Source organism: Callospermophilus lateralis, chromosome 3, assembly GCF_048772815.1.
Source record: "Callospermophilus lateralis isolate mCalLat2 chromosome 3, mCalLat2.hap1, whole genome shotgun sequence".
Taxonomy (NCBI): Eukaryota; Metazoa; Chordata; class Mammalia; order Rodentia; family Sciuridae; genus Callospermophilus; species Callospermophilus lateralis.
Genome location: NC_135307.1, coordinates 78,617,912 through 78,759,232, shown reverse-complemented (window position 1 = coordinate 78,759,232; position 141,321 = coordinate 78,617,912). Strand labels below are relative to the sequence as shown.

General features: G+C 42.4%; 6 protein-coding genes, 1 non-coding gene and 2 pseudogenes across 15 annotated transcripts; 5 read left to right on the top strand and 4 right to left on the bottom strand.

The window, feature by feature from the left end:
- Positions 1-4,549: 4,549 nt before the first annotated feature.
- Pnp (purine nucleoside phosphorylase) lies at positions 4,550-14,083 on the bottom strand. The gene is made up of 6 exons (XM_076850510.1): positions 13,959-14,083; positions 11,224-11,393; positions 8,746-8,849; positions 8,389-8,564; positions 8,105-8,295; positions 4,550-6,618 (listed from the first exon to the last, which is right to left on the bottom strand). Exons 1-6 carry the CDS (start codon positions 13,967-13,969, stop codon positions 6,401-6,403), a joined length of 870 nt encoding a protein of 289 aa, XP_076706625.1. The 5' UTR covers positions 13,970-14,083; the 3' UTR covers positions 4,550-6,400.
- A 14,925-nt stretch (positions 14,084-29,008) lies between these two features.
- Pip4p1 (phosphatidylinositol-4,5-bisphosphate 4-phosphatase 1) lies at positions 29,009-32,620 on the top strand. 4 transcript variants are annotated; one of them, XM_076850507.1, is made up of 7 exons: positions 29,009-29,264; positions 29,601-29,791; positions 30,130-30,236; positions 30,823-30,928; positions 31,085-31,137; positions 31,224-31,314; positions 31,773-32,620. In XM_076850507.1, exons 1-7 carry the CDS (start codon positions 29,123-29,125, stop codon positions 31,914-31,916), a joined length of 834 nt encoding a protein of 277 aa, XP_076706622.1. In that variant the 5' UTR covers positions 29,009-29,122; the 3' UTR covers positions 31,917-32,620. The 4 variants fall into 4 exon arrangements, with proteins under 4 accessions (XP_076706622.1, XP_076706621.1, XP_076706624.1 ...); XM_076850506.1 differs by having other exon boundaries at positions 29,009-29,285; XM_076850509.1 differs by lacking the exon at positions 30,823-30,928.
- An 80-nt stretch (positions 32,621-32,700) lies between these two features.
- On the bottom strand, positions 32,701-35,502 carry Apex1 (apurinic/apyrimidinic endodeoxyribonuclease 1). Of its 2 annotated transcripts, none has more exons than XM_076850504.1 (5): positions 35,438-35,502; positions 35,032-35,157; positions 34,634-34,821; positions 33,548-33,740; positions 32,701-33,423 (listed from the first exon to the last, which is right to left on the bottom strand). In XM_076850504.1, the coding sequence occupies exons 2-5, from the start codon at positions 35,087-35,089 to the stop codon at positions 32,906-32,908; spliced, it is 957 nt and encodes a 318-aa protein (XP_076706619.1). In that variant the 5' UTR covers positions 35,090-35,157; positions 35,438-35,502; the 3' UTR covers positions 32,701-32,905. The 2 variants fall into 2 exon arrangements, with proteins under 2 accessions (XP_076706619.1, XP_076706620.1); XM_076850505.1 differs by having other exon boundaries at positions 35,469-35,502.
- A 103-nt stretch (positions 35,503-35,605) lies between these two features.
- Positions 35,606-42,933, top strand: Osgep (O-sialoglycoprotein endopeptidase). The gene is made up of 11 exons (XM_076848408.1): positions 35,606-36,147; positions 37,190-37,309; positions 37,482-37,657; positions 39,080-39,175; positions 39,634-39,683; positions 39,838-39,916; positions 41,390-41,455; positions 41,978-42,068; positions 42,297-42,372; positions 42,466-42,564; positions 42,693-42,933. The coding sequence occupies exons 1-11, from the start codon at positions 36,033-36,035 to the stop codon at positions 42,730-42,732; spliced, it is 1,008 nt and encodes a 335-aa protein (XP_076704523.1). The 5' UTR covers positions 35,606-36,032; the 3' UTR covers positions 42,733-42,933.
- A 15,849-nt stretch (positions 42,934-58,782) lies between these two features.
- LOC143394683 (growth arrest-specific protein 7 pseudogene) lies at positions 58,783-59,791 on the bottom strand (annotated as a pseudogene).
- A 9,324-nt stretch (positions 59,792-69,115) lies between these two features.
- Klhl33 (kelch like family member 33) lies at positions 69,116-78,141 on the top strand. 3 transcript variants are annotated; one of them, XM_076850499.1, is made up of 5 exons: positions 69,116-69,177; positions 69,457-70,221; positions 73,637-74,561; positions 74,688-74,855; positions 74,953-78,141. In XM_076850499.1, the coding sequence occupies exons 2-5, from the start codon at positions 69,477-69,479 to the stop codon at positions 75,503-75,505; spliced, it is 2,391 nt and encodes a 796-aa protein (XP_076706614.1). In that variant the 5' UTR covers positions 69,116-69,177; positions 69,457-69,476; the 3' UTR covers positions 75,506-78,141. The 3 variants fall into 3 exon arrangements, with proteins under 3 accessions (XP_076706614.1, XP_076706618.1, XP_076706617.1); XM_076850503.1 differs by lacking the exon at positions 69,116-69,177 and having other exon boundaries at positions 70,130-70,213; XM_076850502.1 differs by lacking the exons at positions 69,116-69,177; positions 69,457-70,221 and adding an exon at positions 70,265-72,643.
- Positions 78,142-88,584: 10,443 nt separating this feature from the next.
- LOC143395976 (U6 spliceosomal RNA) lies at positions 88,585-88,691 on the top strand. Its single transcript, XR_013090881.1, has one exon. It is a non-coding gene; the product is annotated as a U6 spliceosomal RNA (small nuclear RNA).
- Positions 88,692-90,104: 1,413 nt separating this feature from the next.
- On the bottom strand, positions 90,105-90,860 carry LOC143394682 (ribosome maturation protein SBDS pseudogene; annotated as a pseudogene).
- A 3,383-nt stretch (positions 90,861-94,243) lies between these two features.
- Positions 94,244-133,441, top strand: Tep1 (telomerase associated protein 1). Of its 3 annotated transcripts, none has more exons than XM_076850496.2 (55): positions 94,244-94,445; positions 99,103-99,621; positions 100,738-100,917; positions 101,161-101,295; positions 101,999-102,160; positions 102,590-102,751; positions 103,043-103,120; positions 104,294-104,418; positions 104,624-104,781; positions 108,417-108,526; positions 109,055-109,145; positions 109,355-109,541; positions 111,959-112,127; positions 112,619-112,777; positions 113,407-113,484; positions 114,384-114,514; positions 114,863-114,922; positions 115,646-115,804; positions 116,492-116,668; positions 117,113-117,233; positions 118,052-118,176; positions 118,452-118,565; positions 118,659-118,776; positions 118,944-119,138; positions 119,255-119,430; positions 119,508-119,664; positions 119,801-119,980; positions 120,424-120,516; positions 120,784-120,916; positions 121,070-121,220; positions 121,480-121,613; positions 121,796-121,884; positions 122,151-122,265; positions 122,719-122,959; positions 123,142-123,265; positions 124,011-124,135; positions 124,258-124,357; positions 124,533-124,688; positions 124,831-125,043; positions 125,291-125,444; positions 125,545-125,757; positions 126,430-126,590; positions 126,823-126,936; positions 127,845-127,952; positions 128,328-128,460; positions 128,552-128,628; positions 128,738-128,870; positions 129,009-129,145; positions 129,307-129,431; positions 130,607-130,753; positions 130,901-130,997; positions 132,138-132,243; positions 132,349-132,566; positions 132,680-132,784; positions 133,022-133,441. In XM_076850496.2, exons 2-55 carry the CDS (start codon positions 99,127-99,129, stop codon positions 133,142-133,144), a joined length of 7,827 nt encoding a protein of 2,608 aa, XP_076706611.1. In that variant the 5' UTR covers positions 94,244-94,445; positions 99,103-99,126; the 3' UTR covers positions 133,145-133,441. The 3 variants fall into 3 exon arrangements, with proteins under 3 accessions (XP_076706611.1, XP_076706612.1, XP_076706613.1); XM_076850497.2 differs by having other exon boundaries at positions 94,244-94,451; XM_076850498.2 differs by lacking the exons at positions 130,607-130,753; positions 130,901-130,997; positions 132,138-132,243; ... (1 more) ...; positions 132,680-132,784; positions 133,022-133,441 and having other exon boundaries at positions 129,366-129,431.
- The last annotated feature ends 7,880 nt before the right edge of the window (positions 133,442-141,321 follow it).

Sequence of the window (141,321 nt, the reverse complement as noted above, 5' to 3'; positions counted from 1 at the left end):
AAAGGCCAACACAGGATAGGATGCAGGTGAGATTTTTCACTATATACATTTTATGCTGTTTAGTTCTTTCACTATGTGATTGTATCACCCATTCAAAATTTTAAGCTAAGAAAAAACAAATTTGACTTAATGTGTTTTTTTTTCTTTTTCTTAACATATGTTTTAATTACGAAAATATTATCTGTCTGGGTAAAAAATCAGGAAGTAGGGGCAAAATCTGGACATTGCAAAGGCACTGGTTTAAGAAATACTGTGTATAAGTAAACTGATAGTAGTTGGAGAAAAAGGACTCCCCCTTTCTCTCATTTACATTCTTTCTTTTTTCTTCTTCCATTATAATCACAGACCACCGAGTCTCTACAAATGCACATTTTTCCAGGGGAAAGTCAGATATTTGGAGCCATAGGGTTGCCTTGGGGACTGACCCACCATCTGATGGCAAAGTTCATGGTTCATAATTTCATGTTCCTTACAGACAAAATAGGAGCAAATCTCATAGTTGATGTACATACATTGTAAACTGGTGGAGCATAACTAATTAATGCATGACTGATTGGCCAGTGCACAAGACTATGCAATCAAATTTCTCACCTCAGTACTCTGTGGTGGTACTTTTATCATTGGGTGAGACTGTAAGGCAGGAATTTTGTACCAATTCTAGAAGTCACTGCCTCTGTAACTGCCATGTTGCCTCCAGTGTGTTTTCATTTCCAAATTATTGCCTTTGCTTTTTCATATACATATATTTTTTTTCTTGTAATAGCTTATGCTTGTGTGTATGTGTGTGCATGTATGTGCTTGACATCAAACACAGGGCCTTGCACATGCTAGGTGTTTTAGTCAGCTTTTTTGTTGCTGCGACTAAAATACCTGACCAGATCAATTTTAGGGGAGGAAAAGTTCATTTGAGGCTCAGGGTTTCAGAGATCTCAGTCCATGGACAGTAGGTTCCATACCTTGGGGTTTGAGGTGAGGTTGAATATCATAGTGGAGTGTGTAGCAGAGGGAAGCAGCTCACATGATGATCAGCAAGCAGAGAGGGAGAGAGAGCTCCACTTGCCAAATACAAACACATACCCCAAAGCCATGCCCTCAATGTCCCACCTCCTCCAGGCATATCCCACCTGCCTTCAATTAATACTCAATTAATACTCAGGTGATTTAATTCACTGATTGGGTTAAGGGTCTCATAACCTAATCATTTCTCCTCTAAACCTCTTCTTGCATTGCCTCACACATGAGCTTTTGGGGGACACCTCACATCCAAACCACAACACTAGGCAAGTGCTCTGCCACTGAGCTAAATCCCCAGATACTAAAAAGATCTCAACTTGACTAAGAAAATCAAATAAACTACACTATTATATATGGTTAATTTTCAGTGAAAGTAATTTTACCATGAAAACAAACCTCTTTAGCTGTAATCTCAGTGACTCTGGAAGCTGTAGAGTCAGGAAGATCAAAAGTTTGAGGCTAGCCTCAGCAACTTTGTGAGATCCTGTCTAGGGTTTTTTGTTTGTTTGTTTGTTTGTTTTGTTTTGTTTTTTAAGGCAAGCCTCTTTCCTTTCAGTTAGGCTTTTATCTCCAAATATGGTCCTTAGTGTAAAAGTCTTCAATGGCTGCCTATCTTACTTAGAAAATAAGGTTCTTACACTTCAGCCTGGAACCAAGGCCCAAACAATCTAGTCCCTCTCTACCTTCCCCCTCATTTCTTCAGTTGAACTATTTTAGTCTGTTTAGTGATTAAACATTTCTGAATTTGCCTGCATGAAGCACCTTGTTCCACATCTTTGCCACCTATCTTTTCTTGTAAGGCTTAACTGAAATCTCATCCATTCTTCTTCCACACACCCAACCCACCCTCAGCTCCTACAAGGTTGTTTCTCCTTTGAATTCCTGTAACAAGTGTAATCACTAATACTTAACATGTGCTATTTTTCACTCATTGCTGTATATCTTTTTTTTTTTTTTTTTTTTTACTTTTTAAAAACTGGGCCCTCTTCCTTGCAGTTCAGCAGAGAAAGCCAAGTTTAAACCATGACAATATAATGTACAAAATGACTAGGAGTAGTCATTTTCTTATGTATATACCTATTTCTCATCCAGATTGAAAGCATTTGTCTCATGTCAGTTATGATTTTTAGGATAATGTTTTATTCATATCACATGATTAATAGATACTGATTGACATCTAAAAAGATGACTGATAGACTCAAGAAATAAAACTGACTTGAATGTGTGTCCTGACACCATAAGACTCAGGAAAACCCATCTATATTGCAGGCATCCTGCAGCCTCTCTAGAAATAAATGAAGTCATCAGTTTTCTTTTGTTCCCCCCAAGAACTTCTTTTATATAGGAGGCCCTTCCAGACCTATTTTCCTTAACTTTGAGCCATTATTCCCTTGCTCTCCTAAACATTTAGTTTTGGCTGGATTGGTCAAATTTATACATTAAAAAAATCATAAATAAAATGGAACTCAAAAAAATGTTGAGTACTTGGATGAACACTGAAAATACTATGCTAAGTGAAAAAAGCCAGGCACAAAAATATAAATAATTCCTTAAATAATTCGTTTCATATGAAAGTAAAAAATAGTTAAATCTATAAAGAGAAAGCAGATTAGTGGTTGTTAGGGTCTGTTGCGGGTAGGGGACAGTGGAGGAATGAGGAAGGTTTTCTTTTGAAATGATGAAATGTTCTAAAATTGACTGACAATGACCACGTTTATCTATGAATATACTAAATACTATACACTTTAAATAAGTGAATTTTATATGTGAATATAAAATATTTTATATGTGAATCTAGAGATTATGTGAATACCTCAATACAGCTCATCTTTTTCTCTCTTACTTTTTAATTTTATTATATTTTATTGCCAGGCATGATGACACATGTCTACAACTCGTGACTTGGGAGGCTGAGGCAGGAGGATTAAAAGTCCTAGACAGCCTTGGGAAGATTTTAATCCTTCTTAACTTTGCAAGACTCCGACTCAAAAAGATTAAAAAGGGCTGAGGATGTAGCTCAGTGGTAAAGTGCCCCTGAGTTTAATCCCCAGTACCAAAAAAAACAAACCAACATAAACAGAAGAAAATTTACATATGCATATGAGTACATATGAATTGAATAAACTCACTTAATGATATACTAAAAACGCCCAAAATATTCCTCTCTAGTATCTCCAGGACATATTTTTTAATCTAAGTACAGATCAGCAATAGGAAAGTCAAGCACCAAATGCAGCCTTCCTCTGGCCTCCAGTTATCTTTCTGCCAATGTCCCACAAGAACACTATATGCCTTGTTCTAGTCACAGTGATTGTGACAATGACCAATGAATGTGCATAGTACTTTTTTGCAGGTCTGTGCTTTGGCTTACCCTGATGTGAAATCCTTTCTACCTTCCATCCTTTAAAACTAAGCTCAGGGGTTGAGGTATTATTCATGAGTTCAATCCCCTGCACCTCCCATACATACAGAAGAACTAAGCTCAAAATTTTTTATGAAACTTTCCTTACCCAACCCAATCTCCACTGTCTAGTGTACACAATCACTCCTTACTTTGGGTCCCAAAACATGACTTATACCTACTTCATACAAGCTTTGTACAATGGGTACTTCATATCTTATAATTGTAGGACACACTTGCACTCCCAGAGACTTGGGAGGCTGAGGCAGGATTGCAATTTTGAGGCCAGCCTCAGCAATTTAGTGAAACTCTCAAAAACCTAACAAGACCCTGTCTCAAAACAAAAAAATAAAATAAAATAAAATAAAAAAAGCTGGGAATGTAGCTTAGTGGTAGAGTGCCCCTGGGTTCAATTCCCATGACTCCCTCAAAAATAAATAAATAAATGTGTAGGGCACTTGAGAGAAGTACCATTTTTATATTCTCAACTTAATATTGTTAGCTAATGCTATATAAAGAAATATTAAAAATAAAGAAAAATGTCTAAACCATCTCATGAAACGAATGTAATAGTATATATCTAAAGGATGCACAGTCCTGCCCTCTAAACCAGTTCTCAGAAACAAATAGATACTAGCAGTTCCCTTAAAGGTCTGGGGAAGATTTTAGTGGTCAGTGGAGAGGAAAAGTGGCGACAGGACCACTCCAGGATGCTTTTTCTTTAAGCAAGGCTCAGCTAAATTGGTCAGTGACTAACAAAGGATTACTTGAAAGAGTTCTTCAAAAAGCTTCCTGTTCCAAATACCTCTTCCATATTATACCACTAACAATTGAAATGTCAACACTAGGACATTAGAGGATCATCAGTCTTTCTCTTCCAAGTACTGGAGCACTTTACCACTAAACCACATAATCTGAGCCTTTTTTTTAATTGAGACACTAAATTGATGGTCTCAAACTTGTGATCCTCCTGCCTCTGAGTTACTGGGAGTACAGGCACATACCACCATTCCCAGCTTTTCAGAGTCCAGCTCCAACAGGAGACAAATGGATGGTGAGGAGTCTCATGAAATGAATGTAACAATGAATGTAACGGATGGCGAAAGGGGGGTAGAGAAACAACAGACACAAAAGTGAAGGTGCTGAATCCCAATCTTTACTTGTGAAGTTAATCATATATACTTTTCATTTTGGCAAGTTCGCAGTTCTTTGTGGTTACAAAACAGGAATCATTATTCAAAGAAACAAAATCGTAGCTACAATTAGATAAGAAGAATGTATCTTGGCTTATGCATAAGCAAGCATTTTTACTTTCAGTTCTCGTTTTGCTTTGAGCTGTTTCTGCTTAGTTAGCTTTTAATAATAGTTAGAAATGTCCCAGACTATTGACCTATACCTTGACTATTCTTTCTTGACTTACTGACTAGAATCGGTGCCACGGTTATGGCAAGTGGTTAACTTGAAAAGAGAGGCTACTAATTTTAATCAAACAAGAGCAAGAGCACAAACCATTGTGCACAGGAACAAGAATAAGTTGCCCACTACTAAGCACTAATCTGTCTTCTTAACATTAATTCTTCTTCTCTAGATTTTAATTTAATTTCTCAAAAACTTCCTTGACTGTTTTTCCTACAGGGGGTTTTTCATTAAACATTAACAATTTACATTCCACAGCTGAAACATTGCATTTAGAGCAAACAGATTTATTCTTTAGAAGTAGTTGCATTTATTGGGAAAGTCATGTTTTTTCCTTCATACTTAATGGTCATATGAGAAGTCACATACTTCTTAAAGGAATACAAAAACAAACCAGCCCATTCCCAGAAACATACTGCACTCCTCCAGAGGATGGACGCCTTGCCATTGCCTGAGTCAGAGGAGGGGCGCGGCACCAGCTGGTACTGTCCTTTCCTAAAAGGCACATAAACTTGAGAGGGCAGTGTGCTTTCAATCATGCCAGCCAGCTGAATGCCAGCTAATTGTGTAACAATGCCTACATGCAGCATGATAGGAACGTTCTGATCAAGCAAAAGTGAAAGGACTACAGCCCAGAAAGCAAAGAGTAGGAAGAAAGAAGGGCCTCAAAGAAGCTGGGTATGAACTAACTTCAGAGGTTGGCCTGGACTGGCAGGAATCTAGTCAGCAGGGGGGACACTGGCAGCAGACAATAGGATGCTTGCCACTACATTGTCAGAATGTAGTGATGGAGAGAATGGCTACAGAATGCGAGAGTAGAGGGGAAGTAATGCAAGAAGAGATATGTAAGGGGCTTAATAAATTCAGATATTCATGAGGGTAGACAGGGAATGAAACAATCAGAAGAAAGGACAGAGGCAAAGACTGGTCTGAAGAAGTGGTCATTGAGTGTCAGATGTTAGCCCTCCCTCAGCTTATAACATCTTTCAACATTTGGCTTTTTTCTTCATCCTTTGCTGCTCACACATCATCTTGTCCCTATTCTCAGCGACTTGTCTGAGAAGCAGACAGTCACACGAGATATGTGGCTCACACCTTTTCATGCCAGTGTTGGGCTGTGCCCCAGCCTCACACCAAATTGCACCCAAAAAATGAAAAATTGTTTCATCTCTCTTTATTATAAAAACATTAAGATATTAACTAAATTCCAGGAGGTTCTGGGCTGGTCTTGTTTGGTCTCTAGTGCTTTAGGTGAGGCAGTAGTAGGAGCTACTGTGTGACAGTCAAAGGCCTATGTCAAACCATGGGTATATCCCCAGGTGTGACAGAGCATGGGCTCCGTCTCTTACAAGAATGGAGGTGAAAACAAACTGCTCTGAGAAGACAATTGAGCAAGAGGATCTGGTACCAGAAGTATCTGGTGGGAAAGTGGAGAAGGTGAAGGACGGGGATCTTCCACTCCTTTCCTTTCTGCTATTATGGAAGGGTAGAGGCACATGACCCAGAAAAGGGCCAAAGAAGGTAGTAGTTACTTGGATCCCATTAGTGGTTGGACCACTCCAAGGCTGGTCAAATGGCATTGTCAGGGGGCGGAATGCTGGCCATAAGAATGGAGACAAACTTTTCCAGTTTCTGTGCAGCTTGTTTTCCAGTCTCTAATACTTCCTCATGAGTTGTCTTTTCCAGGCTTTCATAATCCATGATGACCTTGTTAGTGATAAGGGAGAAGCCAAAGACTCGAAGGCCACAGTGCCGTGCAACTATGACTTCTGGTACTGTGCTCATGCCTGATTTGGAAAAAGAGAGAAATAAACTGTTAGGGATCACAAATGACTCTTCCTCACCTTTGAGACTATCTTTTCTTCTTTTTTGGGTGGGGGGCTGGGGTAGGGCCATACCAGGAATTGAACCCAGGGGTGCTTAACCACTGAGCCACATCCCAGTCCTTTTTAAAAACTTTTTATTTGGAGACATGGTGTCAACTGAGTTGCTTAGGGTCTTGCTAGGTTGCTAAGACTGGCTTGGACCATCTTTCTTTTTTGGGGGGGAAGTGGGGGGTCATACCAGGAATTGAACCCAGGGGTGTTTAACCACCGAGGCACATCTCCAGCCTCTTTAAAAAAAATTGTATTTGGAGACACTGAGTTGCTTAGGGCCTTGCTAGGTTGCTGAGGCTGGCTTAGACCATGTTTCTTTTTCTTTTCTTTTTTTTGGGTGTGTGTGTGGGGGGGTGGGGAGGCGGTAGCATATCAGGAATTGATCCCAGAGGTGCTTAACACTGAGCCACATCCCCAGCCCTTTTTAATTTTTTTTATTTGGAGTCAGGGTGTCACTGAATTGCTTAGGGCCTTGCTAGGTTGCTGAGGCTGGCTTTGAATTTGCAATCTTCTTGCCTCACTCTCACGAACCCTTGGAGCACAGGCATGCACCACCATGCCCAGCTAGACTATCATTCATAACTTGGGAATTTAAAAATTTATCAGGCACAGTGGCACGCACCTGTAGTCCCAGAAGTTTAGGAGGCTGAAGCAATTTAGAAGGCTCAAAGGTGAGGAAGAGTGAGAAGGAGGATCAAGTTTAAGGCTAGGCCCTAGGCAACTTAGTGAGACCCTGACTCAAAATATAAAATAAAAAGGGCTAGGGATGTTGCTCACTGGTAAAGCATCCTGGGTTAAATCCTCAGCACATCCCCTCACCCCCCAAAAACCTCAAACTTCCAAAGAAGTGCTAAATTAGTGTTTAGCTAATCTCAGCAACTCAGAAGGTTAAGGCAGGAGGATTTGAGTTCAAAGCCAGCCTCACCAGATAAGCAAAGCACTTGGCAACTCCACAAGACCCTGTCTCTAAATAAAATATAAAAAAGGGCTGGAGATGCGGCTCAGTTGATTAAGTACCCCTGGGTTCAATATATATATTGCTAATGCAATGTGTTATTTCAGTGTGTTTATGCTACTTTTGAAGTCAGGAATAACTGACTAAATAAAGAAGTCCACCTTCCAGACTGAGTTAGACAGTAGCTTTACTGATATTTTTTTATAATAATTCTTAGAAATATTTCAAATCATGAGTTGGGTTATTATCACTGAAGCAGTTAAGTCCTTGCTACTCAGAGGGGAAGTTTCTTGTGCTGTAACATTAAACTTCCCCACTGGTTTCCTGAAAGTCAGTTGAATCCAACCTTCCTTTAAATAAGATCCTCTTGAACTAACTAGAGTCTCTAATCTACTCCTCCCCCATGCTCTTTTAGATCCCCAGTCAAATTCCCCTTCTCACCAACAGCATCTGCCCCCAGCTGCTGCAGCAGGCGACTCTCTGCCACAGTCTCAAAGCTGGGGCCTGCCACCATCACATAGGTGCCTTCCTGTAGCTCTCGATTCTCTCCCATTAGTTTCCAGGTACTGAGAGCCTTCTCCCTCATGTTCCGGTCATAAGCATCAGACATGGCAGGGAAACGAACTCCAAACCTAGGGCATAAGTTGTATTATCTCAGAAACATGGACTCTCTCACAACTCCTAGAAAAGTCCTGAAACCCTATACTCAAGAGCCAGATACATACCTTTCATCATTAGGCCCTTTGAGAGGGTTCTGACCACCCAAACCAGGTAGGTTGATGTGATCACGAATCAGCATGATATCTCCAACCTCGAAATTAGGATTGAGCCCTCCAGCTGCATTGGTGACCACCAAGGTGTCCACACCCAGAAGCCGGAAAACCCTCACAGGGAATGTCACCTTAGAAGAAAAAGTTAGAAAAAGTTTTCTCAAACGTTCACCATCTACTTAGGCAGATGTGCATAATACATGAAAGATGAAAAGGGGGACCAAAAGTCTATGTCGTCCAAAGAGCTAGGCAATAAAAGAGTAGTTCTCTTCCACTTCTTCCAGACCCAACCAGCCCTCTGCCCCTGATTACCTTCCAGAGGGGGTAGCCTTCATATGTGTGGAATCTGCCTTGCATCATTACACAGGCCTTGTCATTCAAGAACCCAAACACCAGTCGACCAGCATGACCTGGCACTGTACACAAACAAAAGGGAAAAAGAACGGTATTATGCTCTCATATAACACAGAACCTTTGGGGACCTACTAGGAGCCACTCTCTCCCTGTGCTTAACACATTAAAGTTATAATTAAACAAAAAGCATTAAGTCTGGTGGAAAGACAGGCAATTATAATCATAAAAATGTATCCTGAGATTAGAGCTATGTGGGTAAGGATGCTCCATATGAATATATGGAGAAAGAGCAAAAGGCTTTTTAAAGCAGTTTCAGTCAGTGCTGTGGTATATACCTGTGGTCCCAAGCAACTTAGGAGGCTAAGACAGGAGGATCACAAGTTTGAGGCCAATGCAAGCGATTTAGAGAGACCCTGTCTCAAAAAAAAGGCCAGAGTAGGGGGTGTAGCTTGGTGGTAGAAAACCTGTGGGTTAAATCCCCAGAACTGCATACAAAAAAAAATATATTTTTTTTTCCCAAATGAACGAGAAAGACATTTGAAAGAAAGTAAAAGTGACTAAGAAATAAAGTTGGTGATAATGAATGCAGTAATTATAGGCTTTTTCCAAAATTTTTAAAATTCTTAAAATAAACCCAGACATGCTGCTTCAGGCCTGTAATCAATCCTAGCTGTTTGGGAGGCTGAAGGTAGGATTGGCAGTTCAAGGGAGCCGGGACAACATAGTAAAACCCAGACTCAAAAAATAAAAAGGGCTGGGGAGATAGTTCATTAGAAGATCACTTGCATGAGGCCCTGGGTTTAATCACTAGTACTGAAAAAGAATATCCTTGTGTTATGCTAACGAAAGAATATGCCTCTTCATTCCAAAAGAAAGCTCAGGTATACATTGTCTTCCTAAAGAGGAGGCTTCTGAGCAAGGGGGAAAGAGGCTGAATTTGGGCCCATGCAAATCTTCCTTATGATGCACAGTACAGTTTTGTGGGAATGCATGCCAAGGTAGGTATACATGGCAATTGGAATACAGATAACTCCCCACAAACATAACCATATCACCATTTCCCTCTTCTGACAGCCCCTTCTAATGGATGGCCAATTTATCCCTGAGGGTATGAATGGTCTGGGAGAGGGGCCAGAATCAAGAGGAAGTATTAAGGGCTACACAAACAGAATTTATCTTAAAAAAAATTAGTAGTGCTGGGTGTGGTAAGGCATACCTATAATTCCTGAGACTCACAAGGCTAAGGCAGGAAGATAATAAGTTAAAAGCTAGCCTCAGCAACTTAGCAAGACCTTGTCTCAAAATAAAAAATAAAAAGGGCTGGGTATGTACCTCCGTAGTAAAGCACCACTGAGTTCAATCTCTATTTCCAAAAATTTTTTAAAATTTAAAATAAATAAGTAGTAAAAGCAAAGAAAACCAACGTAGAATATGAAAAATAAAAAGACTGATAAAAACTCATTATCACTTAGTGCAATATCCTGCTCACTGGAAGCAGCAGTCACATGGCAGGTGGAGCCAATGTCACTACCCTCTCCCTCTGAGAACTATGCCCTTCCTCTTTGTATTTTTTCCTTTTCCAACCCCCATTCCCACACCCGCCTGCTCTGGTCTCTGTCTTGTTCCAAAGGGTTTTTTAAGTATTTATTAAAAGTCCTAACTCTGTAGAACTCTGCAGAGAAAAGAGGAAGGAAGATAGAAACCTAAAAAATTAATAAATAAACCAAGGGAAGTCAGTTTTTTGAGAATAAGTAAACCAAATAAACCACCCTGTCCTTTACTTGTGCCTGTTTCACCTAGCCCTTTTCTAACTTAGCCTTAGAGCTTTCTGGCTGTTACAGGAATGCTAGATGTGCTATCTTCTCATCCCTCAATTCCCCATTATGTGTGGGGAACATCCACCTCCATCCCCTTCCAAAGGGTCAGTGTGAATCAGACCTTGTGCAATCATGTATTAATCTAGTGTCTGTAAGAACATGGTCCACATCTCTTATCCTAGGCCTGGAGCTAGAGTTGGGGAAAATGGCAGGAAGACACTGGACAGAAGCCTGACCTTGTCCTGGGAGGCTACAGGCATTGTTTCCATTTTGCTGCAGGCTGGAGAGGTGTATATTAAGTGGTAATGATAGTATATGGGAGGAAGCACATGTGGGGACGTATTGTAGAGTTATTGTAAGGAGCTGAGTCAGTAAAGCACAGAAAGACATCATCATACTCACAGTGACACACACATGCCCTGTCTATTATGGGATTTCTATGAGGGGAAATCTCTTCTCAAGTCATTCTGATTCATGGTAGTCTTTTTTTCCTCTCTAACAACATTTTTTTGAGGTCAAATGCTAGGTCCAGGAGTAGACACATTGGTCTCCCTGGCTGAGTTCCACAGACTCCCATCAGAATACCTCAGTCCTATCCCCCACTTCCCCTTGCCAGTACCTGTGCTTTGGGGAAAGTTGGGTATCTCACTATAGTCAAAGAACTGGGCCTCAGTTAATTTATTGGTCAGGCCCCCTAAGCCAGAACCACAGATCACTGCCACTTGAGGTCGGTGCTTGGTACGAGAGAGAAGCCATTCTGCAGTCTTCTGATAATCTTCATATGTGAATCTAGGGAACAAAAGGAAAATAAAGTCAGTTCTCCCATTCCAAAGGCATCAGAGACAAATGACCATCAGTACAAAAAAAGGTTGGCAGGTATACCAGGGCAACAGGGACAGAGAAGCTGGCCAAGAAGAAGCCATACTATGTTTACTGATCACTCACCACCCCTCTTTTGAATCAGGCCCACTGAAGTCTAGTGTGTGACTCTTTCCATTGTAGTGCCTGGCAAAAGTTAGTGAACCTGTGTCCACTAACAGCCACAACTGCAATGCTGTTAACATCACCAAGTTTGTTTGCTGCTGCTGCTTCTTTTTTTTTTCTTTTCAACCCTGAGGGACAAAACCCAGGGCTTCTCACATGCCAGGCAAGCATGCCAGCCCTGGGATATATCCCCAGCACAGGCAGGTTTAATAGCTCTCCCTTGTGACAAAGATTTAGAGAGGAGAACCACAGGGTGCAGAGAAGTGCAATGGAATAATCAAATCAAGGTATGTAAGGCTAAGGCGAGCACTCAAAATGGAATTGAGCCCTTCCTGAGGGCAGTAACAGATCTAATACAATCTTCCTTAGCACCCTATCTATTCCTTGGGGACACTCAAAATGTAATTAAGACTAATGACCTTGAAGACAGAAATAAGCCAAATTTCCTTTTGGATCCTCACCCTCTAGCTTCTTCCTCAGCCAAAATACTTAACACTATTTTTTTTCTTTCTCTCTCTTTTGCAGTGCTGGGGACCATACCACCGCTTCATGAATACTAGTTAAACACTCCACACTGAGCTGCCATATTCTCAGCTTTCATTTTGTTTTTGTTTGTTTGTTTGGGAGCACTTCTATGCACCATTCTTAGTTCCCTGGATCATTATTTCTGGGATTCCTAGGGCCGAACAGACCCTTGTCATATGGTAATTGCAAAGGTACCCAAGATCAGACACTAAACTATTGCAAAAAAGCTGACTCAATCCACAACACCAGACTCAATCCACATCACCAACAAAGGCTATAGGACTGACCATAATTCTCAGAAGCTTGTTAAAAATGTAGATTCCAAGCCACGCGTAGTGGCACACGCCTGTAATCCCAGCAACTAGGAGGCTGTGGCAGGAGGATAGCAAGTTCAGCCTAGACAATTTAGTGAGACACTGTTTCAAAATAAAAAATAAAAAGGGCTGGGGATGTAGCTCTGTTACACTCAGTGTTTGAAACTTACTTTTGCTTTCCTTCTGTCTGTGATTCTTTCTTTCCTCCTGTGTCTCCTTTCTTTCTTTCTCCTGCCCCTCCTCCTCTTCCCTGCCTACTCCCATCTTCCCTTCACATAACCCTTCAGGGACCAAAGGGCAAATACACTTACCCAGAATCCCTATGCCTCCAACAAAAATCAATCCAGAAATTTCTCAGTTTCATGTCCAATCTCTCACACCCATCTTAAAAGATCAAAGATTGTTCTCAGAGGTGGAACAATGTTGAACACAACTAAGCAAGCCTCCAGAGGAAATTTTTCTCTCTAAAAGCAGAGCCTAGGAACTGGGTGCCTCAATGTCCACTTGTAGTCTCAGATACTCAGGTAGCTGAGCTGGGAGGACTGGTCGAGTCCAGGAGTATGGGACCAACCTGGACAATGTAGATAGGACCCCACCTCAAAAACAATAAATAAATAAACCAGGCGGTTCTCAGGGAAATGACTGGGTAAGAGCTGGGTGGAAGCAATAGAGGTACAAGGTGATGCAAAGAAGCAAAAAAGTCGGCAAGAAATTAATCAACTAGCATCCCCCAGAGGTGCAAAAAAGGAACTGAAAGAACTGTTAAGCATGGCCACTTGGCATGTCTCATTCACAGCTCATAGGACTTCCTCATTCATGATCTGTCCCCCAAGAATACCTTGAATTCCTAATTATCCAAAGCCACTGTGATCCCTAATGTTATGTTGATTACTTGGACCAAGAGAGAGAAGAGTTTTTCAAAAGTGTGGGAAGGCGTGGTTACTTGTCTGTTGCTGAGCTCAGTGAATAAATATTTCCTTCGACACTCCATTCACGACCTCCAATTTGGAGGACCTCCAATTTGGAGGGAAAGGAGGAGCGGCTAGGGAAGTGAGCATTCTTTCCTCTAAAGCAGAAACTAAGAATTCGCCCCCTGAAAGTACTTGGTGCTTTACCCAGACTCTAGAATGGGGATTTGTGAAGAGCATATGGGGTGGGAGACCTCCTCCCTGGTATGGAGTTGGGGGTATACTTCCCTCTCCACTTGCACCCCTAGTGCACGCGCGCGCGCGCACACACACACACACGGACGCACGGACGCACAACAGTCCCTTAGAGTTGCCACTCTACACAAACTTGTCCCCTTCCTGTTCTGGTGGCGCTACCCAGCTCGATTCCCGCGCGCGCCGGCTCTGGCTGCCCCACTGTTCTGTTGCCTTGACCCAGACACGAGGCTTAGTGCCAGGCCTCTCTGCATCATCAGGGCACTCGTTCCCTCCCCCAGCCACCTCTGGGCCCTGGGTGCCAAGTTCCCAGGTCTGAGTGACAGCCATTTCCCCTCCCCAGGGCCTCCCGGGTCCCCGGGCCTCACTCGTTCTCCATGGAGCTGCCGACTCCCTGCCCAAGATCCTGCCGGTCTTCGCTCGCTCGGCTCGGTTGAGCTGCGTGGCAGTTGCGGTAGCCGAGTCTGGTCCGCACAGTTAGGGCACTGTTCTCCCGGCGCAGGCTTATATCCCCAAGCCCGGGAGTCCACAGCCAATGGCAGCTGAGCACGCCGGCCAGCCCCGTCTCCATGGTGACACACCCTGATTCAATCGCCCCAGGCTGTAAACCTAATCAGAGTTCTTTCCAGAGCTGGTCCCTCTCCTCTTTAGAGGCATCCAGCCTTTCCTCCCTGAACCCATTTCCGTTCTCAGGGTTAGGGTTTTCAGCAAAACAGGCCTACGAGGAGGAGGGGTAGAAGAAGGGTGGAGAGCTCCTGAACTGCCTATCTTCATTCCGGACTGTGTGTACAGCAAGCCGTGAGAGATTTAAAAAGAGAAAAATGTTAAACCTTAGATTGTGAAACCGCAGAATAAAAATGAAGGGAGCCTTGTCCCCTGGACAAGGGAAGCCGGGTGTAACAATGCTGACGTGCAGAGGTTGCAGAAACACATCTAGGCCTAGATTAGAAGAAGAAAAAACTTCTATGGCAAGAATTCTAGGATCCTAGACCCAGACAGGATGGATGGCCAAAGTGTGGTGGGGTTCATGTTATTGGATCCAGGCAATTAGGATAACAAGACAAGGAATTATCCCGCAATGAAAATTCCTGCAAAAGAACAACACAGTAGAACCTCTTTGTAAGAATTAAGCTATTTCTTCTCCCACTCTTACAAGTTTAACAAACCTCACATCAAATTATATCTCAACAGCCCTTGCTTAGCTATTGGAATCCTCTACTTTTTCTCTCTCCTATCTCTAATCTTTCTTGTTTGCCATTTTACCCACCACCATTGCTCAAGTCACTGTTTTCTAATCCTGTTTTTCTCATTCATTATGCAAATATTTATTGAACATCAACCATGCACCAGAACAGTCCCAGTGCTGTGAACACAAGAGTGAAAATAATATCTGTAAAGAAAAACCAGTATATGTAAAGAACTGGGCCCAATGCCAAATAAGTAATTTATTCTATCATCATCATAATTATTATATTAATTACTAGTGGCAATTAATTACAATAGTAATATTAATTATTATTATTTGGGTACTAGATATTGAACCCAGAGGTCTGTCACCATTGAGATACATCCTCAGTTCTTTTATTTATTTATTTATTTTTGATACCAGGGATTGAACCTGGGGTGGGGTGTCTTGCTAAATTGCTTAGGGCCTCGATAACTTTCTTTGAATTTTCAAGGGCTTTGAACTTTCTTATTTTTTTTTCTTTTCTTTCTTTCTTTCTTCTTTTTTTTTTTTTTTTTTTTTTTAGTTGTAGTTGGACACAATACCTTTATTTTATTTACTTATTTTTATGTGGTGCTGAGAATCAAACCCAGGGCCTCGCACGTGCTAGGTGAGTGATGTACCACTGAGCCACAATCACAGCCCTGCCTTTGTACTTTCAGTCCTCCTGCCTTAGCCTCCCACTGCTGGGATTATAGGTGTGCATCACCATGCCCTGCTCAGTCCTTTTTTTTTTTTTTTTTAAATATTTATTTATTTATGTATCTTTAGTTTTAGGTGGATACATTAATTTGTTTTATGTGGTGCCTCATGCATGCTAGTCGAGCACTCTACCACTGGGCTGCCAGCCCAGGCCCTGCTCAGTCCTTTTATAAAATTCTAAATTCTGAGACACAATCTCACTTTGTTGTCTAAACTGGGCCCCAATTTATGACCCTCCTGAGTCACTGGGATTACATGCATGCACCAATGTACCTGGCAATTATTGTTATTGCATTATTAGTGCTATTGTTACTATCCTAGTAATTTTTATTATTATCTAGTAATCTTAGTAATGATAACAGCAGCATGATTTGTCTCATTACAAAAGCAAAACTTTCTTTCAAATCATACTGTGTCTCAGTGGAATATTGAAAGCATTATTTAAAATAATGGAGACCAGTCATAAGTAAAAAAATCAGTCCAAGGAAATATCTATCAATATTTGATTGCTGAACAGTTTTTTAAATTCCCCAAATCTAATCCAATTTACATAGAAGATATGATTAGAACATAATTATGCCTAAGGAAGTTCAAAACTAATCAATTAATTTTAATGAACTCTTGCCTAAAGGAAGTGTATTTATTTTTATTTTTTTGTACTGGGGATTAAACCCAGTAGGGCTTAATCACTAAATTACATCCTTAGAGCCACCACCATCACCACCACCTTTTTTTTTTTTTTTTTTTTTTTTAAATTTTGAGACAGGGTTTCACTAAATTGCTTAGGGCCTCTCTATATTACTGAGGCTGCTTCAAACTTGCAATCCTTCTTCCTCAGCCTCCCAAATCATTGGGATTATAGGTGTGCAACACCACAACCCAGAAATTAAGTGTATTAAAATCACAAAGCCTAATGCCCTGAATACACCTGTAATCTCAGTTACTCCAGAGACTGACGTAAAAGGATCAAAAGTTTGAGGTCAGCCTGGACAATTTAGGGAAACTATGTCTCAAAGTAAAAATAAGTTAAAAAAAAAAAAAAGCAGGGGATGTTGGCAGGGATGTAGCTCAGCGATTGAACCCAGTTATCACAAAAAATCAAAATTTAAAAAATCACAAAAATATGATCTGCCACATTTATCTACAAAAGGAAAACTGAGGAACAAGTTCAACTTTCTGTAGTGTTTCTCCAACTTTCTGTGAGGAACAGTTTGATTTATGTCTTACTTCAGAGATATAATGTTATTACCAAAAACACTGATGCACAACTATAATCCCAGCTACTCAGGAGAAAAAAGCAGGAAGATCACAATTTTGAGGCCAGCCTGAGCAACTTAGTGAGACTCTGCCCCACAATAAAACAAAAAAGGGCTGAGTGTGTAGCACTATGGCAGAATACTTGTCTAGCATTTGTGAGGACCTGGGTTTGATCCCAGAACTGCAAAAGAAAAAAAAAATGCACCTTTATGTGGTAGGCAAAGATTGTTTACCAGACAATATCTTGGTCAGAGTGACATAATCTTCAGACCTTAACACACTTTACTCTGTTTGTTTTTTGTTGTTGTTATTGTTTTCCTTTCTTTCACCATGCTGGAGATGGAACCCAGAGTCTCACACACAGTAGATGCACACTCTCTGAGCTACATCTCTACTTCTACACTTTACTCTGATTCAGGTTCAGCAACCAAACACCTACATAATCATTTGGACCCTATTTTTTTTTTTTAATCCTGGATTAACCCATGACCCTGAGAAGAGTTTGCCCTATGAGGCCTAGCACGCCTTAGATCACATTTTCAGGCTTTGGATTGCTTAAATCCTGTCTGGAGTCCTGTCCTGTCCCTGTCCTTGTCAAACCATCTTTACTTCTCTTACTGTTTTCCTCAGAGGTTTTTAACCACTGAAGGGTACAGATTTGGGTATTTTGTACATTTATGGATTTGTTGTACTGTGAACATAAACACTGGATGGCCATATACATGAACTACCTATTAAATATCTATTATTACCCATTAAGCCATCTCAAACCAAATGTCCATACTCCTACTTTATGACTATTTTGATCTGTTTTCAACAATTAAGTCCAAAGTTTCCAATTTCTCAGTTCATAGCACACTTTAGTATCTCAACAACTTTTTCATAGCACCTCTAGATCAAAAGAAACACCTAATATCTTTCTTTGCCTTTTTTCTCCCTCTAGGTTTGGTTTTGAGTAGTTGATTCATAACAATTTGGTAGCCATTTGAAAAACAGTACAACTTGAAAGAAAATATATTTTTCTTTTTTTTCTAAAATAACCATAAATAGTTACTAATAGGATATGTGCACCTGCTGGGTACTGTACAACTTCTCAAACTTTTTTATCAGAAAGATCTCCTAAAACTAATATATTTTGTCACAAAAAGCAATGTAGCACAATCTAATGTTCCAACTATGAATGACCTCAAGATAATTATTCAGTGTGTAAGAACTACCAAATAGCTTGGCGCAGTGGTACACTCCTGTAATCCCAGCAACTCAGGAGGTGGAGGCAGGAGGATTGTAAATTCAAGGACAGCCTGTATAATTTACAAGACCTTGCCTCCCCACCCCAACCCGCTTTCTCTTTCTCTCTCTCACATACAGACCTACACACATATGCATGTATGTAGGTGTGGTGTGTAGGTCTATAGTTCCAACTACTCCAGACCAGAGGCTGAGGTGGGAAGATCACTTGAGCCCAGGAGTTTGATACCAGCTCAGACAACATAGCAAGATCCTGGTCTTGACAAAATAAACAAATAAAGATACCCTATAGTGCCGCTACAAGTTTGCACCTTGGTACAGAGTTTGGAAACCATGGCCCCAGTGACTCCATTGCCACCTCACTCTTGAATCCATGTGGTGTAGATGAGGCAAGTAAAAGTTCTATTATGCCTCAGTTTTCTCATCTGTAAAATAGCAATAATAATAGTATTTACAATAATAGTACTTACTTTTTTTGCAAGGACCACATAAAATACCTTTTAAATGTTTAGATAAGTGCCTGGCATTATGATGAGAGAGAGAAAAAAAAAAAGAAATAGGATATGTGGAATACATGCAAAAAGAGAAATTAAATTGGGACACTTTGGGTCACAGAAGCCAGACACGTGTCTTTCAACCCACTCTCCATGCTCTCCATGCAAGCTAGTTACTACTTGGTTGAAAGGCTGAAGAAAAAAAAAAAAAAAACAGTAAATGTTGGCTATGCTTATTATTCCTCATTGTCTTTTTCTATTTGATCTTTCTAGATTCTCCTAACCATAAATTGGATTTAAAAAATAAAACTAGAGGTACAGTAAGCCTATCAACACTAAATGGAATACCACACTATTTGAATAGCAATTTTGCTTAACAAAAGCTATTAAGCTTAAATAGCTACTAAATGATTTAAATTTAATAAAATTAAGATTATATAAAAATAAAATTTTAATTTTCTAATCATACTAACTCCATTTCAACTGCTCAGTGGCCATATCTAGCTAGTGCCTACCACATTCCCTAGCATAGAAACATATCTATCACCCCAGAAAGTTCTAATGTAGAGTACTCCCTTTATCTGTTTTAGTCACTGCTACCCTGTATCAACATACAAAAGTTATAAGTGCTTTATTCTTTATTCTTATGGTAAAGTGTAAGTACTTTTAGAGCTTCTATTGTAAGGAACTAAACAATCATAGGGTGATTATAATTTATGATGGGCTTATTATTCTTTCTTCAGTCTTCTTATCCTTTTTATCTTCAGAGGGAATCCTGTGTCCAGTACATATTGAGTTAGATAACCATTTTCCACCTTCCAGATCAAGAAGTCTTAACAATAGAAAATAGAAAAAGTCTGAAAAAGTGGCAGGGACAGGTTCTAAGGCATTGGGTATTGCCTTGGAGAATGGGGCAGTGTCTCTAGAAAGTGACTCCCCATGTCAACGATTATAGGAGCAGGCTCGGCTTCTATAATGCTATAAGAATTTTTATTATGGAAGACTCTTAGGATTCTTTAGGTGGGGAGCCTGTTTAATTTCCTCAACTGAGATCTCTCATTCTCTCTAGACCATAAGACAAAACAAGCCCAGTATACTCAACATAAATGAATCCCTTAAACCAGAACACACCCTACTCCACCCTATCCAAACCTCCACATTTTGGCTCACTCTGCATATTAACAGAAACCTCTTTGCCCTGAAACTGGAGTAAAGGTTTGTGTTGTTTTCACACAGGTGGTAAACTACCAACTCAGGGGAGAGAAAAAAGAAATAGGGTATGTAATCAAATTGTAATATCAAATTGGGACACTTTGGGTCACAGAAGCCAGCCACTCTCCATGCAAACTAGTTACTACTTGGTTGAAAGGCTGAAGAAAAAAAAAATGCTTATAAACCTAGTTTCTTTCTCTCTCTCTCTCTCTCTCTCTCTCTCTCTCTTTTTTTTTTTTTTTTTTAGTACTGGGTACTGGGGATTGAACACAGGACTACTTAACCAAAAAGCCACATTCTCAGTCCTTTTTTTATTTTTTATTTTAAGAAAAGGTTCTCACTAAGTTGTTTAGGACCTGGCTAACGTGCTGGGGCTGGCTTCAAACTTGGATTTCTCCTGTGTCAGCCACCCAAGTCGCTGGGATTTCTGGTGAGTGCCACAATACCTGGCAGTTTCTTTATGCCTTCTGGTTATGAACTAAATTGTGTTTTCCCAAAAATGTATACTGAATCTCACCCCAATGTGATTGTATGTGAAGATAAGGCCTCCTCTTACTCTCTTCTTAGAGACTGGTTTTTCATGTGTTCCCCAAGCTAGACCTCAGTCTTTTGGGCTCAAGCAAACCTCTTGTCTCCACTTCTAAGTGGCTGAGACTGCGGTGTGCATCATCACAACCAGCTTCTATCCTTTCCAATCTGCTAACAGATTATGTGAGTGTGAAATATTAAACCATAAATCAGGTGGTGTATGGTGGAACACGATTGCATTCCCAGTTACTCAGGAGGCTGAATCAAGAAGATGGTAAGTTCAAGGACAGCCTCAATTTAGCAAAATCCTGTCTATAAATAAAAAGTGCTGGGGATATAGCTCTGTGGTACAGCACGCCTGGGTTCAATCCCCAGTACTGCAAACAAACAAAGCCAGAAGGGAGTTCCGTCAGAGACAGCGTGAAGAAATAGAGTTGTTAGACCACCTCTTGAGCAACAAGCCCGGCCTGTTCCAGGAGTTGCAGATGCCCTGAGCCCCGCTGCCCACTGGCCCCTGGCTCAGGCTGTGAAGAAGCCCAGACACAGCGGGCTGGCAGGTCTCACATCCCAGTCCTGTTCCGCCCAAGGTAAGCCACAGCTGAGGACCTGGCTAGGTGAGAGGAGTGGCGGCCTCAAAGACACTCGGGGGTCCCAGAAGGCAACAGATGCCCCAGAGCTCCACCTCGCATTAGACGGTGGGGCTTCGCCTTAATGCCCTAGAGGTGAGGAAGCCCGGGCCACGGTGAGTGGATCGTTCAGCAACCACAGGGCAGTGGTCTTTGACCTACCATAGAGAAATAGATTCACTGACCCTTTGTAGAAGGCCTGTGTGTATGATATGAAAAAACTGCTATCCCCTAAGCTTTTAAAAGAAAAGTCTTGCTACGTCCAGACATTCTAGATGTAAAAAGGTTGCCCACGGATGATAAACTAGAGTTAGAAAATAACGTGTCTTATAAATATACATCTGTTTTTAAGAATCAGAAAGAAATGACTTTTGGAAGTGACTTTGAAATAGAGTTGTTAGGGGCCGGGGTTGTGGCTCAGAGGTAGAGTGCTTACCTAGAATGCATGAGGCACTGGGTTCGATCCGCAGCACCACATAAAAATAAAATAAAGATATTGTGTTCATCTACAAGTTTATATATATATATACACACACACACACACACACACATACATACATACATATACATACACACACACATAATATATATAAAAGAAAAAGAAATAGAGTTGTTAGACCACCTCTTAAAGCAACAGGAGGAGCGACACTAATCCACGTTTGTGCACAGGTTAGGTGTGGAGCAGAAGACTGAGAAGGAAGGATAGGATGCCATGTATAACCATTGTTTTGTGAGTGCATTACTCATTACTTTAAATGTAGTTGACAATGCTATGTAATTTTTTGAAGTAGCTAGTCTTGACAGTTGTTCTAGAGTGTCTGCTATATGTTAAAAATACAAATAGTAAAATATAACACATTTTGTAAATTTCTTTTTGTTAAAATTGTTAAGAGGGCTGGGGATTTAGCTCAGTTGGTAGAGTGCTTGCCTCCAATGCACAGGGCCCTGGATTCAATCCCCAGCACTACCAAAAAAAAAAAAAAATTAATTCTTATGAAATGTTTTGTGGGCAGAACAGACAAACCGAGTAGCACATTATACCCTGAGGTTCTCCTGAGCACCGGTGCCAGTGTGCTTATAATGAAACAAGAGTAACCATTGTTCCTTGTGCTCATGCTTTTGTGTTCTTTGCCCAGTATAGAGTGTATATAAAGGACAGATGGGTCCTAATTACATCTAGTCTTTCTAGGTGTTAAAAGAGGTTGCCAGTGTATGACAAAAATAGAATTAGTAAGCAAATGTTTTATGTTTTGTATTAAAATTCCTAGGAAAGCTTGTCTTCTGAAAATTTGAGCATGGTGGCCCACTGGTGAACAGCCAGAATGCTCATATTTTGAAGACATTTTCACATTATAACTATTGTGACATGTGCACAGTTTATTCAAGACTGTTGTATACACAGTGGACAAATTGAGTCTTTACTTGAAACATCAGTCTGTCTACATGTTTAGAAGTGCCTGACATATATTAAACATAAAGGTAGTAAAATACATTTTGTAAATATCTTTTTGCTAAAATTCATATGAAATACTGTCGATTAGGGATGGAACTATTAAACCACCTCTGTGAGCAGTATGGTATCATCTGTCCTTCTTCAGTGATGTGTAAGAAATGAGAGGGAAGCAATTGCAAAACTATTGTCATTGCACTGATACGTGGACATTTTCAGACATCATTTTTCTGTATGTTTTATGTGTATATAAAATGTATGTTATGGACAAATGAATCCCAATTTTGTAACACCTAATCTCAACACATTAAAGAGATTGCCAATATATGACCAAGTAGTTAATAAAATTAGCACATTTTACACATTTTGTGCTTAAATTCATAGGAAATCTTGTCCTCTGTAAATGACTTTTGGATATGATATTTTTTAACCATCATTAAACATTACCTATGCCTGTACTTGTCCCCTGGACTGAAAGTAGAAGGAAGCGAGAAGGGAAAGATTCAAGGATAAAATGATCATATTAGAAGTTACCCCAGATTATAATCATTGCTACAGGTGCAATTTTCTTTAACAGTGCTGTATGCATAGAGGACAAGTTCTTGTATGAAATATCTAGTCCTTCTAAGTCTTTAGAAGTGCTTGATATATTTAAATGTAGTAGTAGTTGAATAACACTTTTTGTAAATAGCTTTTCTAAACTGATGGGGAAAATTCATTTGGAAAATAAAGAAGTCTAGAATAGCCTAAGCAATCCTTAGTGAGAACAGTGAAGCAGGAAACATCACAATACCAAATGTTAAATTATACTACAGAGCTATAGTAACAAAAACAGCATGGTATTGGCACCAAAAGAGACTGAAGACCAGTGGTACAGAATAGAAGACACAGAGACAAACTCACATAAACACAATTATCACATACTAGACAAAGGTGCCATAAACATACATTGAAGAAAAGATAGCCTCTTCAACAAATGGTGCTGGGAAAACTGGAAATCCATATGTAACAAAATGAAATTAGACCCCTATCTCTCACCCTGCAGAAAAATCAACTCAAAGTGGATCAAGAACATAGGCATTAGAACATAATAGGGCCAACTAGAAGAAAAAGTAGGCCCAAATCTTCATCATGTTGGCCTAGGAACCAAATTCCTCAACAAGACTCCTAAAGTGCAAGAAATAAAATCAAGAATCAATAACTAAGATGGTGTCAAACTAAAAAGCTTCTTCACAGAAAAGGAAACAAGAATAGATGTGGGAAAGAGAATAGAATAAAATGGTACATAACATTGCTATATTTATATATGAATATATGACCAGTATAACTCCACATCATGTACAACCACAAAAATGGGAAGTTATACTCGATGTATGTCAAAATACATTCTACTGTCATGTATAACTAAAAAGAACAAATAAAAAATTTAAAAACTGATGGGAAAAAATGAAATCCAGAAGACTTGTACTTTTAGTCATTTTAATCTGTCACTTAGTTTAACTGACTAGATTACAGAGTCTTGGTTTATATATCTGTAAAATGAAGAAAGTCTTAGCTTTCCTGTTCGTTTCACAAAGGGTTCTGAAATCAAATTAATACAGATATAAAAGAGCTAACTATGAGCAAATTATAAATATCATTGCTTTTTGTATTTCTCTGCCTATTGGCCTACTCAAGACAGAACTAAAAACTAAATTATTCCTGCATAATAATATAATAATTTTTATATTTTTAAAGTTTTCCCTGACTAATCTGACTAGATAGAAGTGATCTCTTCATTCTTTGAATTTGAATTACATTGTTTAATTGATTTGTTATGAAGCATGTACTGTATGATGTTTCTAGCATCAGTTCTTTTTAATGTAATAAGAGATATCAGTGTTGACATTTTATACCGTCAACATTTATATTATTATCTCTCTGTATCCTGAGTGTGAATTTCTCAAGGAATGTCTTTCACAAATAGTAGATATTTAACAAATATTTGTATTTGACTTGATTGCTAAGATTCTTCTCAGTTGTGGTAGATTGATAACATGGCCCCTGAGACTGGAGGGGTGTAGCTTTGAGTTCTTGTGTAGCATGGACAATGACAGAGGAGCTATTCCCAATGCTGCAAGGAAAAAAATGAAAGGAAGAAAGAGAGGGAAGAAAGGAGAAGGAAAAAAGAAAGAAAGCTATAATATTTTGTGACTCCTTATATTCAAGATCCCACACCTTGAATATATATTATATGTTATACATGACAGTTGAATGTATTTTGACATATCATACATCGAGTATATTATATATAATCAGGCCTTATGATTTACGTACGATGATCCCTAGCCTAGAATGTGGTTGTGACAGTGCTAAAGCCTATGCCTAAGATGACAGCAGCCTCTCCTTTATTCCTCTTGGTCTGTCACCTGAAGGACCACATTGCTATAAAGAAGCCAGTATATTTGTATATGCACATACAAATATCATATATGTAAGTGAGGCCATCTTGGGCCATTGAGTTGTATCTGATCACCTTCTGGTTACATGTGTGTAAATGAGTTCAAGTGAGATTAATAAAAGAACCACTCAGTCAACACACAGAGTCATAAGGAAAAAAATACATCACTATGTTCATTACATAGTAGTAGATAACTAAGAACCAGAAGAGGTATTTCTCTAAGCTGTTAACATTTTCTTCTTCCTCTTTTATGGCCCTTTTCACACAGATTACCTTGTTTTCTGGTAATGTATCTTCTAACACTAACAGACCATAATGTGTGAGGGTAACACTAAATTTAGATTCACCTAAAGGGCTCTGCCTAGAACTGTGGGTTATAGGTGATTCGTCCATTCATAGAATACATAACAGCAACTTAGGGAGTTTTGGAACTGAAGACCTAGAGGGATTTATTATAAGAGCACTTAGAGAGCCACTGTACTTTCCCTTGCCTGACACCTGTATGGGCAGAGGTTAGTCTAGGATTAAAAGGGATCTAAAACATGGTGTATTCAAGCATTGTTCCATCATACCTTCCCTTCAGCGCCTAAACAACAAAAAATAAGTAAATAAATATCCTTTATATAGTATCCAATGCTCTCTTCTTTCTTTTCTTCTTCTTCTTCTTTTTTTTTTTTTTTTTTCCAGCTCTGGGGATGGAACACAGGGCCATGCATATGCTGTGCAAGCACTCTACCACTGAGCTACACCCCCTGCTCACTGTCCACATTTTTTTTAATGCCAGGGATTGACCCCAGGGGTGTTTAACCACTGAGTCACATCTCCAAAACTTTTCATTTTTTATTTTGGGACAGGGTCTCACTAAGTTGCTTAGGGTCTCACTAAATTGTTGAGGCTATATTTGAATTTGCAATCCTCCTGCCTCAGCCTCAGAGCTGCTAGGATTACAAATAGGTGCCACTACATGTTGCAGAACCAGATTTAAATTAACATGAAATATAACTTTGGTGAGGATGGGGGAATCACAAAAGCCATGTTTTGGGATTGTATATCAACTAGGGTGCAAATAATGAAACCTACTCCAAACCCAGAGTGAATGCTTGAGAATCTGTGTGCCAAAAGCAGAAGAAAGATCAGCAGACTGGCCTGTCCCCCCTGCAAAGCTACAACCCCTCTCCATTTTGCATCTTATTTAAGTGTGTGTTGGATTGGGCAGTGGACTCCAGATCCTCCTGCCTCCGCCTTTCTGGCCACTGGGATTACAGTGTGGTGTTTACTCGGGACCTAACTGGTGGAAGAATACTAGCTTCAGTGTAAAGTGGCATGAAAAAAAAACTGTACTTAAATAGCAGAACCTAGATGAAGTGTCTAGCCCTTGTAGTATCTAGCCCCTAAGTGCTGGGAAAGCAGTCCCTTTATTATTAAATATTCTCTTAGAGAACTTCCATCTAATAGAATTAAAAAATATTGCCCTTTTTTGAGGGAGGTACTAGGGATTGAACTCAGGGGCACTTGGCTTCTGAGTCACATCGCCAGTTCTATTTTTGAATTTTATTTGGAGACAGGGGTCTCACTGAGTTGCTTAGCATCTCACTTTTGCTAAGGCTGACTTTGGACTCCAGATCCTACTGCCTCAGCCTCCCCAGCCACTGGGATTATAGGCGTGGAACCACCCCCCTCCCCTACCTGACTAATATTGCCCTTTTTATCAATCAGCCATTTCCCAAGAACTAAAATATCTTCCTTTGACCTCTCAGTACTCTCTTTTCATAATTATGGCCCTTCCCATTACTGTTTTTGGTTAACTGAGAGAGATAACTTCTGTAACTAAAAAACAAAGATCTCTTGGTGATTCACTTTGGTAGTGATTCACTCAGGAGTTGGTAGATCCTGCAGGACAGCTTCCTGAAGAATCCAGTCTCATGTTTTGTCCTAGAAGTGACTCCAGCAAGAAAGGACTGTGTGATGACCTTTAATTTTAAAATTTACCCTATTATCCACCATTAATCCCCAAATAATAATCTACTCATCCTACATTTACATAATTAAGAAAGACTTCCCTAATCATTCTCAGAACAAATATTTGTTCACCTTGACACTAGTCCCCACTGTACCCTCAAACATCAAAGCCGTGACACAAAGAAATCAAGTTTCCTTCAGTTTAGAGGAAAACACTAAAATTAATCTCTGTTGGGGAACCCTGTACATTTAGTAAGCAGCTTAATAGGTCGAATAAGGAGTGTTTTTAACTTCTCTACTGAGAAAGTTGAGCTAAATGAATTTGGATGAACAGGAGAGGGTAGATATGTAGGTATGTTCAAATGTCTGAAGTTCAAGGTCATCTTCAACACTTATTAGAATAACCTCCATTAGCAATCTCCTAGCTAAGGGCAAAGTTAAGACAAGTTTAAAGACTGTCATGCCTGCCAAATGTGGTGACTAAAATATCCTCGTATTTGATTGGTTAATACAATCAACAATTTTACCTCTTTTCTTTCTTTTCGTTTTTTTTTTTTTTTTTTTTCCTGTACTGCAGATTGAGCTCCCACATGCTAGGTGAGCACTTTATTACTGAGCTACACCCCTAGATCTTTTTATTTTGAGACAGGGTCTCCGCTAAATTGCCCAGGCTGGCCTCTAATTTTCTATCCTCCTGCATCAGCCTCTGAAGTAGCTGGAATTACAGTCCTCGGCCACTGCACCCGACTACTACCTCGGTATTTTAAAGGGTTTTTGTTGTTCTTTGTTTGTTTGAGCAGTGGTTAATTTTGTTTCTGGTATCTACCACTCTTCCACCCACTGCTCAATTATGCACATGCCCAAGGACTGCTGGTCATAAAACTGAGAAAAATGGCCAGGAATGGTAGTGGACTTTCAATGGAATTTCAATCCCAGCAATTCAGGAGACTGAGGCAGGAGAATAATAAGTTCAAGACTCTGTCTCAAAATAAAAATAAAAAGGGCTGGAGATGTAGCTCAGCAGTAAAGTGCTCCTGGGTTCAATCCCTGGCACCACAAAATAAAAAAATTGAGCAAAATGATGAGCTCTTATTTCAGTATAGAGGCACTCATAAAAAGATGATCTTTTTTTTGTTTGTTTGTTTTTGTTTTTCACAGTGCTAGGAATCGAACGCAGGGCCTTGGCACATTCTACACAATTGCTCTACCACTGAACTACATAACCAGTTCCCCACCTCACAATTCCATTAGGGAGAGGAGTTGGTAGATCCTGCAGGACAGCTTCCTGAAGAATCCAGTCCCGTGTTTTGTCCTAGAAGTGACTCCAGCCAAGAAAGGACTGCGTGATGACCTTTAATTTTAAAATTATTTTCTTACTGTATTGTTACCCTGACCCCTTTTCTTTTTCTTCTTCTTCTTCTTCTTCTTCTTCTTTTTTTTTTTTTTTTTTTTTTTTCCGGCCAGGTACTGCAGATTGAGCTATCGGGTGCTACGTGAACACTTTATTACTGAGCTACACCCCTAGTTCTTTTTATTTTGAGACAGGGTTTCGCTAAATTGTCCAGGCTGACCTTTAATTTGCGATCCTCCTGCATCAGCTTCTGCAGTAGCTGGGATTACAGTCCTCGGCCACTGCACCCGACTTTTTCCTTGTTTTTTAAAAAGGCTTTGTTGTTGTTCTTGTTTGTCTGAGCAGTGGTTAATTTTGTCTCCAGTATCTACTCCTCTTCCTCCCGCTGCTCAGAAAAACCCAAGCTTCCGGCACTTTTACTGCTCCTCCCCTTAAAATGCTTAAACCACGCCTCAAATGTTCTGGCGCTAAGTTTGGGCCAATAAAGTCGTGCCTCAAGGATCACAAGACAAGGGAAAGGAAACCACCAGCCAATGAGAGGCTAATTATAATGTGAAGAAAAGTCTTTGGTGAAGTCTTTGCACCAATGAGAAGCAGACTGGGCGCCTAACCGAGGGTGGGTCGTTTCCTGAAACACGTGACCAGTGAACAGCAGCAACCCTGCCCCACCTCCTGGTCTGGAGGTAGCGCGATGGGCCACGCTTCCAATGGCTCGCAGAACCTCCAGTCACGTGCAATTTTTGCAAACTCAGCCGCTCCGGGCAGGTCATGTGACAGTGACGTTGGCACGACTCTCCCCAGTGGAAAAGGAGAGCTGCTTTCACTGACCGGGAATTGGTTTACCTCCACGAATGATCGCATGGCGGGGGCGGGGATAGCCTATCACGTGCTGCGGGACAGACCGGGGCGGGACAGGCCACTGGCTGCGGGGTGAGCTGGGCGCGCGGCGCGCAGGCGCCCTGGGGACCCGGTAGCAGCGGCGGCGGCGGCGACGAAGGGAGCTGGATCACTGATCCAGGCAGGAGGCGGCGGTGGCGGCCATGGCGGCAGATGGAGAGCGTTCCCCACTGCTGTCCGAGCCCATTGACGGCGGTGCCGGGGGCAACGGTTTAGTGGGGCCGGGCGGAAGCGGTGCTGGGCCCGGGGGAGGCCTGACCCCCTCCGCACCTCCGTATGGAGCCGGTAAACATGCCCCGCCCCAGGGTAAGCCGGGGCGGGTCCGAGGTGCTCCTGAGGGTACTCGGAGGGGCGGGGCCGAGGGCAGAGGCGGGACCCAAGCGCCAGGTGCGGGACTGTTGCACCTGTAACCGGGCGAGGCTTCCTTTCCTCTGCAATCTCGACAGAGTCTGGGAACGGAATTGGGTTTTGAGGAAGACGATGGAAGCGGCGATTATGAGGAGTCCTCCGAGTTTGTTCACAAGAGTTGAAGATCAGAAAAAGTTCCCTACCCCCGTGGAGCATCAGTGGGGGATGTCTGCAAGCAAACCCAGCACCTCTTTTTATCTGGTTCCTCTTCAGCATTTCCCCCGTTTCCTGAGGGGCATCCAGCCGTGTTGCCTGGGGAGGATCCGCCCCCCTATTCACCCCTGACCAGCCCGGACAGTGGGAGTGCCCCCATGATCACCTGCCGAGTCTGCCAGTCTCTCATCAACGTGGAAGGCAAGATGCATCAGCATGTAGTCAAATGTGGTGTCTGCAATGAAGCCACTGTGAGTTATACAAATCTATAAAATGGGCCCTGCTTTCTGGATCCTTTTTCTGATCTCAGTCAGTTTTTTTGGCCAAGGGATCTTCATAAAACCTAGTTTCAGTTCCGCAAGTATCTCTTAGCAATTTCACCAGAAGCCACTCACCAAACCTAATGTTCACTGTACTTCATCCTCACACCTATCCTGAATACTTAAGTGTAGTTCTTATTTGCAAATGTCATGATATGTGTGTCTCCTTCCTGGATAGAACCTTATCAGTCTGTTCTCTTATCAAAAAGTGTTTTTGGAGAGAAATGGAAGGGATTGGGTTGCTTGCTGATGTTCCCATTATTCTCTAGCCTATCAAGAATGCACCCCCAGGGAAAAAATATGTTCGATGCCCCTGTAACTGTCTCCTTATCTGCAAAGTGACTTCCCAGCGGATTGCCTGCCCACGTCCCTACTGGTAAGAGGCACAACGAAGGAAAGGGCATAAATAGGGAACATTGGAAAGGCAAAAAAGGATGAATGTTTATAAGAACAGAGGAGTGAGAGAGGCTTCATGTTTGTTTAGAAGGAGAAAAGGCTATAGAGCATTGTGCCAAAGGAATATTATAGCCAGCTTCCTCTTTTTTCAATAAAAAGATTTGAGATGAAGTGGTGTTCTTGGCAGCTGGAGTTGTAGCTCAGTGGTCGAGTGCTTGCCTAGCACATGTGTGGCATTGGGTTTGATCCTCAGCACCACATAAAATAAATAGGGGGAAAAAAAGGTATTGTGTCCATCTGCAACTAAAAAAAAAAAAAAAAAAAAAAAGAAATGGTGTTCTTTAGGAGAATGGAGTGTTGGGGGCTGGGTGAATTTTTTTGAGGTTAAAAGGGCATTAGAGACCTAAAGTTTAAGTAGTGCTATTCCTCAGGATTCTCTGGGGAAGGGTTGAAGGATTTGTACAGAGAAGTAGAACTTGATAGAGACTGGGAAATGCAAAGGAGGAACAGTGTGGGGATTCTTAGGATTGAAATCTTTAATCACAGTCTTTTTTTCTCCCATAAAGCAAAAGAATCATCAACTTGGGACCTGTTCATCCAGGACCTTCAAGTCCAGATCCACAGCCAATGGGTGTCAGAGTCATCTGTGGACATTGCAAGAATACATTTCTGGTAAGGAATGATATTGGGAAGGCCCTGGGGGGAAAAGCTTGAGTAATGACTATGAATCCTGAAAAGGTATGTCCTGTGGGGACACCATTTTCCAGCCTCCTTCTGCCTCAAGGTTCTTTCTATAATTTTCTATAATTAATTTTTCTTTCTCCATAGTGGACAGAGTTCACTGATCGAACCTTGGCACGTTGTCCTCACTGCAGGAAAGTGTAAGTGATTAGTGATCGAGCTTGTAATTGGGTGATGTATAGAGTTAAAACAAGGCTATTGTATCTATTCGTTTGCCTCCCTGCAGGTCTTCTATTGGGCGCAGATATCCGAGAAAAAGATGTATCTGCTGCTTTTTGCTTGGCTTGCTCTTGGCAGTCACTGCCACTGGCCTTGCTGTGAGTAACCTTGACCCAATCCTTTTCATTCTTCAGTCTCATCATGGGCTAAGCTTTGGGAAATTGGTACCCTAGAAAAAGATGAAAGAAACTGGGGGCAAGGGAGGTTGTTTTAAGTTATAAGTGAGCCAAAGTTGAAGGTAACTGATAAGTCTTAAGTGAAAAGTAGCTGTCTTCTGTGTAGGAGTTAGGACAATGGAGAGGGAGTTTTGAGTTACTATTAGGAAGCCTATCTTCATTGTTATACACAAGAAGTACTAACAGATGGCTGGGATGATTATGAGTATTTTCCTGCCTAGGGGATGGAAGCTAAACAACCTAGCCTTTTGTGGGGGTGGGGAGGAAGGTCCCTAAAGGTAGTTACACAGAAAGCTTGAATTCTTACTGTTCCCAGGGCTTTTAGGAAGTGGCAGGGCCTCAATAGCAACCTCATCTTTCTTTTTCCTCCTCTTCATCAGTTTGGTACATGGAAGCACGCACGGAGATATGGAGGTATCTATGCAGCCTGGGCTTTTGTCATCCTGTTGGCTGTGCTGTGTTTGGGCCGGGCCCTGTATTGGGCCTGTATGAAGGTCAGCCACCCTGTCCAGAACTTCTCCTGAGCCCCTCAATGATCCACAGACTGTGTCTGACCCCTCCCTGGTGGGGACAGTGACACTACAAAGGGAGCTGGGGTAAAAGGTTCCCTGGGCTTCAAGTAAGGAAGCCAAGCAGCTGCCTTCCTTTTCCCTGGGGAGAGGTAGGAAGGAACCAGGCCCTCACTTAGGTTTGGAGGGGTGGATAAGACCACTGCTGGCCATCTGCTTTCCTCCAAAGGTTGCTGTGTATAGGGTGAAGTAGGCAAAATATTGCCCCTAATCCTGGGTCCTGAAGATGGGTCTAGCCTTGTCCTTCCTATATGCTCCCTGAGAGCCATTCCTGTCCCTTACACATTCCAGGGCAGGGTGGGGGTGGGTAGCCCTGGGGGGTTCCCCTCCCTCTTGTGCACCATTAGGACTTTGCTGCTGCTATTGCACTTCACCAGGGCTGGCTCTGGCCTCAGTACTCTCAAGTCTCCTCTCCCCACATTCCGTGTCCTATGGGGGTGGGGTCAGCCGCTGCTCTGTACAGAACCACAGGAACTGATGTGTATATAACTATTTAATGTGGGGTATGTTCCCCCAGTCCTGTTATTTCCCTAAATTCTTCCTTCCAACCTTCCTTGCCTCCCCAGTTGCAATGTTTAACTGGGCTGGGTAGGGTTGCTGTCTTGGGGGAGGTTAGGGACTCATCCTGTGCTTGTAAATAAATAAGGTCATGACTCTAACCTTTGTTAACTCGTATGTATAAAAAGATGAGGAAGGGATTCTACAGCCCCACAAAGGGTAAAACACAAAACACAGCAAGGACAAAACTATGACCTTTTATTTTTACAGATAAGTCTTAAAAAAAAAATTGGGCTTAAAAGAAACCTTAGTAACAGTAGCTTCATTTAAGGATTCATTCTTACAGAAGAGAAATAAGATGCAGATTTCTCTAGCAAGCTACTAAAAAAGGAATGTGGAGGGTGGGGGAAGCTATTTCTAAGATTCAAAATGATTCTGAGAGGGTATCACAGTGCTAGGTATAGGGTGATGGGACAGTGATCACTGCCAAGGGCCTTGGAGCGAATCTTGCTGTCACACAATACAGGTAAAAGAGAGTGGGACAACAAAAAGTAATCAAGACGCCAACCAACGTTCTTGGACCGAGCATTCATCATGTAAGTCCAAAAGGTATAGGCATATTCAGTGTTGGGGTACAAGTGCCGGAAACTGTCAGCCAGCGGCACAGCCTGCAGCAATTCTCCAAAGCCTTGGCGCTCCTGTGGAGTGAAGCCAGCATTTTTTTTGTTTCCTTTGGGGTTACGAAGGTCAATTTCTTCATGAGCCACATTGAGGTCCCCACATAGCACAAGGGGCTTGCGGGAAGCCAAGCCCTTCAGGAATTGGCGAAAGGCTTCATCCCAGCGCTGGCGGTACTCCAGCCTTACCAGACCCCGGCCAGCATTAGGTACGTAGGCTGTTACCAGCACAAACTTGTCAAATTCAGCCACAATTACCCGGCCTTCCTGATCATGTTCCTCCTCACCTATAAAAATGAAGACAATCAGCATGAAAAGCCTATAAGAGAAGGTAATAAGACACTGGGGAAAGAAAGAAGTACTAACAATTGGTTGAAGCATCACAGGCATTAGGAATCAATAGGGTCTCACCGATGCCATAAGAGACTTTGATGGGGCACTGGCGGGAAAGTAGACCCACACCACTGTATCCTTCCTTGTCCGAAGGAGCTGCCCAGTACTGATGGGATAATCCAGGCAGCTCTTGAAGTTCAGGTGGTAATTTGTTCTCTGAACATTTGGTCTCTTGGAGGCAGAGGATATCTGGGGCTTCTTCCTTTACCCACTGGAAGTTTAAAAAAGAAAAAGGTGGAAAAGACATTTGTCAATTCAGCAAACATTTATTTTGCAGTACTTGGGACTGAACCCAGGACCTCTTAGATGAGACAAGCACTCTACACCTAAAACACATTCCCAACCCTCCAGAGACATTTATCGAACAATTTATGAATGAAATTACTTATCTATACACAGCTCAGATACAGTCCCTATGCATAAGGAGTTCCAACAGTCAAGAAGCATAACGTTTAAACAATTACAAATTATGCAACTTGACCACTAATCACTAATGGTGGGGGATAATAATATTTTACACGTTGTACTAAGGACTTTTTTTTTTGTATATGCAGTGCATAGCCAGCTAAGATTTTGAAGCAGCAGTTACTAAGATGGAGAATATGCTGGAAATAAAACAGAGGAAGTCCAGTATAGAGGTTTTTACAACATTCTAGGGAAGAGGAAAGGACACGAAACAAGAAATGGCAATGGAATTGATAGAATGAACATTTACGCAAGACTTGATGAAGCCCCCAGTTGTACTTCCCCCAAGAAAACTACAGACAAGTGCCACATATAGTGGCACACAACTTGTAATTTCAGCAATTCCAGAGGATGAGGCAGGAGAATATCAAGTTTGAGGCCACCCTTAACATTCAATGAGACCTTCAGCAAATTAGCAGAACCCTATCTCAAAAAAAAAAAAAAAAAAAAAAGGAATGGAGATGTAGCTCCGTGGTAAAGCACCCATGGATTTCCCAGTACCCCCTGCCTCCCCCCAAAAGACAACTCTAGGCAAGAGAAAAATAACATCCTGGTGTGGAAACAATGAGACAAGGTGATTAAATTGCAAGACCACTCAAGATTATGGAATATATCTTCCCCTCCCTGAATTCCACTTACATCTAAACCTTTCTTCTTAATCCAGGCTCGAAGCCCATCAACATTCCAAGAGCAGATCTTGAGTGTGGCAGATTTGCCACTGGGTGAGGTTTTCTTATCTGGAGGGTCTTCATACAGGACTGGGCCCTCTCCTGCTGTCTCTTTTTCTTTTTTTTTTGCTCCTACCTTACTCTTCTTGGACTCTGGCTCTACAGAATGAATAACAGATAATGATAAAATTGTCAATTTGCAACCTCAATAGTTTACTATAGACCACAGAGAATCGATAGTTGCCTTGACTTCTCTGCCAATTCCTGTAAAAATATGATTCAGCTTCCCATTTATGGTTCATCGAGGAAACCATAAACACTGTACTGCAGCTTGGAGGGAGAGGGGTTTATTTTATTTCTTTTTCTTACCAGTTTTGGGCTCTTCCCCATCTTCTGCCGCCGCTCCCTTTTTCCCACGCTTTGGCATCCCTGTAACGAACGTCCTTCGGAACCAGTACCACGTCGCCCACCGAAACAGTACTTTTACCGTGTTGCCTACATTCGCAAAAAAATTGTGGAATCAAGTAAGACTAGGATGAAGACTCCTCCCTACGGCGTCCACACACCAGGTCCCGCCTTTCAAACTATCTTATCTCTAAACTCTTTCCCCGCCTTAGTGCATCACAGGTCCTTCAGCCCCTCACCCACATTAGATAATTTAAAAATGAGTCGTAACCTCCTCGCAAAACCTGCCCTCTGGCCAAGTAAGGATCTTAATTATGAGTCCTTAATGGGCTGGCCAGTCATTTAGTAGGACAGCAACCCTGAATCTGACCTGCTTGAGTCGGAGCGTAGCACCTCCTTACCCGAACACAAAGAATGGAGCACGCTTTGCGCCCACGTGGGTGACTGATGTGGTTACGTGAACCACGCATGCGGGCGATTGGTCTGTTTGGAACCACGTGACAGAGAAGTGCCCGCCCTTCTCTGGCTCTTCTCAGGGGACTGAAGGCCCCACGGCTCCATTTTAGCGCTGTTTATTTTTTTGCCAGATTTATGACTCATCCTGCCACCTAGACCGAAGATCCTAACGCAATGCAAAGAAGGAAGAAATCAATGGGGAGGGCTGGGCTGAACCGCAGAAGAGAGGCTGGGGACCAGATACGGATGTTAGGCGCAGAGACCCGTCCCGTGCTCCTGGCATTTAAGAAGACAGGTCCTGAAGGGGCTTTAACAGCTGCGGCGCGGTCGGCGCGGTCGCGCCACCCTTAGACGTAGTTCTGTGCTTGGCCGTGTGCAGTTTGCTTTCTACTTGTGGCTGCCACTTCATCCTCGGTGCTGCGGAAACTGCTGCTCAGCACCGAAGCGTGAGGGCCTCCGTAGCTCCACCGTTTCTAGTAGCCTGCCGGCGTTTTTTCTCTGGCTCTACCATGCCGACGGTGCTGGGTTTTGAAGGCAGTGCCAACAAGATTGGTGTGGGAGTGGTGCGTGATGGCAACGTGCTGGCGAACCCGCGACGAACTTATGTCACACCTCCAGGCACAGGTGAGTCATTAGGGTACTTATAGTTGCGGCTGGCTTCTCTGCACAGCATCGCCTTCCATCTTCCTAAACACTAGTGAAGTGGGTGCGCGTTGTCAACTTGTACAGCATTAGCTAAGAGTCTGGTTGGGATTATTATGTGGCCAAATGTTACAAGGCTGGTGACTATAAGAGTCCTAGGTATTTGAGTCTGTATCTTCTGGGTTCGTTCAGATTTTATTCAGCGTCTTTTATGTGCTGAACATTCAAAAATAGGAGTTATGAGCCTGGGGTAGAGTCGGACTTGTAATGTAAACAGATCCTACGGCAGATGTGTCAGAATTTTCTAGAATAAGGGGGGAGAGGAGAGCAGAAACTCTTATTAGTTTAGGTGTCAGAACTGGATAAGTTTGTAAGATTCATATTCAGTATTCTGCTCTTAAAGTGGGGAAAGTAACACCTGTATCTCTGGGCCTTGAGGACTACATGAAACTACCAGACACATTATAATTTGTTATTAATATTACTTATAAGATATTGCATCTTGCCTAGCCTCTCTTATAATAGCTGCACACATAGATAGGACAGTTGTCCTGTATGTACTTGAAAATTCTAGAAACAAGTGCTGTTGTGACAGGTTATTACTTAGAAATATGTATTTATGTTTGCCATTAACTCTTCTAAGTACTTGGATACTGGAAATATAAATAAAATGGCTAATGCTCTGAGATACTTATGGGGAAACTATAGATAATTATAGTGCTATGTTTCTTCTGCATCATCTACAGCAATGTAATTTTATGTAGGGTTCTTTAGAGTCACAGAAAAGGTCACCAGAAAGTATGGGTATCACTTTAATTGAATTCCAAAAGCTGAATAGAAATTGGATATAAAGAAGGGCAGTTCTGAAAGAGGAACGATTGTATAGAAGTTCGAAAAAGACTATCTAAAAATTTGGTAGAATGAAACAATTCTTCCTTCATTACTAAAACCTCCAGTCTTGTTTTTTACTTCTACTTATCTTCTATGGGAAAACTATGATCTTTCATCTGTGTCCATTTCTTAGGGTTCCTTCCAGGTGATACTGCCAGGCATCACCGGGCTGTTATCCTAGACATTCTGCAGGAGGCACTAACAGAAGCTAGAGTAACCTACCAGGATATCGACTGCATTGCTTACACCAAAGGTATGACTGGGAGAAGGGTAACAAAGGAGAAGAATACCTGGATCCTTTATAGTTAAAACAGCCTACACCTTACCTATGCCACCATCATTCTTCCTCATGTACTCTCATGTCTACTGTTTTCACCTGCTCTTTCTAATCTCTAGGATTCTAACTCCCATTTCTATGCCTCTAGGTCCTGGCATGGGTGCCCCATTGGTTTCTGTAGCCATTGTGGCACGTACTATGGCCCAACTATGGAATAAACCATTGCTAGGTGTGAACCACTGTATAGGCCACATTGAAATGGGCCGTCTCATCACTGGAGCCACCAGCCCAACTGTGTTGTATGTCAGTGGAGGAAATACGCAGGTATTTATGGTACCTATTATATTTTAATAATTTCTGAGGCAGTCGACCTAAAAGTTTCCTACTGTACCTGAGTTGTAGGAACTGTAAAAACAAAGCTGGGCTTATCTGAAACCTAGGTATTGTAGAAAACTCAAAACAGTTTTGATTTAGAATTGGGCAAGATAATTAGAAAATTATGTGATTTTTCTATATGTGATTATAAAAATAAGGAATTTCTAATTTAGAAAAGGAAAGAATGATAAGGAGACTTTCACTATTTTGAAGTTTTGGGGTTTTTTGGTAGTACTGAGAATTGAACCCAGAGGGGTTGTAACTCAGCTATATCCCAGCCCTTTTTATTTTCTATTATGAGACAGGGTCTCACTAGGTTGCTTATACCTTACAAAATTGCCAAGGCTTGCTTTAAACTTGCAATCCTCCTGTCTTAGCCTCCCAAGATGCTGAGTTTACAGTCATGCACAACCACGTTGAGCTGCCACTCCTTCCTACTGTTTGATTTTTTAAAATTTTATTTGGAGATGATCTCATTAAGTTGCCCAGGCTGGCTTCAAACTTCCAGTTTGCCTAACTGTATGCCTAACCCTCCTGAGTTTCTAGGATTACAAGTGTGCACCCTGTACCTGGTTTTATTTATTTATTTATTTTTATTTTATTTTTTTTAACCAGATATTGAACTCAGGGGCACACAACCACTGAGCCACATCCCCAACCCTTTTTTGTATTTTATTCAGAGACAGAGTCTCACAGATGCTAAGAGATGCTTAGCATCTCGCTGTAGCTAAGGCTGGCTTTGGTTAACAAAGGAGAAGATATCCTTTTGCCTCAGCCTCCCGAGCTGGGATTACAAACATGCGCCACCCTGCTCAGCTGGTGATAACTATTCTTTATAGTAAAAGTTTGCCACATATGAAGAGTGGACATAAGTGGATTTCCATTGCTATGTTGGGTAGGCCATGTATCTAATCCCATATGAGATTTTTTAATTCTTCAATTTCTTGTCTCCAAATATTACCACACTGGTAAGAATTACCTAGAATGACTCTTGTTCCCTGCCTCCAAGCAGGAAAACACATTTCCTACTCTATACCCTCAAGACTACTTTTGAGGGACATACTAGGAACCTCTAAGCTGGAAACATGTTTTTGTAATGACATTTTTTGTGTATGCCCAAAGGATAGTGATAGGTTACTAAGTCATCTTCTATAGGTTTAAGAATCTGTTGTAGGAATCCTTAGGGTTTTTAGGCTTCTCATCAGAGAAGAACCATATAGAAATTACCCACTCAGGGTTTAGGAAAATACTTGTTTTTCCATTTCTCATTGGAAACTAACAGCCATGTTGATACTCTGCTGCTTTCTTCCCCAAAGCCAAATACTCCTTTTTAGAGACTTGAGGTTTCATGGACATCCTCATCGCCCTTAGGTGATTGCCTACTCAGAACGTCGTTACCGCATATTTGGTGAAACCATTGATATTGCCGTTGGTAATTGTCTGGATCGTTTTGCTCGAGTGCTGAAGGTAAGCTGTTGAGTCTGCAGATAATATAAGATATGGGCAAATTTCAGGGGAGCAATGGAAATGGAGGAAGTAGTAAATAAATAGCTTCTTATACTTTTTGTACATCTGACTTCATCCTCTTTCATTAACTTTTTTTCTTTTTAACATGGATGGATAATAAGCACTTATATGTTTAATAATAAATAACTATGTTATATCGGTATGTTATTTCTTATTACAAACATTAGTTTGTACCTACATGTAGGCATGATTCCATAAAATAAATAAATATATACACATATGTAAATATGTATATGTTTTATTATACACATACACAAAAAAATAGACAGGTTTTCTTTAGCTTGGTATGGAGAATGGCACACTAGAATGACAAGCACATCCATATATGTACAAGAATATGTTTCTGTATTTTATAATAAGCATGTTTGTATAGTCACCTACTTTGTTTTTTCTTCTAGATTTCCAATGATCCTAGTCCAGGCTACAACATTGAACAGATGGCAAAGCGGTAAGAGAACATATGATGGAAGAGTCCTGGCCGTTGGGGCCATTATTATATATGCTTTTGTCCCTGCATATATAGTAATGAAGTTTGGGAAGACTTTGGGAGGGAGAGCAGCCATCTGAATGTATGCTTAATGCCTTTACTCATTTCTACATAGAGGCAAAAAGCTTGTTGAGCTGCCATATACTGTAAAGGGAATGGATGTCTCATTCTCAGGGATTCTGTCTTTCATTGAGGTGAGTGTGAGAGGTAAGGAGGTGGAGGCACTTTCATACTTTTTCAGTGGAATATATCTATTCTGCTCACCATTGTATTTCCTGCAGATAGTTCTGCTCCATATCAGATGCTGAATATGTTCACTTAGCACATGTTTATTGAATGTCTTCTGTGTACTAGCACTGTTCTAGATAATAGGAACATGGTGGAGCAAAACAACAATCTGTGCCTAGGGGCTGTAGTTCACTTGTCTAGCATGTGCAAGGCCCTGGGTTCAGTCCCCAGCACTGAAAAAAAAAAATAATAATAATAATATCCCTGACAACATAAAGCTCAGATCCTAATGCTGGCAGCTAAGCAAAAAAAAAAAAAAAAAAAGAGAGAGAGAATAATGAAATGTAACATGTCAGATAATTATAAGTACTATGAGAAAAAAAAGGCAGGGTAAGTAAGAGGTGAGAGATGCCAGGACAAGCATTCAATAAATAATCATTGAATCTTTTTTTGGGGTGGGGGGCAGACTCTTATTTTAATATTAATGTTAAAATACAAAACATAAACATTAAAACACCGAATTTGTATGATTACATGAATGGTGTGACTCTACAACATGTACAACCAGAGAAATGAAAAATTGTGCTCCAGGGCTGGGATTGTGGCTTAGTGGCAGAGCGCTTGCCTTGCACAGGTGAGGCACTGGGTTCAATCCTCAGCACCAAATAAAAATAACAAAATAAAGATATTTTAAAAAACAAAACAAAACAAAAAAACTTTACACAAATGTAAAAAAAAAATTGAATGTAAATAAATGAAAGTCCCACTGCCCTATTTTCTAAACAAGTACAAGGATATATACAAAAACAAGATTATTTTGAACTTAACTTTACACCCTCAAATGAGAATACCTGAGATGTGGGGTAAAGGAACATGTAGAGCAAAGACCCTGATGTGCTTCGAAGAGTATAGTCTGGATCTATAGGTGAAGTCTCCTATAATTGGATATGGGGATGGGATAGGAAATGGGGTGAGGTTTTTTTGTTTAGTGAAATCAATCAGTCATGTGACTTTGCTTCTAAAACCTAAAAATTAGGGTTTAGAATGGAATAAAGTGATAAAGCAAGTGCTTAACATTCATGAAGTTCAATCCTCCCCACAGCAGCCCTACCCCACCAAATCTGAATTTACTATAGAAATGCAAAGACTGCCAGGACTTTATATTTTTGCAACTTTCCTGATAATATGTTCCCTGGCTCCTACTCTCAGGAAAATCAATCAGCATTAATTCAGTGTATTTCAAGACAAGTCAAATCCTAATTATTGAATCTTAAATGAATGCTGCCCATTGTATAGCTGGGTGAGGAAGGGCAGTGTGTGCTACAGAATGCTGGTACTTTGAAGTGTGATGAAACATGGTGATCCTTTGAGTGTGCCAATTTTTGCTCTCATTACATTCCAAGCCACTGTTCATTTTTTTGTTTTCCCTTTATTTGTAGGATGTAGCCCAACGGATGCTGGCCACAGGCGAGTGTACTCCTGAGGATCTATGTTTCTCCTTGCAGGTAATTAATGAAAAGGTGGGACAAAAGTTGAGGCTAAAGTCTGATTTTTTTTTTTTTTTTTTTTAAAGTGGGTGTAGTGGGTGGTACTAGGGATTTAATCCAGGGTAACTCTACCACTGAGCTAAATCCCTAGTCTTTTTTAATTTTATTCATTTATTTATTTTAAAAAAATATTTTCATAGTAGATGGACACAATATCTTTATTTTATTTTATGTGATACTGAGGATTGAACCCAGTGCCTCACACGTGCTAGGCAAGTGCTCTACCAACTGAGCTACAACCCCAGCAAGTCCTTTTTTATTTTTATTTTGACATAGGGTTTTGCTAAGTTGTTGAAGCTGGCCTCAACTTGAAGTATCCTGCCATAGCCTCCCAAATACCTGAGATTATAGGCTTGCCCCACTGTACCCAATCTAAAGGAGAGATTTTACACAGTAGAGCAGAAATGAGCTGGGATGTCTCTAGAGCAGAAATGAGCTGGGATGTCTCTCTGACATTTTCATATTCTCTGTTCTCCATAGGAAACTGTGTTTGCAATGCTGGTAGAGATCACAGAGCGAGCCATGGCGCATTGTGGTTCCCAGGAAGCCCTCATTGTGGGAGGTGTGGGGTGTATGTATCATTGAATGGTATTCCTGGTTCATATTCTTGGCTTTATGTATCTTCCTCCTAATATTCTGTATCTATGGATTTGGGAAAATGATCAGTTTCACTTTTTCCCTGTGTATTCCAATTCTTGCCTCCAGTCCCCTGCTTTATTCTAGTAAGTACACATGAAGTGTATGACTGGACTATGGAGAGGCTGAAACTAAGCTAGCCTTGAACCTTACTATTTCATAGGTAATCTGAGGTTGCAGGAGATGATGGAGACAATGTGCCAGGAACGGGGAGCTAAGCTTTTTGCCACAGATGAGAGGTAAAGGCCCTTTCCCTTTCTTCTTTTTTTCTTCTCCCATTATTGTGGTTTTCTGCCCTTAATCACAAGTTTCATATTTTCTTTCCTTTATAGATTCTGCATTGACAATGGAGCCATGATAGCCCACGCTGGCTGGGAGATGTTTCAGGCTGGACATAGAACGGCCATCAGTGACTCTGGGATTACACAGAGGTGATTCACTGCTTGGAGGGGATAGATAGGATTAGATAAGGGAGATAGGAAATCCAGAAACATGAGGGTAGAGAAGATAGAAAATATTAAAGGCTTGTCCCTCACCAATTTTCCTCATTTTCCTGCAGGTATCGTACAGATGAAGTAGAAGTGACCTGGAGGGACTAACAAGATTAACAAGAAAAGAGTAGATAGTTCCCTAATTAGAACTCAAAGGACCCTGGCCCTTAATCTCTCTCCTGATGTGGGAATCTTGGCAATGCTATGGACTCTGCTCTTACCTGGCCTTGCTGTGGACTCTGATGTGAGGCTTGATGTCTCATATGGAACTTCTAGATGACTCAGCAATAAAATGCTTTTGGTTTTGTATGTTGGTTTTGGTTTGTGTTGTTAGGACCAATATAGAGTTAACACTGGGTGAATTCTTATTGATGGAGTCAGTGGATAAGGACTCAAGGGTATCACCCTGGCTGACTGCAGCTGGCTTCAGAGGCTGCTACTCAACAGTAAAGCATGAGAGGAAATCATAGGTACTATCATAACATCCTCTTAACAATAATATCATCACAATTCAAGGTATTTTAGTATTAGGCCTTGTACTGACTACCTTAGTCATTTCATTTAATTTCTTTGAGTAATTAAACTTCCAAATTTGTAATTAAGGGCAGAAAACCACAATAATGGGAGAAGAAAAAAAGAAGAAAGAGAAAGGGCCTTTACCTCTCATCTGTGGCAAACTCAGGACTTCTCAAAATAGCCTGGTCTAATTTATAAATCCTTTGTACACTTTCTCATCTCCTCCTATTTGCACTCATGCTAGCAGACCTGAGGGGGGCCCAAAATACACCTCTGTTCTACAACCACCAGAACTAATCCCATCTTAGTCACCTCATCAGTTACAACCTCCTAACCATGTATCTCTCTACCCTCTTTTTTTTTTCCCCCCCTCCCCATCTCTTTCTCTCTTCCAATTCCTGAAACTCTTCTGTGCTCTCTGGAACTAACAGTCATTTACAAACATCTGTATATCCCATCTCTCTTCTGTTCCTTTCACATTCTTGCTTTGAGGCCCGGACCACATTCCAACTCCCCACACTCTACCTATACCACTGATTGAACCCAGGGGAGATCTATCACCGAGCTACATCCCTAGCTCTTTTTATTTGTATTTTGAAACCTGATTTCTTGTGAGGACTCTGCTTCTCCTAGTGCCTTTGTAGTGGTCATGATTTCTCTTCTGCACTCATTGTACCATTGAGCCTGGAGTGGTTCAGGTGTCTTCCTTTCTCATACTATTTTCAGACCATTTTTTTGCATCCCCAATATCCCTTTGAAGCATTTAGACTATACCACACCACACCATTTTTGTCATAATCCTGATGATTTCGGTATTCTTGTAGGTCATCCTCCTTCTCTGGTCATATTCTAGACCTGTATCTCTTCCATATGTCTATCTCAAATATCCCACTCTCATACCAATACTTTCTGTCTTTCCAGATCTTTCCCTTTAGTATGCTCAATACAGTAATTCATCCCTTCACCAGGACCTACAGTCCTTTGATCTTACTCCTTTCCACTGACTCTATTCCCCATGTCTTCATTTCCCTTCTTCTCAAGCTGAATTCCAGTAGTAAGTATTGAGTAAACTTCCTGTCCTTTGCTATTATTTTATTTTTTCTCTTATTCAACTCATAACCTACTCTTTACCTAGATCCTTGCAGCTGAAAGGGTGAGCAAAAATAGCTATGCTGCAGGTCTGTCTTAAGTTTATCACCTAAAGTGGGTTCTATATGTTATCCAGCCATATTCTATCTCCCTAGGCATTTTACTTGCCCTCTGATAACTTAAATATCTACTGACCCTCATAACTAATATCCCTCTCCATAGTCTGATTCTTGACTTGTTCCTATTTTGGTGAGAAAATAGAAATAACATGAACATTTACAACTTCCACCACCACATCTAACTACCTTCCAGGACCTGTATTCATATACTTCACTTTCCCTCCGTTGTTATAAACAAGTGGTTACCAACCATAATTGATTTTGTTCCTCAGAGGACATTGGGTTGTCAAAACTGGGAGGTAGGTGCTATTGGAGAAAAGCCAATTATACTATAAAATATCCTCCAATGCACAGGAAAGCCCCACATTCTCTCTGCTAAAATATCAGTGGTGTTAAGGTTAAATCCTGTTACAAACAGGGTCATGATCCTGTCCACACACTTGTGCAGTGGATCTTATTCTCTAGTTTTTGAGCACATAGCTCAGCAATTCTCCCTCCTTCTTTGTAGTCAGTACTTCTCTTTTTCCCCTGAGAAAGAATGCCCTCTTGGCCCCATTTCCCCTTCCACTGCTTCCTATTTTTCTGTTCCACTTCACAGCAAGAGTTTTCTTCCCCAGAAATTCCATCTGTATCAAAACTGTTCTTACCATGGTCACTGATGACTTGGTCATAGCTAAGTCTAATTATGCATTCTGCTTTATCTTACAGAATATCGGTGGCATTTGACACTACTTTGAAATATTTTCTTTACCTGGCTTTAGAACATATTCTCTGCTTCCTAGCTGACCTCCCTATGTCCTTTGATGTTTTCTTGCCATACTCTGCTGACTTTGCAGAGTGCAGTCCTCAGGCTGCTCTGTTTTCACAGGTCCCTGTACTGATTTTATCCAGTCTTGTGCATTAAAACCATTTTTGATGTGGGTGATTCCCAGTTTTATAGTTTCAGTAAGACGTTCTCTTCTAAATATATCTAGTTGCCCATTAGCATCTTGGATACTCAATGTGCATTTCAAATTTAACATATCCCAAATTAAATATTTCTTTGCCAGTTTATTCCTGCAGTCTTACCAATTTGACCTCTTCTACTCAAATCCGTGCTTTCTCTGTCTCAGCAGCACTGTCTCTTTTGTTGTACATTAGGCACTACAGGTATGCTGACCCTTAAGACCTTCACACTTTCCTGGAAATCTTCGCCCAGATGAAGGGTCACTCCATCATAGTCTTCCAAGTCTGCTCAGCTCAGTTTCCCACCACTACCACCACCAAGTGAAGCCTTCCCAACAACCCTCCTTAAAATTGCTTTCCTTCAGCACTTCCTAAGCCCCTCTCTGTTTTACTTTTTTTTCATTCTATACAATCATCTTTTTCTTTTTTTGGACTAGAGATTGAACCCAAGAGTACTTTACCACTGAGCTACATCCCTAGCCCTTTTGTATTTTGAGGCAGGCCCTTACTAAGTTGCTGAGGTTGAGACTGGCCTTGAATTTGTGATTCTTCTGCCTGTGCTTCCTGAGTCTCTGGGATTACAGGTGTGGATTACACTGTTTTTGGCTCTTTTTTTTTTTTTTTTTTTAATTAGGGATTGAACCCTGTGGTGCTCTACCACTAAGTTATATTCCCCAGTCTTTTTTGTATTTATATTGAGACACAGTATCATTAAATTGCCCAGGATGACCTTGAACTTGAAATTCACCTACCTCAGCCTCTCAAGTCACTGGGATTGCAGGCATGGGCTAACATGCCCACCTTAATCATTTTTTGTGTGTGAGTGTCCCCTACTGGGAATGTGGTGGAATATTTTAATCTTGTTTTATTTATTGCTCTATCTTCCAACTCTTAGAATATGATCTATCAGATATATGCCATTCATTTTGCTGAATGAATAAGTTGGAAAAGTAAACCAAAGGGTTGATCAGATGACTACAAAAGAAAGAGATAAAAGGATTGGGGGCTGGGGATTTAGCTCAGTGTCAAAGTGCTTGCCCAGCATGTGTGAGGCCCCAGTATTGCAAACAACGATAAAAAGAATTAGAATCATATGAGGTTGGAGAAGGTAAATTTCTATGTCTGTATAGAAAGTGGCTGCCCTTTTTTTATTTACAAGAAATTAGGCAGTTGGTTGAAAATGTACTGAGAGATAGAGATTTAAAATCAGAAATTTTGGAGTGGAAAATAGATACAAATAGAAGTTAAGTTCTTGCATGTCTTTAAGAACAGGAGTGATCTCTGTCTCTTTAAGCTTGGGAAGTTAATTTTATAAATGAGCATCAGCTGTATTACTACATATTAGCCTCAGGTATTAATTTCCAAGTTTTATTAATTTTATGAGGTGGAATGGATCTTGAAAAGAAGAGCTTCTTCAACACTGTTGCCCCAGTTTACATTGTTTAATTGAGGAGTTCTTTCCAATTTTTAATTGGTGCATTATAGCAGCACATAATAATAGAATTTGTTGTTATATATTTGTACATGTACAAACAATATAATTTGGCCAGTATCATTCAATTCTTTCCAATTTGTGAAGCCAAGAAACTATAAAATCAGGCTAGGGGTATAGTTTAGTGGTAGAGCACTTGCCTGATGTGGGTGCCTGGGCTCTATCCCTAGTATCATAGAAAAAAAAGAGAGAGGGGTAAAGGAAGGAGGAAGGGAAGGAAAAGAAACTACAATTATGACTACTTAGCCCTAAATTGGGGAGTCCTCTTCCCAGCTCAGTTCTTTTCTTGAGGCTTTTACCAGCAGTGTAGGATAGAGGGCCCTGCTACTTTCCATGAAAGAAGTCAATGGGGGACTCCAGACTCCTGAACAGCATCTCCAGCCAGGTCAGGTCATGTATAGTTGCCTGTCCCTGGAGATGAGTGAGACGGAAGAAAAACCGCTCACATCTGAGAAAAAACTATTTACGTCTGAGGAACAGATAGGGAGAAAGGATGGATGCACATGTCAGGAGGATAGAAAGCCTATAATGATGTTTTATTGTTCCATTTTTATTTCATTCTGTCTTGGTTTTATTTGGCGTCATCTTGTTGGGTTGTATTATAGTAGAAATATGGGATCAGAAATTAGTAAAAAACAAAACGAAAGAGTGTTAAGTAAATTGTTAGAGGAAGGAGGCATCTCAGTAAAATCAAGAACATTCAGGGCATACGTTGATACAATACAAAAATGTAGCTCATGGCTTTTTAAGGAGGAGTTGTTAAATATATCACAATGGAACCATCATGGTGAAGATTTAAAAAGAATAGAAAAGAAAAGCCCAGGAACTCTGCCAGTTGGCACATTGACATTGTGGGCATTGGTATCTGGTTTGCTTAGTCCAAAGCCTTCAATTCAGACAAAGATAGAGGAAGAAAGTTTAGAGCAGAAAAAGCCATCAGGGGGAAAGTTACAAAAGGAGACTGCTACTAACAACTTTCTATCACCAGAGGACTTAAATGTCCAACTAACAAGGCCACCTCCATATGCTGGGAGGCCCCCAAACCCCGCAGTTGATAGTTGGGATCCTGAGACAGGATCTCAAGTATTAACATGCCCTGTGTTTGAGGTAGGAGGGTAGTAAATTCACCATGCTTTAAATTTCAAAATAGTGAAGCAGCTAAAAGAGGTTGTAACGGCCTATGGTCCTCAAGCACCCTTCACTGTAAGCTTGGTCGAATCCATTAACAACTTGAACATGATGCCAGCAGATTGGGCTAATATGTGTAAAGCTGTGCTAAATGGAGGTCAATACCTGTTATGGAAGGTTGCCAATGAGGAATTTTGCAAGGAGCTGGCTAGGTGAAATGCAGCAGCTGGTTATCCTCAGAGAAATCTAGGTATGTTGTTAGGAAAGGGACCTTATGAGGATCAGCAGCAACAAATTGCATATGATCCTGGCGTATACGCACAAATTGCTGTAGAGGCGGTTAGGGCATGGAAGACTTTACAAGGACATGGAGGTTTACAAGGTCAGTTATCTAAGATAATACAAGGAGCTAATGAATCTTATGCTGAATTTGTAGATAGGCTTATTCAAACAGCTACCAGAGTTTTTGGGAATACAGAACAAGCAATGCCATTAATAAAACAACTGGCTTATGACCAAGCGAATCGTTGGTGCAGAGAAATCATTAGACCATGGAAGCATGAAGACTTAAACACATATATTAAATTATGTAGAGACATTAATGAACAAGAGCAAGTCGTGGCAGCTGCAGTAAAACAGGCTTTAGATGCCAGGCCAAGAACATGCTACAATTGTGAACAAACAGGACATTTTAAAAGGAATTGCCCCATAGGAGGAGGGTTTAACAAAACTAGGTATCAAAGAAGTAGAATACTGGGTATTTGCCCACAATACTGTAGAGGGAGACATTGGGCTAATGAATGCCGTTCTCAAACCACCATAGAGGGTACTCCATTATCAAAAAATGAACAAGGACCAGGTGTTTATCCATGATATAGTGGAGAAAGGCATCGGGCTCCATTGCCAAAAAATGGACAGGGGGGCCCAATGCTCTGGGGCCCAAAACCACAAATATACGGAGCACTGGAGGAACCCAGCAACCCCATCAGGGTAGTGCCCAGGACACATTGTCCATCAGATCCCTCATCAGACAAACCAGAGGGAGCGCAGGGTTGGACATCTGCACCTCCACCAGATCAGTACTAACTCCAGAGATGGGAGTTCAAATCATTTCCACAGGGGTAAAAGGACCTCTTCCCAAAGGAACAGTAGGCTTATTATTGGGACGCAGCTCTTCTACTCTAAAAGGACTTATGATAAGTCCTGGGGTAATTGATCCCAATTATGAAGGTGAAATAAAAATTATAGCCAGTTCTCCAAAGGGTATATCAGTAATTTCACCAGGAGATAGAATAGCACAGTTACTAATAATACCCAGCCTACATGATAAATTTTCCAGTCGTACTGTAGAAAGAGGTTCCAAGGGATTAGGCTCCACAGGTGTAGATTGGGCTATGCTTTCTTTAAATTTAGATTCTCGCCCCATGCTAAAACTAAATATTCAAGGACATGAATTTAATGGGCTACTGGATACAGGTGCAGGGCTTAGCATCATCTCTCGTCAAGAATGGCCAAAACATTGGCCATTACAACAAGCCACTCAAACGCTTCAAGGCCTAGGAGTGGCGACTAATCCCCATAGAAGTGCAATGGTATTAGATTGGAAGGATCCTGAAGGATGTGAGGAAACTATAGAGCCATATGTATTGGATCATCTTCCCGTAAATTTAAGGGGACGAGATGTCCTAGATCAATTAGGTTTGACATTAACAAATAACATCAATCAAAATGCACCCACTATTATGGCTAGACAAGGTTTTAGGAAAGGAAAAAGATTAGAAAAACAAGAACAAGGTATAGCAGCACCAATACAAATAGGTCAAGGAACAGACAGATATGGGTTGGATTTTCAGAAAGGGCCACTGAGACAATAAAAATTACTTGGAAATCAGAAAGACCAGTGGCCCCTGACTAAAGAAAAGATACAAGCAGCCCATGATCGACCAGACAACAATTAGCGGAAGGACATATACAACCTTCTGTATCTCCCCATAATACTCCCATTTTTGTCATCAAAAAGAAATCTGGTAAATGGAGATTATTGCAAGATTTAAGAGCCATTAATAATGAGATGGTTATTATGGGACCTGCTGAATCGGGGATTCCTCAATTGTCTGCTTTGCCAAAAACTTGGTATGTTTTAGTTATAGATATTAAAGATTTTTTTTTTTCAATTCCAATTCATCCTGAGGATAGTCCACGTTTTGCATTTACTATCCCTGCACTGAATCATGAAGGTCCTGATCAGAGATATGAATGGAAAGTACTCCCTCAGGGATGGCTAACAGCCCAACTATGTGTCAAATTTATGTTAACAAAGTAATCCAGCCACTTAGAAATCAAAATCCTGAACTACAAATATTTCACTATATGGATGATGTATTATTAGCACACAAAGCTAAAAACACATTGCTAGAATGTTATGCCACACTTACAAACTTATTAAAAAATTATAATCTAGAGATAGTAATAGATAAAGTACAATTAAATTTTCCAATTAATTATTTAGGAGTTCTATTATCCTCAACCATGGTCCGTCCACCAAAAATTCAAATAGGAGTAGATCAACTCAAATCACTTAACGACTTTCAAAAGTTATTAGGAGACATAAATTGGATAAGGCCTTATCTAGGTATACCATCAGGAGAGTTGGGACCTTTATTTGATATCCTAAAAGGTCCATCAGATCCAAATTCACCCCAAATGTTAACGCCTGAAGCAAGAAAGGCATTAAAAATCATTGAAACATATATGGAAAATAAGCATTTGGATAGAATTGATATAAGTTTGCATTTATTATTTATTGTACTACCAACAAAAAATATTCCTACAGGAGTATTTTGGCAAGTAGGTCCATTATTATGGATACATTTATCTTATTCTCCTAACACTATTCTTACTAGGTATCCTGAGGCTGTAAGACAAATAATACTCAAAGGAATAAAAGCAGCAAAGGGAGTGTTTGGGATTTCTCCCAATAAAATTATTACTCCATATACTATGAATCAAATGGATGAGTTAGGTAATGAGTTAAATACTTGGGCAATAATCATGTGCAAATCTAATGTTTCATTTGATAACCACTTACCATCTAATCCTTTATTGTCTTTTTGGTCATCGCATCCTGTAATTTTTCCAAAAATGACAAGAAAAACACCTATCATAAATGCTCCAAATATATTCACTGATGGATCAAATAATGGTACAGCAGCAATAGATACACCTGATCAAACTTTTACATTTTTAGTATCCAAACAATCAGCTCAAAAGATAGAGCTTAATGCAGTATTACAAGCTTTTATGATGTTTAAAGATTCTGTATTTAATTTATTTTCCGATAGTCAGTATATAGTTAATGCTATAGTATCCCTTGAAGATGCTGGTAGGATTTCTCCTTCCTCTACTGTTTTCTCTTTGCTTTCCACTATACAAAGTCTAATCTGGGACAGAAAAGATCCGTTCTTTATAGGACATATCAGGGCACATACAGGATTGCCTGGAGCCCTTAATTTGGGCAATGATTTAGCAGATAAAACTACACATGACATACATATTTTCTCTACACTAGAAGAAGCTATAAATTTTCATAAAAAGTTCCATGTCAATGCTAATACTTTACAAAAGTGTTTTAAAATAACTAAGGAACAAGCCAGACAAATAATAAAACAATGTCAAAATTGTGTGACCTTTTTACCACAAGTTAATCTTGGAGTCAATCCTAAAGGATTGATACCTAACCATATTTGGCAGATGGACGTCACACACTTGCCAGAATTTGGAAAAATAAAATATTTGCATGTTACAGTTGATACTTCTTCTGGATTTTTGATGGGCTCCCTTCATGCCGGAGAAAAAACTAAAGATGTTATAGCTCATTGCTTACAAAATTTTGCCACTGTGGGCGTTCCAAAACAGTTAAAAACAGATAATGGTCCTGGTTATGCTTCTACCTCTTTTAAACACTTTTGCTCATCATTTGGCATTACTCATATAACAGGAATCCCATACAATCCACAGGGACAAGGCATAGTTGAAAGAGCTCATCAAACTATTAAAATGTACTTATTAAAGCAAAAAGAAGGAATTGGGAAGGGGTTTATATTCCCCAAAGATAAACTTAAAATAACCCTTTTTACTCTAAACTTTTTAAATTTGGATTCATCAGGGCTTAGTGCTGCGGAAAGGCATATGTGTCCAAAAAATGTACATAAGCCCAAGGTACTTTGGAAAGATATTCTAACAGAACAATGGAAAGGTTCTGACCCAGTAATTGTCTGGAGTTGGGGGGTCTGTTTGTGTGTTTCCACAGGGAGAACATCAGCCGATTTGGATTTCAGAAAGATTAACTAAAGCGATTTCTACAATCCAAAAAGAAGATGATTTGGCTCAAATCCATAACAGCTGATATCCAGAACTCCAGTTTGGCTACCCTTACATCTGCGACAGAACCAGGATGCTTTTTTCAATATCTATTTTATTATTGCCCTTTCCCATATCATGAAGTTCTGTTTTGGTTTTTGAGCTCATACAGACCTAGGTTAATGTTTTGCTGATCAGTTCTATTTTTGACTATAGAGTTTTTAAACATTGCAATGGAGATTTCACCTGTAAAAAGTTATAAGGCCTTTACTATTATGTTATATGTTGTATTATATTATGTGTGCACACTTGTGTTTTGTGTTATATGTTTGAATGTACGTATGTCCATATATCATATATGATGAGCGCTCATGAAAAAATGGATCCAAATATTTTTTTTCATGTGATTTAAATGGTTTAATTTAAATTGGGTAAACAGCTGTTGAGGATTGTTTTAATATGTGAACAAAAAAGGAGGTTAACAGATCTGTTTGTTTACTTTCACCTTTCCTTTTCATTATATTTAATAATTCTCTTTAAGATAATGTAAATTGTTAAGAAAATTGTTTTCTTTTAGTGCCTTCTGGAATGTTACATAATTTTTTCTTCAGCCATTATTGCCAGAATTCCTATCTTCATCCCAGTGCCGGTGAAGACAAAGATAAAACCTACCTACAGCTTCTGCAATAGCCATCACTGAACTGCTTGCAGAACTTGCCTGGACTATGTACACTTGTATGCATTGTGAACTCACCTGTATGCATTGTGAACTATCTGTTGATGCAGCGACTTGTGGTAGTGTTGGGGTATTTTGCTGATGATGTCATCGGTGGTACAATTTTTCCAAAAGGAGCCATCAATTGGCTTGGTGTATCTTCCTCCCTTCTGCTTGTCATGATCATTCAGCTAAAATTTGGGGGCCAACAGAGGTGAGGCAAAGAACCTCACCACCACCCCCCCCCCCCGCTGGTACAAAGACCTACCCACAGGTGTGGCTGTATACTGGACCGGTAGTCAGTGACGGGTAAGATCGAATTGCAATGGTACCAACCTAAGACAGGAGGCTGACGCCTTGAGTTCAGCTCATCTGATAACGGGTAAGAACCATATGTACTATTGGACAACCTAATGCAGGCATGGTCCCTAAGCCACATGCTTGTTGTTTAAACAGAGAGGGGGAGATGTTGAGAGCCACAGCTGAAGGGGCCCCAGCAAACTTTCAGACTGCCAGCTGATGATTGGCTCACAGCGGCCCCAGCAACATCTAGCTGATTGGCTCCTCTTTGGTGATGCTCATTGGGCTGTTTCCCTGCCCTTTCAGGCCATGGAGCTGCTCATTGGGGGACCTTTTTTGGCTCCACCCACACGACCCAGCCAATCGGCCTCAAGAGCAGGAGGATTGTGGGAGGTGGAGAGGCTTGTGGGTGGGAGAGAGGCTTGTGGTGGCAGTTGGGCTCTGAGGGTTTTTCCTGAGGAGCTGTTTTGTTTGGTGTGTGTGGTTCTAAAAATAAAGTTAGTTTCTTTTGACAAGTGGCTCCTGAATTGTGCCCAGCCAGACTGTGGCATATAGGACCCCAAGACTGGCTATCCAAGAGATCACAGGTAGGCTCCTGGTACAAAAGGCAGCATGAGGCATGGAGCCTGTCCCTCCGTGTGTCCAGTCATTGAGATAGACCTGTTGCTAGAATCTCTATCCCTGTAGTTTGAAATTTTTCCAGACTCACATGACTAGGACAGCATTTTGGGAATATTGCCATAGTATTTCATGAGGACTCATGTTCTACTCTAACAACTTGGTTAGGAAGAATGAACAAAGGACAGGGAGAACTGCCATTGTCAGGTTCCATTTGGGGACAATGGCCCTGTTCCTGTATACATTCGTTTGATTCGTCTGCAGGTCATGCTCTGAGATATAACCTGAAGAAAGAGTATTGAGAGAGGAAGGTTCAAGTCCCCCTTTGGTGGTAGCTCCTGTAGCTAATGTAAGGTTACCAAGTCTTCAAATGACTTCTGGATGCAGAGAAAGGAAGTCTCAGATATAGCAAGGAGCAAAGAGTATTTGTCATCTGAAATTTCTGTCCTTGGGAATTAAGAAACAACAGGGCTTTTTCACTTGGGTTTTTCTCTATTTTACTGCCTAGTCTTGCATTTCTTCCCAACTGGTAACCATAAACCCATTCAGTTACAGATAGAAGCTAATGCTTCTGTTTCCCCATAGCCATATCCTCACAGTAGTCCTCTTTCATCAAATTTCAGCCCCTCCCTCTTCCTTTTTTTGCTTATCACATATTCAATTAAGTTATAAATTATCTGACCTAACACTTGCTTCTTTAGACTCTTAGCTATAAAGGAGGAAGATGGGAAGAGAAGTATATAGGGAAGAGAGCTCAGTGCTGACCTTTTCTTTCTTCTTTTGTTTTTAAGATTTGCCTATGAGTTCAGGCAATATCAACACACGTTGGAAGCCATGCATTGAAATATTCTGCGGAAAGAACATATCCTAGGCAAAGACAAGATAGGAGCTGGACTTTTATTTATTTACTTTTTAGGCACTGAACATCAACCCTAGGTTCTGAGGAAGGAACATATCCTAGACAAAGATAAGACAGGAACTGGACTTTCACTTTTTCTTTAGGTGCTGGGGATCAAACCCCAGGTTCTTGCATGTGCTAACAGGCAGTCTACCACTGAGCTATATTCCCAGCTCAGGAACTGGATATTTTACCTAGTCTCCCAGTAATTTTCCTAAACTTTTCTGTACTTCCATCAACAGCAGGTATCCCAATACCCTTCCCTCCCCTGCTATCTTCTGCACTTTAAGCCCCTGAGCATAACTTTGAGTTTCTGTGTTCAGCTCACTGTTTGAATTTCTTCTCAGCTACGCAGAGGGCCTGCTCACAAAGTCTTAAAAGACATTGAGAGGGCTGGGGTTGTGGCTCAGCAGTAGAGTGCTCGCCTAGCACATGCAAGGCCCTGGGTTCGAGCCTCAACACCACATAAAAATAAATAAAACAAAGGTATTCAACTACAACTAAAAAATAAATATTAAAAAAAAGACACTGAGTCTATTTTTTCCTTGCATGTCACTAGATAGGGGATCTTCAGAGTCATCCCTATAAAGATAAGAGGAGAGGAGATAAGCAGCCTTCCTGCTTGCTTATTTATTATTTTAATTTTATTTATTTATTTATTTGTACCTGGGATTGAACCCAGGAGTGCTTTACCATTGAGCCACATTCCCAACCTCTTTTTATTTTTTATTTTGAGACAAGGTCTCACCAAGTTACTTAAGGCCAAATTGCTGAGGCTGACCTTGAATTTATGATCCTCCTGCCTCAGTCTCCCAAGGCTCTAGGATTGTAGGCATGCACCTTTTCTTGAGACTGAAAAAGACAGTAGAGCATGAAGGCCTCAGGGGTGGGAGGAGGACATTGTGTGTTTTATCAATGCAGAGTGTATTTTCTAGCCCTTTCTGCTTTATTTTGCTTTTCTTTACCTCCTCCTCTTTTTAAATAGCTAACTTCCCTTTCTTGTTTCTGGAACTTGGAGAGTTGGTGTTTTTTCAGGAGCTAGAGACCCCCTACCTACTCTTATCATTGAGCTAGGACACATCCTCTGTCCACTGGCCCTGCTTGGACTGGAATGTGGTTTGAGGCTGCTGGTGTAAGGATGCTGCCCAAAAAGAGACGAATGAAAATACTTTCTTATCCAGCTGTACAAGTGCTCCTAACTCAGTATCATACCTCCCTTACTAGAATTGTTGCTATCCCAGAGAAATGTTATATGGCTTCTTGTCCCATTGACTAGCCACATTCCCCTTTCTATTTACTTTTCTAGGTGCCTGCTTCTCTTCTCCACTCTTCAACTCTGTTTTCCCTAAAACAGAATCTGTTTTAGAAGGAGTTACTATTGAATGTCTCTTCCTGTGTCATCCAAATACCCTGGATTTACTGGGAAATGTTGAGGTAAAACAAAAAAGAAAATTATCTTTTTGCATCTTTGCTTGAATCCACCTATTCAGTGAGGACATTCCAAGAATAAGATATGCAGTATTATTAGAATTGGGGTACTGTTAGAAACCCTACTCTAGAATTGGGTGATATCACCACTCCAGTTTATCCTGCTACTTTGTATATTTTAATCCAAATTTCTCCCCCATGAATTTAGATAAATATTAAAACTTTCCCCATACCCTAAAATTTCAGGGGAACTAAACATACTGGTAGGCTCTTCAAAGGAAAAGTCATTTCTTTCACATTTTTATATCCTGGCTCCCAATTCTCTTCAGTCTTATTAACTTTAGATATGTTCTCTTACCTCCCAGACTGCATATTTTGTTTTGTTTTTGTTTTGTATCAGGGATGAAACTCAAGGGTGCTTAACCACTGAGCCACATCCCCAGCCTTTTTTAAATTTTGAGATAGGGTCTCACTAAGTTGCTGAACCTGGCTTTTTTAAATTAATTTTTAAATTTATATATGACGGCAGAATGCATTACAATTCTTAGTACATATAGAATACAGTTTTTCATATCTCTGGTTGTATACAAAGTATATTCACATGTCTTCATACATATACTTTGGATAGTAAGGTCCATCACATTTCACCATCATTTCTAACCCCATGCCTGCCCCTTTCCCCTCCCACCCCTGAGGCTGGCTTTTAACTTATGATCCTCCTGCCTCAGCCTCCCAAGTTGCTGGGATTACTGGTGTGTGCCACTGCACCCAGTCCTCTCACACTGCTTTTGAAAGACAATTTCTATACTCCACACCTAATCTTTCTCTTAGGCCCACCTGTTTTGACTCATCTTGAGATTGATATTGGGCAGCCAAACTTAACCTTCCTGGCATCCTTAAGAGGCAGACACCATAGTTGTAGTCAAAGGCATCACTTTTTTTTTTTTAGTATATTGAATATCTTTCTAAAATAAACTATGAGAAAGCCATTCTAATTCAATGGAAGAGATGCTGAAAGATCCAAGATCAACATCCATTATTAGCAATGTAAAATGGAGGGAAAGATCCGTGAATTTTGCTGGTAGAATTCTGCCCCCATGGGAGACGGAAGGGTCAAGGTGAAAGCCATCAATGGGAAAGATGAAGAAAGATGGGCTCTCAGGGCAGGGGTTTCTGGCTAGAAGCGGTTCCTTGCTCACTGGGTCAATTTTTTCTCCCACCTCCTCAGGCTGGTTCTCTAGGCTAAGATGGGGTAGATGGTGTTTGCTGTAGTCGAGAAAGAAAGCGGCAGGCTGAACCCAGGGGTAGTGCTGAAAAGAGTCACACTTGGCTCAGGCTTCTCCAGGGAAGATGGGCAGAGGGAAAGGAGGTACTGGCACCAAGTGAGGGATCTGTGCAGGGCTCTGGAAAGTTCAGAGGAGCTGGAGGCCCAGGTGGCAGGGCATGCCTGGATAGCAAAGAGAGTCTGCAATGCCCATACAAGGGACAGCAGTCCAAACCCTATCTTGCATAAGCAGATGGAGTCTGACAAAGACTTGCCCTAACCTGTCTCTCATGTGGGACTGACCTAGCCCTATTAAGCCCTTGATGAGCAGCCTGGGAGAGCGGGGGTCAGGGTAGTCCAGTGTTGGACAGGACACCATGGGAGACAGACCCCATGTGGTATCTGGCTCATCTCCATCTCTCAAAGCTTTTGGACATGCACACAGCTGGAGGAGATCTCCCTGGCAGAGAACTTTGGAAAGCTCCCTCTAGTGAGACTGGGCAGGGGTGGTAGGGTGGGGGTGGGGACTGCCTTGAGAAAGCAGCTGAGGAATGGAGGGATCGGGATTTCCAGAGACTTCAGAGATGATGCCTGGTCTGACAGGAACCGTGAATCAATGCTCCGACTTGGGGCTAATTTGCCGAATGAGGTAGTTCCACCCTCACCTCTCTGGGCAGGGTTGGTCAGGGAAGACAGAAAACAGGCCTTCCCAAGACCTACGGGGATGAAAAGTGGCCAAGAAAAGCCAGATTTGGGCTCCCAGAACACAATAAGAAAAATAGAGAGAGGGCCGTAAAGGATTCTAGGTGCAGGCTGAGCTGACGGCGCTTTCTATTCATGATTCTGTTCTTAACATTGGCTTGGAGGCAGAGACAGCCCTTCCCTGATCTTCCAAAGTCCCGGAGATAAAGGGACCAGCTGGAGGATGGGCTTTGGGGCATCCAAGGGCACAAGTGTGTGATGGCCACCTCTATGGAACTCAGTAGGAACCACAAAGTTCCAGCCTGTTTGTTCTCAGAGCAACAAACACAGCATGGGGTTTGGGGGGGCTTTAGTCTTGGAGACAAGGGCGGGGTTGCAGGTCTGTCTTCTTGGCCTGGGAATATTTGGGATTCCCCAGCTGAGCCATCCAGATCACCCTTCTGGAATTGCCAGCTCTCTCCTAGCTCCTCAGTGGACAGGAGAGTGGGTGGGAGGGCAGCTTCACCCAGCAGGAGCCACCACTCCCTCTCCATGGGACCCCCAGCCCCTCTCCTGGGCAGGACCCCCGGGGCCGCACAGGCGTGTCTAGATCTCCATGTCCATGGGGCAAATGTTGCCCGTATTGTGCTCTCTGACCCACAGCTCTCTGTCTTTGGCCGGGTCCACTTTTTGAAGCAGTTGGTCCACAGGCTCGACTGTGCTTTGGTTGAACATGTCTGTCTCATGCCGCAGCTGTGTGTACTGACACAGATGTTGCCGGATCATCTCCACCCTCTCCACCTCCAGCCACTCCAGCTCCAAAGTGGTGGTCACCATCTCTTCAAACTACTTGGACAGGGCCTGGTTGTAGAGGTCCACACAACGCATGAGGTCATTGCCAGCCTGTGTGGACTTTCTCCCTGCCTCCTTGATGTCCTCCTCTGACTTGTTGCTCAGCTTGATCTCCAGCTGCTGGGTCTCCATCTCCAGGTCTCTCTGCCGCTCTGTGAGGGCTTTCCAGGCCTTCTCCACTGATGTGTAGCAGCTGGCGAGCTGCTTGTGGAGGTCAGCGATATGGTGGTCACACTTTTTCATGTCTTTCTTGAAGTTCTCACAAAAGTTCATTAGTGGCTTCTCTACCTCGCTGTGAAGCTTGGCGGAGAACTTGAGATGAACCTCTGCTTCATCTGCCAGACTCTTCTTCACCTGGGCCCAGGGTTCTCCCAAGGAGCCTTCTTCCTGTGCAGTCAAGGAGTTCTGAGAGAGCTTAGCCAAGTTCTTTGCATATTCTTCTTCAATCTTTATCCTCTCTTGGATGAATTCAGACATTTCTTTCTGCATTTGTTTGCCCTTCAGTTGCTTTTGGAGCAGCAGTTCGAACCCTGCCACCCTGCCATTGCCTTGGGGATCCTTCTTATCAGCCCAGAAGTACACAGTATCTCCACTCGGTTGGCTTTTGCAGTTGCTGTTCAGGCATGGTGTCTGGGTGAGGGAATGTCACGCAATTTATCATCTTCTCTGTGGGGTCAACTTTATTTTCAAGATTATATATTTTGTCTTCATTGCCTGAGGTTCTATCTTCCAAATGGTCTTGTCTGTTGGTGATACTTTCCATTGAACTTTTAAGTTGGTTTAGTGATTCCTTCACTTCAAGGATTTCTTCTTTATTTCTTTTTTTTTTTTAAAGAGAGAATTTTAATATTTATTTATTTATTTATTTTTTAGTTTTTGGTGGACACAACATCTTTGTTTGTATGTGGTGCTGAGGATCGAACCCGGGCCGCATGCATGCCAGGCGAGCCCACTACTGCTTGAGCCACATCCCCAGCCCCTCTTCTTTATTTCTTTTCAGGACCTCTAAAATATCTTTACAGAAGTGATCTTTCATCTCCTGAAGCGAATCTGTTATTTTACTGCATAACTCCTGCTCTCTTATATAATTCTTTAAGTCGTAGAACAGTTTTACTAAATACATCCTGAATTCCTTCTCTGACATTTCTTCGATGAATTCTCTTATGGGAGCAACTTGGTTGTTTGGGGCACTTTATTCCCTTGTTTTTTCATTTTGTTTGTGTGTCTTCCCATCTAGCCATGTGGATCTGAGGCAGGATAGTTTCTACTCTGTAGATTTGAAGTGTCCCTGAAGGTTTCCAGAAACACGCAGATCCAGGCTCCAGTTTCTGTAGGTTCTTCCATACTGCAGGACCCAGAAGGCTCACCCTCAAAAGCATCACTTTTGAGTTGGGAGGTGTGTGAAATAAAAACAAATACAGGAGAAAGAGCTGAAATAGGTGTACCTTTCCTGTACTATGTAGGCACTGCTGGTAAGCTGGGGGAAACAAGGCTCATCATGATTATATGCCTTTTTATTCTCATTCATTTCTGACCCTTTCTATGTCCATCTTCTGCTTCTGTATCCCACACTTACTATAGAATGCCTACGTAGTACTCCACAGCAGATACAGGCATCTTCTGCCAATTATGCTTACACCCAAAGACCAGAATGTTGGGTTTCAGTCTACCTGAGACCTGAATGGAGGGGCAGTGAGGAAAGAAGGAGGAGAGGTAGGGAAAGGAAGGACAAAAAATGATCCAGTTAATCCAGCTGACTTGCAGAGACTCTGGGTCCCAGAATGAAACTTGCAGGTGGATATGACTGTATAGGCAGAATGAATCTTCCAGACATTCAGCCAGTCGACATGATTCTCAGACTCTTGAGTGGCATGGGGCTCCTAATAAGGGGAAATAGAAATGTGGTGAGGACTGCACTGCCTCTAAAGTACCCTTCTGCTCTCCTCTCACAGTTCTTACATTCTCTGTGTTCACTCCCTTGTCATTCTCTCCACCTCTTTTTTGTTTCTCTAGTCTACAGAGGGCACATTCCCACAGATCATGGGACTCATGTTCTTGGTAAGGCTCTCACAGAATTCACCTGTGCTGGACATTCAATGGGTATGGGGGATGGGTTAGCACCAGGCACTGAGGCCTATAGAAAGGAAGGAAGGTATAATGTTGAGAATAATGCTTGACTCTTCCCCACCCATTGAGGGATTTTAGAATTTTAGGGCAAAATAAAAGGGTGTTAGAGATGCTTCTCCATCTCATGGCATGATGGTAGAAGCTGGGAACTCACTCTTGTGGCTTCTGTCTTGTCATGAAACCATCCTTTCTTAGGGAACTCATCTCTTCTGTCTCCTTTTTGTTCCTCTAGAATTCTGTTCCTTTCTTTTCTTCTACTGCCCTGCTCAGAATTTAGAAGGCTGATTTCCTTTATGTCTAAAGCAAGGATTAAGAACTCAAAAGTCTACAGGAACCGGTGACATAATAAAGAATAATGTGAATTAAGTAGGAACTGTGGCAAACTGAAAAGTACATGCCTTGTCTCCAGGGACAGCAGCTATCGGTTCCGGCAAAGTACATCATGTAGGTTGGAGGCCCAGAATTAACAAGCCTGGATCTTAAATGTTGGCAATATATTTTGAAAATTGTGAATACTGTGCCCTTTGAACAAACCTCATTTGCAGATCCAGTTCATGACCATCAGTTTTCAACCGCTGCCCTAGAGATTCCCTTACCAGAAGTTCTTAAGATGTTCCTGCACATTGGTCAGGCTCATGAATAGGACAATGCCATGTGATAGGTGCTCACCTGACTTAAGAGCTCCAGTTTGCATCTGCACAGAGGAAGGAGTGGTAAATAAGGATTAAAGGTAAGGCATTGCTTGTCAGGTAGAAGCAGAAATAGAGACTTGATGGTGATAGCTCTGGGCTTCTTATGGGGGTCAGCCTCCTGCTGTAGCTCACTTCCTCACTCACCACCTGCCCAATCATTCACCAGGTTTCTTGTAGAACATATGGAGCAGTGGCAAAAGGACAAATAACACAACAATGAGTGTAGCCCACCAAGTAAGGAGGAACATGATGAGCAGGCAGGGTAAAGAGCCCAGTAGGGAGAGCCAGGGACTGTACCAGTGGAAGGAAGGGTATCAGCCCTTGCAGTACCACTCTTGCACCCAAGGATTCTCTCCTACAATTCCAGCAGCTCTGAAGGCTGAGGTAGGAGGATTGCAAGTTTAAAGCCAGCCTCAGAAATTTAGCAAGACCCTAAGCAACTCAGAAATACTCTGTCTCTAAATAAAATATAAAAAATGGCTGGGACTTTGTTTCAGTGGTTAGGTGCTAGAGGAACATCTGGAGATGGTCCAAGTTAATCAGTTCTGCCAGCCCTGGACCTGACCCTAACATCCGTCCATATTAACCAGGCAACTGGGTAAGGGAAGTGAAATTGATAAGGGCATAGGAGTAGAGGAAACAGTTGGAGATGATGGGAGCAATGGCATTCAGCTCGGCTGTGAGAGTGATGAAAGGTCAGCCTCCAAATTAGTGTCTTTGGGATCAAGATCTAGAGAGCTGAAGACATTGTCTTCTGGTTTCCCTTTTCCTGTTCTCAATTCCTCATTCCCTTGCACACATGTACCAATACCCACTACCATGTTAGGAGACAAGTTTCATTTATTTTGAGGACTGGAGAGATAGAAAAGAGGCTTAAGCATTAGGCCCTAGAAACCAGAGTTAGGGCTCTGGGAGTCATGAGAGAAAAGGTAATTAACAGTGTCCGGAGTAGAGTGGGGAGGGAGTTGAGAGGAGAGGGCACTCACCAATAAGAATGAAATGGAGGGGCACATCTATAATTAGTGGGACAATGTGGCACACTCCTATAATCCCAGCAACTCAGGAGGATAAGGCAGAAGGATCATAAGTTCAAGCCAGCCTCAGCAACGTGGTGAAACCCTAAGCAACTTAGGGAGAACCTGTCTCAAAATAAAAAATAAAAGGGACTGGGGATGTGGCTCACAGGTTAGGTTCAATCCTGTGGGAAGCCATTCTCACATGTGATGGGGCACCTCCCGGATTGGGTGTGAGGCGTTCTGGCCAAACTGCATGGGAGCTATCCCCACCCTCTCCAGGTGCGAGAGCCTGTCTGTGTGGGGGTGTGACTGACCACTGACCCTTAGGCCAATCACTGACCCTGACCTTGGAATGCTGCCCCCCTCGATCTTCATTGGATGAAATTTTCCCCAATAAAAGGCCACTCCCTGGCGTGCTCTCTCTCTCTCTCTCTCTCTCTGTCTCTCCTGCTAGCCCTGAGTAAGCCTTGCTGCCCCACCCGGTGGTTCGAGGTGAGAGCCAGAGAGGTGAGAGCCGTCTTGGACCTGGTCATAGAAAAAGGTAATTGAGTCTGTGTGTTTTATTTTGATCTCACTAGCTAACTTCTATGCCACGAACCTCTTTAATGAAACCAGCGTGCTGGTTGCCTGGTGGACAATCCCCAGTACCAAAGTGCATTGATTTCATGCCCTTTTTCTCAGACCATGAGCATGGAGTCTGCCTTCAGCCTCCTAATGTCAGCTGGAATCCTCAGTGCCACTCTGTCCTCTGCCCTTTCCTGCTTTATTTCAGCCCCCATTGTCTTCCAGTTTAGTTGGTATCTTGGTAAGAGGCTTAGGGGAGAAAGGAGAAAATGTGGTAGACAGGGCCATCCCAAGAGTATAATTTTGGGAGGAAGAACAGCAAAAGTGGGCTAATTTCTCAGTACCAAGGAGTTAGATAGTGACTTAAAAAAATGGAGGTGACAGTGACTTGCTGGTGTTCGGGAGATGGTTCAAGTTCAAACAGCAAAATTTAAAGTCTACCTGTAAATCAAGGCAAAGTATGAAAATGGTACCAGTCTTCTATCTGCCTCTCAACGGTCTTTTCCCTTCCCACGTTTCCAGGAGGCTTAGCACACCTCACTCCTTCTATCCTTTCTCCCTATTACGACACCTAGGCTCCTTCAACTCTTCCCTCTGTGCTTCCACTCTCCTGACTCTTTAGAGTAGTGGGTTCTTATTCTCCTATGTGGGACCCTCCCTAGGATAAACTGTACTCAGTCATTGGCTTTTTTTGTGGGGAAAGCTATGACAAGAAGGAAGAGCCTTCATGAGGCTATCTGCTTGCTCACCTTCCTCATTGCTGTAGTCTTCATTCTGTTTTTTTTTTTTTTTTTTTTTGTGGGGAGGGATACCAGGTGTTGAAACCAGGGCACCTAACCACTGAACCAAAGCCCCAGCCATTTTTTATATTTTATTTAGAGACAAGGTGTTTCTGAGTTGCTTACGGTCTTGCTAAATTGCTGAGGCTGGCTTTAAACTTGCAATCCTCCTACCTCAGCCTTCAGAGCTGCTGGAATTATAGGCATGCAATACTGTTCTGGGAGAGGCAGGACCTTTGGTCTTACAACTGCTGAAATCCCAGCCATGTGGGCACTCCAGCCCCAGGCAGCTCCTATTCCACACACCCACGTCAGTCCTATTTCCTAAAGCATCTCGAATCATATGGAAGCTTGAAAAATGTGATTCAGATTAGACATTCCTTTATAAGAAGAAAACTCTACCCCAAAGCAGTAGGTCTGGTTAGGTAGATACCTCCAGTATCAAAAGGGGGAACAGAAGTATATGCCTAGGGGTAGCAGGAGTAAATTTAATTATCAAAGAACATCATACAATTCACTAACAGAGTCATAGGGAGAAGAGGTAAGGGCCGGTACCTCAAGATAACTGCCTGTGCACTTTTTTCTTTTCTTTGTGGGCCAGTAATGGTACAGCCCAAGAGTGCTCTTCCACTGAGCTATATTCCCAGTCCCCACCCCTTTTTTAATTTTGAGAAAAGGTCTCCCTAAGTTGCTAAGTCTGGTCTTGAATTTATGATACTCCTGCTTCAGCCTCCTGAGTTTCTGGGATCACAGACTGTGCCAACATGCCCAGCTGTATACTACTTTTAATGTGAGTGATGAGTGCATAATCACTTATACCCTAATCCTCTGGGGAGGTAGAAACCAGGGCTCTAGTCATTCTGCACAGAAGGCAGGTAGAAGGCTTTCTTGATGGTGACAAATGCCCAAATTGAAGAGTGTGGTTCACACTATGCTCCCTTGGGGATAATCATAGCAGGGTACTAAGAACAAAAGTTGGACCATTCGTGGAGAGAAGGATGAGAGGGAATGCACCCCTATCCTGGATAGTCTCTTACCTTGAGGTTCCCAGAGGACTGGCCCCAGCCAGGACTCCAGGAGCTAAAGGGAAGAGTATAAACAAAGTACCCCTCAAACTGCCCTCTGGACCATGCCATTATGGGACCACATTTGCTAAGAAAATATTTCCTATTTGAAAGAACAGCAAGGAGAGTCACTGACCTCCCTTCCCTCAGCTAGGATCCTCATTATCTCCTTCCCAGTGAGTCAGTGACTTTTTAGGCTAGAAAGGAGGGAATTTTGCCTCCTAACTCATCCAAGGACTTAGATGACTCTGACTGGTCTGATGATCAATTTGCAAGTGACAAAGATAATTGGAAGTCAAGGGTCTTTTCTGAGACTTTTCTGGGATCCAAGGGGAGGTGACTTTCTTTCTTTTTTTTTTTTTTTAAAGAGAGAGAGACAGAGAGAGAGAGAGAGAGAGAAGAGAAAGAATTTCAATATTTATTTTTTTTAGTTTTCAGCAGACACAACATCTTTGTTTGTATGTGGTGCTGAGGATCGAACCCAGGCCGCACACATGCCAGGTGAGCGTGCTACCGCTTGAGCCACATCCCCAGCCCGGGAGGTGACTTTCTGAGGCATTCATTCCCTTTAATTTCTCAGCCACCTTCCTACTGTCTCACCGTTCTACCCAAAGAAGCTAGAGGCTTATTGACTGAGGTCTCAGCAGAGGAGTGTCCCCAGGAATGAGAAGAGAATCAGGAAGAAGAAAATAATTTGGACCTGACAAAAGAAAGGCAAAAATGTGAATGGAAGGGGAGGGATATCTACTCCCCCTCCTCACTTTCCTCATCCTAGCTTAATGCTCCTCTCAACCCTATAGTTCCCTTTCCCACCAACCTTTTCCCAGAAAGAAGTCCTGACAAAATGGACATCCTTTTCTTTTTTTTCCTCAAACTGCAAGTTATCCCTCCCCACGCCAGAGGGGTGGATCTTAAAATTGTAAACATCCGGGAATAGTAAATAATATTTCTTATCTACTGTCCTCCCCCCACCCCCACTCTTGTCCAACACTCATCCCAACAGATCCTCAGAATAAGGCCTCTTTTCTTTCCCCTTGAGGAGCTGTGATATAGAGTCTCTCCCAGCAAAACCATCCAATTTCAGGTCGCTGTCCATGGGAATCTGCTTCACCAGCTCCTTCTCCTTATTTAGCTTGGCCTATTCATTTGCAGCTGCTTTTGCCCCCCACATACAAACCCACACATTTCCCCATTGCTCCTTAGCCTCTTGTAGCCCCATCCAATTCTCACCGTCATTCCCTCAGCCTCCTCACCAACCTCAATTCTCTGGCACCTGCCTTAGATTCCCACTCATACAGGCCAGTGTCACTCTCAGAAGAATAGTCACAGTCATCACACCAACCACCAGTAGTTCATCTTCTGGATCTATATTTAGCTGCTGTACCCAGTGTTTCTGGAAAGACAGAATGCACACATCATAGAGTGTTTATTGGCTGAGTTGATGCCCCCTCATGTGATTTGAAAGATTTGCCCAAGCTGGAGTCACAGTGCAAGGTAAGACCTTCCAGTATCAACAGACTTGAGACAGAGTACAAAGAGGGAAAGAATCAGCACTACCCAAATCCCAAAGTGTGCCTAGCCACAGCTACAGTGTTGGCAGAAGCAAAAATGATCCCCATGGAAATGCCAAGTTCTGGACCCAGGCTGCATGAGATGAAGAAATATGTGCCACCTAGGAGAAGAGAAAGGAAGAGCTGGTCTGTGATCTCAGAGATTCCTAACAGGACTGGGGGCTCTGAGAGATAACAGTCACAACAGACTCACCAGCCTTCACTTTGCCATTGGCTGAGATGCCTGTGATAGGCAAGGTGCTAATCTTAGTGACTGAGGCCAAGAGCAGGATGATGAGCCATGTGAGCCCTGGGTAGGAATGAGAATTCATTCATTCAGGCCTTGTTCCCTAAATCCCTTCCTACTTCCCAGAGCTCTGAGCTCATACTTGTGTCTGCCTGAGCAGTCATCCAAGGCAAAAGCAGATAGAAGATGACACCACAGATGATGAGCACATAGCACATCTGTGGAGCAAAGAAGTGAGGGAGGAGATCATTCCAGTGCACGCTAATTCTCCAGCTCTCTTCTCCATTGCTCAGAAGTATCCTCTATGTTCTCTGGAACAAAGTCTCTCATCAACCTACATACCCTACTTTGGAAATCGTGAGCTCTAGTCTTAACATGATCCTCATGACCCAGCCAAAGTGTTCTGGCGTCTTGCCGGTCCTGGCCCGGAAATTATCTGGATCATCTTCTCAAGAGTGTGGCTTGGCACAGGACTTCTCTGCAGAGGTGGAAGTCATGCTGTCCTCTGGCTGAGACTGTACAGACATGACTGAAATGCCATGACCGCTCTGCAACCAGGAGGAGGGAAGTCCCAGGCTTTAATGGAAGTGAGTGGTGGCTCAGACAGCAGATTTTTTCCTATCTTTGAGAGTTCTCTGTGGGGCATGGGTCTTTCTTACCATGGTGGAGCCACACAGAGCCTCCAGGAATTGTTGGTTGTGGCACAGATATCCTGGGAATTGTAATACCACTCATAGCTGGATCCAAAGTCCCTGTCCTTAGAGGCAGATGACAACCAGAGGGCAGCTAGAGGTATGTCTCTGAAATGTATTTCCTCCACTTACTGATGATGGCTTAAGATGCTGGCCGCGTTGTTTTGCTACAGGTAGTCTGGAATGTCTGGTCTGGGAAAAAGGGTATAGAAACTGGTCATTATCTTCCCTTTCCCTAGCTTAGTTACCAAGAGTTGCCTCTCTAAGTCAACCCATTTTGGGGAGTGTGGCCTGAGGATTAGGCTTACCCAAGGAATGCTACCCCTGGTTACCAGGGTATGAGGTCTGTAAATGGGGAAACAGAGATAACTCCAGAAGTCGGAGGGGATGCAGTATTGGTAAAATCACCTTCCCATTCCACCCTCATAAGAGCCCACTCACCTGAATCATTTCTTTCCCTTGATAAGTCTGCTTCTTTAGTCAATCTATCAAGATTGGGCCAGCCCTTCTATAGATGAGGGCATCCACCCCTAGCAGCCTTTGGCCCATCCTAACTCCCTAGAGAGGGGAAGGGAAATACATTTCAATCCTCTTCCTAAATTCTTTCCCCAGGATGATACCCAGAACTACCTTGCAAAGTGATTATCCTGTTTTAGGATTTTCAACCAAGCATTCAATCTCAGGATGAGAAAGAAGGGAGTGGCTGTTGGTGTGCCACCTCAAACACTGGGAATACCTGTGTATACCCAGCCCAGGACACTGGTCCCCCACACATTCCCCTTGTTTTGTCCTCATCCCAGTGGTCCAGGTTAGAGTCTTTCAAAAACACAGTGCTAGGTTTTGGGATCTCACCTTGGAATACAGAAGAAACTCTGCTCTGCCAAGGTGAGGCACCTAGTCATGTAACACTGACCCCCATCACTTCACTAACCCTTTCTCCTTTGCCCTGTGCAGACCCGGCCAGGCTGTTTGCATTTCATATCAGTATTGTTTGCTCCAGGGTCCCAAGTTTATCATGCACTGAAGAGTCATCAGTCAAAGCCCAGGACTAACTTAAAACACTCTTCTTGTCCAACTCAGTGTAGTCCAGACTCTTCAGCCTCCTACTCACAGCCCACTGGGTGGCCACAACCCTCTGGCCTGGCTCACTTTACCAGATGCCCACATGCTCCTTGGCCTCCAAATTCCCCTCACTCAGCACCTCCTAGTGACTTACAGGTGGAAGGGTAGGGGAGTCATCTCAGGACAGAACCCAGGAGATTGGGTGTCAGAGTTTGGGCACTGGGAGCCCAGCCTTTAGCCCTCTTGCACCAGCTATAATTAGCCAGGTGGGGCTACTGACTGGGACAAGGGTGAGTTCCCTGTGCACACAGCAGTCCCAAGCAGAGAGAGTGCTCAAGTGAGAGAGCAAATAGAAGGCTGGTGTCTCCTAATGGGAACTAAAAGGATGGGGGCAAGATGGGAGGGGTTGGGTCCCTGGTCTTGGATCTTTACATTTCTTGCATGCTCCTTACACTGGGTAAACCCCATGCTTGGCAGTGGTTAGCCCACTACTCTAGACTAGAGTGTCACCTTAGGGTGGGGGTGGGAGATTGGAACAGGGGAGGGACTGACAGTTCCATGAGGTGAAGACATGGTACCTCTGGACACTCTGGATACAGCTAAGATGACCTTCTCTCTTGCCTGCTCACCTGCAGCAATCCAGCAGACCTAGGCCATGAGCCTCTTGGACACAGCACATCATCCCTCCGACCTGCAGCCCGTCTCCCTTCCCCTCCAGAAGGACGGTTTTGGACACCCTTTGCCCGCGGAAAGAAACTCCTGGCCTTCTTCCCCAGATGAGGATCCTGATTTACTGTCCTTTCCTCTGCAAGAGCATGGCCCCAGATCCCTGGTCCCAGGGAACCTTCCCTCCCCGGCTTTGTTCCTAGAGGAAGAGGAACAGAATGAGGACGATGGAGACACAGCCAAGCTGGAGGGACTGTGTAGTGAGGAGCATCCGAGCCAGTTCTTTGCAGAAGCCCAGAGGCTGCGGGAACACAGGCTCTTGTTAGACGAAGAGGTGACAGTCAGGGGGCGGGTGTATGGTGTGCACCGGGTGATCTTGGCCGCAGTCAGCAGCCTCTTCCGAGACAGGCTGCTGAGCGGCGGAGCGCCACGGCTTGGCTTCAGCCTGGATGTGGCCCCGGGGGGCTGGGAGGCCGTGCTGACCTTTGCCTATGAGGGGGTGCTGGGCCCCGCCTCATTGGAGGATGTGCTGGCTGCGGCCGATGCCTTGGGGGCGTCCCGGGTAAAGGCCGCCGCACAGCGGAGATGCGAGGGACCAGGAAACGCCGGGGAAGAAGAAAAGAAGTTCAGCCAGGCAGAGGAGCTGAGGGAGAATCTGCGCAGCATAGAGCTTCTGTACCAAGAGGGCGTCGGGTGTGACCTGGAGCTGGAGGCAGACGGCTACAGGTTGCGGGGTGAGGGCCTGGGGGGCATTGCATGGCTGCAGGTGCAGATGCTACAGAAATGGTGTGCAAGCAGCAGGTGGTTTGAACTCCACCACAGCGATTTTGGTACTGCTGTCAGAATTTCTCTAGGGTGACTTGTGGCGCTCAGCCAGTCACCAAGAACTGCGCGTGCGCAGTACAGTTGTTTTGCCCAGGCATCCGGATAGATTTTTAAATGACCCTTCAGGCTCTGGGTTTTTTCCTGCTCACTAACAAGGAATTTTCAGCCAGCTGGCTGGATTTAAGGGTACAATCCGTGGCAGTAGAACAAGCAGAAAGTGATTGACTCAAACAGATTAACTAGAGGCCCTTCTTGGCATCTTCTGTAGTACACAGGAAAAGGCAGAGTATTGGGTGGAAAACAGTGTGTCAACGGTGTGCTAGACAACATGGCAGACTTAAAGGTTCTGCAGCTAATGAGCAAGGTCTGGTACTGTTTTTTTTTTTCCCAGAATCTTAAGGCTAGCAGGCCATGGCACTTTGACTTTAGTCACTAGGAAAGCTAAGTAAAGCAGGGTTGAATAAATTGAGTATTATTCAGATTCTTCTAATACTTAGTGAAGTACAGGGTACCAGGAATTTTTATACATGACATCTCTCTCAATTCTCACTGAAAACTAGTGAGATAGAAACCATTTCCCCAAGGTGCAGATAAGGAACATTAAACTCAAGAGTTCTTAGCTGATGAAAACACAAATACAAGCTCACTCTTATTAGTTCAGTCTGCTTCCACTAGGCCTTGCATTACTTCCTCTGCAGTTATACCAAGATTCATACGACTTGGAAAATGGATATGACACTTAAAAGTTCAAAGTTACAAGGAATTAGTTTAGAAATTATCTAGTTCAGCTCTTACACTTTACTGACAAAGAAACCAGACCCCAAAACATGTCCAAAGTCATATAGTTACTGCTCAGTACAGGAATGACTGGGGACCAGAGTGTTTCTGGAACTCCCAGAAGGAAAACTATCCCAAAAGCTTTTTTTATCATTTCTGATAGTACTTGATGGAAGGGGACTTTAAAATTTCATAAAAAAAAAATTTCACTGGGGCTTGAAATTTAAATATATCCCTATCACCGTCTAGGAACCCCTCACTTAAAGTGTTAGGAGGCAGTAACAAGTACAAGTGGTTGTAAGCCCTTTCATAGTTGGATCTGAGCTACAGGTTGATTGATGATATCGAAGCTGAGTGGCTTAGAATGTAGATATTCTCTGACAATATATAATGGAAAACTATCACTGGCGTTCTTGGGAAGTGCTAGGCCACTACCTACTGCTTAAAAAGACAATGGAAAGCCATATCAGCATCAGTTACCATTTGAGAGAGGCACATACATCATATTGGGCCAAAACAGCATGGAGTTAATAAACCTTACTAAGAGTTTGGCTCCTCTGTGACTTGTCAGAGAGGACTTCTAGCAGCATTTCCCCCTTTTTATTATGAAGCATCTCAAGCATATAGAAAAGTAAAGAGAATATTAAGATGAAAAGTCAAATACTTTTCACGCAGACTTCACAAATAACATCTTATTACTCATTTCATCTCTATTTTTTTCTAAAGTTTAAAGGAAGTTTATGACATGTTTCTCATAAATGGTTGGGTGAAAAAAAAGGACACTTGGGCTGGGATGTGGCTCATTGGTAGAGCATATGCTTAGCATGTACTACATACTGAGTTCAATCCCTAGCACCACAAAAAACAAAACTGCTTTTCATAAATATACAATATCTTTATCATGCCCAATAAAATTAACAATAATTCTTTAATATAATATCACCTAGAGGCTGGCGTTGTGGCTCAGTGGTAGCACGCTCGCCTAGCAAGCCTGAGGCCCTGGGTTCAATCCTCAGCACCACATAAAAACAAGTAAAAGGTATTGTGTCCAACTACAATTAAAAAACAAATATTTTTAAAAAATCACTTAGTCCACATTTATATATTCCCAGATCTTAAAAATGTGCTAGTTTATTCAACCCAAGAACCAATAAAGGGCTATACAGTATTTAGTCATATGTCTCTTAAATTTCATTTAATCTAGCTGAGTGTTCTCTCCACATTTTTATGACTTAGTATATTGAAGAAACAAGATTAGTTATCCTATAAAATGTTCTATTTCCTGATTTTTCCTTATGGCTTTATTTTGTTAGTTCCTTTGGTTTTTTAATTTCTTACAAACTTGACTTTAGATTTAAAGGCTTAATGAGATTTAGGTTAAATATTTGACAATGTTTGTTAATAGGACAGTATCATAGTCATGAAGGCCATGCAGATAACCAAAATACTGGTACACAAGATTGTTTGTTGCAGGTTAATGTCAGTGACAATGGATGGTTATGATCTGCCCAGACAGCCACTGGATGGAAATAGAAAATAAATCACATCCTTTCTGTAAGATTCAGTTTCTTTTTCTTAAAACATGTAAATGAATTAGATGATTTTGAAGACTGATGTTCCAAATCTTGTGATTTCATGGACTCTATACCAAGATGAGCAGAGGGAAGTACAGAGGAAAGTTGGGACCCATGGGAAATCTTAAACATTAAATCTTAGGCAAGAGGAGATGGCAATCAGATGGGGTTGGGTTATAGCCATTCTTGAGTTGTACCACTTTTCCAGCAAAATCTAACAGAATGGATTATGGCACTGGCTCTTGCAGTTGTAAAGAAACGAATTTTATTCTGTGAATATAGAGAGACTTACATAAGTTGCACATTGGTCTGTTCAGTTTATTTTGTGCCCCCTTATAGAAAATACTGTCTATGACATTGTCTTCATAACTTGATCCATCAGGATTTGTTTTCTAACTCACCTGGAAATATGAGACTCATGCAGGGTGCTCAAAAATATTTTGTGGGTTTGTTTTTTTTTTGTACTCGGGATTGAACCTAGGCGTGCTTTATTACTGAGTTATATCCCCAAACTTTTTTAATTTTTTATTTTGAGACAGGGTCTTGATAAGTTGCTGAGGCTGGCCACAAACTTGTCATTTTTCTGTACCAGCTGGAATGACAGGCATGTGCCATTATACCAGGCTTAAAATGTTAAAATTCAAATTCTTGGCTGTCTCTTCCTCTGGAGATGGCCTGCATCCTCCCTTGAATATGTATTTCTTACTTTACTCCAAAAGATGTGTCTCCCCAAAATATCCTGCATTCTCCCTTGAAAGCATCTCTGCTTTCCTAATAAATCTGACCAGATCTGCTAAATCAGAATCCCTGGGGTTGGGCACTGAAAGCTGCATTTTAACAGGCATTCTGTGGTATTCCAGTGCACACCATAATTTGACCTGTGGCCTTGGGTGGTTGGCCCACTTTGGGGTTGTCAACTCAGGATTGTGCCTTGTAACACTCTGGGTCTTCCTCTGCTTCTTCTCTCCTGCAGTGCACCGAGCAGCCCTGGCCTGTGGCAGTGAGTTCTTTGGGGCTATGCTCCTGAGTGGGATGAGGGAATCCCAGGGCACAGAGGTGTCTCTGCATACCATCTCTAGCCAGGACCTGCGACTCCTTGTCTCTTTTGCCTACTCTGGAATTGTTCGAGCAAGATGGCTAGGACTGCTGAGAGCTGCCCAGGCTGCTCTGCAATACCAAAGCTCTTCCTGCCTGGCTTTATGTCAGAGAGCCTTGGCACGAGACCTCAGCCCTGCCCGATGCCTGGCCCTGTTCCCCATGGCTGAAGCCCCCGGGTTGGAGAGGCTCTGGAGCAAAGCCCGACACTACCTCCTCACCCACCTGCCTGCTGTGGCTTTGTGCCCTGCTTTCCCTTCTTTGCCAGCTGCCTTCCTGGCTGAGCTCCTGGATAGTGATGAGCTCCATGTCCAAGAAGAGTTTGAGGCCTTTGTGGCTGCACGGTGTTGGCTAGCTGCCAACCCTGAAACCCAGGAGTCAGAGGCCAGGGCCCTGCTGCGATGTGTCCGCTTTGGCCGCATGTCTACCAGAGAGCTGAGGAAGGTGCGGGCAGCTGGGCTACCCCCAACCCTGTCCCCAGACCTGCTACACCAGCTGATGGTGGAGTCCGAGGTTCCAGGTCAAGAGAGGCGGAGGGAACCTGACCGGGCACTGGTAGTGATTGGTGGGGACGAGCTCAGACCTGATATGGCCCGAAGACAGCCATCTCGAAAAGTGTGGTGGGCCCGGGCCTTCCACTGTGGCATGGGACTGGTACGAACTGTGGAGTGGGGGCGGCTGCCTGCCCTGCCTGCCCCAGGTCGTTTCCGGCATGGGGCTGCAAGCTTGACAGGAAGTGAACTCTATGTATGTGGGGGACAGGATTTCTACAGCCACTCCAACACTCTGGCTTCAACTCTCAGGTATGGTCCTCTAAGAATGGGCAGGGTGTGGCAGGCCCCAAGGTGGGCAGGTGAGAGAAATTGATGACCCAACTAACTATAGGCTCCCAGAGTCATTCTTTCCATCTCTTGTCCCACTGTGCCCAGGTGGGACCCCAGTCAAGAGGACTGGGAGGAGGTGGCACCTTTATGCCAGGCTCGGAGTTTTTTCCCCCTGATGGCATTGGATGGACAACTTTATGCCCTGGGTGGACGATACAATGGTGTTGCTCTCAACTCTGTGGAAACATATAACCCTGAACTCAATATCTGGAGGTAAGCAGGCAGGGGGCCATCAGGGAGAAATTAGACTTGGAGTAGAAGCAGAGTTGAAGATGCTGGTTGCCTGATCTTATATCCTGTTCTCCCTTAGGCCAGCACCTGCACTTCCGGCACCCTGCTTTGCACATGCAGCTGCCATCTTGGAGGGCCGGTTGTATGTGAGTGGTGGCTGTAATGGTACTGGTCAATACCTGGGCTCATTGCTGCACTACGACCCCAAACTTGAGAAACCAGGGACATTTTTGAGCCCAATGGGCATACCTCGGGCTGGCCATGTCATGGCTGCTCTGGGAGGACGACTATATGTGGCAGGTGGACTGGGTGAGACTGGGGACTTGCTGAGCTTTGAGGCTTATGAGCCAAGGACTGATAGCTGGACTCACCTGGCACCCCTGCCTTCCCCCCATGTGGGTGCTGCAGGTGCTGTGCTCCAGGGGGAGCTACTGGTATTAGGAGGCTACAGCCATCGTACCTATGCCCTTTCCCACCTTATCCATGCTTATTGTCCTGGCCTGGGCAGATGGCTGTGCCTGGGAACTCTGCCAAGACCTCGGGCTGAGATGCCTGCCTGCATCCTGACACTACCCACAGTGCAGCACATAGCTTTGGTTCCCACCCTGCGCCAAACCAAACCTGCTGGGTGAAGAGGGAGCAGCAGTGTATCAGGGGAGGAAGGAAGGGATAAGGAATATCTTAAGGAAAGGACAGAGATTATGAGGAGAGACAGAGAAGGCTTCTTGATAGTATTTTATTCTCATTCAGTATTTTACAGCTCATAAACTGCTTTTGTACATATGATCTCCACTGAGGAAAGGGTGTTGGGGAAGCCCAGGCAGCTGAATAGTTGGGTAAAATAGGCAACCCAGGAGTAATTCCACAAGGCTTAGGGATTCTTGGTGGGGGAAATGCATCTGGTTGGGAAGAGTTAAGAAGCTTCAGTAGACACTGCGGGTGTAGCTCGATGGTATATCATTCATGAAGCTTTGGGTTCCATCTCCAGCACCAAAGAAAAAAGAAAAGATCAAAGCATGGTGCAATGGCACATACCTGTAATCCCAGCTACTCGGGAGGCTGAGGCAGGAAAATTGTAAGTTTGAGGCCAGTCTATGCAACTTAACAAGACTCTGTCTCAAAATAAAGCCAAACTAAACCAAACCAAAACAAAAGCTCCAGTAGCAAAGCATAGGAGACATACATGAAGGATAGTTAGAAAAGAAATTCTAATCCATGGATTGAGGAGAAAATGGGGAAAGGCCATCCATGAGCTTAGATGTGTGGGAGGAACTGTTCAGCTCTCCTTTTTCCTAGCACTTGCTCCTTTCTACTGCCATTCCTGGGATGCCTCTTCATAATATTCTTTCTTAGGCAATTTTTGTAGGCTGAGTCTAGTGTTTCCAGCCTAGAGACCAGGCTTTCCATGAGAGTCTTTTGGTTTCCATGAGAGACAGAAGCTCCCATCAGAACCTGGACAGCATAGGTGACCCAGATGCCTGGTGACCTCTCCAGGGCAATGAGGTGAGCGTGTTGTGTGTGTTATGGGCAGATAAAGAGGCCCAGGAGGAGATGCCTACAGTGGAAAAGAGATGTGGTCTGAAGGGATGGGATTAAAGAATTTAGAAACCTATCTGGCTTCTTTCCTTCCCTTTGGGTAAACTGAGGGGCCAGAAGCAGAAATGGGACAGTTGTAGTGTGAAAGGGAACAGCTGAAAGAAGAGCACAAGGCAGAGAAGACAGAAAAGCCCTTTCTCCTTGTCAGTCTCTGTCCCCAGAGTTGTTTTAAGTTTATTTCAGGCAAGGTTGAGTCAGATGTTTTCTCTCTCCCTCCAGCCTTCTCTTCCTTGTGGACTTGTTTGGTTTTTTGCCTCTTTTTTTTCTCCCTCACATAGTTATTAATTGCCTGTTATATGCCAGGCACTGTGTGAAACACCAAGGATACATAACACAGAGGGCTCCTGATCAGAAGACAGACTTGTAAAGCAATACGGGTGTCATGGTGGATGTAGAAGTCTGAGCAAAGTCCTGTGAGAGTCCAGACCATGAAGTGAGAACTCTGTTCAGGGAAGCTTCCATTGAGTAAGGCATCATCAAATAGGTATAGTCTGAACTAGAATTTTTGTTTCTTGTTTTTTGGCAGTAGGAACTGAACCTAGGGGTGCTTTACCATTAAGCTCCAACCCCACAGCCCTTTTTATTTTATTTTATTTTTTACTTTGAGACAGGCTCTTGCTAATTTGCTTAGGGACTTGCTAAGTTGCCAAGGCTGGCCTCAAATTTACAATCCTCCTCAGCCTCCCGAGTCATTAGAGTGGCTGGGATTACAGGTGTGCGCCATTGTGCCCGGCCAACCTGAATCTTGAAGGCTGTCTAGAAACTCATCATTTGAGCATGGGGATGTAGCTCAGTGGTAGAGTGCTTGCCTAGCATGCACAGGGTCCTAGGTTTGATCCCCAGCACTGAGAAGAAATAGCATAAAATAATAAAAAAATACAGAAACTTGTCAGAGAAGGTGGAATGCATCTTAGACAGAAAATTGAAGAAAGGAGGATCTTCTGTGCCTTGTTTCTTCTCAGCAAAGGACAAGTGGGTATTCCAGATTCTTCAGAGAACTCTACTGTTGTTTCTAGCGCCCTCTTCTTTGGAGCCTTTTTGAAGACAATTCCTTTCACTTAATTGTATATTCCCTCCCCACACAGTTTCCCTAAATCTTTCCTCTCTGGTGTTTTTATTTCTGCCCCCTGGGCTGCTCAGGGCAAAGAAAAATGAGTTCTTTGCCATAGGTCAGTTTTCTATTATCATTGTTTAAGATTTTCATGCTCCTAAAGGTGATAATGGAGTCTCCTTTGAACCTTTCTTCATTCTGTCCCTAGAAGTTCTTAACCTGTGTTTATATACTTTCGTGATTTTATTATTTTACTAAGGTTTTTTCCCCTATATCTCTGTTTAAGATAGTCAAGCCAGGTGTGGTTGCACACAACTGTAATCCTAACAACTCAGGAGGCTGAGGCAGGAGAATTTTAAGCTCCAGACCAGCCCAGCAACTTAGCAAGGCCCTAAGCAACTTAGCAAGACCCTGTCTCAAAATAAAAAATAAAAAAGGCTGGAAATGTGACTTAGTGATTAAGTGCCCCTGGGGTTCCCAAAATAATAATGAAAATGATAATAGATTAAAATTCAGGAAGGATTGAGGATATAGCTCAGTGGTAAAGCACCTCTCACTTCAATCCTCAGTACTGAGCGCACGCGCGCGCACACACACACACACACACACACACACACACAAGATAGACAAGGAATATAGTTGAAAATGAGAAAGGATAAGTGGGATATATAAGAGAAAAAAGAAATTAAAGAAGAAAAGGAAGCAGGAAATTGGAGGGGATGAGAAACTGTAAGAGTTGGGTGAACGTCTGTAAACATTTTCTTTGTGATTTGTACCTAAACAGAGGCTTAAATAAAGATTTTGCAGTGATTAAATCATTCTTGTCTGAGTTTTTTTCTTTTTGTTGTTCTGGGCTCAAACTCAGGACCTTAGGCATGTAGGGCAAGTGCTCTGCCTCTGAGCTACTTTCCCACCACTTATAACCAATGCAGACATATCCCATAAAGGGATGTTATTATTATCCCCATTTTACAGTTGAGATGACTGAGGCTCAGAGGACTTAAGTAGCTCACATGAAGCCTCAGAGTCTGTAAATGTTGAGTAGGTATTTAAACTCTGGTGAAAGGATTTGAGAGCCTGCTTTCTCTGTTCTGCCATTTCTCTAATGCAGATCCATTTCCACTGAGCAGCAAGCTTTATTCATGAAATTCATACTTGGACTCTACAAATAGAAACAAGTAGCCAGTATAAGTGGCACTGGAGGCATAGAGGTATGTTCTTGAGGAATCTAACATCCAATTTCTATAATACATAGTAGCTGTAAATTTCAAAGGAGCTCAAGCAGAGCAAGAAGTAGTAGGTTCTTCTTTCCAACAGTTTGTTTCATTTATTAGGATACATAATAATACAAGTATTATTATGCAAATTATATACCTGGTGAGACTTTAAAAGAAGGACCCAGTGACAATAGAGCCTCCCTTGCACCTTTGCCACATGAGCATGTCTGTGTACTGCAGACTCAAGCACCAGCCTCCATTGGGGCATGGTGATGCACACTTGTAATTCCAGTGACTCAGGAGGCTAAGGCAGAGGGAATCACAATTTTGAGGCCAGCACTCAGAATTTGTCCCCCACCTCCGCCAAAAAAATCAGCCTGTAGTCCCACTGAGAGGGTTTATGAGATTATTGACCTTCTTTTCTTTTCCATATGCAATGCTGGAGGTTGAATTCAGGACCATGTATATGCTAAGCATGCACTCTATCACTGAGCTACACCCCAACCCCTAACCATGTTTTCTTTTGTAGCCTTAGTCACAGTGCTAATCAGTGACAGAGGAGGACTTAAACACAGGTCTGTTGAACTCCATAGTGCGTGTTTAAATAACCATATTTTAGTATGTACTATATAGTCTCCACCCATATCTTGAATTATTCCAACATGATAACCAAGTATTCCAGATGCCTCCTAAGACCTGATTTTTTTTTTTTAAAGTCTAAGATGTCATAAATTTAATTGCAAGGATCCATATAGCTCAGTGGTGGAGAGCTTACCTGGCATGCATGAAGCCCTGGGTTCCATCTACAGCACTGAAAGACAACACTACCACCCTTATAATTATGAGAGTCAGAGAATGAGTGGATGGAGGAAGAAAAACTTAGGAAAATTAGTTGATCAGTTAACAGTTATAGATAAAACCAACAAAAAGACTGTTTAGGACTTAAATGCCTTCATGGCAGACCACCAGGAACCCCTTACCCCTTTGCATATGAGCTTTCTGGACTGTTAATCCCAAGCAATCCAGAAGCAGTAAGTACTTCTCCATCAAGTAGCTCTCTTTGTGGACTGCTCTCTCCTACCCCAAAACTTTCCCTGCTTTGTGTTATTTCACCCCTCCTATCTATAGCCCAATGAACATTCAATGTAAACATTGCCTTCCTTCCCAAAGTTTATTAAAATACTTTTAACTGGAGGTCCAGGGACATTCTCCCAACTAGTACCTAGTCCTAGTGCTGGTAATTGTGGAAACTTGTTCTAGGACCTGATCCTTTTCTGGCTAGCATCTACAATATCTCAATAACCACCCCTCCCTTTTTTTTTCAGAGATGCCTCAGTCTCAAGAATTTTGTTTTAACAATCCAAATTTCATAGTTTGTTTCATTATTTCTACATGACATTAAAATATTCCCTCAAGTCCATTATTTTGATTTCCAAATGCCCTCCTGACTCAAGAGTAGCACTCAAATCCTATGTGAAATCAGGTATCCTCATTTTAATGTGATTATTCTTTTGACGTAAGTCTGTACTCCTCTGGCAGGCCCCATCTTCCAAGAGTTGTGGACTGCTGTCTAAGGCCAGCTGGGAAACTTACTAAGACCCTGACTCAAAATAAGATAAAAATTGCTGGGGATGTAGTTCAGTGGTATAGCATTTGCCTGATATGTACAAGGCTCTGGGTTCAGTCTCCAGCACCATGAAACAAAAACAAACAAAAAAAGCAGAAGATATGCCAAAGGGAGCAGGTGCTACTCTGGTCACACACCAGATTGAAAATCAGAGGACTTGCTGTCTAATGTCAGCTCTGTGTCAACCAGCTATTTAAACTTGGGCAAGCCATTCTGCACCATTTGAACCAACTATGTAGCGAGAAATAGGAGAGTAGTTAGGAAAGTAAGGATAGCTGTTTCTAACCAACTGCTAAAATGTGGCTGGCAAGCTGCAAGTAGGATTGTTTGGATTCTGTTCAATCTCTAGGATTGTCAGTCCTCTTCCCAGGCTCCCCCAAGAGACAGTGCTCAGGGATTATCAGATTGTAATATGTGTTCTAGTCTCTCCTCTCTAGACCAGTTTCACTTTTTCTCCTTTTGGGTTTGCCAAAAGCTAAAGTAACAATGTCAATTCCTCTTTATGTAACTGGCTACACAGTTCCAGTAGGTGGCGCAACAGCTCCCAGAGTGTGCCTAAGAAATAGAAGTCAGGGGCTGACATTCTGGTAATGAAGCTGGCTAGATTGCTGGTCAGAGCAAATTTTATGGTTAAGTTGAAGTTTTATTGTGGCTACAAATCTAGAATATTCACACTCAGGGTAGGGTGTAGCTCAGTGGTAGAGTGCGTGTAGTGTATTTGAGGTCTTGGGTTAAATTCCTAGCACTGAATAAATAAGAAGAGTATTGCTACTCAAAATAGCCACTGACCTTTTATTTAGCCTGTTCAAATATTTGTTTGCTAATATGCAAGAAACAAGTTCTAAAGTTACTTCCTGGCCGGGGTTTAGACGTCAAGAATTTAGCCTTCATTTCTTCTAAACAAGTGTCCCAAGATGGTATGGAAGTTGATTATTAAATTTTTATGCAAAAGGCAGATGTATGTGGGAATAATGCGCTAAATTTGTCCATTATCATATAACAAGACCTCTTCTAATACCTCTGTAGGTTGAGAAACATACCCATTTCCCTGATTACATGAGGAGAGAAAGAAGTGCTAAGCTTTATGGATCACCATAATGTTTCCCTGGATTTGTTGACCCCAACTCTAGGTTTGTACAGCTACTAGAAAAACGTGACATTACTGCATATATTTCAGGGCATAGTTTGGATGTTGAGTAACTTGAAAATGCCAATTAATAATTGTTTGTTGGGTGAATGATGAGGGAGCATAACAAACTGTGGAAGTGAGTCTCCTTGTCCAGGGAGATTAGCTTGCCACATGGGTTAGCATGTATCACGGCTAACCTACCACCCAAAATGAGCAAGTCCACTAAATGAACCTTCTGCACAGTTCCAACGTGTTAGGAATTAAGTGTCTTAAAAAGTTACAGAGGGCCATTGTTTTGGACTGAGCTCCTGCAGGTGGCTCCAACAAACCAGAGTAAAAATTAAAGTGAAGCCATTCATACTAAAGTTTCATGTAACCAGAACGAAACTAAGTTGTCATCTGGATTTCAAGAAATCAGGAGAGCAAAATAACAACCAGGTGGTACACTCCTGTAATCACAGCTATCTGGGGACTGAAAATGGAAGATTGCAAATCTGAAATCAGCCGGAGCAATTTAGCAAGTCCCTGTATCAAAATGAAATTTCTAAGCAAGGGCAAGAGATGTAGCCTAGTGGTAGAGCACTTGCTTAAGGCCTTAGGTCCAATCCTCAGCACTGAAGCGGGCGCACACACACAGAAAGACACTCGAGGTAAATAGTCTCATAAGGACAAAACGTTTGTTTTGGATCATGGTTGAAGAGGTTTCAGGCCTTGATCACTTAGCCCCATCCCTTTAGTGCCTGTGGTGAGGCAGTACATCACGTGGGAGCATGTGATAATGATGAGATAGGAAGCCACTTGATAATGGAGATAAGTTGATACCTGAGGTAAGATCTTAGCAGAGATTACATTGTATTCTCTGCTCCTGTGCTCCTGCATGAGAGAAGTTCAAGCAAGATGTAAGACTTAGTAAAGTACAGCAAAGTTGATTAGAAGAGAAAAAATCGGGGAAAGATACTCTCAAGGGGGAGAGTAGGTCCTCTCGGAGAGGAGAGTGACAACTCACTTCTTTGTGCGATCAGTATTATTATTAATAATTATCAGTATTATTATTATTATTAGGGTTGGCAAGGAGGTTTCTGGAGAATTCTGCCCAAGCATTACCTCTTAACTTTTGACTGATAGGAGGACTTTTTTAAAGTCAGATTTTTTAAAGTTCTTATTATGCATATTTCTACCAAAAGGCAACTCTTGGTCATTTTGGTTTGTGTAAAAGTCACAAAGGCCCTCTTTCATTCAGGACCAGCTGGATCAGGGTAACTTGTTTGTTATCAGTGAAGGAATTTTTGGATCTACATTCCTCATTCCTAAGAATGAAGTATTTCCCTGAGAGTAACAAGCTTATTAAGGGTTGTAAACACTGCTATCTTTTAAAACACAGCTGGGTCAGAATGGCCTTGTGTGAACTGCTGCAAAGAAAGACGAGGTGAGAGTTAGCACGTAGGCTCAGTCTACAAAACCAACCCATTCAATTCCACATTCCCACTGCTCATGTCTACCTGCTACTTAACATGCTCATCTCATGGCAGCAGAGAAGCAAAAGAGAGAGGAAGGAAGAGGAGGGACCTAACATCTCCATTAAGGGCACACCAAGTCCCCCCACCCCTTAAAGCTTCTACTGTTACCCTGCTCCACTCTTGTACTGCCTACGTAACTAGTGAAATTTCTATCTTTCCCTAATCTTGCTTGTTTTTGAGGAAACAGGTTGCCTGAAGGCCAGTAGTTCCTCTTCAGATGGGCTAGCTTAAACCACTTGGATCTATGTAGCTATCAGCATGACCACCAGAAAACCTCCAATTTCATTAGAATCCATCTGCATGCTAAATGATGCTCCTCTTACCCCCGTGCCATGACAATGACAATTGCCATAATGATGACCAGGAAGAACCATAAAAACATCAAAAAGAAGTGATGTCTGAATGCCCAAAAAATCTCCACTATTTTCAGAAAAGACATGAAAATTCCTCTCCTTTATTAGCCTATCCTCCAAACCAAGTTATTTTTTTTTTAATTTTAATTTTACTTTTTTAGTTGTTAATAGAACTTTATTTGTATGTGGTGCTGAGAATCAAACCCAGTGCCTCACACATGCTAGGCAAGTGCTCTACCACTGAACCACCACCCGAGCCCCCAGTCAAGGTTTTTATTTGAGGGAAGAGCATATTATTTGGGTGTGGTACTGGGTATGAACCCAGGGCCTCACACATGCCAGGCAACCACTCTACCACTGAACCATATCCCAGCCCTTCCTCTCATTTTCTTTTACCCTGTATTTATAATGTCCTAGCCCCCAAGGCATTGAGAAGCTGATCTGTGACCTTTTCTCCCTGTTTCTCTTATTTTTGTTTAAAAATAAACCTTTCTTAGCTGGGTGTGGAGGTGCATGTCTGTATTCTCAGTGACTCTGGAGGCTGAGGAAAGAGGATTACAGATTCGAGGTCAGCCTCAGCAATGTAGCGAGGCCCTGAGCAACTTAATGAGATCCTGTCTCAAAATAAAAAATTAAAGAGCTGGGGATGTGACATAGTGGTAAAGCAACCCTGGGTTCAATCCTAATAATAATTAATAAAAAATCAATCAATCAATCAATCAATCAATCTTCCTTCAGTTTGGGGGTCAAAATCAGTTACACTACCATATCCCAATAATATTACATGCTGGTGACCATGCCTTTTAACACATGGGCCTTTGGGGAACATTTGTCTGAATTGTACTAATGCTCAAAATTTATATGACTTAAACTGGGTATGGTGGCACTTGCCTATAATTACAGTGACTCAGGGGGCTGAGATAGGAGTATCACAAATTCAAGCTCAGCAAGCAACTTAGCAAGACCCTTTCTCAAAATTAAAAAAAAAAAAAAAAAGACTGGGGATGAAACTAGTGATGAAGTGCCCCTGGATTCAATCCCCACTACCAATAAATAAATAAATAAAATTTAATGACTTAGAACAATCATTTGATTTCAATAGTCCTCCCTTATCTCTGGGTAGTACGTTCCAGGACCCCCAGTGGATGTGTGAAACCTCAAACAGATCAAATTTTATGTATACATGGTTTTCCACATATATATATATGTGTGTGTGTGTATGTGTGTGTGTGTGTGTGTGTGTGTGTATTCTGCAATAAAATTTAATTTATAGCCTGCCGCAGTCTGGCTGGGCACAAATAACCGAGCCGTCACAAAGCCTTGTAGGTTCAAACAGCAACTCTTTATTCCCAAACTCTCACCGACACTCTACACACGCTCCCTGGGAATCTCTCTGTAACGCCACCCACGCGGCTCCTCCAGGCACACACCACACCAACTGGAAATCCCTCCTCTGGACCTTCCTCAAATAATGCAAACCCTCCAGGAATCCCCGTAGAGAACTCCAAAGTAGCGGGCACCCCAAGAGCCACCCCATTGCCCAACAGTAAAGGTCAAATATACAATACAATCAATTCAGCATCAAGAAATTATATATAGCTTAACTCAAATCATCATCTCAGTGGTTCGCTGGTGTCACCTTTCAAACATTCCCTTTGGCAAATGCCAATTGTCCTTCTGACCGACCTGCAGTGGCTCTCAACAATAACCAGGCATGGTGGTGCATGCCTGTAATTCCAGCAACTAAGGAGGCTGAGGTAGGAGAATCACAGGTTCAAGGCCACCTTTGGCAACTAGCAAAAACCAATAAGCAAAAACCACTGGATCTCAGTGGTAGAACACTCCTGGGTTCAATCCCCAAATAAATAAGTAAATGAGTACAGTTTAATTTATAAATTAGGCACAGTAAGAGATTAATTACTAATAACTAATAATGAAATAGAACAATTGTAACAATAGACTTCAAAAGTTATGAATTGTTTATTTCTAGAATTTTCTATCTGATATTTCCTGACCATTATTGATCATGGAAAGTGAAATCATGAATAAGGATGGGTCTGCTATGTATCTCACAGTTTTGTGTTATTTGTTTCACTACATTTAGGCAGTGTTCCATTAGATCATTCTTCTATTTCATGTGTCACTGATAAAAAAATTATATGATGACATTCATTTGGTAGGTGGGCTGATCTGGGGGGCTCAAGACAGCTTTGTTCCCATGTCGGGGCCTTGGTGGGGGTGGCTGGAAGACTGAGCTCAGTTGAGACTGTTAACAGAAGTGGCATCTTGAACAACACAGTCTCAAGGCTTCTTGAACAACACAGTCTCAAGGCAGTTGGACTTTTTGGCAACTCAGGGCTTCCCAAGGAAGTATTTCAGAGTCGTGGGTAGAAGGTGGAAGTTCCCTTTGATGTGACCTGAAGTCCTGGAATGTCACTTCTGCCAGGTTATATTGGTCAAGCAAGTTACTTGTTCAGCCCAGATTGAAGAAGTAAGGAATCAGACTCTCAGTGAAAGGAGAAGCAAAAAATATATGGCTTCCTTTCATATACCATACCTGATAAGGGAGTCTAGTAAATGGGGAATGTCTCTTAAAAGAAAATGAAGAAAGATGATGTTAACAGTTACCAGACCAGAGACCAAATACAGGATCGTTTTCAGTCAAAGGAATCAGAAGAGAGATGACCTCAAGGTTCTTTTAATCTGCTGATTGGTATCTGCTGCTTTCAAGTGGCCCAGAAGGGTTTATCTGGGGTGTCAAGGGCTATCAAGTAAGTGCTTGTTCATATATCACAGATTCTGTGATGCTTTAAAGTTGATAGTAGTGATATCATAGGAGAAGAGATGCCTCTGGAGAAGGGAGGTCTCTCAATGAGTTCCCAGCTCAGGACAATGGGGTTCTTGGCATATTGGATGGAAAAGGACTTCAACACGCCCAGTGAGAGACACAGACAAAGGTTTATTTTGAGAAGCAAAAGCACATTCAAGGGAGAATGCAGGCTATCTCCAGAGGGAAAGACAGCAACCCATTGGTGTAGGGTGTAAATATTTATAGAGGAATGAATGGCTAGGATGTTATAGTTAAAGCTTTGTCCCAGGGTTTCATAAACTGACTTCCAGGCCACTCACGTATAATCAAATCAAGCCTTTATTGAAGCACACTGTGGCAACAGACCAGAACATAAAGCTGTTCCCCTGATTAGCCCCAACAATTGCAAGGGTGCTCCTTATAAGCTTGAAAACCACAAAAGGGATGTTCGGGGGTCTAGCCAATGCAAGCAAGCCAAATTACCAAAGTGGGAAGCCTAACCAATCACAGTTAGCCCAATCACCCCAATTACAGAAACAGAGCCCCGTTACCCTAGTTACAGAAACAATGCCCCATTAGGTAGTTCCGGGTTCTTAAAGGTTTCTATAGCAAAAGGAAAAGAACATCTTGCCCCAGTCATGACCATTCTATTTGTCATGGTTGTTTTACAGAATGGAGTCACATTTGCTTTTACTATCACAAGGGACTGGACCAGAGGTGGAGTCAGAGCAGAGTTACATAATTTTGTGCAAGTTTTTCTTGCACAATGTTAAATTTTGCAGGTAAAGTCATGAGTCATGAGCGTTTCTTTTGAGACTCAGTCTACCTTTCCTTTTCTATTTCCCCAAATTTGATTAAAAAGAAACATACTGTGAATCTATTGGTAGTTATTCAAAAAGGAGCAGGGGGTTGGGGGATCAAGTAAAACCAATGACTTTTCCACTCCCCACCAGCTCACTCCCTTCTCAGCTTCTTATCAGAGGTTTGCCCTTCCCAGTTCCAAGTCCATCTCCTTCAGGAAGTGTCCTGAGATCCCTCCCCACAACATAAACACGTATAGTTTGTTCCTTAGTCTAATATAGCACTTCTCATTATCTTCCATGTGTTTCTGTGACTTCTGTATGTGCCTATCTTGGGGACCATGAGTCCTTGAAAAGAAGGCATGACTTACACATTTTACACAGGAATTAGTACTATGCACTTTATAGGCGCTTAGCAGATGTTTCACAATGAATGTGCATAAAACTGACCAGAAGTGAGCAATTTTAATAGGTGATAGGACTCTTCCCTAAAGAGTCTCCAAAGACTGAAGAGGTGGCACTCCTTGATCCCAGAGATACATCATTCTGGATACTGCACTCAGTAGCCATTGCATCACAATACCACTGAGCTGCAATTAGGAGTGTAGGTCATATATGTAGGAAAAAGTAAGTGGTCCTGAAACCTAGAATCTGAAAAACAAGGAAAATAAGATTATTTTGTGGGAATTCAATGAATTCAATCCAGTGGGAAATGGCAGAATGTTTCCTTGGCTTTGGGATTTTTTTTCTTGATTGGCAAAACTTCTGATTTGATCAATGGTTGTAATCTGAAGAAATATTGCTTTGACTCAAGGGGCTAACTAGTTTAGGAAAACAGGACCCCCAAAGCAGCATATATTGGCAATGCATTTAACACTGTCCATGGGAAAGAAAAGCTGAATTTGAACTTCAGGAACATCTTATTAGTTGAAAGATTTTTCTCTATTTCAAGCAAAGATAGTTTATCTGGTCCCACCCTCCCCAACCCAACTGAAATAGTCGTTAGGGATTGGTTACTGTCTGATTGGAAATAGAATCTCTGGAAACTGGTTCAAAGTTTTAATTTATATATATGCAATTCAGGTGTGGCAAGTGCATTCCTTATTAAACTAGTTAAATAAAAACTATCAGAGGCCATCATTTTGAACTAAACTTCTACATTAGGCCCCAACAGACCAGGCTACAGATAAAATGGAGTTTTTTACTCACATATCACCAGCCAAAACTAAGCTGTTTATATGATTTTCTGAGAAACCAGAATTAGAAAGATACCTGCCAAAGTTCCCAAGAGGCCAGTTTCAATTAGCAGGATAATGAAGATTTCTCTGCTTTAATCCTTAACACAAAAGAAGTAGCCTGAAGTAACTTGATACTAACCAATTATTTTTCTATGTTGACTCCTCATGCCACTGTTTAGTAGAAGAAAGTAACTTTTGAAATGACCAATCTGCTTTTTGTTATTTTGTTTCTTCTTTCTTTAGAAACAAAAGATTTTTTGCCTATAAAACAAGACTCTTCTGCTCAACCCATAGGAACACTTACTATATTCTATGAAATAAAGTGTTGCTCAATTCTAGAATCACAAACAAAGAGAATTAAGATCTTCAAACTAGTGCTCACTTCAGTAGCACGTATACTAAAATTGGAATGATACACAGAAGATTAACATGGCCCCTGCGTAAGGATGACATACAAATCCGTGAAGCGTTCCATATCTTTGGTGGAATGTGATGGTCATCATTATGTAAAGTACATGCATGAAGACATGAATTGGTATGAATACACTTTGTAAACACCCAGAGATATAAAAAAAATTGTGCTCTTTATGTGTAATATGAATTGTAATGCATTCTGCTGTCATATATAAATTTAAAAAATTAATTTAAAAAAACGAAAACAACAACAACAAAGATCTTCAAACTAAGGATTGGGGTTGTAATCTTCTTAGCCTTGAGACCCTATGTTCAATTACCAGCACTTCCCCCTGCCCTGCCACAAACCCCAAAAGGAAGAAATATCCTACGTGGGTCCTGTCTCTTTTTGCTTCCTTTTTCTGGATATGCCTCCACTCATAAAGACATATTCACCAAATAATTTTACTTATATAGTGTCAAAACTTAACATTTTAGCCTCAAGTCACTTTGGTCAGTTTCTGCTTTCATGTTTCCTAGATCTTATAGCAATCCTCCTTTCTCCATAGACAGATCTTCAATGGTGGTTCTCCTCCACCCTCACCCCCCACTGTTTTTTTTTTGCAATACTAGAGATTGAGCCAGGAATGCTTTTCACTGAACTACCTCCCTGACCCCTTTTTAAAATTTATTTAATGTATGTATGTATGTATACATAGTTTTATGGTAGTGGGATTTGAACCCAGGGCCTCACACATGGTAGGCAAGTGTTCTACAACTTAGCTACATCTCCAATTCTTTTTCTTTAATAAAAAAATAGTAGTTTTATTGATTACACATAATTTTAACTATATTAATATATATCATAACTTTTAGAATTAGAAATATATTGTAAATATATGGTAAAATATAAATATATAAAATATAAATATAAATACATGGTAAAATATACTTTATATTTTATCAAGAATAATCCAAGTTATAGCAAGATGTTCAATGATCTTATTTAGTCCTGCAATCATCACATACCTATTTTCACATAACCAGGAAGTCACCATCCAAGCTTCACCGACACTATAGTTACCCCTTCAGACTGTATTACATAGAAACAAGACACATTTCCTTTTCTAATAAATACTTCTTTTTATCATAAAGACATATTCACCAAATAATTTTACTTATATAATGTCAAAACTTAACTTTTTAGCCTTAAGAGTTGTCTCAAGTAGCTTTTATTTTGGAAAGCTATTAAGACATGAAACAGCAGCATAATAACCCTCTGGACCTGGTACTTTTGAGTTTTCATTTTTGCTTGGAACACCAATTTAAAATTAAAACAAAATCATTCCCAAATTATACTCATGTAGGAAGTCTTTTTATGTACAAATTAACATAAGACGGAAATGTCAAACTGAGTAAGTTTTGCTTTTTTTTTTTTTTTTTTGGCAAATCACAGAAATAAAACAGTGGTATCAGAAACAGAAACATTTGCTTTAGTGTTTTATAGCCAAAGAGACTGATGAATGTCGTTCAAATTCTCATCTCCTTCTTCCATGGCTTTCAAATTAAGTACTTCCAAAGAACCTTTGCCTTTCTTTCCTTTTTTTTTTTTTTTTTTTAAATTAGCCTATCAATTTCTTGGAAGTAGCCTGGGTCAAAAAGACACGATTTCTAGCTGCTGGCTGTAGTCTTCACTTTCTATAACCTTGATCAATGGCTTGAGCTTATCCTTCAGCTCCTTCTCTTCATTCACTGGAAGAATGAACCCAGCCTCATGTGAACGCATCGATCTTCATTTTCTTTAGCGGCTTTATCACTTCTAAAGCCTGCTGCTTTATACTCTTGGTGGGTTTCTCTGAATAGTGGATGTACTTCCTGGCTCTCTCAATAAGGATCACAGTATATGGTCTCTGTTTCTTGGTTGACACATTTGTCTGCACAATGGTTGTAATATCCCTAAACATCTGCTCCAGCTGTGTGTGCCTTTCTTCATCTGATACCTGAACTTCTCCGTTAGTCAAAATCTGCTTACAGATTTCAGTTTGGTCATCTGTTCCAAATGCACTGATGAGATCTTCCTTCTTTGCAACCTGATCTTTAGAAACATTTACAAAACTGAGTGGATTTGCAGGACTTCATCAAGGTCTCTTTCTCTTGTTCTTGTAACAGGAGATCTCAAAGCACTTACCCGTGTGCTTCATGCCAACTGCTGCCACATTGTCAGGTGGATCTGGTTGCTAGGGGTGAAGATGGACATGGAGGCAGCTTACAGATGGCAGCCAGGGAACCAGAGCTCTACCCCTCATGACCACTGGCACCCACCTCCAACGACCCCAGGCAGGCACAACCCTAACTACTGCTCAGAGCGTGCCACCCTCCAATTCTTTTCATTTTTTAAATTTATTTTTTAAAATTAATTAATTTACTTTAAGTTTTTGATAAAAGGTCTTACTAAGTTGCCTAGGGCTGGCCTTGAAATCGTGATCATCTTGCTTTAGCCTCCCTGGTAACTGGGACTATAGGCATGTGCCACCTTGCCTGTTTCAATGGTGGTTTTTAAAGTGGGGGAAGGATTGTAATGCGTAACGCTAGGGGTATTTGTTGAATCTCACAATGATTAAAATTTTTTTTTTTTTTTTTTTTGCCATTTGATGAGTAGGACTCAAGATTTGCTAGACATTTAGCAATTGTGCAAAGCACTCCCATGTGGGACATTCCTACATTTTCAAGCTGAATGCCTATCCAGTCATTCATGTTGTTGAAATCCATTGTAATTAGGATTTAACTTTATTTAAAATATAAACACAGGCATTTTATGCATAGCTTTAATACACATTAAACTTTTCAGGAATGCAATTACCCTAAAAATCATGAGATGATCATGCCTTGTCCAGTTCAAAAATCTGCCAAAATTTTTCATTATTTTGGAAAACTGTGCTACACTAGTATCTCTGTTCATGGTATGTGAATCACAATTTGTCTTAGTTTTCTGTTGCTGTGACAAAATACCTGAAATAATCAACTTATAAGGCAGAAAGATTTATTTTGGCTCATGGTTTCAGAGATTTCAGTCCATAGTCATTTTGTCCTGTTGCCTTTGGGCCTGTGGCATGGCAGTACATCATGGTGGGGAGTACGTAGAAGAGGAAACTGATCACATTAATGATGGATAGTTGGAAAATAGTGAAAAGAAGGGGCTAGGTTTCAATATCCCCTTTGAGGAAATGTCCTTGTGACGTAGTAGGCCCTATATTCTAAAGGTTCCACCAATTCCCAGTAGCACTACAGACTGGTGACCATACCTTTAGCATATGAGCCTTTGGGGGATATTTTAGGATCCAAACTTTATCATCATTATAACATGTTTGTATCATTCTTCATTTGTAGTAGTTATGTTCAAGGTAATTCTATACAGTATGTAAGCATCTAACTACCAAATTTTGAATACTCTTGAATATTATGTCCAACATTCATTGGTTTGTGTATGTATGTATTATGTATTTATTTGTGGTACTGGGGATTGAACCCAGGGCCTCGTGCATGCAAGGCAAGCATTCTACCAACTGAGTTGTATCTCCAGCTATGCCCAAACATTTATATATATATATATAAACATACATACATATATGTATTACTTATGTATCTTTTTTAGGACATTTTATTATTGTTATTGTTAATTAGGGGGGTCAAACCCAGGGACTTGCACAGGCTAAGTGCACAATTTACCACTAAACTCTATCTCCAGCCTCACATTTTACTATTTTTTACATTGTGTGTGTATGTGTTATATTGTTTATGAATTGTATTTTAGGATAATATAAAGATATATTTATATATTTATTATAAAGGGGAGTGTCTTAGTATGGGTTGCTATAACAATTACCATAGGCTGGGTGGCTTAAGCATCAAACACTTATTTTTCATAATTCTAGAAGCTGGAAGTCCGAGATCAGATGCCAGTGTGGCAAGAGCCATCCTCCAGGTTGCAGATGATTGACTTTTCATTGTATTCTCACTTGGAAGAAAGAGAGCTAACTAGCTTCCTCTCTGGCCTATCCTTATGAGGCCAGGAGTATCATTTGTAAGGGTTCCACCCTCATGACTTAATTGCTTCCCAAAGGACTCACCACCCAAACACTATCACATTGAGATTAGTGTTTAATATTGAACTTGCGGTGGGGTGTGTGAAAATGCAGTCCACCGCAGGGAATGTGGAAATAATGGGATGAGTTGTAATGGAGATATCTAAGGAAGGAAGGTGGGATCCGGATCAGTTTGAGATAGGAATTTGGGGATACAGAAAAAATAAAGTTTCAAGAGAAGTGCCCACAAATTAATGAAATGCTGGAAATGTAACGAATCTTCACAAATTTCTGAGCAACCCAGCCCACAGCCTTGGCCTGGGCTGTTGACCCACACCTTGCCTGTACATGGGGCAATGCACATGTGCAGAGAAAACTGGCACAAAATTGTGTAACTGAACCGACTCCACCTTCAGACCAACCCTTAGCCACCATTCCTCTATAAATATTAATACCCCACACCAAGGGGTTGTGGTCTTTCCCTTTGGAGATGGCCTTCATTTTCCCCTCGAATGTGTATTCCTTGTTTTGCCCCCAAACTTCTCACTCTGGAGACAGCCCACATTCTCCTTTGAATGTACATCTGTTTCCTTAAATAAACCTTTGTCCATGTCTCTGAATGTTGGTGTTGGAATTCTTCTCCATCAAGTATGCCAAGAACCCCACTTGTTCTGAGTCAAGGTCCCCCTCTCTGGGAACTCTGGTACCTCCTGTGACAAGTTAATAGATAAAACAGAATGCCACCAATTCTGAACCAAAGTTCAGTTGTTACCTGAGACTCAAGGGTACCTCCTTAAGGAAAGCAATAATATTTTCCAGAAGGCAGCTAATCTGTTTTGCATGAGGAAAGTTTGTTTCTCTGCTTCTATTTGTTTGGCCCTCATCTTTATAACATAGCAGTAGCATTATCACCCTAACAGGTGACTTGTCTCTTTTCCAAGCCTGTTTCGATTTGGGGGAAAACGATTCCACATTAGCCATTCAGAAGACTTGAGATAGATGTTTTGTCAACCAGGAATCTCCCTTCCAAGGGACAGGAGTGGGACGTGCTCTCAGGTTACCCTGCTTCATTTTATGTCTCTACTTCTTTACAGGCTGGCCTTTTAATTCTCTACTTCTTTAATCTCCTTTTAATCCTTCTTTAGTCTCCTTTTAATGCACCCCCTTTTAATCTTATTTACCCAAAGAAACTTTAGGATAAATTAAGAGTCCAATTATCTTTGATACCAGGAAAAAAGGTACACAGCCAGCGAACATGCCAGTCCTTTCCAAGAAAGAGTGTTGGAAGATAGAGAAAAAGGACACGAAAATTAGCAAACAAGGAGGGGAACTTGGGAAAGTCTGAGTAACAGCAGAAAAGAAGGCTAAGGAAGAAAAAGGAGAAAAGAAAAACAGACGCCAGAAAAAGCTTCGATATCCTCTAGGCGTTCCTTGCTGGCCTCTCGGCTCCCTGTGGGCAGTCCCTCCAGCAGCCGCGCCCGCGTCCGCGCCCCGCCCAGGCCCGTGCGTCTCCTGGGACTGTGCGGCTCTGTCCCCTCCCTGGCTTTCCGCCTCGCCTCTCCTCCGACTTCCACCTCTCCCAGAGCAGAGCCCAGAGCCGGACTTGTGCTTCCGGTTGCCAAGAACCGGGATCCCCACTCCCTTCACCCACTTCTTCAGCCCCCGGTCGCTCCAAGGAGGGTCCGAGCTCAGGTGGAACCTGCCCTGGCCTGGGGTCTGGGCGCTGGCTCGGCAGCTGAGCGCCAGTGGAAAGGGACTGGGTCAGTGTGAGTAGCCACCTGAGGCCCCGGCTGGGCGGGGACCGGTGGGGACAAATCTTCTCCAGGCAACCCCGGGAGGGCGTGCAGTGTGTGAAAGGGAAGGTGAGAAAGGAGGAGAAGGATGAGGAGAAAAGGAGGAATGGGGGACAGAGGGGTACGGAAGAGGAGGGAGGAAGAGATCAAGGGAGAATGAGTCGTCTTTTCTGCCCTTTGCGCTCCTGGGAGGAGAAAGTAGCTGTCAGGAACGGAGCGCTTTGTATTAGCAGAAGCCTAGAGCATGCATAACTCTGCTATATACTGCCTCTTAATAGGGAGGTGGCTATCAGTGTGTTAACGCGACAAGGTCTTCAAGATTTTAAGTCCAGAATAGTGTTTAAAGTGCGGCCCAGTTTGTGTAAAGCAAAAGAAAAAGAGATGGTGGTGATGGAGAAGAGTCACATACATATATTTGTATAGGCATAGAAATTGTTTGAAGCACTATAAAGCTGTTCATGAATAATAATATAAAAAAACTCTGTCCTTGTCTCCACTGCCCATCCATAGATTTTTTAACAAAATTTATTTGTAGATGGACAGAATATCCTTATTTTATTTATTTTATATGCTGCTGAGGATCAAACCCAGTGCTAGACAAACTGTCTCCCACTGAGCTACAACTCCAACGCTATAACAAGATTTTGAGAAAAAGGAAAAAGAAGTTTATTGATTTGCTTGAAAAGGGGAAATACTGGAGACTACTGTCCCAGAGGCTGTGATTCTCTCTGCTGGGGGAACACAAGTCTTTTTAAAAGAGAAATACAAGAGCTGGAATCCAATATTATCAGTAGATTAAAATTAATTTGTGTCCAACTGGTGTCCTTCAGGAAGGTATAACTTCAATTCCTAGATTTGGAGTTTCCTTATTCTTGTGAGCAGTGACACTCTTCCAGGAAGTAAAGGACATGATAGCTTACTTAGCCTGGAAGGAAAAAGGTGTTGGTCCTGTCCCCAAGCCCCTTGCAGTCAGTAAGCCACCTGCAGTCAAGCTGCAAGCTTTAAACTCAAAGCATGAAATGGACCCTGGTTACATTAGCAATGGTTATCTATGGGGAAGGGAACTAGATATGGGGCAAGGACTTTTAACTTTTCCGTTGTGTAAATCTCCCTTCACAAACTCTAGTGTAACAACAACAACAAAATGTTTTTTACATGTTTTATTTTTCTATTCATTTTTCTTCTGAGACCTTTTTTTGTTGTTGTTGCCCAGGAGCACTCTGTCACTGAGCTACGTCCCCAGGTCTTTTTATTCTTTATTTTGAGACAGGGTCTTGCTGAGTTGCTAAGGCTGGTGTAAAACTTGCAATCTTCCAACCTCAGTCTCCAAAAATCTTTTTTTTTTTTTTTTTTTTTTTTGGTACCAGGCATTGAACTCAGAGGCTTCTAACCACCGAGCTACATCACCAGCCCTTTTTATTTTTTATATTGAGATAGGGTCTCCCTAACTTATGTAGGGCCTCACTAAGCTGCTGAGGCTGGTTTGAACTTTTGATCCTTCTGCTTCAGCATCCAGATAACCACTAAGCCACATTCCCATCCATCCATTTATTTATTTATTTATTTTTGAGACAGAGTCTCACTAAATTGCTTAGGTCTTTGCTATATTGTTGATGTTGGCTTTGAATTTATGATCCTCCTTCCTCAGCATCCCGAGTCACTTGAATTACAGGTGTGTACCACCACACTTGGCTATTTGTCTTTTGGATGTTACGTTTTTAAAAGTTCTTTATGTGTTCTGGACATTAGTTTTCTGTCAGAATAGTAGGTGCAAAGATTTTATCCCATTCTGTAGGTTCTTTTTTCACATGTTTAATTGCTTCCTTTGCTGTACAGAAGCTTTTAATTTGACACCATCCCATTTGTTAACTTTTGGCATTATTTCTTGAGCTTTAGGCATCCTATTAAGAAAGTCATTGCTTGTGCCTATATGTTGGTGTATTGACCCTACATATTCTTCTAGGAGTTGCATAGTTTCTGGCCTAATACTAGGCCTTTAATTCAGGACTTTTGTTCATGGTGAGAGATAAGGATCTAGTCTCATTCTTCTTCATAGGGATAACCAGTTTTCCCAGTATCATTTGTTAAAAAGGCTGTTTTTTTGCTCCAGTGCGTGTTTTTTTTTTTTTTTTTTTTTAAACTGGGGATTGAACCCAGGGTTGTCTAATTGAGCAACATCTCCAGCCCTTTTTTATATTTTATTTAGAGGCAGGGTCTTGCTGAATTGCTTAGGACCTTCTAAGTTGCTGAGACTGGCTTTGAATTCATGATCCTCCTGCCTTGGCCTCCTGAGCCACTGGGATTACAGGTGTGCACCACTGTGCCCTGCCAGTGTATGTTTTTGACACTGTTGTCAAGGATCAGATGACCTTATCTATGTGGGTTGTCTCTGTCTTCAATTTCTGTACCATTGGTCTATATGTCTATTTTTATGACAGAATCATACAGTTTTCTTATTAAAGGTCTGTAGTATAATTTGAAGTTGGTATTGTGATGCCTCCAGCATTGCTTTTTTGGCTGGGTTAGAGGCTTTCAACAAAGGTAGTAACAGGGGGAATGGAGAAAATTGGATAGATTTGAAAGATGTTCAGGGAGTAAAATCAATAGGATTTGGTAGTATACTAGAAAATAATAACAAAGAATAGTATCCATTACCAAGAATAGTCTCCACTTACCAAGTGTCAAGCACTGCTCTAATTGCTACTTAAATTTTTTTTTCTTGCTTATTCCTATAACAACTCTGTGGGGTAGACTTTATTCTTAATTTTGTAGATAAGAAAACAAAGACGAAGAGAATTTAAGTAACTTGTCCAAGGTCCCAGGGTAGGAAAGCCAGGATTCAATGTCAGGTCTGTGTCGCTCCAAACCCTGTGAACAGAGGTGACAAAAAGGGGGAATCGATTTGAGACAGAGGTGGGAGGGAGGGAAAGATGATACATTTGGGATCTGTGGAATTTGAGGAACCTTTAGTCATCTGAGTAGAGATATTCAAAAGGCAAATGGATAAGTGAATATGGAGCTCAGAGGAAAGATCTAGGTCAAGGAATAAATTTGTGAGTTGCCAGCATGGAAATGTTACTTGGTACTATACGGTAGGTACAGTGAGACCACCCCAGGAAAGTATGCAGAAGGATTAGAATAGAACTGTAAGGAACATCACTGTTAAGAAATGGTAGAAAAAGAGCCCTATAAAAGATGTAATTATAGTGGTAAGAAGAAAGAAGATCAGGACAATAGTATCGTGGAAAACAAAGAGAGTTCAACAGTGTCATATTCTACTTGAGGGCCAAAATGTGTGTTTGCATTTATGGTAAAAGTCTATTCATTATCTAAGACGACAGTCTTGGTAGACTAATAGGGACAGGATCCCACTTAGCTGATTGAAGAGTGAGTAAAGAACAAGGAAATTTTAATGGTAGACATAAACAATTTGATCAAAATATTTGTTCTCTTCAGCTCAGATTCTAAAGTTGACATTATAAGTGAGGTCCTTTAGCTGGATACAGTGGTGCACATCTGTAATTCCAGCAACTCAGGAGGCTTGAGGCAGGAGGATTACAAGTTCAAGACCAGCCTGGGCAACTTAGCAAGACCCTGTCTCAACAAATAAAAAGGGCTGGGGATGGACCTCTGTAGTAGAACATCCCTGGGTCTAATCCTCAGTACTGAAAATAAAGAAAAAAAAAGTGAGATCCCTTTACTAAGTTTCAATCATATTAATAGTCATGGGGGTCTCTTTTACCTCCTCATGAGAAGACATATCCCTTTTTGTGTTAGTCAGCTTTCTGTTGCTGTTGACAAAATACTTGAGATAAATCAACTTAAGGTAGAAAGGTTTATTTTTAACTCATGGTTTCAGAGGTTTCAGCCCATGGTTTCTTGGCCTCGTTGCTTTGGGCCTCGGGTGAGGCTGAACTTCATGGCAGAGAGTATGGAGTGTAGCAAAGTTGTTCACCTCATGGAGGCTGGGAAGCAAAGGGAAAGAAAGAGGAAGGAGCTGGGGATGAGATTTATCCTTTAAGCTCCTCCCCCCACTGCTGTGACCTACTTCCTCCAACTAGGTCTCACCTCTGAGAAAGTTTGCACCACCTCTTGCCAGCTAAGGACCAACCCTTCAACACCTGAGCCTTGGGGGAAACATTCCAGATCCAAACTCTAACACTCCCCCTCCAGCTATTCATTTTTTCCTCCTTAAATTTTCCTGTTCTTAAGTTTCTGCATTGCCCTTTCCTACCCTTCTCCCTTGGATATTCCCTATGTGGTAAACAGGATGAATCCTGTCCTGGGAGATATATATATATATATATATATTTTTTTTTTTTTTTTTCCTATCTCTTTCTCTTTCTCCCCTCCCTCCACCTTGCAGTACCAGGGATTGAACCCAGGACACTCTACCTCTGAACTCCATCCCCAGACCCCTTTAGAAAGTTTATTTTGAGACAAGGTCTTGCTAAGTTGCTGAGGCTGAACTTGAACTTGTGATGCTTCTGCTTCAGCCTGCTATTAGTTGTTTTCTATCTGAAGATCACTAGTATAACCAGGAGGGACATGAGGAAGACATATTGCCAGGGCAAATACATTCCCTTTTTGCTAATTCTCATCACCTATCTTTCTTTTTGTCTAGGCATATGCTGGTTGGGCTCCAGCTATGGAGAAACTCCGTGGGCATGTTTCTGCCCACCCAGACATCCTCTCATTGGAGAATCGGTGCCTGGCCACACTCCCTGTCTTGCAGCCGTTGGAGAAAATACATGAAAGTATGTCTGCTCACTCAGACATCCTCTCCTTGAAGAGCCAGTGCCTGGTCAGAATTCTTGATCTGAAGACCATGGAAATACCACATAGGCATGTGTCTGCCCACCCAGATATCCTCTCCTTAGAGAACCGGTGTCTTGCTACCCTCCCCAGTGTAAAGAGTACTGTGTCTGCCAGCCCCTTGTTCCAGTGTCTCCAGATACCTCAAATGATGCAAACTGATTTGTGCAGCCTGAACACCAGCAATCGTCTGGTCTCCGAGCCTCCCAGCTGGAGTACTCAGGGTCTCTCTGAGGGACTAGACCTTCTGACTTGCCCCAAGGTCCTGAAATCCATCTCTGCTCCAGAAAGAGTTCAGAAAGGAACTCTACAGAGAGAGTTCAGAAAGGTAATACCTCCAGACACTCATCTTGACTCCAGTCATGTCTGTTAAATGCTCTTGTCTCTAGTGTTTGGTGCCTCAGTTTCCCTTTGTACTGCTCTGTGTTTGGGTATCTTCTCTCTTCAGAGCCTCTTCTGAGGTGCTCATTACTTTGGGGCTGTCTTCTTTAGCATATTTATTCTTACTACGGATCTATTTCAGAGACTAGACAATAGATCAAAAAGAGTTCTTGTCCTTAGAAAGCCTCTGCTTAGGAGGAGCACCAGTGTGATATTACTCTAGCATACTAGTCAGTCCAGTGCTTTTGAAATCAGGCATGAGGTATATCTGTTCTATCAGAGCTCAGTTTTCTGTCTGTATTCTTATAGATATGTTCACCAAACACACTTATGTAAGCACATTTAGTGCACAGGTCAGAATTGATAGACAAGTACACATTTCTTCTGTGTGGACTTGGGGTTTGAGCTGAGGGAAAGCTAACCTGAGCCCCACATTATCTGTTAATAGACAACAAGTAAACAACCTTGGCCAAGACTCAGAATAGAATAGCCTTAGTTGTTTCACCTTTGAAATGGAGTCAATAGAAACATACTTCACAGGGTTATTGTCAGGATTATAACTATTGCCATCATACACTGATTTAGGGCTTTGCAGTTGGCAGAGTCATACATATATTATTCCATTTAATTTCCTAACGACCCTATCAGGGAAGTGGTAGTGAATGAGGAAGCTGAAATTAAGCAATTCAGGGTTTCTGGAGGATTCATATGGGATTTGGCTCCTTTTCTTCTGACTCTAAAACTATGTTAATATTGTTCTAGAAGGGTGTGAGGGGACCTAGACTCCCAAGCTATGACATCAATGAGAGATGACAGCTGGGAGGAAGCCCTAAAAGCCTCTGGGCAAAGGGTCCGAAGGTTGAGTTGGGAAAGGTGTGGGCGACAGAGCACTAAGTCAGAGACAGGATAGACCAATGCCTATCCATTCGGGGGGATGAAGAAGGGGACTTATGGGTGCTAGATAGAAATGTGGACATTATTTACCTCTGGGAGCTGCCTTAAGATCCGTCTGTTTGAGGGGCCATGGGTACATGCTGTGATTTAAAACTACCACCATCCCTAGGGTCCTTGGTACTGTTCAGAAGAAGAGAAAAAGCCAGAGGAGAAGGAAGGGGCAGAAGCCCCAATGCCTTTATATTGTCTAAGCTTGGGAGAGGAAGAAGAGGAACTGGCCCTGAAACTCACCTCTGAGGACTCTGAATCTCATCTGGAGCCCACTGACCAGGTCCTTCAGGAAAAAAAGGTGAAACTTATAGAGATGGAGAGAGGATGGTGTTGGTGGAAGGGAGGTTGGGATGGAGACCTGGATTAGGGCCCTTGCCCAGGAGGAATATGACCAAGCTCTTATTTATCACTTCCTAATCCCCCGTTCAAACCTCAGTTGGACAGATGTCGTCCTGAACCTGGAGTCCATTTTCTTTGTAAGTTGTCCTGCATGGATGCTTATTACCTTACTCCTTCCTTCTCTCTTCTTCCCAATTCCTAGATGGCTCTCATGAGCTTGCTGTGCTCTACTTTGGCCTCAAATGTAAACGTAAAAGATGCATATGACCCTACCCAGGTTTCCATCCTTGAAGTCTGTACTGAACTTGCTCCCTTGGAGCCTGAGTTCATCCTCAAGGTATTGTCTGAAGGAGTGGGTGGGAATGGGGAATTTGGTTATGGCGAATGCGGGAGGTGGTGACTAGCCTTCTGTTGTGGGTGGAAGAAACTTCACTTAGCAAGGATGTAGAATCTCTGGGTGAGTCTGAGGCCTGGTCCCTGGGGTTCTGGGAAGAGTGGAGAAAGATAAACCTGGGAAACAGAATACCAGGGTTGGTTAGTTTAGCAAGTACACAATGCCAGGCTGCAAGGATTATCTCAGCAGATGATGAAATGTGATTGTGGCTCTTAAGGCACTTATAGTGTTGTTAGGAAAGTGAAACACTTCCCCCAAATATCATATAAATGCAAGTGGAGTAGTAGAAAGTGAATATTTCAGAATATTAGTTAGCACTTCTTATTTAGCAGAAAAAGGGTGGGAGACATTTTCTGTAAGGCTTTGAAAGAGTGTGGGTTTAATCACCAATTTGAACCTTTGGTAAGTTTTTTGATGGATGTTGATCTGAACCCTCTTCCAAAGAGGGAAGAGGCTGGTTGACTTGTTAGGCAACCAGTGGACTCGGAAGAAGACCTGCTAGAAACGAATTTAAGAGCTAGAGTATGGCTTAACCTGGTTTAATATGCCAAGCCAAGAGGCTCTGGTTTTATATTTCGTAGGCAATATGGAGGGCTCTGGAAAGGTGTTATGCAGGCAGATTCAATAAACAAGCTCTGTGCCCTAGGCAGCTTTGTATGCCAGGCAGCAGCTGAATATCCGGGATTTGGCCAATAAAGTCGTGGCCATTGCTGCCTTCTTGCCAGTGTGCCGCCCACACCTGCGACGATATTTCTGTGCCATTGTTCACCTGCCTTCTGATTGGATCCAGGTAGCAGAATTCTACCAGGTATGGCATTCACTTCCTTGAGCTTTGGCCCTCACTGTGTTTCTTCTCTTTTGCTCATTGCATTCCTAGAGAAAATTCTGAGACAGTTCTGCCTTGCCTCAGCATTCCTTCAGCTTTGGTGCCCAGACAGTAGTTTCTCTCTGTACCAGACTGGGTTGCCTAACAGGAAGAGTACTGTTGAGAAGTGTTGGACCATAGTTTCAGGAAAAAAAAAAATCTATCTTATTCTGGACCTTATGTTTATAATGAAAAGAAAAGAAAACAAAAACCAGAGAAGACTACTGACTTGCTCACAGTCACCGAAATTATCATTTTAGAACTGGTGCTAGGAATTTGCTCCCTATTTGGTGGACACTCAACACCAGAGCCTTGTTTTGTTTAGGAGGGTGTAGTTGAGTCTTTCTCCTGATGGTCTTCTCTCTCTGACAGAGCCTGGCTGAAGGAGACCAGACAAAGCTGGTGCCCTTTCCTGCCTGCCTCCGTGCTGCTATGACGGATAAATTTGCACAGTTTGATGAATACCAGCTGGCTAAGTATAATCCACGAAAGCATCGTGCCAAGAGACGCCCCAACGGTCCGCCCCGCCCTCCAGTAAGTCCCTGCCTCTGCCCTGGTCATTCACAATCTAGGCCCCTTTTTTTGTGGGAAAGAAGGAACAAAGGAACATGGTGATCCCGGGGTCCTATACTCAGTCTGACTGTTTCTACACCAGGAACTAAAGGAGTCTGAGGGGTTAAGAGGAGATGGGTAGAAAGAGCAGGGAGGGCCTCTTTCCCAGCTGGCTTCATTCTGGTGGAGAGGGATTTTCAGGCCTATTAGAATGGTTGTTTCTAAGGATAATGTTCAGTTCCCTGTTTGAAACTGCTTCTCCTTTCCCTATAGAGGACAGAGCCTCTATTTTCTGAGCAAAAGAGATACTTTGCAAAGTCCCTTTGGCCTCTTGAAAGAGAACAGCTTGAGGTGAGTCCCTTCTTCTGGGGTGGTATATGTCCTGTTATTACCATCATCATTATTGAAACAGTTTATTAAGAAAATATATATTGATATTACAAAAAATGACACATTCCCAGTTCGTCAACTCTTCTTTCCTCCTCATCCTATTAATATATCCTAAACTCAACTCTTTTGCCATAGAAGATTCTTTGAGCTTTTTAACTCCTCACAGGCTGCATTGTGCCGATGCCTCCTGTTTTAGTCAGTTTTATTTTGTTTTTTTCTGTTGTGACTAAAAGACCTGACAAGAACAATTTTAGTGAAGAAAAAGTTTATCTGGGGGCTCATAGTTTCAGAGGTCCATAGGCAGCTGGCTCTATTCCTTAGGGCTTGAGATGAGGCAGAACATCATGGCGGAAGAGCATGATAGGGGGAAGCGGCTCACATAAAGATTAGAAAGCAGAGAGAGATTCCACTCACCAAATACAAAATATTTACCCCAAAACCCACCACCTCCAGCCATGCCCTCTTGCCTTCAGTTAATCCCCATTAGGGGACTAATTTCACTGATTGAGTTAAGGCTGTCATAACCCATCATTCCACCTCTGAATGTTCTTGCATTGTCTCACACATGAGCTTTTGGGGATAGCTCACATTCAAACCATAACACCTTCATTTACTTGTTCAGAAGCTCTGTGACTTAAACAAGAGCTGCTTTTTCCTTTTCCCTACGAGAACAAGGATGTTTTGTGTTCATTCTGTTTCTGTCTTTGTTTTCATAAGCCAGTCATCCCATGTTAACCACTAATAACTCAATCTTATGTGAATGAAAAATAGAGACCCCCCAAAACCTGCTTTTCTTTCTTTTTCTTTTTTCTTTTCTTTTTTTTTTTTTTTTTTTGAAATTGGGCCTGTATTGTTCAGGCTGTCCTCAAACTCTTGGGCACAAGTGACCTTCTTATCTCAGCCTCCTAAGTAGCCAGGTGCAGGTACACCATTATGCCCATCTTAAAATCTGTTATTTTTCTTGTCATGGAAGCTCTTGTTGCTTTTTACCCTCTATTCCTATTCTTTGCCCAAGTCTATTTGGGGGAAAGAAATTTTCTCATAGGTATAGGGTGGTCTCAGGTTCTGCTTTCTGAAAAAAGGCCCTGATTCTAGTGAAGCAAACTCTGTTGGAACTTGGGGCTTTTTCCACAGTTTGAGGCCACCTACAATGCAGTGCCAGAGAAAAAGAATCAGCCGAGGTTCACCTTGAAGAAGTTGGTACAGCGACTGCATATCCATGAGCCTGCCCAGCATGTTCAAGCCCTGCTGGGCTACAGGTGAGAAGCTTACCCCGGCCCAAACATACATCCCATCAAGGTAATTCCATCACAGTTCAACATCCATGGCCCAATCCTGGGAGTTCTCAACCCCAGCAACATGCATTTGGGCAAACAACCCGTAAACATGACTGTCTTTGACTCATCTTGCCTTTTTCATTTCCTGTTAACTTTGAAATGAGAAACTCTTTCTTCTTTGTCCTAGGTACCCTTCCAACCTACAGCTCTTTTCTCGGAGTGGCCTCCCTGGACCGTGGGATTCTAGCAGAGCTGGGAAGCGGATGAAGCTCTCTCGGCCAGAGACCTGGGAACGGGAGCTGAGCCTGCGGGGGAACAAAGCTTCTGTTTGGGAGGAACTCATTGGTAGGGTGACCTTGCCATTGTGCTCCCTTGTTCTCTTCCTCATTTAATCCACTACATTTTAAACTCCTGACTTCTGTGGCTGATGCAGTTTTTCTCTTGCCTGGTAGCTGCATCCTGAAAATGATTTGATTTATAAAGTATCCCATTGACTCCACTGAAGTGGACAGTGGTGCTTGCTTTGAAGTAGTGTTGGCATCACTAAATAGATCATTATTTCAGTTGTGATTTGGTGGTATACAAGTCTTATCAACATGTGACAAAAGTGGTACCTCTTCTCTGACTGTACTTGTATCAACATTGACTCATTTCAAACAAGGTAGGGCTGGCTTTTGGCATACTGGAATCTCTGCAGAAACTCATATTTAGGACATAGGAGTTTTAGGTAATGCCCACTCTGAAAAAGGAAAAAAAAATTTACATTCGGGAGAACCAAGTTCCTCTTTTTCTCTGAGTTTTTTTTTTTTTTTTTTTTTTTAACAATAGAAGGCTCCCCCACCCTCTCTCTGTATATCTTGTTTTGATTTAGTTTCTACTTTCATCTTTGAAAATTTAAAGTCAATTTCTCCTTGTTGAAAAACATCTAACTTTACACCTTTTGATCAAGTTTTGTAGACTTCATATTTTGGAACTTTAGAAGCCCAGATGTCTTTGAATCTTTAATCTGTGCACTGCCCATCATAGATTGTATCAAGGCAGCCTGAATTTCACAGCTGCTTGTCACTATTTCCCACTGTGTAGGGATTACTGGTGTATTTCAGAATCACCTGGAAATTATTATTATTATTTTTTTTTTAAAGAGAGAGAGAGAGAGAGAGAGAGAGAGAGAGAGAGAGAGAGAGAATTTTATTATTTATTTTTTAGTTATCGGCGGACACAACATCTTTGTTTGTATGTGGTGCTGAGGATCGAACCTGGGCTGCATGCATGCCAGGCGAGTGCACTACCGCTTGAGCCACATCCCCAGCCCTCACCTGGGAATTAAAACACACATTTACATACGCCCTGCCTGACTGAAATAAGTTAAGGTGTAGTAGGATAAAGGAACCTGGGTGGCAACAGATATAGGCAGAAGGTCCTGTGGGTACCATCTTCACTTCCTCCCTCTGGTAAAGAACCAGTGACCCTGAAAATTTAAACTGTTGGTTGGGCATGGTGGGTGTTACATACCTGAAATTGCAGTGGCTCAGGAGACTAAGGCGGGAGGATTGCAAGAACAAAGCCAGCCTCAGTAATTTAGTGAGGCCCTAAGAAACTTAGTGATACCCCATCTCAAAATAAAAAATAAAAAGGGCTGGGATGTGGCTCAGCAGTAAAAAAAAAATCCTTAGAACCAAATTTAAAAAAATTATCTTCTTGTACTAATATATTTTATACTCTAGGAAATGCATAAATAGAAATATACAGCCAGTCCAGTATGGTGATACAGACTTGTAACCCAGCTGTTTGGGAGGCTGAGGCAGGAGAACAGCAAGTTTGAGGGTGGCCTGGGCAACTTATTGAGATACTGTTGCAAAATAAAAAAAAATAAAAGGGCTGGGGGTGTAGCTCAGCGGCAAAATGCCCCTGGGTTCAATCCCAAGTATCAGCAAAAAAGAAAAAAAAATTATCTATATGCACACATAAGTAAATATAAAAGAAGGGAATATAAAACATATATACCATAAGTATATATAAGTCTAAAGTTAGATGTTTTTCAACAAGGAGAAATTGACTTTAAATTTTCAAAGATGAAAGAGGAAACTAATTGGAAGCAAGGTATACATACACACACATACACACACACACACACACACACACACACACACACGAAGTATAATGTAAAAAATAGAAGATAAAATGTAGTTAGGTATAGAGACCCCTTTTTGGAGACCATAGGTTTCATTAATAACAAACATTTATAAATAATGAACAATTTTTTTGGAATTAAATCAGTGAATTTATCAATCTGAAAGATAAATGTCTAATTTTCTAATGTTATAAATATGACTTTATTTCTTATAAAAATGATCTAGAAAACCTTTCATATAGTTTTTCGAGCAACAGTTGAGAAAAACTTGAGATGATAATGGATGCATTCATGCCTTAGTTACCAAACATCATTTATATTATGTCTACAGTATTTTCCATACAGTTTGTGAATCAGAATTATGACTGGAACCGGGCCTACTGGTGCCTGCCTGTAGTACCAGTTACTCGTGAACCTATGAGTTTGAGACCAGCTTAGCGGCATAGCAAGATTTTGTCTCAAAAAAGAAAAAGTACTTGTTTGCTAGGAGTATAACTCAGTGGTAGAATGAAGGCTTAGCGTGCATGCAGCCCTGAGTTCAATACTCATCACCAAAAAAGAATTATGACTAGAGAATCGTAGAACTTCCAGAAGGCTGAAAGCTTCTATCTACAATTGCAGTGAGACTTAAATAAAAAGGTACCATCATCCTCTGGGTGGAAGCTGCTGGTGGTATGGGCTAGTACTCAGGGTGAGTCCTTAGAGTGGAGGGCTCATAGGCCTGGGGTCTAAAGTAGTCTCAATGAACCTCTGGGAGTATTCAGGAAAGAAAGCTCATACTTCCTATTTATATTCACTTTGGTTTAAAAGAAAAGAATGAAGGCTGGGGATGTAGCTCAGTGGTAGAGAACTTGCCTAGCATGTGCAAGGTCCTGGGTTTCCATCATCAGCACTGAAAGGAAAGAAAGGAAGGAAGGAAAGAAAGCAGAAAGAAAGAGAAGAAAAGAAAAGAATGTTTCCATAGAGATGGAAACCATATAGTCACCTAGTCCAAATATTATATGGTAATGTAGTACATACAATAATTGAGGTTTACTGAGGGAAGAGTAGGTGTTCTGCCTGAGAGCAATGGGGGTACCCTTTGCTGTTCTGATTTTTGCATAATATGACTTAAAGAAACTTACCTTTGAATTGTAGATGCATTTAGAATGATATTCAGTATTAACCAAACTAAACCTCTAAAATTAACCTAAGTCTTAAAAAGATTATTATTAAAAGATACTATTATCACAGGGACAAGTGAACAATAAGAAAGCAACAAACATGAAGTTGTACTAACCATGCAAATCTTTTTCACATATATTTAAATGAAAAATAATGAGCAATTGGATTTTATGAGAAGTTGGCCCAAAAAACTTAAAAAATTAGGAAGAATATTTGAAATATGGATTTATATTTGTTACTATAAATAGTGACACCTTATGTGTATATATATCATGCCTTGAAATATAACTAATGAATGCCCTACATATATATAATTTATAAACAAACAAACTTACTCTAGGAAATTTCTCTTCAATTATCTAAGAAGTTTGGAAACCACTGCCCTAACTAGAGAATGCATTTTGTCAGTTGAACCCAATCTCAGGACTAGAGTCATCAGATATGGTGTAAGTTGTTTATTGAAACAGCTATTGTATAAACAGTGTTGTTTTGCTCCATACTTTAGGCCAATCCTGGTTCTGTCTTTCCAGATCTTTAAAACATTTTGAGTAGAATAGATCATATGTTAGTCCCTCACTCCCTTTATTTTGAACTTTCCACATGGCCTTTGAACTTGCTCTGGCCTCTGACCTCTCTCTCTCATCCCTCATTTTGCTTTCCTCACCTGGTGTCCCACCTTCCACAGACAATGGGAAGCTTCCTTTCATGGCCATGCTTCGGAACCTGTGCAACCTGCTGCGGGTTGGAATCAGTGCCCGCCACCATGGGCTCATTCTCCAGAGACTCCAGCATGAGGTACATGTGGGCAGGGGGTCCACTGAGGCCCAGTGATGAGACATGGGTATGGAGGTGCCGCTGCTGCAGCCAGACTTTCCCCAGATGGCTGAGGAAGGCCGTGGCCACCCCCAGTCTGTTTTCATGTGGGCTATAACTAGGTTTGGAAATAGACGTGTTTGGGAAAGTCGGGCCTGGGGATTCCGCCAGTCCTTTGAGAAATTACAGTGTAAGAACTTGCATTTTTATCTTCTGAGATCATTGACTTACTAGAAAGAGGACCTTCCGTAATTTAACTGACTTCAGAGGGAGTGTGTTTTGAAAGAAATGGGACTCCTGTTATTTCCCCATCTTTACCTCTTCTCATACTCTAAAATGACAACTTTTTTTCCCCTTTATTCTTCTCCCTTCTTTGTATTTCTTCCATTTTCTCCCTTGCTTACCTTCCCAAAATTTAACGAAGTAGTTACTTCATCATCCTGATCCCTGAGGCCCTGGTGGCCCCCACCCTCCCTGTCCTCTGCTCATGTCCTCATTCTTGCTTTTCAGAAGTCAGTGATCAACAGTCGGCAGTTTCCATTCAGATTCCTTAATGCCCATGATTCCATTGATAACCTTGAGGCTCAACTTAGAAATAGAGGTAATTCTTACAACGCCTGCTTACCTCGTGTCTAAATGAGACAGCCCCTCTGATATTTTTAGCCTCTTGCCCTAAAGACTCAGGGTGTGGGGTGGGCAGATGTCGGACAGTTGACAGCCCTAAGGATCAGGGCTCAGGACACACCACTGGTGGGACAAGATGAGGGAACAGAAGCTTCCTGATTCAGATATTTACTTGTCATCACACAGCATTGCCCTTTCCTTCCAATATAAACCTGATGAGGCGGATAATGATAAGAAAATCAAAAAAGGTCAGGAGGCCTGCCAGTTGGAAGCATCTTTGCAACCTAAGTCGTCGGGAGCTTCGGGCAGCAATGAAAATACCTGCGATATATGAGCAACTCCAGAGGGAGAAGCTGAAAATACGCAAGGCCAGGTGTGTGTGCACCATCTGGGAGCCTTAAGTGGACAGTAAGAGGCACGGTGGTGACAGGACATAGGAGTCACTTGGGAACTCCAACTCTTTTTTTGTAAAGGTCTGCTTATTGGCCATCCATGACTCAGACCTGCTTGGTTCCAGTCATTTGTAGCATAGCACATCTTGTCTTTAGCATTTTTCCATAGAGAGATGTTGAAACAAAAGCTGTGCCTCCAGCTTCCACTTTGTTATGAGTAGTTGTTTCATGGCTTCCCATCATTCTGAGTCTATGAAGCATCTCCTTTTTATTTTAGTTTTTTCTCTCACTGCTCTAGTTTATGGTCTTCTTTCTTCTCTGTGACACCTGTGGATTGGTCTTTTTTTTTTTTTCCTTTTTGTATTGTTTTCCCCCCATACTGGGGATTGAATACAGGGACGCTTTACCACTGAGCTACATCATCAGTCTTTTTTGGATTTTATTTTGAGACAGGTCTTAATAAGTTGCCGAGGTTAAACTTGATACCAGTCTAACATGTATGGCTATCCAGACCAGTGTAGTAGCCACTCGCCATGGGTGATTATTTGGCCATTAAAATGTATCTGGTCTGGGTTGAGACATTGAGCTGTGTTAAAATATGCTGGATTTTGAAGACAGTCTAAAAAAATAATGTAATATATCTCTTGTAATTTTTGTATTAATTGCATATTGGTGTGAAATTTTTATATGTTTAGGTTAAATGAAATTGAATAACAAATTAATTTCATCTGTTTCTTTTTACTTTCTTTATTTTTTAAAGTGCTGGGAATTGAAGCCAAGGCCTCAGATATGCTAGGCAAATGCTCTACCACTGAGTTACATACCAAGCTCTTTTTACTTTATGTAAATGTGCCTTCTAGATCTTAAATTATGTGTGTGCTTTTAATTTAATTAATTATGATTTAATTCTATTGGACAGTGTAGGTAAGACTAATGAATTGTCTAGATTGAAAAGTATAATGAAAAAATTTAAATATGTACATGAGAATGGGATAATAGACTATTTTAATACTGTCAGCTAGAGCTGGGGATGTAGCTCCATGGTAGAGTGTTTACCCAGTATATGTGAGGCTCTGGGCTCAATTGCCAACACTGAAAAAAATAAACAAACAAAGCAAAACAAAACTCAAAACAGTAGTGAAAAACTGTTAGCTGGATTCAATGATAATCTAGATTTTATCACATGTTCTTTATTGTTCCCTTTTCTCTTTTTCTGTTTCTTTCTTTTGAAGATGACTGTAATACAAATTCCAAATAATATGACACATTTTATTTTATCCCTGTAAATTTCTCCTCTTTAAAAAAACAACTAATAAGACTAAGAGCAATTCCTAGGAATTATCATTAATTATCTAGTCCATATTCGTATTTCCTAATTATCTAAAAGTTTTATCTCACAGTTTTATTCAAATCAAGATCCAAACAAGGTCTACACATTGCATTTGATTGTTCCCATCTCTTAAATCACTTTTAATCTCTTAAGTTGTTTTTATGTTATTGACTTGCTGTGGAAGCCAGGCCCTGGGACCCCACAATGTTCCATGTTCTTGATTTGTCTACTTCCTCATGGTATCTTCTAACTTGTTTTTCTATTTTGTATACCCTAAGAACTAACTCTAAATGCCTAAGTACATTCAGATTTACCTTTGTTATTGTTGGTGTTGAAGAATCAATCTTTCTTTCTTTCTGAACTGGGTGTTGAACTCAGGGCTACTTTTTCACTGAGCTATATCCCTGCCCCTTTTCCTTTTTTAGACAGGGTCTTACTAAGTTGCTGAGGCTGGCCTCAGGGTGGAGAGCATGTGCAAGAGGAAGAGATCTCATCCTGGGCCTCTTGATAAAATATAAGAAAGATCAAAAGGGATAAGAGTCTGATCAGTGCTCTTAGGGAGTTGATAGCCTCATCCATTTATGATCTTTTTCTGAACCAATTACTTCATTGACAGTTGCAGAATAGGAATTTTCCATCATTCTCTCATATTTATTAGCTGGAAATCCAAAAACAAACAAACAAAAATCTCCCTCATATGCTAAAGCTATTTAATTACCTTGATAATAGAGATTGTATAGGAAAGGTAGGATGAATCTTTTTCTCCTTTAATTGCAAGTTTTTAGAGTAAGGAGTTAGTATTTGTTCTTTAAAATACAATTTAAAAATATGTAAATATGGATCAGCGGTAAGTATGGCAAGCGATTTCTGAGAGGGCTCTCCAGTTGACTTCCCCATCCTGTCATAAGAATAGATAACTAGTCCTGTAGATTGGGGCAAAGGGAAACTCTAGTGCCTGAGGAGAAAGAGGACTTGGTAAACTGGAGCAGCGAGTTCTTGTCTTCCCATCTGCCTCAAAATAGCAGCAGATAAGCCCCTGAGCCCTTGTGTCTGTGTCTTGTTTTGCAGACAAGGGAATTATGACTTGGAGATTCTGGACCAGTATCGACAGGCCCTGGAGGCAGCTGTGAACCTTTCTGTGAAGCACAGCCTGCCCCCGCTGCCAGGCCGCACCCTCTTGGTCTACTTGACAGACGCTGATGCTGACAAGCTCTGTCCCAAGAGCAACATACAAGGGGTAAAAAACCAAAAAGCATCCTCCCTGGGGTTGGTAGGATGCTAGGGATCCTGACAGGTATCCTGATGCTGCACCTGGTTCTCCTAGGGAAACATACAGATTGAAATAAATGACATGGTTGCTTCCAAGTATCTGTCCTTGGTTCCTTAGTGACAAGTGCTAGGATGTGATCTCAATCTGGTGTATGGATTATAATACTAACATTTCACATTTGGCTGGTGTTTCATATTTTTAAATTTCTGTCACCAAAAATTGATCTCACTTGCTTCATTATATCCTAGCATTGAATTTGGGCTGGGATCCTGGCTTCTCCCTACCCGTCTCCCTATCAGCTTTTCCTGAGGGCCACTGAAATTGACCATCCTAACTGGAGATTTTGTCCCCTTTTCCATTCCCCCAAACCAGTGAAAGTGTTTGGCCTCTAGGAGAAGGTGGTCAAGGGTGGGTTCCAAAAGAGGGGAGCTTTATTTCACCCAGATGCTTGTCCTCAGCCCTCGCTGAACTATGTGCTGCTGCTGATTGGAATGATGATGGCTCGGGCAGAGCACGTGGATCTCTTGCTGTGTGGAAGAGGCACACTGAAGACTATAGTGCTTAAGGCAGAAGAAGGTATCCTGAAGACTGCCATCAAGCTCCAGGCTCACGTCCAGGTCAGATTCTCACCCCCATCATCAAAACAGTACACAAATGGACACAGACCCGGGAACAGCCCAAATGGTTAATAAAGGCATGGATATATCCCATTCTGAAGATTTTCCCAAATATACTGTGGTGTTTCTTGCTTATTGATTGTATTAGTTTGGTTTTCATGGCTGTGATAAAATATCTGAGAAGGCCTAACTTCATAAAGAAAAGGGGTCTGTGTCATGCACAGTTCAGGATGTTCAGGGACATGGCACTGGCATCAGATTGGCTCTGCTAAACAACTCAGGGTGGAGAGCATGTGCAAGAGGAAGAGATGTCATCCTGAAATGGGAAAGTACAGAGCAATTCATGGGCCAGGCTTAGGCTTTTGAAACAATTTGCTTCTTGCAGGAGCTCAGGGGTCTCATGAGAGTTACCTTAGTCTCCTCTAAGAACAACTCTTCCAGTGACCTGAACACTTTCCAATGAGCCTCATCTCTTAATACTATAGTTTGACTAAGTTTTTACCCTCTTAATATCTCACAAAGGGGATCAAATTTCAACACATGAATGCTTGGGGGAACACATTCAAACCAAATCCACACCAGAGCATGGATCATCTTATGTGAACCTCTAACATGAGTTTCTCCTTCAGGAGTTAGAGGAAAAGGATGAATGGCCCCTGCATACTTTTGGGAAGTACCTACTGTCTTTGGCTGTCCAGAGGGTCTCTGTGAGTACTGCTCAGTCCCTGTGAAACTCCCTCCCCCACAATTGCTGCATCTCATTTCTTAACCCCTCAAAGCTAATTTTTCACACTATCTACAGTGTTCAGCTCCCTGTTTGCTGCAGCCTCCTACCCAGTAGTGTGCTGATGAATGTTCAATAACCAGCAGTTTGGAGAAATAAGTCTTGATTAATAGTGCTTGCTTATTTCCATAATAAGCAGTCCAGCCATTGCTGACTTCAAGCTACTGATATCATGTTGCTTCATCACATTCCACAGTACTGATAGGGGTGAATAAGCTCAAGAGTAGAAAATAAGATAATTCGGAAGTGACAAGTTTTGAGGATTTATTACCTTTGTCTTAAATGAAATTAATTTTTCTATTTTTCTTTTTCTTTCCTTTTTTTGGCAGTGCTGAGTGTGGAACTCAGGGCCTTGTGCATGCTAGGCAAGCACTCTGTCACTGAGATACATCCCCAACCCTTAATTTATTTAATTTCAAGTTTATATAATGTAATGTTTAAAATGGCCATATTGGTTGAGGGTATAGCTCAGCAGTAGAGTCCATACCTAGCATGCAAAAGGGCCCAAGTTTCAATCCATAGCACCAAAAAATAAGATAAAATGTCAGTATTTAATAACTAGCTCAAAAATGCCTAGAAATTAATCAGTTAGCTCTCATGAGCTGAAATGAGCTAGCCACAGCACATCACTGCCTACACCCCAATCTCCATTGTGATGTGCCCAAGTTCTGGAGATAGCGGCTTCCCTCATACTAAGTACTCTCAGAAGAGGCAATTAACATCCTTTCCAGAGTTCTCCTAATCCCCCAATCCTTTCAATTCTCTTTTCTTGATGTCCCAACTGCTTTAGTTTCTCTTCTATTGTTCCCTTTCATCTTACAGGTGGACAGGGTCATCCTCTTTGGCCAAAGGATGGATGAGGAAATGTTAAATGCAGCCAAACAGCTTTTCTGGGAGCATGTGAATTCCAAGTGTCTCTTTGTTGGTGTCTGCCTAAGAAAAATACAATACATGTAAGCTTGCCTGTACTCCCTACCAGTGTCAGAAGATAATGATCCATATTTCCACTCTACTCCTGCCAAAGCTTGGAAGCTTTCATTTGTCTGGCACCTTCTATCTAGCCTAGCACCTAACCCTGTGTGTGTGTGTGTGTGTGTGTGTGTGTGTGTGTGTGTGTGTGTGGGGTTCAGTCCCAGGGCCTCATACATACCAGGAAAATGTTCTAGCACTGATCTACATCCTCAGACACATAATCATATTAAAGATGCAGAGGTGGGATGTATACCTGAGGGTGTTGTGACAGTGACTCTGCGTCCCAGGCACAGATTCTGATGCTTAATGACCACTTCTTCCTTTGCCAGATTACCAAGTTTGAATCCCAATGATGTGACACTCGCAGGCTGTACTGATGGGATACTGAAGTGAGTACAAGATGGACACTGCAGTTAAAATGTCTTTAAGAGATTGTCCGACACCAGGTGTGGTGGTGCATGTCTGTAATTCCAACTACTTGAGAGATGGAGCCAAGAGGATTGATGGTTTTAAGGCCAGGCTGGCCAACTTAGTGAGACCCTATCTCAAAATAAAAAGCAGAATGAGGTTGACCAAATTATGCTGTGTGCATATGTGAATGTATCACAGTGAGTTCCAACTTCACATATAGTATAATTTTGTATACTATAAAGTACCAATTTATAAAACAATAAATAAATAGGGGGAAAGCCAGTGGAGTGGAGGAAGAAAACCATGTGGCAGGGAGAAGGGGAGAGAGGGAGGAGGCAGCAGGGACCAAAATAGAACAAATTAGATTCCATGCATGTGTGATTATGTCAAAATAGCATATAAAAGTGATTATACACTATTGTGTATGGCTAAAATATACTAATAAAAACATTAAAAAAAAGAAAAAGAAAAAAGAAAAGCTCATTGGTAGAGTGACCCTGGGTTCAATCCCCAGTACCACAAGATCATCAGTGCTTTCTAGTCTGTTTGCCTCTTTTTTGCCTTCATTGCTTCTGGTGATTTTCTTAAGGAGCTCAAGTTAACCTGGGTGGCCTAACTTGGCCATATTTTTGTTCTCATTCTTAGAAGACTTTCTAAGATTCTAATATTCTACTCTCGTTTATTTTGTTGCTATTTGTTAGGTTCATTGCAGAGCATGGGGCCTCCCGTCTTCTAGAGCATGTGGGCCAAATGGACAAAATATTCAAGATTCCACCACCCCCAGGGAAGAGCCAGGTCCTGACTCTCCGGCCACTAGAAGAGGATACCCTGCGTCCCTTGGCTCCTATTTCCCAGCATAGGTCAGGCTGTTTTTCCGTGAACAATCTTTGTGAACTGGGAGGGCTGCAGTCAAGACCTTGAGAAATTTCATGACTTACATTCTGGCTTTTGGGATGGCACTTGTTTTATTCACTAAAGTACCTACTGTCTTTGGCTGTCCAGAGGGTCTGAGTACTGCTCAGTCTCTGTGAAACTCTCCCCTCTCCCACATCTTCCTCCACAACTGCTGCATCTCACTATAGAGAAAGAGGAAGCATGTTATTGTCTTCTCTAAAAACAGAAATTGTCAGATTGTGAACTTGTATCTTTCTCTATTGGGAGGCCTTATAGCCATATAGCCAGGGTTTAGGCAGAGGACTTAGGAACATGGCTTTGCCAAGTGGTAGTTTGAACTTCGGGTTAGTTGCTTAATTTCTTAAAGCTATGGCTTTTTGATTGGTAAAATAGAGACAATGTTTACTTCACAGTGTTGTCATGAGCATATAGTAAGTACATAATAATCATTAGCTGGAAAAGGAGGGGTGCAGGAAAAATGGCACGTGGAGTTTAACTTCCAGGGCTCTGCATTTTGGAGGCCTGTAGGGCACCCTCCTGCTGTCTGTCATACCTGGCTGTTGCTCAGTGTTGAAGGGTGATTGCAGCAGTGTTGTATGGATTTGAGAGGTGGCTGATCCCTAGACTGAGCCCAGCCCTCTGCTTACCTCCAGGTGGCGCAGCATCCGGCTGTTCATTTCATCCACTTTCCGGGACATGCATGGAGAGCGTGACCTGCTGCTGAGGTCTGTACTGCCAGCACTACAGGCCCGAGCAGCCCCCCACCGCATCAGCCTTCATGGCATAGACCTGCGCTGGGGCATCACTGAGGAGGAGAGCCACAGGAACAGGTGCCGGGGCAAAGAGAAAGGGGCTTGGTCAGAGCCAGGGGTTTGAGTGGGAACTTAAGTAGTGGGCAGTCTGGGGGCTGTAAGAATGGATGAGGCCTGATCTGGGGTTGTGGCTCAGTGATAGAGCGCTTGCCTAGCATGTGTGAGGCACTGGGTTTGACTCTCAGCACTGCATATAAATAAAGTCCCATCAACGTCTAAAAAAATATTTTTTGAAAAAAATGGATGAGCCTGAAGGCAGGGAGTTAGTTGCCTCTTGGATGCCGTCAAGAGTAGCCTGGTCATATATAATTAGAAAAAAAAAAAATTAAAAAAAAAAAAGAGTAGCCTGCCTTCACTTTCTCAGTGTGAGCTAGGTCCCCGTCTCCCCTGTACTTGTGCCGTATTTATTCCCTGACACTGTGCCCCAGTGACTCCTGCATGTTCCTATAACCATGCCCACAGACAACTGGAAGTGTGCCTCGGAGAGGTGGAGAACTCGCAGCTGTTTGTGGGGATCCTGGGCTCTCGCTATGGCTACATCCCCCCCAACTACAACCTCCCTGATCATCCTCACTTCTCCTGGGTAAGGCAGACAAGATTGGAAGAGGGGTTGGGGAGGAAACAGGTGGGAAAAAGTCACAGTTTGTCAGGAACCCTGTATACGGGGACTGTATACAGGCAAGTCCTTGAGGCTTGAGGTGAAACACAGGCAGATGATTCTGTGATTGACCAGATCCTACATGAGGAAATTCCTTTGAGAAATCTCTCTAGAATTGGCCAAGAGATGTGAGAGGTAAGAGGTCTGTTTAGGTTTTGCCATCAGAGAAATCTGGATTTTGATCTCCGATTTGTCATGAACAGGTGTGGCAGCCTTGTTGGAAGCAATGTATTCTAACCCATCTTCAATTTCCCTACCTGTTAAAGAGACGCTACAACTTCTACATTGTAGGGTTATTATGAGAATTAAATATATATATATATATTTAGGACTGAGGGTTGAACTCAGGGGTGTTTTACTACTGAGTTACATTCCCAGCTCTTTCTCCTATTATTTATTTATTGTGTTTATTTTATTTTTTATTTTGAACAGGGTCTTGCTAAATTGCTGAGGGTTTTGCAAAGTTGCTGAGGCTGGCCTTGAACTTGCCATCCTCCTGCCTCAGCTTTCTGAGTCACTGGAATTAAAGGCATGCAACACCACACCCAGTATAAAAATCTATCTTAAAAATGCTTAATGCATGTCAAGTATTCAATAATGTTAGGTGTTAGCTATCTTTTCTTGAATGTGTCTGAAGTATGGGAGGTCTTTATTATAACAAGAGAGCCCTAGGGCCTTTGCAGTTCAAGGGAGAGATTTGTATGACCTTAGACTGAATCTGTGTCTGTGCCCTCTTTCTGCAGGTGCAACAGTACCCTTCAGGGCGCTCTGTGACAGAGATGGAGGTGATGCAGTTTCTGAATCGGAACCAACGCTTGCAGCCCTCTGCCCAAGCTCTCATCTACTTTCGGGATTCCAGTTTCCTCAGGTATCTTCTGTTTTCTCCAGGGCCAATTTTTCATCCCCAGGAGGCCAAACAGGCTCAGTCTTCTCTCCCCAACATTCAGGGGTACTCTCTGAAACAGTACTCAGGGAGAAACAATACTCAGAGAGCATGCTTTTGCACCCCAAATTAGCCTTGGAGCTGAAGTCAGGAGACCTATATTTGAGGAGTTTCAGGGAGTCACACCCATATCTGATGGCTAGAGGTGGAAGACTGGGTTCTGAGTCTAGCCTCATTCTTGGGGTGTCTTTGGTACTCAGCTCTGTTCCAGATGCCTGGAGACCTGACTTTATTTCTGAGTCAAAAGAGGCTGCACATCGCATCTCAGAACTGAAGAGCTACCTGAGCAGACAGAAAGAGATTACCTGCCGCAGGTGAGCTGAGGGAGGTAGAGAGCACCTGTATATAGAGATGTAGTGGGGGAGCCAGGACCACTCTGACTGTGGTTGTGCTTGTTTTCCCTGCAGATATTCCTGTAAATGGGGGGGCGTAGCAGCTGGCCGGCCCTATGTTGGGGGACTGGAGGAGTTTGGGCAGTTGGTTCTCCAGGATGTGTGGAATATGATCCAGAAGCTTTACCTACAGGTCAGCATGAGGGCTGATAGCCAGAGCAAAGGAGAGGGTATAAGTGGTCTGGGTAGTCCTGCATGGGAAGTATCAGGGTAGGGACTCTGTTTAGGCCTGGGGGTCTTGAGGAGCATGAAAACATGGAACCTATATGCCTTATATACCTATACCCCATATACCTTCAGCCTGGGGCCCAGATGGAACAGCCAGTCCCCATCCCTGATGATGACTTGGTCCAGGCCACCTTTCAGCAGCAGCGGAACCCACCAAGTCCTGCCCGACTGCGCCTCCTTCAGGACACAGTGCGGCAGCTGATGCAGCCCCATGGGAGGCTGAGCCTGGTGACTGGGCAGTCAGGACAAGGAAAGACGACCTTCCTGGTATGAGTCTCAAAGGCCCAAGCAGAGGGGAGGGCTGTATGGGCTAAGGAGGTGGGACATGGCGCGCTTGGGCATGTAATAAAATGTGACCGTGTTTCTGTTCCTTTCCCATGCAGGCATCCCTTGTGTCAGCCATGCAGGCTCCTGATGGGGCCAAGGTGGCCCCCTTAGTCTTCTTCCATTTTTCAGGGGCCCGCCCTGACCAGGGTCTTGCCCTCAATTTGCTCAGACGCCTCTGTACATATCTACACAGACAACTGCAGGAGTCCAGTGCCCTGCCCAGCACTTACCGGTAAGTATCCCCTGGTCACCCAGCCTCATTGCTATATCTCTGTCTCCCACTAACCCTGTCTTCCCCTCTGCATGCAGAGGCCTGGTGTGGGAGTTGCATCAGAGGCTGCTGCCCAAGGCTGCTCAGTGCCTGCAACCTGACCAGTCCCTGGTCTTGATCATTGATGGGGCCGACAGGTTGGTGGACCAGAATGGGCATCAGATCTCAGACTGGATCCCAAAGTCCCTTCCCCGGGTGAGTATGAAATGGAAGTGGGGGTGGGAGACAGGTTGGAGAGAAGGAGGGATGGTATTGGGAGGAGAGGGGCCTCTCTAATGTTGTTCTCCCCATCTTTTTCCTACTTCTTTGGTACTTTGCCTGATTATCCCAGTGGGTACACCTTGTGCTGAGCATGTCTAGTGACTCAGGCCTTGGGGAGACCCTTGAGCAGAGCCAAGGTGCTCACATTGTGGCCCTGGGGCCTCTGGAGCCATCTGCCCGGGCCCAACTGGTGAGAGAGGAGCTGGTACTGTATGGAAAGCGGCTGGAAGAGTCACCTTTTAACAACCAGGTTGGACCCAGGCCAGGGTTGACTGGGTATGTTGGGTGGATCTGGAAGTGAGGAAGCTGTGGTGTACTGAGGCTGCCAGCTGCCTCACAGAGACAGCTGTTTTGTTTTCTCAAATACTCCCTACCAGGGGAAGTTGTTAATACAATAACACATGATTCCTTGTAAAATCACCCAGATGTTTTCCCCTGGTGAGTGGTCTATTGGAGTGAGGGTTGAGTAAAGCTGTGGTTCTGGAGGGTAGGCTGAGCCAAGGAGGTTTCCCTGACAGAGAGGCTGGCTGGGAAGTAGGAGGGATGATTGTATCCTGAGGTGATGCTATGGACTTGTCCCCTGATGGGACTCTCAGAAGAGGAGTTGTCTTGCATTTAGCTTGGTGCTGGGGGCAGAGGCAGGCTGTGGTCGGCTTCCTGCTTCCTACACTGAATCTTCTGAGGTCTCTTCAGATGCGGCTGCTGCTGGTGAAGAGGGGGTCAGGTTTGCCACTCTACCTGCGCCTGGTCACTGATCACCTGAGGCTCTTTACAGTCTATGAACAGGTTGGTTGCTCCGTAATCGCTAAGTCCCACTGCACATTCTTCTTTCAGCTTCTTGGACTTATCTCACCTCCAGTCTGTCATCCTTTGTCATCTCTGATCACCCACTCCCATCCTCACCTTACCCTACCACCACTTCTTTCCCACCTGTTTCTTTTTACTTTTCCATTCCTTCCCACTCTTCTTTCTGTTGCTTCTCTCTTACTCTGCCACCAAAGTTACCTTTCCCCCCTCCTGCAATGACAAAGTCTAGTCTCCTTCCTCGCCCAGGTGTCTGAGAGATTGCGGACCCTGCCTGCAACTCTCCCCCTGCTGCTGCAGTTCATTCTGAGCACTCTGGAGCAAGAGCATGGCCATGATGTCCTCCCCCAAGCCTTGGCCACTCTTGAAGTCACACGTAATGGTTAGTGGTTGGGGAAGACTGGGAGAGGCTGAGGGTTTAGGGGTCAGATAACCTTGGTTCTGGTGGGATCTCTGCCAGTAGTGAAGGAGGGATCAAGTGCTATCGGGTACACTGTGTGGTTAGGTTTGGGCCTCAGAGAACTTGGGTTTTCAGGTCTGACTATGGACCAGCTGCATGCAGTGCTGAGTGCGTGGCAGATTCTTCCCAGCAGGACTCGGAGCTGGGAAGAAGCAGTGGATGCTGTTAACAATGGAGACCCCTATCCCATGGGCCCCTTCGCTTACCTCATCCAGAGTTTGCGCAGGTACAGGTGTCCCCCGCTGAGTCCCCGTCAACCTCACTTTGCCTTCCCATCTTTGAGCCAGGGCTTCATGTAATCCTTTCTTCATCCTACACTTCCTTTCCTATAGCCCCAGTGCCTCCTTTCCAAGCCTTTAGGGAGCTGCTGCTCTAGTTACCACTGTTTGGGGTGAGAACAGGAGCCCATTGCTCTGCCAGGTTGCTCAATGACAGATTGCCTCCTTCTTCCCCTCTGCTCCTCTCCTCTCCTCTCTTGAGGACAGTTTGCTGGGAGAGGGCCCTCTGGAGCGCCCTGGTGCCCGCCTTTGCCTTCCTGATGGGCCCCTGAGGACAGCAGCTAAACATCGCTATGGGAAGAGGCCAGGACTGGAGAACACAGCACACATCCTCATTGCAGGTGATTGTAACCCGCATCAGCTTGGGTACTGGACCTGGAGGCCAGGCCCACCTACTGGCACTCCCTATCTGCTGGACACTTCACTTGCTACTCTAGCAGGCAGATGACTCTGCTGTAGCATGAGAGATATGATCTTGAGGATATTGCAGGGCTGAGTGAGCTCTTTTTTATGTCTGTTACAGCTCAGCTCTGGAAAACCTGTGGTCCTGATGCCTTAAGCACCTTCCAAAGTTGCCCTCCTGAGGCTCTGGGAGACCTGCCTTACCACCTGGTTAGTCCCCAGACCCCATAGTCACCTTTTCCCAAATAATGTCTTTGGCTATTCTTAGACCCTTCCCCTTGACCACCACTACTATCACCACTGCCATTACTGCCCTCCACATTTCATTTGCCTCTCTCCTTTTAGTTTTCCTGCCCTCCTTCTTCAGGTCCTTTGACCTGGGTGTAGGTCTTGGCTGCACAGGTAGGGCTAAGAGCAGATTGTCCCTTCTCAGGGACCTCTTCACATTCCTAATGAATTCAATCTGACCTCCCCAGCTCCATAGTGGGAACCATGGCCTTCTTGCAGAGTTCCTCACTAGTCTCCATGTGGTGGCTGCACACCTGGAATTGGGTCTGATCCCTCGGCTCTTGGAGGCTCATGCTCTCTATGGTGAGATGTGTCACTGCGACTTTTTTTCTCTAAGACATGGGACGCCTGAGTGTGATCATGAGGGACCTGTGCAGAGGGAGGTATAATGGGAAAAAGAGCCAAATTTCCATTCCAAGTTGAAAATACCAAGAGGGTGAGTGAATGAGCCTCAGGAGATCTTTTGCTTAAATCTCTTAGATTAGGGGTTCTCAGACTTTTATTTAGTGCACAAAAAATTATCCAGGAAACCTGCTTGAATTGCAGCTCCTGAGATGTCCAGATACTGCTTTTCTAGCTCTGGAGTGGGGCCCAAAGCTTTATCCTTTGAACAGGTGTTTCTGATCTGAGGCTGGAAGGCCACACTTTGAGACTTACTGTTTGAGGCACACCATATGTTTTTATTTGGTACTGAGGTTAGTGGGGTCTAACCTGGCTCCCCAGTGACACTCTATCTCACTTCACTTTTTTTTATAGCTTCTTCAGTCTCTGAAGAGGAACAAATGGTCCCTGAGGCTAATGTTGCCGTATTCCGCACCTTCCTGCAGCAGCAGGCTCCAATCCTCAGCCAATACCCACTACTCCTGTACCAGCAGGCAGCCAACCAGCCTCTGGACTCACCTCTTTGCTGCCAGGCTCCTTTGCTGTCCCAGCGCTGGCACCTCCAGCGTACACTACATTGGCTTAATAAACCCCAGACCATGGGAGATCAGCAAAAGTAAGACCCTTGATGCCAAGTCCTGCAAAGCCCACAGAGAACAGCTATAGCCCTTTTTGAAACTGGAGAAGAAAGGACAGACCAGAATCACCATGGAGGGGAATTTCAGGCACAGAAATGAAATATATTCCCATTTGCTTTCTTCCATTCAGTTTCTTTCTTTATTCCTATTTTTCCTCCAGCTCCAGCTTGTCTCTGGCAGTTTCCTCAACTCCTACTGCTGTGGCCTTCTCCCCCAGTGAGCAAAGAGCGGCTGTGGGAACTGCCAATGGGACAGTTTACCTATTGGACCTGAGAACTTGGCAGGTGTGACACTCAAGGCAGGCCAGAAGTTACCTTCAGAAAACCTTCATAGATTACTCTGAAGCCCTGGAGAAGCCAGACACACCCATAATCATCCTGTTTGATTAGCAACTTGACTCCCCTCACATTGGGTCAAAGGACTTGGTCAGAAAGTCAATACTAAGTATTGCAGGGAGCTTGGTCTTGGCACATTGTCTCTGTCCACTAAGTGATCAGCCATACTGGGAGGTAACACAGACAAGGTTAGAAAGAAACCAAAACAGCTGTTGCCATAATTAAGAGCTGTGTGAGTTGTATTAGAAAGAAGGACACAGAATAGAGAAGGGTAGGCCTTTTGGGTTGAGTGAGGAGCCTCAGAAAAGACACAGGAGATGTTTCTTATAAATTTCTGGGAACAATTTCAGCAGAAGGTAATGGCAGATTAGGCTGGGGAGGGGAGTCCCATAGCCACAGCTTCCTTCTTCTCTTCCTACCACTTGTTGTAACCCCCATATATATATGTATATAACTTCACTCCCTCAGACCCATGACAACCCGTGACTTGGGGAACAGGAATAGGGTTTGGAGTGAAGATTTTTACCTACTTGGATCATGAGCCCCACTAGAAGCTGTGTTATAGCTGGCAATGCAGAGAGTTGAGGGCTCAAGCCCTTCTTGCCTTAGTCTCATTTTTGGTTGGGGCCTGGAGTGATTGGACATGGAGGGTGGAGGGAGTGGCCGAGCCATGCCTCCCTGCTTGCTCTCATAGGAGGAGAAGTCTGTGGTGAGTGGCTGTGATGGAATCTCCTCTTGTGCATTCCTCTCAGAGAGTGCCCTTTTCCTTACTGCCTTCGATGGGCTACTGGAGCTCTGGGACCTGCAGCATGGTTGTCGGTAAGGGTTTCTTTCCCCATGTCTCCTAGTGAGGACTCCCTTTACTTTCCTTGGGAAAAAGGAATGAGGAGGGAGCCTATGGCTAGGCAGCCCAGAGACCTGACTTTGTCTTCCTGGGACAGGGTGCTTCAGACCAAGGCTCACCAGTACCAAATCACCGGCTGCTGCCTGAGCCCAGACCGCAGGCTGCTGGCTACTGTGTGCCTTGGAGGATGCCTAAAGGTAATGACAAAGTGGTCCTAAATTGTGAGTGAGCCTTGTGAGTTTGTTCTCTCCACATGGCAGGTCCTACTTGCTGAGGTAGGGGACTAGACAAGGTAGCCTCTGAAACTTTGGGACTAAGAAACTCTGGCATCTGTATTCATATCCTGATGCTTCTTCTCTCTCTCTCTTTTAGCTGTGGGATACAGTTCGTGGGCAACTGGCCTTTCAACACACCTGTCCCAAGTCCCTGAACTGCATTGCCTTCCACCCTGAAGGGCAGGTAGTAGCCACAGGCAGCTGGGGTGGCAGTGTCAGCTTCTTCCGGGTGGATGGCCTCCACGTCATCAAGGTAAGGTCCTGTGTAATCCCTGGGGAGGAAGCTCTTGAGGACAGGAGTGGGAGGAAGGAATGATGGACATTTGCATTCTGTATCACTTAGGGCTTATGCTAAGAGTAGGCCCTGACATTTCCATTTTGGCCTCTTGGTGTAGGAACTGGGCGCCCCAGGAGCCTCTGTCCGGACACTGGCCTTCAATGTTCCTGGACGGGTTGTGGCTGTCGGCCGGCTGGACAGGACAGTGGAGCTGTGGGCCTGGCAAGATGGGGCACGACTGGCTGCCTTCTCCGCCCACTGTGGCTTTGTTGCTGCTGTGCTTTTCCTGAATGCCAGGTGCCAATTGCTGACAGCTGGAGAGGATGGCAAGGTCAGGTTACAGAGGGCACATGGTGGGTTTCTAGGAGAGAGTAGTGAAGACAGGGAATACTTGAGTGAGGGCAGGGGGCTTTGTCAAGGTGATTGGAGTCACGGATGGTGGCAGCTACAGGGAGAGTGGTGTGGTATATGCATGGGCAGTTCTCATGGAAGGATTTTACTGGGGTGACTGTACCTTTGGTGGGAGGTACTGGGTGGTAGAGATGGAGTATCCTTAAGTCATTTTTTCCTGTTCCCAGGTTCAAGTGTGGTCAGGGTCTCTCGGACAGCCCCGGGGATGCCTGGGCTCTCTTCCTGTCTCTCCTGCCCTTTCTGTGGCTCTCAGCCCAGATGGTGACCGGGTGGCTGTTGGGTACAGAGCAGATGGCATTAGGATCTACAAAATCTCTCCAGGTACCAAAGGGAAAGTGGATGGGTTTTTGTACCTTTGGAAAGAGCATACGTCTTGCTCCACCCCTTTTCAAATGTCTTACTGTCTTCTCTCATTCCATAGGTTCCCAGGGAGCTCAGTGTCAGGCGCTAGATGTAGCAGTGTCTGCACTGGCCTGGCTAAGCTCCAAGGTGTTGGTGAGTGGTGCAGAAGACGGATCCCTGCAGGGATGGATGCTTAAGGAACACTCCCTCCAGTCCCTCTGGCTCCTGTCCAGATCCCAGAAGCCTGTGCTGGGACTGGCCACCTCCCAGGAACTCTTGGCTGCTGCCTCAGGTACTACTGAGCAGAGGGCAGGATTACCAAATCATTCCTTTAAATATGCTAATACCTGCCTTCAAGTTATAATTATATACATGTATGTATGAGAACACATACACATGGGCAATGTCTGTTTGCTTACAACTTTCATGGTACTTTGAATGCATTTGTCTTCTATAATCATTGTAGACTGTTTCTTCTTGTTCCCCTACCCTCATTTTGGGATCTCTAAACTCCCAGTAATGCTTTGAGTTTCTGCCCAGTGAGAGAAACACATAACAGCATGAACAGGTGGGTTTCCCTCAGGAGGAGAGAGAGATGTGAGGTGAAAATGCAGAATGGACTTGTTTCTCTGTAGCTAGAGGCTTGATGTTCACGAATAGTAAGCTGAAAGTGACACTGCACCCTTGAGAAGGGGAGGGCCCTGGAGCAGCTGCCCTGTGAAGTTAGAGAGAGGTGTGGAGCCACGCTCCTTGCCTAAGCTGCAGAGCTGGAGCTGGGAGTTGCCGAGCATTTCTGTGTGACCCTTGCCCAGGGCCTCTCCACATCAAGTGACTCACTGCCTCCCTCCCTTGAAGCTGTAGCTTTAGACATCACCCTTAGCCCACGTGGTTGCCTTTGTCGCTGGCCTCCCAGGACTATGTTGCTCCTTCCTTCAGAAATCCTTCTATTTTGTTTCCAATGAAGAAGATTTCACGGTGCGGCTGTGGTCGAGGCAGTTGCTGACGCAGCCGCTTAAGGCAGAAGACTTTCCCTGTGACACTGAGCTCCTGGGACACCAGGGCCCTGTAAACTGCTGCAGCTTCAGCTCTGATGGAGGCAGACTGGCCACTGGGGGCAGGGATCGGGTAAGTTGAACAGGGACATATCCCCAGGGCCCTGCAGCCCTTCGGGTGTCTGGATTTCTTAAACAGCCCATTTCCCAGCACTTCCTCCTGCTTTTTGCTCTGCCAAATCTCCTGCAAATCTTTCTATCATCTCTTGTGCACCCTCTCCTGAAAACTTTTTACCTGAAATGGCCCTTGTGTTCCTATCTCCCTCCTGTGATCCTGATTGTCTGCTGTCCTGGAACCTATCCAGAATCTTCTCTGCTGGGACGTGAGGATGCCCCAAACCCCGCTTCTGATTCGCTCTTTCCCTGCCTGTCATCGTGACTGGGTCACTGGATGCTCCTGGACCAAAGACAACCTTCTGGTGAGTGCCAGAATAGGGACAGCAGAGTCCAGCAGTATTCCTGGGGGAAGACAACACTCCTTTTCTAGCTCTTATTAATAATAATCATATCTATCATTTACAAAGTACTTAGTGCCGTTTACTGAGTGCCAGGCTCATTCGAAGCTCTTTGAATAATATTGTTACATTTAATTTTTATAGTACCCTGTAAAGTACCTACTCTTTTATCTTTATTTTACAGATTCAGATAGAATAATGAACATTTTCCAAAGTCATGTCAGTTATAAAGCTAAGCCAATAAACATTCTGATAGAAAAGCCCATGTTCTTAACAATAAGACAATACTGTCTCTTTAGAGCTTGGGATGCCCTGGCTCTGCAGCTTGAAGGTACTGCTATGACTTCTTTGGTTCTTTGGTCTAAGGCACAACTTGAGTCTCAAATTTTGCACTCAGTGTTGGTAAAGCCTAGTTTTCCACTGTAGAGAAGAGATGAAAAGGAGGGAATATCAGTTGAATAGTTTATCCTACCCCTGCCTTCTAGACAGACAGAGTTCTCCTTAGCATTGTGGATTTTTCACCTTTATCTGGATTTGTTGACTGACGTAATATTAATCATAAGAATAATAATTTTTATGCTCTGTGTACAAGGCAGAGTGTTAAGTCCTTTATGTAGAGGCACCCAGTCCCCAAATCACTGTCTCAAAAGAGATACACTATCATTATGTTCCTTGAATAGTTGAGCAGCCCAAGGCTCAGAGAGATAAACTTGCCCCAGATCACAAAGCAATGAATAGTCGAGCTGGGATTGAGCCCGGGATAGCCCATGCTCTTGATTACAAGGCTTATTACCCTCCAGTCCACATTGTGAACATATAGAGATGCTGAAGAGATGCCAATAGTTCCACTCCTCTGACTTCTGCCTCTGCAGCTCTCCTGCTCCACGGATGGCTCTGTGGGGCTCTGGGACCCAGATTCGGGACAGCAGCTTGGCCAGTTCCGGGGCCATCAGAGTGCCGTGAGCGCTGTAGTGGCTGTGGTGAGAATGCAATAGAGTTTTCTGGGTGTTTCTGGAAATGATAGGGGGCTTTGGGAGGCTGGACACATTGAGTACCTAATCTAGGAGTGAAAAGAATGAGATACTTGGGACTGGATTATAGGGTTGAGGCTGAGGGTTGATACGAGGAAAGAGAGAGGGTGAGAAAAATAGAGAGAGAGATGGAAACATGAAAATATGGCATCCTAGTATCATGACTTTGTGGCAGGATTGTAGGCCTGAGCCACCCAACTCCACTGCTCCTGAGTTCTCCTCATTCTTCGACATCTTCCCAGTCCCTGATGCTCTTAGAGGGAGTCCTACTTCCCATGTACTTCTCAGTATGACCCTGTTCTGATCCTGTGCTCTTGGGGGCAGGAGGAACATGTGGTGTCCGTGGGCCGGGATGGGGCCTTGAAGGTGTGGGACCATCAGGGCGTGGAGCTGACCAGCATCCCTGCTCACTCAGGACCCATCAGCCACTGTGCAGCTGCCCTGGAACCCTGCCCAGGTAGTGACATGTCACCCATCTCCCTTCCTCCCTGCCTCTTTTCTGCTCCCTTGCTTCTCTCCTTCTTCTGACCTGGTCTGTCTCTTATCAGCTGGACAGCCTGGATCAGAGCTTCTAGTGGTGACTGTTGGACTGGATGGGGCCACACGGTTGTGGCATCCTCTCTTGGTGAGTTCCCTGCAAAAAAACTGAGGTGGAGGAAGGTATAGAAGGTACATGTGATAATCATCTTTTGGGTCAGACCCCTCAATGGCCCATCTGCAACCCTTCCTCCTAGGTGTGCCAAAAACACACCCTCCTGGGACACAGTGGCGCAGTCAGTGCAGCTGCTGTTTCAGAGACCTCAGGCCTCCTGCTCACCTCCTCAGAGGATGGTTCTGTGCGGCTCTGGCAGGTACCTAAAGAAACAGGTAAGTAAAGTATGGACAGAGGCAAGGCATGAGAGAGGGTTGTGTTACCAACACAGAGAAGGTCAAGGGTAACTGCTATCATTTCTTGTAGCCCAGCAGTAGCTTAACTCCTAACAAATCACTTCCTGCCTTTTGCAGATGAAACATACAGACCTAAGAGTTCTGCAGCCATCACTGCTGTGGCTTGGGCACCAGATGGTTCTGTGGCAGTGTCTGGCAATCAAGTTGGGGAATTAACTCTGTGGCAGGAAGCTAAGTCTGTGGCCACAGCACAGGTGAGTTGAGGCAATTCATTTCTCTGTCCACGTGAATTCTGCCCTGGTTGTGTATTTCCTGGTATTTGCTAGGGCTAGAGGTTGCTTGTATGTCTGGGAGGGGAAAGAAGGTTAATCCTGTGACCTCAGAAATACTGAATGAAACTTGTCTTATACACCAGGCTCCAGGCCGTGTCAGTGCTCTGATCTGGTACTCAGCACACACCTTCTTTGTCCTCAGTGCTGATGAAAAGATCAGTGAGTGGCAAGTGGAACTACAGAAGGATTCAACATCCAGAAATTTCAGGTGAAACAAAGCAGCTGGGTGAATGTAGTAGGAATGGCCGTTTCCCTGTACTAGGGATTTTATTCAAATAACTCCACTCCTGCTTCTGAACAAGGTCCATAGGTTGTTAGTTGTTGTGTAGGCAATTGTTTTCTGCTTCCGGTCATGACAATTTAAATGAATAATTCTCAAATGCCCACTTGATGACAAGCTCTGGGCCAGGCAGTGTGAACCAGATACAAATGAATTTTGTTAACTAAGGAAGCCTACAGTTATTTTTGGGACTGCAGAATTTGAGAAATTGTAGGAAAGAGTTGACATTTGAGGTTGGGCATAAAGAATGGAAAGGACTTTTCTGGACTAGTAAAAGAAGTTCCCTTCTTTTAGTGTTTCCAGAAAAGGAAGTAGCATTAATGAAGTTCTGAGGGCATGAGGGTACATAATGTTCTGAATGTAGCCAAGATCTTGGGTTCTTGCAGGGAGAGGCAGCTGGGCAGGTGGAGGATTATATTGAAAAGGTAAACTGGGGCTAGGTTTTAGAGAGTACAGTGCTGAGTATTTTGAATAGAATAATGATATGAATTTTATTTATCATTTATTTACTTTACTTATTTATATTCTTGGTGCTGAGGATCAAGCCCAAGGTTGCACACACACACACTAAGCACACACTGTTCCACTGAACAGTTCCCCTATTCCCCTATTCCCCATGATCTGAACTTTAGAGAGAGAACTCTAGTGATAATATACAGGATGGACCGTGATGGAGAAATACTAAGAGAAGACACAGTGTGAGCCCTGATGTGGGCAGTAGAGATGAGAAGAAAAGATACAGATTTAAGTATGTGTTGTGGATAGAATCCACAGGACTTATTTATTGATCAGTTGCAGGTAGGAATATGAGGGGAAAATAAAAATGTTAGCAATTTCTAGTTTGAGCAAGCAAAGGAACAGTGATGGTAAATACAAGAAAAATAGGGGCTGAGAACATCAGTCAGTTGTAGAGAATTTGTCTGGCATGCTCAAAGTCCTGGGTTTGATCCCTAGTCCTACAAAAACAAACAGAAAAATGAGGAACAGGGTTAGGAGGGGGCATTAGTGCCTTTTGCTTTGTGCTTCACTCATGAAGAATTCATGGGGAACTAAGGGAGGTTAACTAAAGTAAGATCTTTGTCTGTTCATGTACATTTTTCTAGCTATAGTCTTCACCTGAAACAAGTTCTGCAAGATGTGGGGGTGCTGATAGGGCTGGGCCTGGCCCCTGATGGATGTTCCCTCATCTTGGCCAAAGCAGATTTGGAATTACTACACATGAAGCCAGGGGATGCTCCCTCTGTAATAGGGTAAGATCTGAAATGCTCTTCTGTCCTAAGCTGGAGAAAGAAAAAGTGGGATAGTGGTTACCCTGAAGTAGAGTACAAGTTAGAACAAACGCTGAGGTCTTTAAGAAAAGTGGTCCTAGCTCAGCCTCTCACTTTCTTATAAACCAGGAAAAAGTATGCACAACATCCTGTGATATTGTCCACCCACAAGGATTATGGTGTTTTTTTCCTGCAGCCAGGGAACCCTGGATTTCTTTCTTTCTGGGTAAGTCCTATTTGGGTATGTGTTAAAACTGACATTTGTCTAGGACCAGTGTTTTTAAACCACGAGGCCCATCATGCAGGATATGGGGAAGGGAAATGCATTTGGCTTCAAATCTCCTTATCCTCCTTCAGCTGGAGCAACACTATTTTAGAGCTTTAGATATTGGGTTTCCTTGTGAGATTTCATTGGTACAAAAAAGAGTTCTACTTTCTTAAACATTGTGGGAAATTATAAACCTAGGAGCTTTCTCAATGCATTTTTTCCCCACATCTCTTGTCTTGCTGCTGTGAATGTTAGCATCTTGCAGGCAAGGACTACATCTTGTCTCTCTCATCATGCTTAGCAGATATTTACCTTGTAAGCATCTGATACTTCCTAGATGTTTACTTCAAGGATGAGCCCCTTGTCTCCAGAAAGTTTATTAAATCCTGACCTGCTATGTATTAAAGCCTATCCATGACCCAGTGATTCCACTTCTAAGCATATCCCTAAAAGAAATGAGTGCACCTTCTCTCAAAAAATAAGTATAAGAATGCAGCTTTATTTTTCATAACCAAAACAACCTAAAAGTTTACATATAGGAAAAAGATAAATAATTTGTCAAATATTTATACAATGGAATGCTACATGGCAATAAAAAAAGAATGTTATATTGAATGTTGATGAATGAAACAATACAGACTTATATCATAAGCATTTTTCTAGGCAAAGGAAGCTGGACTCAGAGGAGTCCGTACTACACAATTGCACTTAGTTGAAGTTCCAGAACAAGCAAATTACTTGTGGTGACAGAAGTCAGAATGTTGTTGACTCTGGGGATAGCCTGGAATTGACTAGGAAGGGGCAAGAGGGTAACTTTGGGGGTAGTGGCATGGATGCATGTATAAAAATTCCTTGCGATATACATTTAAGATTTGTGTACTTCACTGTATCTACATTATAATATTTATCTTTTTTCATGTGGTGCTAGGGATTCAACCCAGGTCCTTGCACATGCTAGTCAAGTGCTTTATCAACTGAGCTATATTCCCAGCCCTATACTATACTTTTAAAAAAGCCTCCTGACCATCCTAGAGCAGAAAACTCTTGCTTCATCCAACAGATATGGATAGCTAAACAAAGTTACCTGTCTTTTCACAGAAACAAAAGGAATCAGGAGAGTTTGAAGAAAGCCCAGATTTTGACTTGAATTTAGATAATCCTAGTAGGACCCAGATAACAATAACTCAAGCCAAACCTGAATCTGGTGAGTAGGAATAGGAGGACCCAAGGATCCCTAAGATGGTTTAGGGGACCTCGCAGTCCCTTTAGGGCCTGAGATCTGGCTCTAACTATCCCTTTAAAATGGCAGAGTCCTCATTTTTGTGTGCCAGCTCTGATGGGATGCTGTGGAACCTGGCTGCATGCACCCCTGAAGGAGAATGGACTACAGGCCATCTCTGGCAGAAAAAAGTAAAAATGCCTAAAACCCAGACTCCAGAAACAGACTCATCTATATGCTGTGAATTAGATAACAACATGGAATCCTGGCAGACAACCACACATCTAAAGACACGGCAGCGTAGAAAGGTGAGTTTGAGGGAGGGGTCACAAACGTAGTAGAGGAGGCTCTAGGTCTACACAGCAGGCTTCTATGCTTCTTTAACTGAGGACTCACCATGCTACTGTCCCATTCCTTTCAGATTCACTCAGGCTCTGTCACAGCCCTCCATGTGCTGCCTGAGTTGCTGGTGACAGCTTCAAAGGATAGAGATGTTAAGCTGTGGGAGAGACCCAGTATGCAACTGGTAAGTGTGTGTGTGTGTTTGTGTGTGTGTATGCATGTCCAATAGGGGCTAATGGAATATTGCAAGAGAACAAATTTAGGGTAAGGGCAAAAGATTTTTAAAAATCTGTTTCTTAAATCCCTCTTGTGCTGACTTACCTGTTTCTAAATAAAAGACACTGACATGAGCGAAAAAAAGTTAGGAAGGAAATCCTAGTCTTGTAGCCCTCACCTACTCTTGTTTTCATTCCTTTTTTAGCTGGGCCTGTTCCGATGTGAAGGAGCAGTGAGCTGCTTGGAACCTTGGCTGGGACCCAACTCTACCTTGCACCTTGCTGTGGGAGACACACAAGGCAATGTGTACTTTCTGTGCTGGGAATGAAAGTGCACTACTCATGGGAAGGATGATACCACTTGTGCTACAGATGCAAAGCCTGAAGATACCAGTGGCTATTTTCTTTCTTTTTTTTTTTTTTTTGTTTCTTTTTCTTTTTGGTATTGGGGATTGCACTCAGGCACACTTAACCACTAAGCCACATTCTCAGCCCTTTTTTAATTTTTGAGACAGGTGCTCCCTAAGTTCTTAAGGCTGTCTTTGAACTTGTAATTCTCCTGCCTCAGCCTCCCCAGTCTCTGGCTCCCAGGGGCTATTTTCTTAGTAAGATTATAAAAATAAAGTGTCAGAAACTCTTACGTACAGCCCTGCTTGTGTTCTCATGTGCATTTAGATCAAGAATATGGATATTCTGATATGTTTCTATTTTGATTTCACATTAAGTATTACTAGAACTGCAAGAAAGTGAGCCACATCTGTACTCTTTGAAACTGCTTTAGATTCCTGGAGGAGCAACAAGAGTAATGTTTACCAACACTTGGTTTGAATAGAGAGCTAAAGAACTCTCATTTGATGGAAGATAAAGTTAGTGAGGGAAGGAAGGCTGAGTGAGTACAGCATCAGGGCATTTAGAAAGAACTAGCATAGGGCTGGCAATGTAGTTGAGAAGTACAGTGCTCACCTCATTTGTCTGAGGCCATGGGTTCAATCCCCAGCACTGCAAAAGAAAAACAAAACTGGAATGTAAGTAGGACAACATTAGGTTCCTCACGTAGAAACAGCCCTCTTCTCAGAACCAACTGCCCAGATGAAAGGTGAGAAGCCAAGGCACTAAAACCAGACCCAGTCTCCTTTGGCTTGCCACATGACTTGAAAACATTAGTCACCAGAGTAATTGACATTCTTGGGAAAAAAAAATCACAAAATTGTGTCTCTTTCAGATTGAGGTTTACAAAGCCTCAAACATGTTGGAAGGTGAAACATTCTTATTCATGGACTTACTGTGGACTTACATGGTCTTACTATAGGAAAACAAGAACTTTTTAAGTACTTATTTCGATACATTTTTTTTTCAGTTATGGATGGACACAATACCTTTATTTTATTTATTTATTTTTATGTGGTGCTGAGGATTTAACCTAGCACTGGGAGGCAAGCATTCTACCACAGAGCTACAACCCCAGCCCTCTAGAACCTTTTTGTTTTCCAAAATTCTATCTTATGAATGAGGTAATTCCTTTAGGCTCCTTCTAAGGCTTAAGGAAGAAGGAAACTCTTCAAGAATTCAAGGACTGATGTATAAGACAAGCCAGAACTATATGACAGGGATTTTGTTCTGGTCCATAGGATTCTCTCATAGATATACCACTGAACTGTGGGATACAAATGGATTTTAAGAATTTGGGGAGTTTAGGTGTACTGCAATTTGCTGTCACTTTGCCCAGATTCCAGATTTTACATGGAGAAGTCACCTGAGGGACTTTACCTTTTCTACCCAATGTCCTAAGACCTCTCAGCCAGAGGATAAGAATATCAGCTGATGTTTTTATAGGTCATGCTTCTATCTTTTCATATTTGCCCCATGCAAAGGCTCTAAATATACCTTTTGGATCACAACTTCCATATTTACCTTGTGACTTGAGGTTAATTTGAAATTTATGATTTATAATCCTACCCAGAAATCCTGCAGAGAACTATGCATTCTTCTTCTTCTTCTTCTTTTTTTTTTTTTTTTTTTTTTTTTTTTTTAGAGAGAGAGTGAGAGAGAGAGAGAAAGAGAGAATTTTAATATTTTATTTTTTAGTTTTCGGCGAACACAACATCTTTGTTTGTATGTGGTGCTGAGGATTGAACCCAAGCCGCACGCATGCCAGGTGAGCGCGCTACCGCTTGAGCCACATCCCCAGCCCAGCTATGCATTATTCTAAAAGTTACTAAAGGGCTGGAAGTGTAGCTGAGTGGTTGCCTAGCATACACCAGGCCCTGGGTACAACCCCCAGCACTGCCTAGGAAAAAAAGGGGGGGGAGACTAATTTTAATTTTGTTTTTTTCTCTTCTAAAATTATGGGTTATAGGCAGAAGGAAGCTCTAGTTGTCTGTCTTCCATTTCCCTGAAAATTTTACAAAAACACCCTTGTTAAGGCTAGCAGTATCAAATGGGTAATAATGTAGGCTAATATGTTCAATAGATTCAGCCTTGTTGAATCTGAAGTGTCTTCCCCTCACTTCTTATCTTGGAGATATACACCCAGGTCATAGTATATTTGTGGGATCATATTATGTTTGCTGTGAGAAGACAAGAACAGACTTTAGTAAGAATGAATGCAGTTGTTCACCCTATCCATGGTTTCACTTTTTGTGATTTCAGTTACCTATTTTCCACCATAGCTTGAAAATATTAAATGGGAAATTGCAGAAATAAGCAATTCATTAGTTTTAAATTGCATGCCATTCTGAGTAGCATGATGTCTTGCTCCGTCCTACCCAGCCCACCCAGAACACAAATCATCTCTTTTCCCATTTATTTACTTAGATCAACTGTAATGATATTACAGGGCTCGTGTTCAGGTAGCCCTCGCATAGTGGCCCAACACCACATTACAATGCCTACAGCATTTGCCTCCCTTCATTTCATCCCAAAGGATTTGTATTATCTCATGGCACTGCAAGAAGGCTGAGTACACTACAAGATAGTTTGAAAGAGAGAGAGAGACCAAACACCTCACTTTTTCTACAGTATAGTGTTATAATTATCCAATTAGTCTTGTGGCTAATCTTTTATGGTGCCCCATTTATAAATAAAACTATCCTAGATATGTCTGAACAAAACAGGGCATAGACACTGAGCTTGGTGGTGTGTGCCTGTAATCCCAGCAGCTCCAGATGCTAAGGCAGGAGGATCAATAGTTTAAAACCAGTCTCAGCAAAATGAGGCACTAAGCAACTCAGTGAGACCCTGTCTCTAAATAAAATACAAAATAAGGTTGGGGATGTGGCTCAGTGGTTGAGTGCTGCAGTCTGGCTGGGCACAATTCAGGAGCCACTTGTCAAAAGAAAGTAACTTTATTTTTAGAACCACACACGCCAAACAAAACAGCTCCTCAGGAAAAAACCCTCAGAGCCCAACTGCCACCACCGGCTTCCCACAAGCCACTCCCTCAACCACCAGCCTCTCCACCTCCCACAATCCTCCTCCTCTTGAGGCCCATTAGCTGGGTCGCGTGGGTGGAGCCAAAAAAGTCCCCTAACGAGCAGCTCTGTGGTCTGAAAGGGCAGGGAAACAGCCCAATCAGCATCACCACAGAGGAGCCAATCAGCTAGATGTTGCTGGGGCCGCTGTGAGCCAATCATCAGCTAGCAGTCTGAAAGTTTGCTGGGGCCCCTTCGGCTGTGGCTCTCAACAGTTGAGTGCCCCTGAGTTCAATCCCTGGTATCCTCCCAAAAAGAAAGAAAAGAAAACAGGGCATAGTATATATAGGGCGTAATATCATCATCTGTGTTATCACGTTTCCACTAGCAGTCTTGGAACATGTTCCCCATGCATTACAGGGACCACTGGATGTACCTGAGAAGTTGAAGAGAAGATCCAGTTATGTTTAACATAATTATCCTTTAGGTTCTTCTTATTAAGTGAAAAATTTGAGTGTCTCCCAGTGCCTGGGTAAGTTCTAGAATTGTAGTCTCTAGACTATGGGATCATACGACATATCCTTTCCTACCCATCCACAAAAGCATCTTTCTCATATACTAAATTTTTATACTATTTTTTAAAATTTTTTTTTTTTTAGTTTTAGGTGGACACAATATCTTTATTTTATTTTTATGTGGTGTTAAGATTGAACCCAGCACCCTGCGCATGCCAGGTGAGCGCGCTACCGCTTGAGCCACATCCCCCGCCCCAATTATTTTTATTTTTATTTATTTTTGGCACCAGGGATTGAACCCGAGGGTGCATAACCACTGAGCAACATCCCCAGCCATTTATTACATATATTTTTTTGAAAAAATATTTATTTTTTAGCTATAGGTGGATGCAATATCTTTATTTTATTTTTATGGGGTGCTAAGGATCGAACCCAGTGCCTCATGCATTGTAGGCGAGCGCTCTACCTCTGAGCCACAGTCCCAGCGCCCCCATTTGTTATATTTTATTTTGAGACAGCATCTTGCTAAGATGCTTAGGACCTCACTAAGTTTCTGGGGCTGGCTTTGCACTTGCAATCTTCCTGCCTCAGCCTCTTGAGCTGCTGGGATTACAGGCGTGCATCACTGCACTGGGTATATATATCTGTTTTGGAAATCTTGAGCAAAGACCCTCAAAGTTTGGTTCACAGACTAGTGCTAGCCCATAAGTTATTAATAGTTTGATAAATATAGAGGTTGAGAATAAGCATTTAGAACTATATAGACATTTGAAAAGTAATCTTAGAGCTGACAAATTTAATAATAAAAACATAGCCTTGCATTTTGTTTTTTATTTCATTTTACTAGTAATTATATTTTACTGAAGTATTATTTCATGATAAGTCAGATTAAAACAAAGAAACAAACAACTGGTCCTTCATCACAGAAGGCTTAAAAAATACTTCCTTAGAGAGACTGATTAACAGTGGCTAAATGCATGGACCTGGAACAAAACTGTCTGAGTTCCAATCTCCATGCCTCCCTTTCCCCATCTAAAAAATGGTCATAATAATGGTGTCTACTTCATGGGGCTCTTAATAGTTTTAAAGGAATTGAGTAGTGAAAAACTGACTTGCTCTAAGTTGAGTATTTAATAAGTGCTAACTTGACTATTCTTTTTATTTTCCAGTGGTACAAGTGTCACCTCATTATTCTTTCACAAAAATGGCTACTAGTTTGTATTTAATCAATCAGATGAAACCTGGATTCAGTTTCTCAGTTTTTAGAAAATATACATGTGAAACTGACATTCTTTCAAATATCTAATATTTCCATCCGGATGATGGGTGTCTCTGTATCAGTTAGGTATTGAGGTTATACTGTGATAACAACCCCCAAATCTCAACAGCTTGAAATAGTAAAGATTGATTTCTTATTCATGGTATATGTCCAGTGAGGGGGCTCTAATCTACACTAGGGACTTTGCTTCATGCAGCAAGTAACTGCTGGCACTTAGATCTTCCACCTGGAAATAAAACACACCACTCCCACTCAGATTTCATAAATATTAACAGAGAAGTCTCATGGCTATACTAACGTCAAGGGGGAAGGGAAATTTAATTCAGCCATGTATCTGTAAAGAGAACCAGGAACCAAATACAGATATACCCCGTGTTAGTCACCTTTTCATTGCTATCACAAAATAACCCAGGAAGATCAACCTAGAGGAGGAAAGATTTGTTTTTGCTCAGTGCATAATCACTTGGCCCCATCACTGTGAGCTTGTGGTGAGACAGAACATCATGGCAGGGAACATGTGATGGAGGAGAGCTATTCATGGTGGCCAGCAAACAGGAAGAAGGGGCCAGATATACCCTTCTAGGGCATGTCCCCAGTGACCCACTTCCTCTAGGTGTTACCTCCTTCAGATTCCATCACCTCCCAATAGTCCATTAAATTATTAATCCATCTTTATATTAACCTGTTGATATGATCAGAGTTCTTATGATCCAATCACTTCCTTAAAAGTACCACCTCTGAATATTGCTGCAAAGGGAACCAAACCTGTTCCAAATTTGGAATTTGGAACATTCCAAATTCAAACTACAATATACCCCTGCAGAATTGATCTGTATTTTTGGTACTTTTTCACTAGATGATTCTCAATTTTTTTAAAAAAATTATCTTTTGTGGTGTGGGGGATTGAACCCAGGACCTTATGTATATGAGACAAGTGCTTTACCACTGAATTATATCTCCACTTTGTTTTTTCTCTTTAATCATTTATCAAAAAGTTGCAATGATGGTACAGATCGTTTGTGGATACCCTTTACCTCACTTCCTCTAATGTTAACATCTTACATAACCATGCTACATTTATCAAAATTTAAAACACTTCTACTGTATTATAATTTGGTACTAGGGATGAATCCAGAGGTGCTTTGCCACTGAGCTACATCCCCACTCCTTTTTATTTTTAATTTAGAGGCAGGGTCTTGCTAAGTTGCCCAGGCTGGCCTTGAATGTATGATCCTCCTGCCTCAGTCTCCCAAGTTTCTGGGATTATAAGGCATGTTCCACTGTGCCCAAGTCTACAATATTAACTAAAATACGGACACTTGGGACTTCTTCAATTTTTCACTAATATCCTGGATATTTTGTTCCTGGATACCATATTTCATTTATTTCATGATTCCTTAGTTTCCTCCAATTGTGATGGTTTTTCTTTCTGTATTTTCAGCACTTTTGAAGAGTACCAATTGGGTGTTTTGTAGAATGTCCCTCAATTTATTTTTCTCTGCTGTTTTCTCACAAATAGACTGAGATTATGGATTTAAGGGGAGAATCCAAGTGATTACGTATTCTTGTTGCATCCTGTCAGGTGACAAGTAATAACAACTTCACTTTTTACTGGTGATGTTAACCTTGATCATTTCTTGGATTAAGGTGGTTGCCAGTTTTTTTTGTTTCTTTTTTTTTGGGGGGGGGGGTCAGGGAGAGGTTGATGGTGTTAGGGATTGAGCCCAGGGTCTTGCCCATGCTAGCCAAGTGTTTTACTACTGAGCTAAACCCTCAGCCAACATTATTTTTTAAAACTGTACCTTTACTATACTCTATTAGAAGCAAATGACCAAGTCTATTCCACACAAGAAGAAGCAAATCAAACCTCCAGGAGGGAGAAATTCCAAAGAATTTGTGGTCACATGTTAAAAAATCATAATAATAAATTTTGAGATATATGTTTTTTCTTTTTTTGTAGGTACTGGAGATTCAACCAGTGGTCCTCTAACACTGAAATATATCCCAGACTTTTAAATAAATAAAAGTTTTTTATTTTTATTTTTTTTCAAGGTCTTACATTTTATTTATTTATTTTTTAATTTTTATTGTTGGTTGTTCAAAACATTACATAGTTCTTGATATATCATATTTCACACTTTGATTCAAGTGGGTTATGAACTCCCATTTTTACCCCATATACAGATTGCAGACTCACATCAGTTTTTTATAAAATGTTTTGAGACAGTTTTTCACTAAATAGTCAATGTTTACCTGAAAATTTCTTGTCCATTAAGTTGCTGAGATTACAGGCTGGCAGGGGCCACCATAGTTGGCAAGATAGGTTTTTTGAGTTTGTGCAAACATCTTGTTTTGCCAACTAATTTTACCATTTGTTTATGAATCTTTGTGTGTGTATAGTGCTGGGATTGAGTCGAAGGCCTCTTACATGCTGGGCAAGTGCTTATCTATCACTGCACTACACCTCAGCCCTGTCTATGAATCTTTTTTTTTTTTCTTTTACCCTGGCCTCCAACTTACAATTGTCCTGCCTAAACCTCCTGAGTACCTGAGATTACAGGTATATGCCACCATGCCCTGTCTATGTATCGTGACTGCAACAATTACTACTGTGGTTTTCTAATGTTGATCTTCTATTTCTGTTAAGCTTTCTACATTTATTGATTGAAATTCATCTACAAAGAACCTTATTACTTCTCCATCTATTTATTTATTCATCACTGAATTGTTGCTGCTTCTTGGTTAGTCTTCATATTGTTACCAACATTTGTAAGTTTTTGTGTGAACATATCTCCATTCTCTTAGTTATATAGGTAGGAGTGGAATTGGTAGTTTCACGATAACTCTGTGTTTAACTATTTGAAGGATGCCCTGTTTTTCAAAGCAGCGGCTCTACTTTATAGTGCCACCAGCAAGGTGTACGGGTTGTAATTTGTCTACATCTTTGCAAACATTTGTTATTGTTGGTCTAATTATGGTCGTGCTGGTTGGTATAAAGTAGTATCTCACTGTAGTTTGGCTTCTTTAATGCATAATGATACTAAGCATCTTTTTATGTGGTTATTTGGATTTTTCTTTGGTAAATGTCTGTTCAAATCCTTTGTTTTTAGTTGGGTTGTCTTTTCACTATTGAATTTTAAGAGTTCTTTATACATTATGGAAAACAGGCCTTTATCAGATGATTTGCAAATATTTTTTCTTCTTTTATAGGTTATTTTTTCACTTTCTTAATAGTGTCATTTGATGGGCCAAGTTTGAAATTTATTTTTTGTTTGCTTGTGCTATTGGTATTGTCTAAGAAA

Bases quoted from the DNA above. Each gene is read 5' to 3' on its own strand.
- Klhl33 (XM_076850499.1), top strand. From the start codon at position 69,477: ATGAGCCTCTTGGACACAGCACATCATCCCTCCGACCTGCAGCCCGTC. The intron at 70,222-73,636 runs GTGAGGGCCTGG...TCTCTCCTGCAG, and splicing joins AGACGGCTACAGGTTGCGGG to TGCACCGAGCAGCCCTGGCC. The intron at 74,562-74,687 runs GTATGGTCCTCT...CACTGTGCCCAG, and splicing joins ACTCTGGCTTCAACTCTCAG to GTGGGACCCCAGTCAAGAGG.
- Tep1 (XM_076850496.2), top strand. From the start codon at position 99,127: ATGGAGAAACTCCGTGGGCATGTTTCTGCCCACCCAGACATCCTCTCA. The intron at 104,419-104,623 runs GTGAGAAGCTTA...TCTTTGTCCTAG, and splicing joins CAAGCCCTGCTGGGCTACAG to GTACCCTTCCAACCTACAGC. The intron at 119,139-119,254 runs GTATGAGTCTCA...TTTCCCATGCAG, and splicing joins AAGGAAAGACGACCTTCCTG to GCATCCCTTGTGTCAGCCAT.
- Apex1 (XM_076850504.1), bottom strand. From the start codon at position 35,089: ATGCCAAAGCGTGGGAAAAAGGGAGCGGCGGCAGAAGATGGGGAAGAG. The intron at 33,741-34,633 runs GTAAGTGGAATT...TTAAACTTCCAG, and splicing joins TTAAGAAGAAAGGTTTAGAT to TGGGTAAAGGAAGAAGCCCC. The intron at 33,424-33,547 runs GTGAGACCCTAT...TCATTTTTATAG, and splicing joins CAAAGTCTCTTATGGCATCG to GTGAGGAGGAACATGATCAG.
- Pnp (XM_076850510.1), bottom strand. The intron at 8,850-11,223 runs GTACTGGCAAGG...GTTTGTGTACAG, and splicing joins CAACTTTCCCCAAAGCACAG to TGCCAGGTCATGCTGGTCGA. The intron at 8,565-8,745 runs GTAATCAGGGGC...TTTTCTTCTAAG, and splicing joins AAGGCTACCCCCTCTGGAAG to GTGACATTCCCTGTGAGGGT.
- Osgep (XM_076848408.1), top strand. From the start codon at position 36,033: ATGCCGACGGTGCTGGGTTTTGAAGGCAGTGCCAACAAGATTGGTGTG. The intron at 37,658-39,079 runs GTATTTATGGTA...CATCGCCCTTAG, and splicing joins TCAGTGGAGGAAATACGCAG to GTGATTGCCTACTCAGAACG. The intron at 39,176-39,633 runs GTAAGCTGTTGA...TTTTTCTTCTAG, and splicing joins GTTTTGCTCGAGTGCTGAAG to ATTTCCAATGATCCTAGTCC.
- Pip4p1 (XM_076850506.1), top strand. From the start codon at position 29,123: ATGGCGGCAGATGGAGAGCGTTCCCCACTGCTGTCCGAGCCCATTGAC. The intron at 30,237-30,822 runs GTAAGAGGCACA...TCTCCCATAAAG, and splicing joins GCCTGCCCACGTCCCTACTG to CAAAAGAATCATCAACTTGG. The intron at 30,929-31,084 runs GTAAGGAATGAT...CTTTCTCCATAG, and splicing joins ATTGCAAGAATACATTTCTG to TGGACAGAGTTCACTGATCG.